Below are 139,372 nucleotides of genomic sequence, written 5' to 3'. Positions count from 1 at the left end.
TTTTGGGGATACACGTGAGCGTGTCGCAGCCTGGAGAGTCCCTCCCAGCGCACAGAGCCTTAACCAGTGCATGTCCCTGTTCTGTGCTCGGAGCTGCACACACAGTTCGGGTTGCACATCCCTGCCTGGGGCATCGACCTGCGCCGTGCCCACGCTGGAGAAGCGATGGTGGAGATGGTGCTGGCCGGCTCCTGCTGGAAAGGGCAGAAAAACCTGGGTTTGTGGGCTGGTGAAGAGATTTGGATGCCCCAAATCTCTTCATCAACCCGGGATGCCGGGACCATCCCACTGATGAGGAAAAAGGGGGAAAGCCAGGGCTCAGCAGATATCATCCCTCTGGGATTTCAGCACAGGAAAGGAGACTCACCAAAATGTGACTTCCAGTCAGACCCACCCTCCCACCCCCACCGGGCACCCCACCAGGCACCCCACCGTCCCACATCCCCTCTCGCTTTCCAGGCTCATCCACATCCCTTCCTGCCGCCGTGACAAGTCGTAACATATTTGGGAGCAGCTGCAGGCGGCGGGGAGATGCTTGGCCCTGGCCCCACGCTCGGCCGAGGAATGTGGAGCAGACCGCTCCTCCGACACCCGGGATTTCCGACGTGCCTGCTCGCCGGAGATTTGGGACGGCGACAGCTGCTCGGCCAGGATGGGGCTCGGCAGAGCCTCCCCGTTCAGCCTCAGCCTGAGGCTTTGCACATCCACATCTCGTGCTGCTGGGGATTTGGGGTTAGTTTGGGGTCCAGCCCGTGGGGAGCGATGGGGGATGATGTCCTGCTGTCTGTCCCAGCAGGGATGGCAGCAGCGGTGACAGCACCAGCAGACAATCCCTCCCTCACCCCTAAATGCCAACTCGTCCAGCTTCAGTTCCCTGGTGGGAATAGGGCTGCTTCTGCAGCTCTTGGGTCCCCATGGGGCTCAGCACCCTTACTGCCCTCTCACTCCTCAGCACTCTAGGTGCCCCAGTTTCCCTATCAGGAAATCAGGGATCATGACAGAGGTCTAAAATCTGTCTGGAGAACAGTTTTATTTTTGTAATTAACTGTCTTTGTTGATCCCTCACCTCCCTCCCAGGTCAAGCTTACAGAGAGGTGCTGGTGGCTGAGTAGCCCCCAGTACACTGGATCCCAGTTTGGGGACAATAGTGGTTGCCCCCACACACCAAGCCACTGGGCCCTGTCTATGAATTTCAGTGGGTGACCTGCTGCAATCACCCTGTGTGCCCTGACCCACCAGGATCCCCATTTGGGGACAAAACCAGGTACCCTGACCCATGAGTCTGCTGGTTCCCAGTTCAGGGACCACACTGGGTGCCCTGACCTCCCTCCTTGCCCACACTGATCAGGGGATGCTCTGCCCCGCTGCAGCACTAAACCTCCGGTGTTTCTGCCCCTCCGTGGCCTCCCTTGCTCCATAACTCCATGGCCTTCCCCATGACGTGACCCTTCCCCTTCACAGTCCCTAGCCCCAGATTACAGCTGGAGGAGGGATTCACCCAGCAGTACCCCCACTAATAAACCCCACAGTAGGGTTTCCCTTCTGGACCCCCCCTGTCAGCAGGTTAGGGGCATCCCTGGCTGCTCCATCCCCTGCAGGGTGGCACCGGCTGGGCTGTCCCCACATGTGTCACCAAAGGAAGAGCAGGGGGGACTTGTGTTGCCAACAAGGGGTTGTTTTCCCTGGAGTGGGACACTGTGGCAGGAGCAAGCTGCAGGACAGGTGGGGGTTCAGAGGAAGACCCATGAATGTGAGGGATTCGGCAGTGACATGTGGCAGCTGTTTGACCCCAAGAGGGGACAGCTGTCCAGGCAGGGGAGGGCGGGAGGCCTGGGGACAGGACCTAGGGACAGCAGCATCCCTCGGCAGGGACAGCCCTGACATGGGATGCCTGGAACCAGCAGGGAGGGTGGGGAGGGATCTGGGTGACTGCCAGCCAAGTGTCCTGGGTGGGTGACCATCAGCTTGTCCCCGTGGTGGGCATGTTCCCTTCCCTCCATGGCCTGACTGGGGCTGATGCTGCAGGACCCAGATCTGGTGAGTAGAGGAAAAAGGAGCTTGTGATGCTCATGTCAAGCTTTCATACACCAGTGAGTCCTGTATTTTTCTGCTCCCACCCCAAGTGACAGCAAATTTTGGCACAAGGAGGGGTGACACTCAGCCTCCTCTCTCCACCATGAAGAAAGACAGGGAGGGAGGGTTGTGACGATTTTGTGGCTTCAGCGTGGGATTCCCCGGAGGACAAGGGTCAGCAGACTCCCCCCCTTGACATGCCAGCAGTGATGCCAGACGCGCCGGTCCCCAGGGAGGGGCCCCCAGCCCTTCCGGAGGGGCCCCACCCTGAAAATTCCCCTGGCAGGGGCAGAGCTTTCTGTGCCCCCCCTTCCCGATTTCCCCCCTGTCCGGGGAGCCGAGCCTCAGCAAACCCCGACCCCCACTCGCATTCCCAGCTGTCGCCGCTCCGGGCACCGCTCTGGGGGCTGGAGGAGAATCCCGGCCCGGGGCCGGGCAGAGCTGCGCCCCATGGGGGTCCCTGGGCCAGCCCCACCCGGGGATGTCCTGCTCCCAAAGAGCCGATGGAGCTGGAGCACAGGCGGGGGAGGAGAGCCGGGAGGATGAGAAGGGGTTGGGAGGGATGAGAAGACTCGGTAGGTTTTGGTGTAGGGAACAGAAAAGGGGTAGGTGTTTTTGGCCTGCTCCCCGTGTCCCATTTCAGGGGATCAAGCTCCTTCCAGCCCATCTCAGCCACTGAGGAAATGCAGCTCCTAGCTGCCTGCTAGGAAAAATGCCTTGAAAGGCGAAATTATGGAACCATGAGGTTGTGACCGAGGATAAACCCTCCGTTCCTTGGTCAGGTCGCTCGAGGGTCCCATGAGACCTGAGAGGCTCAAGGTCTACGGCTCCGTGCAGGAGGAACGGCAGAAGGAGGGAGGAGGGATGCGGGAGGGATCGAGGAGAGATGAAGGAGGGATGAGGGAGGGATGAGGGAGGGATGGCAGGAGGCATCAGCCACCGCCGCTGGACGGGAGAGGGCACCAACAGACCGGTTATCCACAGCCGAGCCCGGATTTAGGGATGCACACCTCAAGCCAGAGACCGAAAGCATCTCAGACCCCTTTGAATCCCCCTTTTATAGGGGGAACCCGCCCTTCTGCCGCAGGATACAGGGTGGGGCTCCTGGCAGCTGAGAGGGAGGATCAGGATTTGGAAACCGTGGGGTTTTTCCCTTGTATCCAGATCCAGTTCTCCAGCAGGGATGATCCCAGCTATTTATTTCCAACCCCCCCATGGGAGAAAATCTCGTGGTTTGTTTTTTCCCGCGGCGTAATGACCCCAACAGGTGCTTTTCCTGCCTGACGGCCGAAAATAGCTCCCAAGGTTTGGCTTCCTGCGGTTCCTGCTCCGTCCCAGTTCCCTCATTCATCTTTTGGGCCAAAACATCCTAATCCAGGACGGTGAGGCTTCAGGAAAGTGGAGGGACTTCCCGGAAACACTTTCCTTTGTGTTTTCCTGCTCATTTGTGGATGAAATTGTCCTGGAGAAGGAATTTTTGGCCTCAGCTGAAGCAGACACATTTGCCCCCAAATCTGTTTTGGGGAGCAGCTGGCTTTCTTCCCATAGGGAGGGACAGGAGTGTGATTTGAGGGGTTCCCTTCTCTATTTCTTCTTCAGCAGAAATATAAAATAATATCAATCATGTCAATAATTAACAATCAAATATTAATAATTTAATATAATATACAACTAATATTATAGTTATAGTTATAGTTATAGTTATAGTTATAGTTATAGTTACTGTTACTATTATCTTTTTCTATTTATTCTCTTTCTCCTCTGTCCCTCACAGGATGTTCTTTCCCAGTATCTGTGTCCCATCTGGTTCCTTGGGCTCCACGGATTTAATTGCTTTTGGGAAGTGCAATGGCTGGGGTAGGGGGGAGTCCCATAGCCACCGGAGTTCACGTTGGTCCCTGCCCTTTCAAGAGCATTTATTTAGGAATGTGAAACTGGGAGCCCCAGTTGCCCTGGGGATGGGAAAGTCCCTTGTCCCCAGGAGGGGACCCTGGGCTTCTTTCCCAATTTCCCAGTTTTTTCCAGTGCCTGGGTACCTTTTAATCCCAGGGGATCCCCAGATGTGCAACATCCCAGCTCCCCCCTCCCCGTAATGTTTTGGGAAGGGTGAGCTGGTGTGGGTGTCATGGGCACACATCGGGAGGCTCCTTCCCTGCTCCATCCCCACCTGCCCGACCTGCGTGGAGGAGACAGACATGGATGGCAAACACTGCTCCAGCCAAGGCTTTTCGTGGAAAGGGCTGCTTCTGAGGTAAGGAGAGGAAATTTGGGGTTACCGCCTGTCTGGGGTCTCTGCCTTTCAACCTGGTGCTTTTCCCAGCCTTTCCCAGCAAGGGAGATGCGGTGCCTGCATTCCCCCCCGCCCCACCCTCTGCTCCCCCAGAGCTCGGAGAGAATCTGGGGGATGTCAGTCCCCCAAAACTGCAGCCGCCCAGCTGACACCCCTTGGCCTGGCAGCACTGATGGACCCCCCTTTTCCCTCCCCTCCAGCCCCGGAGCCGTGCGGTACCGCTGTGGCAGCAGCTCCGGGGCACCACCGAGCGACCTCCCGGGCACAAATTCCTGCGGGGCTCCGCAGTGCGAGGCTGGGTGACCCCGGCCCTGCCCCGGCTCCCCCAGGCCTGGCGAGGAGGGGCTGCACAGGCAGCAGAAGCCTCCGCGCCCCGCGGAGCCGATGCACCCCGAGCTCGTGGCCGGGACTTCTGGCCCCACGCTCCCGGGGAAGGCGCCCGGCTGTGGGAACATCTCCCCGATCGTCCCGGCTGCTGGGACACTGCGGGATGTCACAGGTCTCGCTTGCTGGGACACTGCGGGATGTCACGGGTCCCGCTGCAGCGTCACCGAGCCGCACGAGCCGTTCCCCGGGGATCGGCCGGGACGCTGCTTTGGCCGGCGCTCGGACTGCTCCGGCGGCGTTTGTGCGGCTCTGGGGCCGCGGGGGAAACGATTGCAGAGGGAAGAGGAGAAGTAGAACAGGGCAGGAGGCGGATCCCCTGTGCTGATAAGAAATTGTCCAGGTCTTCCATAGGAATCTGCAGGTTTAGGCGTGTGGGAAGGGTTTGAACAGCTTTTCCTACAACACGGAGAACCTACTCAGTGAATCGCTGTCCTGAATTAATTTCAGGATACAAAAGAATTCGCCTTAAATTGGTTGGAAGGCAATAATTTGGGCAGCAGCAGGGTGCAGGGCTCAGAGGCTGCAGGGGCTGGGTGGAAGAAGAGCTTTCCTCTTGGAGGGTGGTGAGATGGTTACAGTCTGTGAGAGCCTCAGTGGGGGGAAGAGCTCCGTTACCAAACCCGAGAGCTGTAAGTGACAGCTGGAAGCTAAAAGCAGGGAATTTAAAAATAGAAATATGGGACAAAATGCTAAAGTGAGAGATATGGGCTTAGGGAGCAGCAACCATGGTTTCTTTTTTGCCACCTCTCCCTCCTCACTCAGAGCCACCAACCCAGCCCAGCCCAGTCCTCCTTGGACATTTCCCACTGTGGCTGTCACCGCTTCATCCCGGTTTTCTCCTTCACCCCAAATCCTCATTTCCAACCACCCCTGTGGTGTCCCCAGGCCATCACAGGCCCAGGTCTGGGGGTGGCCCTGTGCTCTTCCAGCCACAACACACGCTCAGCTCTTCATCCCCTCCCCAATATTTCCCCAAAGATCAATCAGGAAATTATTTTACCATCTCTGAGATCCATCAAGGGAAGTGGTTCCCCTCATTCAGCCCTTGTAGCAAACCAGAACTAACATTTTTCCTTTTACATTTTTGTCCCTCACAGCCTTTTCTTTCCCTTTCTTGAGCAGTCACTGTTTCATGCCAGTCTTTGCCCCGGAAGGATCTGTCATCACTGCTGGCTGTTCCAGAGCCCTCACAGCACCCAGCTGCCCCCTCCCTCCCCATGGCACAACGGGGCTGGAGACAGCAGGCAGCGTCCTGCCCTTCCACAGGATACTGCAACTGAAACCAGAGGCCAAACAGCCCTGGGTTTGTTCCAGGGGTGGCCCTGGAGAGGGGGCAAAGGGTTTGAACCATCCTCGAAACTGCTTGACAGGATTGGAAAGGTTTAACCCCTTCCTGCCCCACAGAGACAGCTGGAAGCGGTGGCAGGAATAGCTCCTGGCCCTCAGCCTGGCTCGATAACACTCCCGGGGCTCCCTGGGGAATAAAATAATTCCAGTGTGGTGAGGAACAGGCAACAGTGCCAAGGCAAATGGCCCGGATTGGGGTGTGGGGGCGGGCCTCGGGACAGACCTCTGCCCTACCCCACTGCCCTGCCAGGGACGGCGCTGCCAGAGCTCGCTGGGCTCCGATCCATTTTCTCTGCCACGCAGTGATGTCTCAGCAGTTCCTCCCTGACAGGGCAGCACAAAAGCCTGGCAATATCCTGTTGTGCCAAGGCATCCGGCACAATGACCCATCTGCCTGTGGGCAGCATCTGGCTGGCACCTGGCAGGGATCCGAGTGGGGCCTGACCCATTTGGCTGCTGTGGGAATCTGCAGTATCATGGATGTGGCATCTCCCCAGGCTGGAGGGAACTGGGGCACATCCTTATGCCAGCACGGGGCTGATGGATCACAGGCACTTCTCAGGACTCAGTTTCTCCCTCGGTGCACTGGTAGCACTGCCAGCCCCCTTCCCAACCTGCTTGGAGTGACCGGGGTGGGATGTGCTCAGTGGGAATGGGCAGTCCACAGGGAAACAGCCTTTCCTTTATCCACTCTCTGGGATTTGCCCATTTAAGTTACCTTCTGGGATATTTTCTGTGCTGTGTCATTGCTGCTGAGCATCTCCTGCCAAGTCCAGTTAGGGATGCACCACCCTGCAGAAGTCTGGGGCTCCTTGCTCCCCAGATGGCTTCCCAGGGCCGTGTGTCCCATTAAATGGGAGAGAAACTGAGCACAAGTCACAGACCAGCTGTGTCCTGAGTGAGGTCCCCAGGGCTCTGTGTCACTGGCACACACAGAATGGTGGCCCCAACAGTATAGGGTGACCATCACTCCAAAACATCTCAACACAGTGGAGGCCTTCTTGGAAAAGCTCCAGGGTTTCCCTTTGTTTGATGCTTCTCTTTGCCTTGTGCCATCCTGTGTGGACCCACCAGACCGTGGCACTCAGGGGATCACTCATCCTAATTAATGTCTCTCAGAGCCATCAGCCCTCCAAGTGCACATCCCTGTGCTGCTGGCACCACTCACACTCCTAATTAACTTTCCTAGTTAAGAGGCCCCTTTCCATGACCAGAAGTGCTGTGGGATGGTCACCATGATGAAGAGGAGGAGAAATCCTCAACTTCTCCTGCCCTGATTGCCCAGAATGGCACCATGGAGCTGCTGTTTGTGCAGGTAAACTAAGGCAGGAGGGGGAAGCTCACACCCCAGAGAAAAGCTGAAGAAAGATGGGCAGAAATAACTCCCCATGCCCTGACTTGTCTCTCTGGGAAAGCATTTCTTGCCAGGCCCTGGGGGTTCAGTCAGGGTTTGGTCTCATCAACCGGCCCCAACATGCCACAGCCTCGGGTGCATCCCACTGGCATCAAGCCAGACATCAACCATCCCCTCCTGCCATGGCCACAGGCTGCTCCTGTCCCCAGCTCACAGGAGCTGGTGCAGGAAGCCACACCATGCCCCTTGTTTGTCCCACTTCATCCCACCCCTCCCTGTGTGATGCCAAGGGTATTTATCTGTAGCAGCATCATCCAACACCTTGTGGTCTTCACAACCCATTGCAGCTGTCAGGACATTTTCTCCTTAAAACCACCAGAAAGAGCCTGGCAGACTTGAATAACTTTCCCAGAAAATTATTTTTCATGGGTTTTTAAGGAATCCCTGACACTCTTCAGACACATCCCCAGCTTGGTGTCAGCAGAATGAGCTGATGATCCCTCTCTATCAGGAATGGGCTCTGTATCAATTTGGTCATCCAACCCTTGCAGTCTTTGCCCATGCCCTGGGACACTTTGCTTGGGCTGGTGAGAGAGCTCAGAAACCCTCTGGTAGGTTCACAGCCAGCAGATAACACAACAGGGGGTGTTATGTTTGGCATAACATGGGGGGCTTTAGGGTTGCTGCTAAAATTGAGCATTCAAGGAAAAAAATCCAGGGAGGGAGAACAAACTGCAAATCCACAAAGGAAAAGGAGTGGTTTTAATCTCTGTTTGGGCCATTTGCATACAATTAGGCCGGGCCCTGCCTGCGTTTGCTTCCGCATTGCACTCCCGTGAGGAACCTGCTGGTTTTCCTGCCCTGCTCCCAGCCAGAGGTTGATTGCAAGGACACTCCCCCTGGGAAGGTGGTGGGCGAGGGGTTTTGGGCTCTCTGGGAATGCCCTTTTCACTCTCAGTAGCCCATCCTGAGCACCCCCATCCCACCCCTACCTCTGGATTTATGCTCAGCCATAGGGGGCATCACTTTTCCCTGCAGTGGAGGAGGTGTGAGGAGATGCTGCAGGATGCCAACGCTCCATAAATAGTGCTGTTTACAGGAGCTTGTGAGCCTCGGTTTATTTTTCTCTCTGCACAGCAAACAGATCATTCAGACCAATCTAAGCTCACCTCGCCCTGCTGCTGGCACAGCCCAGTGCCCAGAGGTGGCACAATGCCACAGTTCCCAGACAGTCCTAGGATGCTGGGACCCCCAGCTCTTTGCTGGCCACTTGCCCAAGGGGGAGAGCAGGCACCCCATGGAACAGCAGCTGATGGAAAATCAGCCCTGGATTGGGATGGTCCCACAGCTGATTCCATCCCTGCTGTGGGGTGTGCAGTCTCTGATGAAGACAGGGATGAGGGGCAGCCCCAAGGGGCAGATCCAAGGGTTGGGACATCTCTCACAAAGCAGAGCAGAGCAGGGGACAACTCCAGTCCCAAGTCTCTCTAGAGGAGGGAGAAAGGACTGGGAGAGGTGCAGATGGGGGTTGGGAGAGACCCCTTGCCCCATGTCTGAGGTCGTATTCCTTGCAGCATTTGGATAAACCAGCCACACTCCTGGGAAGTGATTTATGTAAGATGAGCTTTGCAGGTGCCTGGCGCACATCCGGAGGTCCCTGGAGGGAGTGGGGGGTTCAACTCCATCAGTGAGATCGAGCCTGCAGACCCATTCTCTCTGTACTGCCTGGCCCGGAGAGGGGAACTGGGGGGTGACCATATTCCCCCAAACTTCTCCTAGAACCTTAAAGAGTGTCTGGTCCAGTCTCAGCAGCAGTTCGGGGCCGCCTTGTGTGGACAGACCCTTCCCCTGCCGCAGGGACACAGCCCCCCCCCCCAGCCCGGCGGGTGCAGTACGGAGGATGCAGAGCGCTTTCGGGGTCTCACTCCCCGCCCACCCCCGCAGTGATTTTGAGTGAGGCAGTGCCAGCCAGAGCCCAGGCGAGCACCAGAGCTTCTTGAGGCCGTTCGGGTCTGACTTGCGGTCCCGACGCCGTCCTGGGGCACAGCCCCGAGCGGCGCTGCCCGTGCCGGGGACGGGCCGGGTCCTCGCCCACCCCAGCTCAGGCTCTGCCTCCGCCCTTCCCCTCCCGTCCCGATCCTCTGCTCACACCCGACCTCAAAAACCGGTTTTAGCGTTAAACCCGGAGCCCGACTGGTGGCGGCAGCGTTGGGGCTGGGTCTGGCTCCGCTGCTCCCCCCGCTGCCGCCTCTCCCCGCTCCACCCGGTCCGGCCGCCTCCGCCCGGCCCCCTCGCACCCCCTCCCCCGGTCCTTCCCGGTGCCGGCGAGCCCCGAATCGGGTCAGTCGCTCTTTAAAGGCTGGAAGGCGGCACCATGTGATGCTTCGGCTCCGGCGGGGAGGGGGCAGCGCCTGCGGGAGCCGAGCGGTGTCGGGCACCGGGGACCGAGCGCAGCCCCGGCGGCCGCGGCCAGCCCGGTCCCCGGCGGCCGCAGGGTCCCCCCGGCCGCCCCCGGCATGAGCCCCGCCTTGCCCTGGGGGGAGACAGCGCTGGCTCTCTGAGGGTGAGAGCACCCCAAAACAAGCCCTGTGTTTGCAGGACAAGGTGAGAGGGGTCGGGGCCGGGCGGCGGCTGCCGGGACTCGGGACTCGGGTGACTGCAGGAAACAGCGCAGAGCAGGGAGGGGATCCAACGAGGGGACAGAGGGAGCCCCGAAAGGCTCCGACAGAGGGCCCCGGGGCGGCCCGGGGGGCGGGGGGCTCTGCGCTCTCCCAGGACTGACCGGCGGCTCCAGCTCCCTCTTCAGCGCCGGGAGCGGTCGCGCTGCGGGACGGAGGTGGGTGCAGGATGAGCTCGGGGGGCGGGGGACCCGGAGCCCAGGCGGATGGCACAGACGGGAGAGGGGTTTTTCCCACCCCCTCGCACAGGCTCCATCCCGCTCGCAGCTCAGTCAGCGATGCCACTCTCTCACCGCCTCCCTGTGCGTTTGCAGGTGACCGAGGACCCCCACGGGAGCAGGGCGGACCGGAGCATCATGGCACACCCCATCTCAGCCTTCCAGGCTGCCTACATCTCCATCGAAGTGCTCATCGCTTTGGTGTCCGTGCCGGGCAATATCCTGGTCATCTGGGCTGTGAAGATGAACCAGGCACTGCGGGATGCCACCTTTTGCTTCATCGTCTCGCTGGCCGTGGCCGACGTAGCCGTGGGGGCTCTGGTCATCCCCCTGGCCATTATCATCAACATCGGACCCCAGACGGAGTTTTACACCTGCCTCATGGTGGCCTGTCCCGTCCTTATCCTCACAGAGAGCTCCATCCTGGCGCTTCTGGCCATCGCCGTGGATCGGTACCTGCGGGTGAAGATCCCTGTCAGGTAGGAAAAGGCGTCAGAACCAGCTCTGCTGTGGATGTTATAAGGGAGTGAGGCTGGGCAGGGCGGTGTGGGGTTGGGTGTCCTGGAGCCTCCAGCAGCTTCTTTTGGGGGCTCAGGGGGTGCTGGGTGTGCAGGCAGAGATCACATTGTGGCAGCTAGCTGGCAGTGAGGGACAGCCACGGGATGCCCATGGCCAGGACAAAGTGTGTCCCCACACATAGGACAGTCCCAGCTGGGTGCTCCAGGAGGAAAGCAGATGACAGGTTTGCCTTTCACCCCAGCTTTTTCCTTGCCATGGGGAGCACAGGGTTGGCTTGCTATGGGACACAGATTTGGCAGTTTGAGGAACCAGAGGTGACAGCCTGGCACATTTCATGGGGCAGCTTCACCCAGGACAGACCTCTGCTATGGGGTGCCCCACAAATAACTCCTTTCCCCGTTTTGCCCCTTCTGTATCTGTTGCCATTCCAAGCCCAGAGCAAGTGCCTCGTGGCGTAAAGGAGAGGGACACTTTATTTGAGCACTTTATTTGAACTCTGCCGCTCCAGGAGGAGATAGTTAACCCTTTATGCCCCACTCCCTTCCCACCGGGGCCATGCTGGTTTGGGGAAGCATTTCTGGGGTGCCACGGTGGTACCGGGGGCTGTGAGTGGGACTAGAAGGGGACACGACACCTGATCCCAGTGTCCCCAAGCAGAGCCAGGCTCAGCCCCTCGCTGTGAGTGCCCCTCGCTCTGTGAGGATGCCTTTGCCAGGCTCTGCAAGGCTCTGGATGTGGGAGCCCAACCCAGCTGAGCACTCGTGTCACCCCATTACCCCTTAGCAGTAGAGGCAGTTCGCTGGAGGGGTCCCAGACCCTTCATCAGCACAAACACCCCAGAAAGGCATCAACCCCCTTGTGTTGGTTGTGTTCTACATCCCAGCAGGTGTAGAACCCTTCCTGGGGCAGGAATTGCCTTCCCATACAGGGAGACAGGGACAGAAGGCGCCCCAGGAGTGTTGGGGATCACCTGACTGCTCTAGAGTGCTTGGTGTTCCCAGATCCGTGGGATCAGGCCCAAGATTGTTCCTTTGGGCTTTTGCCGCAGCCACCACCAGCACAGGTGGAGAGGAGAAGGAGTGTAAGACAGAGGAGGGGGCCCAGGATAAACCCACAATCCCTGCCCACCTCCTCCTTGCCACACATGATCTTCACAGACTGTTCCCGACTTCCTCCCTAGGTGTGATTTTCCCAATCCCTGTCTCCCAGCCCGCCGGTGTCACCAGAGTGATTCCCACCCTGTCACTGCTCTTGGAGCTTTTTTGGGCTTCGCACATCCCCTGCATGTGGGGAAGGCTCTGGTGTGGGAGTTCTGCGGCTCCACAGGAGCAGCACAGCCTGTCAGGCATTTTCCTAACAAACCAGTCCATTTTTAACTCCTTGTCTGCCTCTGAGCATCAGATGGGCCTTTCAGGGGAGATTCCTGTCCTGATCCCAGGAGCTTTCCTGGGAGCAATATTAATATTAATATTAATATTAATATTATGCTGTACATAGTTTGGGTGGTTTTTTCTTATGCAATTTCCACCCTGAATTTTGTGATCCCATTGTGTCCCCAAGCACTCAGCAGCAGGAGATTTTCCTCTGTCTTTTCAAAGCCTATATTAATATTGAAAAGCTTTGTAACCTCATCAACGTAATAGATGCACTCAAGTATCTGAGAGGTCTTTCCCAACCTTAGAGATACTACAACTTCATGAATTCCTGGCAGTTGGTACATGTGGAGATTTTAGGAGATGTAGTGCAGTTGGTACATGTGGGGATTTTAGGAGATGTAGTGCCCTGTATATAGCACAAAGGACAGGAAACACCACTAAGGAATATTTCCTGAATCTGAAATGCCTCAGTTTCTCCCAGTCTGTTGCAGGATGCTAAAGATGAGAGTGACAGCATTTTTGCAATGCTCATGGCTCTTGTGGTGTCGTTCCTGAGCGTGACACTGAACCCAGTGATGGCAAAGTGGGTGCTGAGAGCCTGGAGCACCTGGCAGGACTCAGGGCCCTGGGGAAACATGTGTGGCCACTGTGCTGGGAGAGCTCTGGGAGAGCTCCAAGCATCCCTGGAGGGCCACAGGCAATGATGGCAGCCAGACCTGAGCAGAGATTTGCAGGCAGGTGGGGAGGCACATGGGGAATATCTGCCTCAGGCTCATCCCTAGGGCAGCCAGGACACTGAGCAGGGCAGCCCCTGCAGCACAGACATGGACAGTGTGCTCACTGCAGCCCATTCCTGTGCCAACAGGATTCCTCAGACGAGCCTGGCACAGGGTAGATCCTCGCCAGTGACCCACATGAGGCTGGGGGGGGGGGGCCTTTGGGGCAACCCGGGGGGGGGGGGGGGGGGTCTTGTGGGCATCCCCAACATTCCAGCCCTGCCCCCCACCCACAGGCAGCCCTGGTGCTGCTGAGGCTCAGGGAGAGGGAAATGCATTTCACAGAATCACAGAATCCCTGAAAGGTTTGTGTGTGAAGGGACCTTACCCTGCCACAGGCTGGAACACCTTCCACTGTCCCAGGTTGCTCCAAGCCCCTTCCAGCCTGGCCTTGGACTCCTTCAGGGATGGGGCAGCCACAGCTTCTCTGGACAACCTGTGCCTTCCTCACAGGGAAGAATGGCAGGGAATGGGGTACATGGTGCATGGCAGCCTGGTTCCAGCTCCAGGCTCCCCATGGACACCCTGCCCTTGGGCTGCGAGTTTGGGAACTTGGTATCCCCAGGAGTGGATTTCTCCCGGAAAAAATGGTGCCCTGAGACATTTAGGATGTCTCTACATGGCAGTGGGAGATGCCAAAGCAGCATCCAGTGCTGCATTGCTCCAGTGGCAACTTCCCATGGACACAGAAGCACAGAGGGATGTGGGCCACCCCTGCAAGGTGAAGTCAGATTTTTTCAGATGAAGAGGGGTCTTGCTTGGATTTGAGTTGGCACCTCCTGTTCTTCCTTCTTCACCCAGCATGGTCAAGGGACTGGGATATCCCACCAAACCCTCTCCATTTGCTCCAACCTCTGGGTGAGATCCCTCCTGGCTGCTGGGCCCTGAGTGATGCTGCCTCCCCCAGAAGGGGCCTTGCCCTGATTTTGGAGGGATGAAGGAGTATCACTTGGGCTAAGCAGGCTAGAGCAGAGGGTCCCCCACTTCCCAGCCCCCACAGGAACAGCTGGAAACCACCTAAAATAGATTTGCTGGTGGAAAACTCCCCCTCCCCTCTCACATCCTTCCTCCCTGCCCGGCAGCCAGGCAGGACCCCCAGCCTGTGATCCCCCCCATCCGGGCACAGCGGGGTCCCTCAGCCCAGCCCAAACTTCCCTCTCACAGCCGTGCTTGGGGAACATGAAACGAGTTCAAAGGGAGGGGAAGCAGCCAGCTGGGGGTGTCTGGCAGGAACCGGCCCCTCAGCATCCCGGTGGAGGCAGGATGCTGGAGGAGACGGACCTGGAGGGATGTTTGGTGACATGCAGCTTCTTCAGCACCAGCCTCTGCTGCCTCAGGGGCCCTGTATCTGCTCTGAGACGTGTTTTGGGCCTTTTGGAAAGGGCCATAGCAAAAGGAGTTGCTGTCCTTGGGATGTGCCAAACCACTCCTTGGCTGGGGATGCTGAACCTGTGGATGCAGCCCAAGCCTATCTTGGAATGTCCCTGGGGGTCCTCACTTTGTGACCTCACCCCAAACACTTTGAAACATGCCAGGAAGGGAAAACCTGCAGGAATCTGATGTTTGCAGGAGCCCTCGTGTTGGAGTCTCTCTGTCCACAGGCAGGACCTCCACCCTCTGTGCCTGGGCCTAAGCATTGGGGTATCCTCCCAGCCCTGCCCTTCCCACCCTGCAGCATCCCAAGGAGCATCCTGTCAGGGAGAGCTGCCTTTGGTGTTCCTGAAGGTTTGGACTGCACACCTGTGAGGCTGCAGAGCCATGGAAGTTAGATCAGAATGGTTGGAACTCTCTAGGAAATGGGGGTCAGGAGGCTGGAGCGCAGCAGGAGGAGAGCCCAGGTAAAAGAAGCAGTGTCAGGGGGTGGCTCTGTAGACAGTGCTGGCCTTGTCTGGTGGTTCAAGAGTGCCCTGTCTGGAATGAGATAAACAGCTCAGGGATGGCAGGAACATCCCTCAGCCCTGGACTGCAGTGCCTGCAAGGCAGGAAGTGAGGGGGATGTGCAGGGGACCTGTGAGCTCCTGGATGGACATGGACAAGGAGGGGGAAGGGGGAAGCTTCTCCCCTGGACTCCCTGTTTTCCAGGCTCCTGCCTGAGCTCAGGCTCTTCCTGGGATTGTAGTGCTCTTTCCCCTTCTCTCCAGTCCTGCCAAGGGCCACAGGCATGGGGCCAGCTAGGGCTGGGTCATGGTAGGCCTGGGAAGTCTTTTTGCCCTCAGCCAGCTGGGTGCTGGAGCAGGACACATCTGAGGTGGCTTTTCCCCATTCCAGGTGTCCCAGAGAAGCTGTGGCTGCACCATCCCTGGAAGTGTCCAAGGCCAGGTTGGACGGGGCTTGGAGCAGCCTGGGATAGTGAAAGGTGTCCCTGCCCATGAGTGGAATGAGGTGGACTTTTAAGGTCTCTTCCAACCAAACCATTCCAAGACTCCTCCACCAAGAGTTCGTGGAGGGGAGCGATGGGCACCCGCTGCCATGGGATGGGCGAGGAGGAGAACGTTGGGATGATTAGGTGCAAATTCCCAGCTCCCAAAACATCTAAGGGCCCATGGGACATCTTTCCAGCACTCTCAACACTTAGTGCCAGAAAACCTTCCTGTCCGGCCAGGCCAGAGAACAAGCCAAACCACAGCTCTTCCAAGGCCTGTTTTACATTTGGAGGAATTGCAAAAGCATCCAGGTGACTCAGAGCTCTCAGCCTGGAGCTCATCTATTTTCTTTTGACCTCCACTAGTCAGTGAAAAGATGCCATCCATCCATACAGGCCCAGTCCCTGAGAAAGCACATTTCCTTTCCAAGGAGAATACATTCATTTTCCCTAACCTGGAGGAATTTCAGGGACTGGTAGGTCTTTGCAGCCACCTCTTTTGTTTCTTCCCTCGCTGCCATCCTCAAGGTATATTTTTGGCAAGTAAGAGTGATCTGTGGAGACTTTAATTCTATGGAACGGGCAGTTCTGAACCAAGGATGGAGATTAAAATGCAGGAATTACAGTCCAGGGAGGTTTCTGCAGACTTGAGGCTGTTTCCAAGACACAGTTTCCAGCACACTGCACCAGCTCAGCATGTGGGTGCTACATCAGAGCCAGCATTTCCTACCGAGCTCTGCTCCAGCCAGATCCGGCTGCACGGATGAGCTGTGCCAGTGCAGCACCAGGAGATCAATTCCAGTATCACCAAAATCCCGAAGCCCTTGAGATAGGCAGGGATTTACCAGCAGGTTTTGTTGGTTTGAGATCCTGCTAAAGACCTGTAAATACTCAGGTGAGCTGGTTTTCAGCCCTACTCTCTGACCCACAGAATAATTTTCAGCCATGAACAGGCTAAGTCAGGGATCAAAGCCACGAGGGCTCTTTCCTCAGTGAGGGGATGTCTGGATTAGGCTCACTGAGAGCTCACACAGCTGCTGCAGCAGTGCCACGAGATCTTCGCTGGCAGACGCAAAATCAGGTCACTCCCAAAAGCTCCAGACACTGCCGTGCGGCTGCAGGAAGGCAAGTGGGGCTGCCTGCAGCATTCCCAGCTCCTGGAATGGCAGGAAAAATCCCGGGGCTTGGGGGTGTGCACTTGGGATGCAATGAGGGGCTGAGTGTGGGATGCTCCATCCCCAGTAGAGGAGAGGGAATGGGAGGAGAGACCTGAATCCTGTGTGGGGATGCTCGGAGCCTGATATTCAGAGTTATTCACAAATTCTCTGAATTGAAAGGACAAGAGGAAGTGAATGGCCTCAAAAGACCCTGTATGGGCTTCCCAAGCAGCAGGACCCTGTCCCCTCCCGGTCCTTGCGTGTCCCAGTAGGGCGAGGTGTGGTCCCTGTGCCGGGTAATCGCTCTGACCCCAATAGAGTGTCACATCTGTCCCTTAACAGAGCTCACGTCTGCCAGGGCTGTGCTGCAGGGCCATGAATGAAAACCTACTCCTTCCTGCTGCTGCGCCCCAAACCCCTGCTCTGGGAATGTTTTTATTGGGCTTTTTACCTATTTCTATTGATTTTCAGGGTAAGGAATTGATCCTTGGCAATGTCTCACCAGTAAATTCGAGGGCATGTTCCCAGCAAGGGCACATCTGCCGATGGGGAAACTGAGGAACTAAGCTGCACCATAGCTGGCTCAGGGTGATCTCACAGGTGAGGGATGGAGGCTGGGAACAGGGAAGGTGTGGAAGTTGAGATTTGCTGGGACAACATGGCCTCTCTGTTCCTGCACTGGAGTCCTGCCATGATGGTGCCCAGGGCTCTGGAGCCAGGCTCCTCCAGGATCCAGTCCCAGCCCTGCTGATTGCTGCAGGAGTAATCCCATGAAATTAAACTGGTTCTCTTTCACAGCCCAGGGAGCACCACAGCATGGGTTTGTAGCCATTTGTGGTATTAAAATAGACTGAATGTGTCTTCAATGGGCCAGGTTGGCTCAGCTGTAGGACAGGACAAGGAGCAATGGGATCAAACTGAAAAAACAGAAATTTATGTTCAATACTGGGAAGGAATTCTTCCCTGTCAGGGTGATGAGGCCCTGGCATAGGCTGCCCAGAGCAGCTGTGGCTGCCCCATGCCTGGAAGTGTCCATGGCCAGGTTGGACAGGGCTTGGAGCAATCAGGGATAGTGGAAGGTGTCCCTGCCCATGGCAGAGAGTGGGATGGGATGATCCTTAAGGTCCCTTCCCACTCAAAGCACTCTGGGATTCTGTGATTCTATGGCTCCCCATGAACTCCTCCTACAGGGAGCAGACACCAATCCAGGTGGGGATGTGTGGATGGAACCTAGCAAGGCTCTGCTACCTCCATGGCCGTGGTTCAGGGGTGGTACCATCAATTCAAGAGGATCTACTCTGCCAAGCTGGGGGGACACAGCCGGACTGTGTTCCCTCATCCCATGGCAGCAGAGAGGGTCCATGAGGTCCCCATCAAGTGGAAGGTGAGGAGCACCCACAGCCAAGATCACCCAAGCAAGGTGGGACAGACAGCAGGGCCCTCACTGGAGCTGAGAGATGCTCCTGTGTCCAGGGTACAGACCTGTGGATGAGCTGCAGGGCCCCAGAAGTGCCTAGGAACACCCAGACACGCTGTCACACTTCCAGGACACAGTTTTCCTTTCCTGGAGTGACTGGGCTGTGCCGCAGGGCACTGGGTTGGTGGAGGTGACAGTGATGTCCCTCTGGGCTGCGAGTCTGAGGGCCCTGTACAGCTGCTGGCACAGAGACAAGGCAAACACCCCAGGAAGGAGGCTCTGCCAAAGCAAGAGCTGCTGACTCAGCTGCCCTGGCCCGCGCCAGCCCCGCCTGGCCCTGCAGGCTGGGTGTTGGGCTGAGTCAGGCCCAGCTCACCATGCTCTGTGCTGAGCTGGCTCAGGGCATGAAGGAGCCCTTTGATGGGGTCCCAGGTCTGACCACACCCCCAAGATGTAGGAATGTGACTCCATCCAGGGGAGGTGCCATCATCACCTGACCTTTACCAAGCCAGTCCCACCTCTGGTCTTACCTTCATGTCAGCCAGAGCAGGTGGCAGAGCAGGAATAAGTGACTCACAGGGGGTGCAGAGAAGCTCAGACACCACTCTGGGATGCAGGCTGGGGGTGCAGAGGGGCTCAGATGCTCCTCTTGGCCTGGAGCCTTTCCCCCTGACCAGCTCTGGGGTCTGGGCTGGTCTCCGTGCCCTTGTCCAGCCCTTGGCACAGGCATGTGGCCTTGTCTTGCTATTGTTGGATATGTCCCATGTGGCCACCAACAGCCAAAGCACCCTCAGCTCCTCTCACATGCCCAGGTCAATCACACCAGGGTTTTTTAGTCCATTTGTGGTGTCAGAATAAGTTTAACTGTGTCGTAAAAGGGCCAGATTGGCTCTATTGGCCAGGAAGGGGATTTTGGCCATGAGATCAGGTGGGAGACATCTGGGACAAAGCTCAGCAGCCTCCACTTCCAAACTTGGATCTGGAGGGACCCCTGTGAGGCCAGACCCAGTGAAATCTCCTGTCTGGCACAGCTCAGAGCAGTTGTACCCAACACCAGCGACTGTTAGCCATGGGGATCTGCTCTGAGGGGACCTGTCTGGGTGGCCTGGGACGTGCAGATCCATGGGTCTCCAAAGCAGAACAGGCAGGGCTGGACAAAGGATCAGGGATGGGGACAGTGGAGCTCCTGCATCCAAATGACTGTGCTTGAAATCAGCCTGACAGCAGGGAATGGCTCTTCCAAGGGGTCATAGTAGTGCATTGGCAGGTCTGTGTCCTGGGGTGGAGAAAAAGGTCACAGCAACACAAAGAAGGATGGAAAAAGGAAAATGTGTGGGAGGTACCACAGTGAAAGAACCTGGGAGGTGAGTTTCATTGTGACACACACTGGAGTCATTTCAGACTGGACAGGAACTGATGGGCTGGAAGAAAATCTCTGTCTGGAAGGACAGGGAAAAGCCCTGAAGGATCTTGCCCACAGGGGGTGTGAGGAAAGCCCAGACACAGCTCAGGGAGAGTTGTGGTCTCTGCAAGACAGGAGGACATGGAGCATGGAGGAGACCACAGGAGCAAGAGACTCCTGGGAGGGATAGGGACAGCTTGAGAGGCTCATGCCCTTGGGGACAACAGTACTGTCTCAGCCTGGGGAAATGACAGCCAGCACAGCTGAGCTGAGCTGATAGGAACAGCATTAGATTATTTTTCAGCAGAGCCCACCTCTGGGGCTGCCAGTGGGTTGGGAGGAGTGTCCCTCCTTTTGGGACACCTCTCACCCAGGGTGACCTGAACTGTCAAGGCCATGGAATGGGAAAGGTGCTGTCCCAGAGGCTGCCTGGGCTCCTAGCAGGGAGTTCCTGCTCTGGAAGTGCAGCCACCCAGCTGCTGGGGCTGGCTCCTGCCTGGGGTGCCCAGTGGCAAGAAAGAACAATTGATGCTCTCTAAGGCAGCCACAAAAAGCCCACAGAGCCAGCGGGCTGGCTTGCAGAATAGCAATGAGCTGAGCACTCCCACAGCACCCCTGGCCCTGCATGGAGGTGCCATTCCCAAGGGTGGCTGGATGGGCAGGGCAGGCGGAAGGGGAGACATCACTGGTGTTGCTACCAGAGAGATAGGATGAAATAACCCTGAAAGATGAAATCCTCCTCCTCACAGAGTCCTGTGGGCTAAGGGCTGGTGGGCAATGGGGACAAATAGGGGAGGAAGGCCCGCATTTGGTGATGTAGGGAGGAGCAGAGCAGGATCAGATACTGGAAAGATTTGGGGCATCTGGGTTTGCCCTTCTCTGCAGTTTGGGACCCAATGCCTCCCCTCTGCACCCTCACCCTCCCTCTCACTGCATTTCCCATTGTTCCTTCATCCCTTCCTTGCTTGGGCTGTGCCCCCCCAGAACTGAGCAGGCAACTATGACCAGCAGCTGTCTCTGTCTTGGGTGGTTTGGTTGGGTTTTTTTCAGGTACCAAAGCCTCTGATCACAAAAAAGAGCTGGAGGAGGACAAGAGATTTCTTCCCCAGCCTCTTTCCTGCGTGTCCCTTGCCAGCCTCCCTCTGTGCTGTCCCTGGCACCGGCCCTGGTCCTCTTGCACACAGATCCCAGGTGCCAGCCCAGCAGGACTGTGGGGACACAGAAGTGACATCCCCCTGTCCCACCCCCTGCCTGGGGTGGCAGTATCACCTCTCCATCATTCCTCTAAGGAAGGCACAGGTCAGGACATTGCTGCCACAACAGTTTATCTACCCTCTCCAGGCCATTTCTCTGCCTGCAACCAGAGATGGGGATGATTTTCTTTGGCTTCCTTCAAAGAAGGGAAGTGTCAGCTCCTGGCACCAGGGATGTTTTCTCATTCAGATTGGTCCATCTTGGCAGATCACAGCTCCCCTCTGCGACTCAGTCTCCCCATCTGTTCACAGAGGGAGTGATGCTCTTTCTGACAACAGCAAGGGGCCGATGCTGAGAAATGCTGTCTCAGACATGCCAGAATTACCACAGTCCTACAGATTAAATTATTCCTCTTTTTTTTTCTGCTCTGGTAACAACACTCAGTGACTTCACCCGTGGAATACACAAATGAAACACTCATATCTCTCGGTGTGAAGGCTCCATTCTCCACTGAGTGCTCCCGACTGGGAGAGCCAAGGGCTCAGCCTGCCTCCAGATGGACCTGGCAAAGCCTGAGCAGAGCCAGCATGGGTGCAGCTCAGATGGGTGTAATTTCAGGGAGCTCATTCCCACATTCAGCACTGCTGGGACACAGGTTCTTTATGGGCTCAATGAGGTTTTTCTGTTCTGAGGAGCTGAAAGTGCTCCAATAGCAGAAAACCTGGAATCCCAGAATCCAGGAGATGCTGTGGTCAAATTTTCTTGGGTTGAGGATGGAACAGTCACTGACACCCCTTTTCTCCAGGAGATCATGGAATCCTAGAATGGTTTGGATTGGAAGGGTCCTTAAAGATCATTCCACCCTCTGTGTGATCCATACATGAGGGAGTCTTGTGGGGATCTTCCACATTCCAGCTCTGCTCCCCACCCACAGGCAGCCCTGGCTCTGCTGAGGCTCAGGGAGAGGGAAATGCATTTCATAGAGTGCCAGAACCCGAGACACATTTGGGTGGGAAGGGACCTCAAAGCTCACCCAGTCCCACCCCCTGCCATGACACCTTCCACTATCCCAGGCTGCTCCAAGTCCCATCCAGCCTCTGTCCTGGACACTTAGAGGCATGGGGCAGCCACAGCTTCTCTGGGCAACCTGTGTCAGGGCCTCCCCACCCTCAAAGGGAAAAATTCTTTCCCAATATCCAATCTAAACCTGCCCTCTGGCAGTAAAAAGCCATTCACCCTTCACCCCGCCATATCCTGTCCTTCCACCCCTTGTCCCAAGTCCCTCTTCAGTTCTCTTAGGGCCCCTTCAGGCACTGGAAGGGGCTCTGAGATCTCCCCAGAGCCTTCTCTTCTCCAGGTGAACACACCCAGCTCTCCCAGCCTGGCCCAGAGCAGAGGAGCTCCAGCCCTTGGAGCACATCCATTACCTCCATCCTGCCTGGTCCATGTGTCCCTCATCTCCATGGCCTGAGCCAGCCAGGCTGCCTTGGCAGCCTCTGGCTGTGTCTGCCCATTGTTCCTTGCTGGAATTAAGACCAGAGTAATTAGGAACATGCACAGGCTGTAATTTAGACGCAGCTGAGGCATTTCACTGCAATACCTGATCTTGGGTCTCAGATCTCTCCACCATCCTGATGGAAATGCTGAGCTGCTTCCTCCCAGGGAACAAGGCCCCTCAGTTCTCTTCCAAGGAAATAAATAATCTTTTAATCTAAATGAGAAAACAGAGTGCAAATAAACTTCAGGTTTGCTTTGCATTTGCACTTTTTATTTCTTTTCCTGGTGACAGATTCTCAGAGGTGAGGGAACATTTAATTGTGGTGTTAACTGGAGCCTTCAGTTCCAAATTGGTATTTCATTTGACTGACTGAGATATGGATTCACTGTTCAGTCTCATTCCAAGATAAACAACTCAATGGCTTTACACACATGCCCTCTGATCATTACTTCTTCCATCTTCATGGTGTGTGGAGGGGGTAATTACACAGGTTTTGCTTAAACTTTGTGGGGAGTTGTGTTTGGACAGAAGCTGGAAGCCAACTATAGCCCAAATTGGTACCTCCAAAATGATTTCCACCAGTTGAAACTACAAATAACCAACTCATTAAAAAAACCTTAAATGAATCCAGCTGCTTTTGCATTTGAAATTGATCTTTTAATCAGGGGAAATATGCATTGGACAGAAGGTGCTGGACTGGTTGTTTTGGGTTACTGTGTCCTCTGAGCTTTAGAAACAGTAGATCTCATCAGCACTGCTAATTCTCCTCTAGGCATTGGGTGGAGAAAACAACCTCCCTCGTTTTGGGAACCTCCAGCCAATTTTTCAGTCTTGAATGTCCTAATCTTCGAACTGGGTTAAGTGCAAGAAAGGAAATGTTCCCTTTGCAGTGACAAATTGTGCTATGAGGATCCTGATCCAATAACAAGTTGCAGCCTAAGGAAATGAGGAGTTTAGTTGTTGACTGCAAAATCAGGAGTCAGGTTAGCAAGAGAAGTGTAAAACTCAAGAAATTAAAAGGCAGCCAATACCAATCTCTTGTTCCAACTGTAATTTAGGATATCTCGTTTTTTATGATGAGTCCTTCTGCATTGGAGAGATAAAGACCCACCTCAGCCCTGCTCTGAGGCTTTCTTGGTGCTTCTTAATCAAGATTCTATCTCCAGTTTCCTGCCTCCCATGTGTCTGGGGAGCAGATCTCAATGTCCTGTTGAATGCAAATACAACGACAACAGCAGCTCCCAAGACCCCCCTCATTTCCTTCTCCTTGGGGTCCCTGATGTGCTCCTACCTTTTAATGGCTTTTGATGCTTTCCAGGCCCCCCTGGCTGGGGCTGTCCCCTGGAGACCCAGCTGGCCTTTGCGTAGCAGTGTGGTGGTGACAGGCAGGGAAGGGTGGTAGCACCGGGCACTTCCTCGGCTGGCACCTCCCTCCCAGCACAGCTGTTTTCCCTCTGCAGCTCAGTGTTTTGTGGGATGGACTCAGAGCCACAGAGGCTTTGGGAGCCCAGTCATATCAGGTACTTTATATCTGCTGTCCCATTTCCTTTTCTCAGAGCCACATTTGTCGCATTTGGCATTTAAAGTGGGGTTTAGAGCTACTTTCTTTCTTTGTCCTCCCCTCTTCCCCCTCCCTTCTAAATGTTGAGGGCTGACTTTCAGAGGCCTCGTTTCAAAGAGGTTCTTTTGCATAAAGAGCCAAAATATTCAGTGCATAGAAAAATCAAATGCAACACAAGCAATAATTAAAAACCCACTCCTTTTATCCAGCCAAGCCCTGGATTTGCACTGAAGATTTGCAAAAACCGCCTTTCATCCCTTCTCCTTTGTGCTCAGGGAATACCTCACCCTCACTTGTCCAATCACACAGGTACTCTGCTGTATTGGGTCTGGACAATCAGCTCCTGGCTAATTGCTATGGCAGGGGCAGGGCTGTTGTGTGGTACCCCTGGAAATGGCCAGATCCACAGGGTGATGGCCCAGCATGGAAGGGAAGATGACCTGAGACTCCTGGCCAAGCAGGTTGATATCCTACCACAGCTCTGGGTGAGAAACACCTCCAGCACTGTCATAGAGTCATGGAATGGTTTAGGTGGGAAGGGGCCAAAAAGCTCATGCTGTTCCATCCCCTGCCATGGGCAGGGTCACCTTCCCTAGACCAGGTTGCTCCAAGCCCCGTCCAGCCTCGCCAGAGAGAGATGCACATGAGGTTGAGTGGCTCCACCTGAAATTGTCTTCTGCTGGAGGTGGGGTTGCTCCCATAGCAGAGGGGGCTCATCCCTGTGATGCAGTTGTGTGGGAGCCACCCTCCAAGGCTCACACAACAAATCCCTATTTTTGACAAAAAAACTGTTCAGACACTACAAATGTCCAGGAAATATATTGCACAGGAGCAGCACCAAAGACAAGTCCATGGTGCTCATCACACTGTCCTGCAGCTTTCACAACCTTACCCCCATCTCTTGGGGACCAAGCTGTCCTTCTCTGTGTGTCCTCATTCCCAAATTCCTGGGTCTATAAAAGAATCTCAGCTTCTGCTTCTTCTTTTTTTTTTTTTTTTTTTTTTAAAGCACCATTTCTCACACTTTGCTTTGCTCTAAATGTTGTTGCCTGAAAGCAGCAGCCAAAAGACAAGAACATCACATTTTTTCAGAGAACATCACCATCTCTGAGATTCTGCAGGTCGTTTCATGATTTTGCAGCCATTGCCAATAGTGTTAAATCAGTTCCCTCCTACCTACCTCCGGGTCCTGGATGAAGAAGCCAGAAGTTCAGGAAAATTCAGGGGTCCTGGAGGGCCCTGACCACACATGGTAGAGCTGGGAGGGAGCCCCAGAGCTGCCTGGGTGCAAAACTATGGCTCAGTGGGACTTGTGCCCCACTGACCAGGGCCATGGGGTGCACCCTCACACTGTCACACGGCAGCAGGAGGGTGATATGTCCAGAGAAGGGTCACCCACTCAGCACCCTTGGAAGGACTTGGTGCTGCCCCTGGCACCAGGGGTCTCACGGCTCTGTTTTTGGGCATGAAGGGTCTGTCTGGGGTTGGAGGGTAGTGCTCATTCATAGACACAAACTAAATTGCCATTTCCCTCAGGCATTGGATGGCCTGGGCATCCCAGGTCCCTGCTTAACCTCCACAAACACATTTGGGATGAGGGGCTGAGCATGGGGTGAGTGGTCCTTGCTGAGAATCTGCTTGTGCAGTGACAGAGTCCACATCAGGGTGCGGCCTCAGGCTGAAAACCAAGCTGAGTTTGGAAACAAGATTCGTTTTCTGAGCAGAAAGGATTGGTATTTGCTGTTGGGGTGAGGGGTGCTGCTGGAGGATGTAGGAAAATCCTCTCTGAGCAGAGTGGGTGACTCGCACTCCTTCACCTTCCTTGGACAGCAGACGCATCTCCTCCACACCAGGGCAGGACCTGAAGGAAGGATGCTTCAGTGTGCGCTCTCTGAGCTTTCCATCCTCCCTCGCAGAGATTTTCAGCCATCCCGTGCTCCCCCTTCCCCTGCAGCACGTGGTCACGGTGGGAGCCGCTGGGATACCCCCGGGGAGCTGTCGGAGCTGGTCTGGGCTGGGACCGCTGTGGTTACTCACCCCGCACCTCTGAGCTGAGGACAGCTGGGCAAGGAATCTGAAAGAAGCTCTGCAGTTATTGGAAGCCTGTGGTTTGCTCTCAAAGGCTGTGACTCATTGCCAGAGCCGGGGCAGTGCAGCGGCACAAACACCCAGAGGGAGGTGTGGATCCCAGCGAGGCCGGGAGCTGTCCCAGGAGGGGGTGTGGGGAGCTCAGCCAGCCTGGTGGGATGTTGTGGCTGCCCCCAGCTCCCAGGGACCAGGGGTGTGATAGGATAAGTGTCCTTGGCTCTGCAGGAAAAGATGTAATCCTGTCACTGGAACCTGAAATATGGCAGGTTTAGCTCAGAACCAACTGGGCACTGTGGGGGTGTGTGGGGATATGGGGGAGCAGGGAAACCTCCTGAGGCTCTGGGTGATGCCCACACAGGAGGTGCCAAGCTCAGGGTGGGCTGATCTCTGGGGTGTGCTGTGCTTGGAGGTTTGGTCCTACTGAGACTGGTGGCATCAGGGGAGTGGCAGAGTTGGGGGGATGTGGCTCTGTGTCGATACGGGCACTGCTGGAGCTGGAGAGGTCCCCTTTTCCCACACTCCTGACCATCATCTGGATGGACATCCCCGATGGACCTTCCTTTTGGTACTGCCAGTCTGGGCTGAAGATAACCTGGCATGGCCAGGCTGCCCCATGGAGGCATCATTCCCACTTCCAACCATTTCAGCACATAAAGCTCTTTTCTACCTTATTTCCTCAGCTTCTTGTGGGGATGTTTGTGTCCCTGGGACTGCTTTTGGATGTGCCCACATCCTTCTGCAGTCCTCAAGGATTCCAGGATGCCTCCAAGGTCCTGAGAAATGTGTCAGGGCAGGCTGGGCCCACATCAAGGCTGAACCCACACCAAGGCAGCAGCATTTCCCCAGTCCCTGTTTGGAGCCCAGGACATCTACAAATGTTCCAGGTCTCTCCACAACCTTCTCTGACAAAGCTCAAAGCACAAAATCCCCTTTTTGTGTTGTTCTCTTGCCATTTGCTGGAACTGTGACCAGCTCCAGCTTCTCCCACCACTGAATGAAGCCCTCACCAAAGCCCTGGGGACTCCACGTTTGGTGTGTGGGGACCAGTCAATTTTGGCAGCATGAATTTGTTCTCCTTGCCCACATCCATTAGAGAATTACTGGATATTAGAGGTGATTGCAAACATCCAGAGGTCTTGCCAGACGCTTCGCCCAGCCGGAGTTGTTTGTGCTTTGCAGGCACTTGTTGCAGAATGATTCCTACACCTTTCTGGGATGGTAAAATCAAACCCTGAACATGGACAGAGCAGGATGGTCAGCAGTGGGATGCACACATCCACCCTTTCCCATGCTTTTGGGGTTTCTCCTGGTGGCTTTGGGGGAGGTTTGCATCAAGAAGCCTCCTGGTGTGGAACCATCTCCTTGTGCTGCAGTGGAGGACACCCAAAGTGTTTTGGGAGCAGAGATTCTCAAAGGAGACACTTCTCATGCCCAGGTCCTCTCTGGGGAGGCAGGAGTGGCTGCAGCTCCAGTTCACCACGTGTGGGCTGAGCTGCCAGTTTAGGAAGGTGCCAGCTGCTCCCAGAGCGGGCCAAGGAGGAAAGACATCATACAGTGAGAAAGTCCTTCCCTGTCTCTCAGTGGGGTGGTCCTAGCTGGGCCTGGGTGCCCTGCAGGGCTGAGTAACAGCCAAGAGTGCTCCAGTGACAGCCACGACCTCTGGAATCACAGCTCAGAGCACACAGGGACAGAGGTGTGGGTGGGAGGACACAGCAGTCATGGGGAACATCCATTCCTGGACTCCTTCTCGCCTTTGGACCTCCTACGCCCTCCTCTCCTTGCAGCACGTGGCCCAGGGAGCACCAGACGCCCATGGCCCCCTGGGCTGTGCCAGTGCCAGCTCCAGACTGGGGCAGCTGGAGGTAATGGGAGCAGGGCAGCCCTGACCTGGGCTCAGTGGTTGCCAGAGAGGTTCCAGGTGGAGGATTGGGATGCAGCCCCATTCCTGTGAGTGGTGGGCAAAAGGTGCCTGTTGCCGTTGGTGCCTCTCCTGCCCTGGGAACTCTCCAAAAGTGACACCTGTAGGAAAGCAATCGTTGTCCTCATCCAGCTGTCCCTCACCCTGAGCAGACAGACATGGGTGAGGTACCAGGAAGAGATTTTCCTCCTCAGCTCCTTTTAAATCAGGTCCCCAAGGCGGAGTCTGAGGCCAGGATTCTGGGTCCCGACCACCTGGCCTGTCCCCTCCCACCGTGTTTCCCACTCCCTCTTGTCCCAGGGATCTGCTGGCACTTCTCAGGTTTCTCCCACAGCTCAAATCTCTTGCAGAGCAACCAGCCAGAGATGCTGGGAAGGTACACACACCAGCTCCTCCAGGTCCCTTTGGAGCCCTGGGAAGTGGCTCCACATCCCTAACAACTCCTCCACTGCTGGAGGCAGCAGCCGAGGAATGTGTCGTATTGGTTACAGGAAGAAAGCCAGAGCCTGATAAATCTCAATTCACTAAATTGGTTTTTATTAGAATCATACAAATTGGGCTGCTTTCGTGCTGCAGATCCCGAATTTGTATTTGTGACACTTCCCAATGAGCTGTTACAGGTTTCACACCATATCCTTGCCCACAGGGATACAGCTGGAAAACTCTCAGCTCTAAGCTGTGATCTTGACATGCTGTTTTCCCCCCAGCAGCGAATGAGACAGGCTTCAAGGCCTCTAAGTGGTCTGTCTGTATCTCTACAGAAGCTTTCCTGAGCTCTCCCGCCTCCACCCCATGCATCTTTCTGGGCAGAGCCATCCTGGCCCTGCTCGACCCCTGGCTGCTGCCTGTGTCCGCCCCCTGCCCGCTGCCCGCAGGCAAAGACAAATCCAAAGCCCCCCACCAGCTGTAACCGGAGGCTGGGGAACCAAAAGCAGCGAAAACCCTGGAAGAGGCCTGGGGGAGGAATCTATATGAAAAGAATTCTCAGAACTGCAAAGCAATCTGCGCGCCTGAGCCCGATCCAAGGGGGTGACTTCCCGGGAAGGGGAAACTGTGGCAGGGGTGACTTTCACGGCCCCTCGGCCAGGCAGAGCGGATCCAGAGCCCCCCGCGGCAGTCCCCGCCGCAGGCACAACTTCAGAACAAAATGCGACCGCAACTTGTTTGGAAAAGGATCAGGGCACAGAAACAGCAGCTCCCGTTTTGCAAAGCCTCCCCAGACTCTCATCTCCCGGACCCACTTGACTCCCAACTTCTTCAGAACACAACACTTGACCCTCCAAATTCTCAGAACACAACGAAAATCCTCAATGCTTTCCTGGGAAATCCGGGGGTGGATGATTCCAGGGAGGAATGGGGGGATGCCCGGTTGTGGCATCAGCGATGCAGGGAATCCCAGAAGAAACAGAGGACGCGACCGAAGCTGGAAGCTGATCTGATTGCCCCTTCCTGGGGATCTGGGTGCTGTCCACACTGCCTGGAGAAACCTCAGATATGCCAGGAGAAGGGAAGGAGCCCCGAAAAAATCCCAAGATCTTCGCAGAAGAGGACGAAGACCCAGCACCACTGGAAATTAAAGTCTCAGAACCAGGTGTTCTGTTTTGGTGTTCAAGAAAGTCTCTATTACAATCATTCTGTTTAAAACTCTCCATTAAAGTTCTGGAGACAGGCATTAGTTTGACCAAAGTCTCTTCTTTTTTGAGAGAGACTAGTTTATAAATTTTCCAGCTTATCTGGTCCTAAAAATCAAAGGTAAAAGCAGTCTATATTTTGAGTATTTGCTTTTACCCAGATTAATAGGTTTTTCAGTTCATGTTTTGAGATGTCTGAACATCCTTTATCTTGTAAAATTGTCTCAAGCAGGTGAAAAACGTCCCATTCTGTTTTAGATAAATGATTTCCCATATCGCTGCCCAGGAGCCCCTAAAGTTGCTACTTATTACTTACAAAGACATTGGCTACAGACAACGAAGGGGATGATCCATTTCTCCTGTTAACAGCCTGGGCCTCCGGCAACTGAATTGTCCACGATCTTCTTTTTTATTTTTCAAGTCTAACAATCTTCCTCACTGAGGAGCACCATTTATCGCCGGACGGGGGCTGTGTACAAATCACAAACGGGACAGGACTGCTAGGAACATGTCTTGAGCTGTTTTATTTTCCAGCATCACTCTCATTACATGGTTATGACAGTGGGAAGATGCCATCAGCTCACATCCCAGGCAGCAGACCAAGAACTTAATGTTACAACTTACTTTATAAGTTTTTTGACCAATCACACAAAGCAAAAGCATGTAGACAGTAGTTCTATCCAACCACTATAAGTACATGTACCTTTGGTTAAAACAATGCTTGCTTATTTCCAATACATACCTGTTTGTAAGCCTTCAAACACAATGCACAGAGCTGCATTATTAAGCTTAGAACTTCCTAACATCTCACTAGATAGACTTTTCTGTAGCTTAGGGAGTTATTCTAGACAAGCGTTAATACACAGACCATTGTTCTATTTGTCCTTACTTTTCTACTTTTTACATAATTTTTCTGCTATCTTATTTTATGGCTACTGCTTAGCTCTAATTGCAGTTCTGCTGTCTCTGATGCCTGCCTTTTGCAGGTTTCCCAAAACTCTCTAATTTTGTGAATTCCCACAACCAACCAGCCAGAGATGCTAGGAAGGGACACACACAGGGTCCTCCAGATCCCTTTGGAGGCCTGGGAAGAGGCTCTGTGGTGGGATAAAGGTGTCAGGCTGGAAATGCTGTGCTAATGGAGACTGCTGGGCTACTTTGGTGCAGGACAGGGGCTCCAGCACCAACAAACACCAATGTCCTTGCTGGATGTGCTCTTCTTGCTTGCCTGAAAGACCAGACCATTTTTTAATGCCTTTACTTGCCAGCTGGGTTTTGACAAGCAATCAGTCTGGGATTTGGGGATCAGGACAGTCCCCCATGTATCCTAAGGGGGTGCTGATAGGACCATCTCTCCATTCCAAGCATTTGTAGGAACAAGCTGTAATGTCCATCCAAATACCAGCTTTGACTGATATTGGTTGATCTCTATCCCTCCCAAGGCCACCACTCTCATGGTGACACACCCACTTGTGGCCACAAACCCACATTTGCTACCATTCTGTGATTCTGTGAAGAAGGACCAACCTTTCACTTCCAGGACCATACTGACAAAGGCTCTACGATCAGAGTTCCTGCTGCAGCACTTCCCACTTTGTGTGAGTACCCAGGGACCCCCTTGTCCCAGCCCTGAGCTGTGGCTGACCTCACCCTTGCAGAACCCAGACACCACTTTGCATTTCTCAGGCTCTCATTTCGGAGCAGCTTTGAACACCAACAATCTGAGTTTTCCCACCCAGCAGCCTCCGAGACACTGAAAGATCTGAAGGGAAGATATAGCCAGGAGAAAGGAGCAGGAATCCAAATCCTCTGAGATCAAAGCACTTTTGTCTAGAGACTTTCAATTAGATCAGGACATGGTCTGGCTGCTTTTTCTTGCTGTGTTCATCGTGCAGATGAGCTTCATGTCAGCTTGGCCTCCTTTCTCCCTGCCACGTAGGCTCCAGATTCTTTTCATTAGTGATGGTCTGTCTTCATTAGTGAATTAATTTCCCAGGAATTGCACTGCAATAAACTCTCCAGAGCAAAGACCAGCAAAGCCACATCTTGGCACTGGCTGGACAACAGCAAGTGTTTTGTGGACAGAAAAACTAATCACAGAACTGCTAAAAACCTTCACATTTTATTCAAACCAGGCCTAGAGCCTTTGAAGCTTTTTCAAACAAAACAAGAGATGTTTGGTGAGTGTTGTGTTTGGATTGACCTCTGGGTTGGGATATTGGAAATGAGCCCTCATCTCTTTCTTGGGGACAGACCCCAAGGCAAAGGTGAAATTAATGAAAGCAATGAATGCTCTGTTCTCCAGGTGAATGCTCTGTTCTCCAGGTGAATGCTCTGTTCTCCATGTCTTTCAGACATGCCCTAATATCTGAAATGGTCACAGGGCCTTTGCCCACCCACGGCTGGGCACCCCCAGAGCAGGGCCTGGGCTGAGCTGGGCTCCCTGGGCTGCAGCAGAGAGGGTTGCAGAGGTCTGGACACGTCAAGATGTGGCAGAAGTTGCATTTAGTCTGGGAATGAGGACCAAAGGGAAAGGAGGGTGGATGGTGTCTTCAGAATGATGGCCAGGGGGCCATTACAAAGTTCTGGAGGGACAGGACAAGGGGGAATGGCTTCCCACTGCTGGAAGGCAGGGTTAGATGGGATATTGGAAAGGAATTGTTCCCTCTGAGGGTGGTGAGACCCTGACACAAGTTGCCCAGAGCAGCTGTGGCTGCTCCATGGCTGGAAGTGTCCAAGGCCAGGCTGGACAGGGCTTGGAGCAATCCGGGCTAGTGGAAGGTGTCCCTGCCCATGGCAGGGGTGGAAGGAGATGGGATTTAAATCCCTTCCCTACCAAAGTATTCTAAGATCCTATGATCTTCATGAGAAGAAGGGCCTCAGTGTCTGCTCCATCCTCAGCCTCTCCTGGAGACAGCATCTTGCCCTGGAGAGCTGCTCCCTTTCTCCCTTTCAGCTCTGTGCAGCCCCTGGGGACAATTTGTCAGCCTCCACCTCCACCCATCACCTATTCCCTGCCTCTGGGGAGCAAACAGCTCTGCCAATAATTGCCATTTTGCCTCTTGGAGTTATCTTACAAACCCTCAAAAGCAATTTTGATCCACACCACAGTTCCTGCCCATCCCATCTTATTATGACTCTGGATGGTTATTGGGTCTTTCTCCTAGACTTTGTATCCAGGAGGGCTTGGGTCAATGACCATCCCTGTGGGGAAGGGACGGTGGAAAAACCACGACTCCAGGAGAGCAAGGGGAACATCTACCAATTATAGTCAGGCTCAAACCCCCATGGGCAGAGGAAACAAACCCAAAGTGGGTAAGGATGGCGGTGATGATTACCATGGATGTTTTAGTCACAGCTGTTAATAAAAATAACAGCAGTAATAAAATTGCAATGATGCTGGTAATTGCTCTGGTGCTGATGAGAATCATAAGATTATTTATTAACTATGAGCCATTATCAGCATTTTCTAGTGCTTCTGCCTCCCATACCATCCCAAATTCCAGCCCTATCATATTAATGCAAAATGAGACCAATGAGAAAATATTTTCTTTATGGCATAACCAAGAATAATGCTGGGAACATTATCCCTGTCCCTCTGCTAAATGTCCTCCCACCATGTGGCAGGGGATTGAGAATTAGGTAGGATCTTGCATTTCCACCCTTTACAGACTCACAGAATCAATTAGGTTGGAAAAGGCCTCTGAGGTCATCAGTTCCAACCTGTAACCTATCCCCACCTTGTTATCCAGCCCAGAGCACTGAAGGCCATATCCAGGCATTCCTTGGACACCTCCAAGGAAAATAAAGTGTAAAAGGAATTGAAGTTTGGCTTGTGGCCTTTGGACCAGCTGAGGCCCATGACAGGTCCATGAGAGCTCCAGTGGATGGATGGGCCTGGTGAGCTGGAGGGAGGGGGAACTTGGAGCAATTTTACAGCTTTTGCCATTCTTCATGTGGGGCTGATGGAGACAGTGGAAACAGGTCCCTGGGAGCACATTTCCTGCAGCTGCCTCTGCCCTTGGCTTGTTGCTTGAAGAAGAAAATGTGTCTGTTTTCTATGGGTTTTTTGGTTCACCCACTTTTCTGTGACCATGTCACACACAGGCTGGAGGAGGATGTCATGGTTTGCCCTGGCTGCTTCTGCAGGTACAGCCTCAAACTAAAGTGAAGGTAGGAGCAGGGAGAGCCAGGTCCTGTCCCAAACAGTGTCAGACCAGTCACTGCAGCAAGGGTAAAGATGGATATGGACCATGGAGAGAGATGGGTGTGCAGTGAAGAAAGGTGGACCCTGCGCCTGGGTGGTGGCTGCAAACCCTGGGATCATGTTTGGGGACCGTGGTGACACCGCTGCTCTTCAGCAGCTTTGCATTGGCTCCCACACAGCTCTGCAGGTCGGGGAGTGCCCAGAGTGGGAGCATGTCCAGCAAAAGGCTGCAGAAACCCCCAGGAGTGAGCAATGGGGCACAGCTTGCAGGGGTTGCAAAGAGGGAAGGAGCTGGGGCAGGGGGATGGTGCTGCTATTTCTGGTGTCACTCCCTGAGCTGTTCAAGCCTGGGGAGGTGGCAGTGGGGTGTCAGAGCTGGAGGGCACATCAGCCCCCCACCAAGGACCTGCAACCAGACATGGGGTGCAGGGGTCAGCACACAGCCCCATGGGAGCCTCTGGCATCCCTCTGCCACCCCCCGCTCCCTTGGACCCTCCTTGCCATTCCCTTCACTTGACCCCCAGTGTTGGTTCTTTCCCACCACCCCTTGCCCTCCCTGGGACCCAATTCTCCCTGCCCTGAGCCTTTCTCAGGGTCTCCTGCCCTCTGTCCTCCCCACAAGGAATAAATCACCCTCCAAAGCCAGCCTTGGCTCTCAGCGGAAACAGCTGCCCACACTGTCACCTCTTTCCCACGGGACCTGGCTGCCACCAGGATGTTGGGAAGCTTTTCCCAGAGCACAGGAGGTTCATTTAGGAAAGCTGTCAGGGACCAATGGCTCTGGAGACCCTCTGGACTCATAGGGACTGATGCCCTCTCCTCCAGCCTGTGACACTCCAAGCACCCACCTTGATGCCTTGCCCATGAGAGGGGTCTTGAGAAGGGAGAGTGGGTTGGGTCCTTGGCTGTATAAAAAAGGCCCAAAACGATCAATTTCCTTCACAGGTAAAGGCTGCAGCCCTGCAATAGGAAGCTCTGAGCAGCAGGACTGGGAAACCAGGTTTGCCAGCCACCTCCACATGGTCCCCACGGTTGGGTTAACACCAGCAGCACTGAGAGACCCAGCAAACAGTCAGGAAAACATTCTTTATTCAATCCCCTTTGGTGGAAAGCAATAACTCTTGGGCTGAGAATCTTCTCAGCCTCCAAAGAAAAGCTTTCTGGAGAGCCAAGGGAAAAATCAATCCAGCAGACTGCACTTCCCGCTTGCAGAGCTCTGGAGAGATGAGCCCAGCCCTGGTGGCTCCCCAGGGGCATCAGAGAGGGAGCAGAGCCTAGCCATAGCACAGCTCTCCTCCTCCTCCTCCTCCCGCCCCTGGCATCAGCCCATCAAGAAAGAGGGTTTCGTCAACCCAAGCACATTAGGAGAGGAACAGGCTGTGCCCAAAGCTTCCCCAGGGGTCCATTAGCACCCGCAGATCCTTCCTCCATCCCAGCACATCCCAGGGGATGCTTTTGCTGGTGATTTCCTCCCCAGGCACAGGGCAGTTGTCTGGGACAGTGAGCTGGTGGGGTTGGTGCATGGCAGGAGGAGAGGGCGACCTGCTGCTCTGGGTGCAGGTGCTTTAATGGAGCTGGGCTCCAGAGCATATGAACTCCCTCCAAGTCATGAGGGTTGGACACTCAGGCACATTCCAGGTGCTAGTGCATTCCGTGGCTTGGCATCATCCCCTGGAGCTCATGGATTGTATCTGGGGTCTGTGCCATCCCAGGACACAGACAGGAAAACCAGTTGTGAACACAATTTTCAGAACAGGCTGTTACCCACTTCCAGGGGAGGGAAGGAGGAACATCCTCCTATCTCAGCACGGGCACTGCCACCCCACCACTGCCACTCCACCTGGAGCTACACAACCCACAAGCAGAGCATCCCACCCATGTCTAACTCCTTCCTGTGGCTGTTGTCTCTCCCACAGGTATAAGAGCATGGTGACACCACGGCGGGCAGCTGTGGCCATCGCCTGCTGTTGGATAGTCTCTTTTGTGGTGGGACTTACCCCCATGTTTGGGTGGAACAACCTCAACAAGATGCGAAGGACTCAGGAGCTGAACAGCAGCCACACGGAGTTTGTCATCACGTGCCAGTTTGAGACAGTCATCAGCATGGAGTACATGGTGTACTTCAACTTCTTTGTCTGGGTCCTGCCTCCCCTGCTGCTGATGCTGCTCATCTACCTGGAGGTCTTCAACCTCATCCGCAAACAGCTCAACAAGAAGGTGTCCTCCAGCTCCAATGACCCCCAGAAGTACTATGGCAAGGAGCTGAAGATCGCCAAGTCCTTGGCGCTGGTTCTTTTCCTGTTTGCACTCAGCTGGCTGCCTCTGCATGTCCTCAACTGCATCACCCTGTTCTGCCCGTCCTGCCAGACCCCGCACATCCTCACCTACATCGCCATCTTCCTCACCCACGGCAACTCGGCCATGAACCCCATCGTCTATGCCTTCCGCATCAAGAAGTTCCGGACAGCCTTCCTGCAGATCTGGAACCAGTACTTCTGCTGCAAAACCAACAAAAATGCCACCAGCACCACCACAGCTGAGACAGGCAACTAGGAACTGGGAGAGGGGACAGAGGGGCATGTGTGCCCACCCAGTCCCCACCCAGACACTGTTCCTGCTGTCTCAGGAAGGGGCAGCAAGGACCCGATGGGTTCTGAGTTCAGCAGTCCCCTGCAGTCCCCACAGTCACCCCAGGGGGTTATTTATTCACAAGCATTGTACTGTTTGTATATTATAGCCTGCACTGTTCCTTTCTGGTTTAGGATTTTTTCTCCCTGATTGTTTTTGTTTTTCATTTTTTAAGCATTGCCAAGTATTTAAGGAGAAATTGTACAGACAAATGCGCAGTTTATCTTCATGCAAATAAAGTCCAGTGATCCAAACCACACAGGAGGTGCCCTGCCATTGATGGAGACCCTCAGCTCCATGGTGTTGGTGGTGCTGGGAGCACCTCACGCTCTGGCCCCTTGTCCGTGGAGCCATGGGGGTACCTCTGCACTGGGACAAAGGGGTGCCCTGTGGGAGTGAAGATGCCAAGAACCAGGAGAATCCAGGGCACTGGGATTTCTGAAGAAACTAAGTTTGAAACCCCTTTATTTCCCCTCTGCAACCAGGGAGAGGTGAACTGGGCTGAGACATGGGAAGAGATAGGAAAAGTCTTCGCATGGCGTTGCCAGCACCCATAGGGTAGTAAACCCACTACCCTGCAGAGCAAAGGGTCAGTCTCCAGCTCTCAGTACTACCAGAGAGGTAGGCAGAGGTGGGTATTGGTGAAACCTTAAGTATAATCCCAGAGAACTCTGCAGAAACGGCTTTTGCTCCCCTGATGGCTCCCCATGGGTCCCAGCAGCATCCACTACCCCTGCGAGCTGTACCCAAGGGAGTGTGTCCTCTCCACTTGTCTTCTCTCTCCCTTTACTCTGGTTTTGAGTCATTTTCCCTCCTTCCTCCTGACTGTTTTCTGTGAAAAGCAGTAGCAAATCTCTCTCAGGCTGCTCATCTCACACCTCCCATGTTGTTCCCTCCCACCCTCTCTGTGCAGCCAAATTCTTTTGACCCAAACATTGTGGGTTAATGCAGCCACCTCCACAGCCCAGGAGGCAGAGAGGAACATGGACCCCTCTGGGAGCAAGTGGGGGACAGCTACAGGCCACCACGTGAGTGCTGATGCTGCCAAAGGGCACTTTGCCACCACTAAAGTTCAGCTGTGGATAGATTTGAGGAGGGGTTGGCTGGAGATGGACTATCCCTCATCCAGCTCTGGTCCATCTGGGTGCTGGAAGTGCCAGTCCCTCCTCCAGGGCTGAAGCAGTGGTGGAAAAATTTGAGTTGATTTGGATTCTTTTCTTATCAGTCTCCCTTGTTCTCCAGGCTCCTGTGGTCCTGCCCTGCCCCAGCAGGGTCGTGCTCCTCAGAGGGGACGTCAGCAATGAGCAAAGTGACTGCAGCAAGTTCTCACAGAGACTGGGGGTGCAGAGAGGAGAAGGACCTTGGATGGCTGAGATTTATGGGTGATTTTTAGCAATGTTGGGAGTGTGCAGCACAGGCAGCCAGGAGTCCCTTCTCCCACTGCTGCAGCCAGTTCTATTTAGCTCGGAGGGATGAGGAGGGCAGCAAGGAAGAGAGGAGATGAAAGGCTCAGCCACCCATATTTTGCAGGTGCCTTGATGTATTTCCAGGCTCCTAGCTTAGACAGCACTGGGAACAATGGGAGCAGAGCAGAAAAACAATGGCAAGGACAGGAGAAAATCCTTCCCTCAGTCCTCATCACAGTAGAGGGGTCCTGAACACCCTCCCACCTTCCCATGGTGTAGATGGTGCTGTGCTGGTGCTGAGCCCTTGGGAACAGCAATTCCCCACAGACTTCAGCCCACACCCCCCTCCCAGGCATCACCAGGTGCCTGGGGCCAGCGCTGAACCTCTCACATGAGGCTTTGGCTCACCCCATATCAGCCCAATGGCTCCTCTGCCCAGTGCAGTGACTCCCGTGCTCCCACTCTGCCATGTCCTGTGCCAGCTCTGGCCAGAGCCAGCATCTCCTGGAAAGAGCAGAGGGAAGAGCCTCAGGTCTCATGGAGCACCAGTATCAGTGGTACCTGAGGATGCTGCATCCCCAGGTTAGTGAGGATGAGAGAGGACCCCAGGCCGAGGCTGTTGTCCCCTGCCTCCACAGCACCTTGCCTTCAGATTAGTTCTGCTGTTTGCCCAGCTCTGCCTTCCACTTGCATCTTATTCCTGCTGCTTTTCTGGAACTGACCCTTTGGCCTGATCCTTGCTAAGGTAACCAGGAACCTGGCAACTGGGTTGCTCATAAATTAAAGGGCATGTGGATGGTTTCTTCATTAAAAATAGCATAAAGTGGATTTTTCCACTCTGTGCTCTCCAGACCTGCCCCTCAGTGGGAGCCCTCACTAAAATTGGATGTTGTCACCCACCTCCGTCCCCTGTGGGGTTACAAACACAGTCTGTGCTCTGTACGACTGAAATAAGGGCCTGGAAAGGGCACAGCATGCAGCATGAGAGCCCTGCTGATCAGCTCACAGCCTGCTTCCTGACCCTGTCCCTGAAGAATCCCACTGGCCAAGGCCACGTGCCCCGGTACCATGGACACCGAGGGGGACAGGACACCCCCAGCAGTGTCTAGGGCTGGGTATGAGCATGCTAGGGAAAGCAAGCTCTGCAGTTGTCAGCTGGGACTGCAACCTCTGCTCTGTGGCATTACCACCAGTTCCAACCGCCTCAAAAATCCATCCTGACCAGCAATGGGATAAAATTAATCCGACAATGCCCTCTGATGGTGGAAACAACCCTGGTGTGGCTGGTGCTGCACCATTACTGCTCCTCATGGGACCAGTAACACTCCCTGGACTTCATCTTGGGATGTAGGTGTCTGGGGACAGATGGGGACAAAGCAGAGGGGCTGCAGGAGAGATGGTGCAGAGAGGGGCTTGAATAATCACAGGCACTGCCCAGCTTTGCTCTCTGTGGCACCAAGGGTGGGATGGGCTCCGATGTATGGATGCCAGGCTGGATTTGCATCTACACTGACAATTCCAGGGCCAGCCAGGACACAGGCAGGATGTGGCTCTGGCCCCATGACAGAGCTGCCACGCAGCTGGGAGAGCTCCTACCCTCGTGTCCCCAGCCCTCTGGGCTCTGGTAACACCCAGTGTCTGCCCCGAGCTGGCCCAGAGCTCAAGTGATAACTCACCCTGCACATGAGCCAGTAGCTCACAGGGATGAGCCCTCTCCTCTGGGTAAAACATCAACATGTCCTGTACCCACCGTGGGGAGGTGACAGCTCCTGGCTGGATCATTGCCTCATTGGTGTGGATAAAAAAAACTGTGCTTCAATAAAGAAGCATTAAGGTGCTGCAACATTTATGTAGCATTTATTTTTCCCCAGGCAGAATCATTCCCCTGCTCCAGGAGGAGATCTTTCCGCATTCTCTTTCTCCTTGTTGGGCTCCTTCTGGTTCAGTAACCTCCCAGTGTGTTTCATAAAGCTGGTCCTTCCTTTCCAAGCTCAAAACCCATCTCCTCTACCCTTGGTTGGGTGGGGTCCTGCATGACTCCAACAGCAGCCCTTGGCACCCCTCCACATCTCCCCACCCAAGCCAACCCCACAATAAGCAGGACAGAGGCGTTTGGTGTCTTTTATTAGGACCAAAGCCCCTCAGCTGGGTTTGTTTTATTGTCACAGCTAATGACAGGTTCAGAGAGGGCCATGCCATGGCAGGCCGAGGTGCAGCCCCCAAAGCGCCGCCAGGGAGGGGCAGTGCAGCAGGCAGCAGAGACCATGGCCAGGGGCATCAGCACCTGCCCCGCCACCGCCTGGCACCTGCAGGATCCACCTGGGAAAAGGAACAAGTTCCGAGTCCTGCAAGGGCACCAAGAGAGCCCTGGTCAGGGATGGGTGGGAAACATGTCCCTGCCACAGCTCTAATGCAAGACAAACCCAGCCACATTTACAGCCCTCCCTCCACCTCACCAAGGGATAGGTTTCCCTCGGGTTCATCATCCCACCCCACTCATGCATCTCCAGCCACAGGACAAGGAAGACCTGAGCTGGAACTCCATCAGCAGGAAACAAGGGCTAATCCAGGACACTCAGCCCACTCCAGCCCCCTGACATGATCCACCTTCCCTCCATCCTGGTGCCCCAACCCAGACCTACCTTGCTCTTTTGTCTTGTCCTCCAATCTGTCCTCATTTGGGCACTGTAGGAGAGCACAGGAGACAAAACTACCTTGAACTCCCCTTGTCTTACTCCCCTTTTGTCTCCCAAAAGTGCTGTGTGCTCACCCCAATGTGCACCTGCACATCTCAACCCTGCACACCCCATCCCTGCACACACCTACCCCAAGCAATCCCACACTCCACCATCACTGCCTGCTCCTGGCCAGTGTCCCCCGAGGTCCCAGCCTGGGTGACTCCCAGGTGCTCTGTGTCCCCAGCACAATGTCCAGCTCATCCTCCTTGGCCAATTGGGCAGATCCCCCAGTGTGGGCAGCAGGGGAAGGGGGATTCTGCCCCTGTGCTCCACACAGGTGAGACCCCACCTGCAGAGCTGCCTCCAGCCCTGGGACCCAACAGGAGCAGAAGGACCTGGAGCTGCTGAGTGAGCTCAGAGGAGCCACAAAGCTGCTCTGAGGGCTGGAGCCCCTCTGCTCTGGAGCCAGGCTGGGAGAGCTGGGGCTGTTCATGTGGAGAAGGGAAGGCTCTGGGGGAGACCTCAGAGCCCCTTCCAGTGCCTAAAAGGGCTCCAGGAGAGCTGGAGAGGGACTTTGGACAAGGCATGGCATGACAGGACAAGGGGAATGGCTTCTCACTACCAGAGGGCAGGGTTAGATGGGGTATGTGGAAAGAATTGCTCCCTGTGAGGGTGGTGAGGCCCTGGCCCAGGTTACCCAGAGAAGCTGTGGCTGCCCCTGGATCCCTGGAAAAGTTCAAGGCCAGGTTGGACGGGGCTTGGAGCAATCTGGGATAGTGGAAGTTGTTCCTGCCCATGGCAGGGCATGGGACTGGGTGAACTTTAAGGTCCCATCCCACCCAGATCATTGTTCTGTTGAGAGCCCCTGCACAGCTGCACTGGGGATGTGCCTGTGGGCCACGGGACTGGGGCCAGCTGGGTCAGCACTGCTGCAGGGTCCAGCAGCAGCTCCCACAGAGCTGAGCACTGACCCTGTGCCATGCACCCTGTGCCACACCAACAGCCCTGGAGCGTCCAGAGGGACTGGGGTACTGGGGTCGCCAGATTGGAACCCTGCCTGTGTGGGAAGGGGGGCAGAGTGTGTCTGGGGGCAAGAGTGTGCTTGGAAGCCACGAGAGAGGAAATCTAAGTGTTTAAGGACACCTGGCCAGCACAGGAACACACAGAGGGTGTGCGGGCAGTGATTCCCCCATGGGCCGAGGAGGGGCTGTGCAGAGCAACACAGGGCAGGTCTGCTCTGGATGCTCTGCTGAGGCAGGGAGATGTGAGTGGGAAATGTGGGCAGGACGCCAAGACATAAATCAGAGCAGCCCAGATGCAGGGGAGGAGGTTCACACACACCCCCCGTGCTCGGGACAGGAGTAGGGGCAGCCAGTGCTGGGCCAGGCCTCCAGCAGCTCCTCTGGCTCTGCCACTCCTGGTTTCCTCCCCGTTTTTTTCCCGTGAATAAGGAAAGGTGATTTCAAGATGCTTCAAGACCATAAACCCAAGCAGCCCAAAGGTGCAGCTCCACAGAGCTGCCCAGTGTTCTTAGACTCCCCCACAACCAGGATCAACACAAAATGGGGACAAACCACAGCAGTGGGAAAGTGAGACCAGGAAAAGGCAGGCAAGGGTTCCTGCTCCTCCTTCCCGTGAGCCACTCTCACCTTTCACATCCAGTCTGCAGTCTACTGAGGCTTCCCCCAGGGGGTTCACAGCCTTGCAGGTGTAGACACCCCCATCAAAAGGGCCAGGCTTGCGGATTTCCAGGGAGCACACCCCCTGATCAATCAGTGCTATGTATTTGGGATCTTCCCGGATCTCCATCTGATTTTTCAACCAGATGATTTTGGGCTGAAAGTTTAAAGCAGGGAGAGAAATGAGAAATCTAATTGTCCCCAAAATGCAGCCACCTCTCTCTGCCTTTGCATTGGCCCTGCCTGAAGCTTGTGGCCATGGTGGGATGCACAGTCAGAAGTATTTTGAAGATCCAAATCTCCCACTTGTGGGCCCTAACCACTACTCCACCCTGCCTCCCCCAGCACAGAGGAAACAGGACATGGTTTGATTTAAGACCAGTCTCCCATCTCCATGCAGAAACACTCCAAATGTGCCCCAGTTTGACTCAGAGGGCAGCTTCAGCCCCTTAACCTCAGCCAACCATAATCCAACAGCACCAACCACCTCCCAGATGGTCTCCCACCTCCAGCCACCTTGCAAGAAACCCCACTGGTGTCCCCAGGCCAAGGTTATACTGTCCATGGAGGAGCCACCGACCTGGGGGAAGCCCCGGACGGAGCAGAAGAGGTGAGTGCTGTAGCCCCGTGTAGTCGTTCGGTCTGTCAGGGGCTGCGTGAACTTTGGAGGTTCCATCATGTCCCGCTGGGGGATCTTCTCTGGCTGGTAAGTGGTTTCTAAGGAAATAATTAATTCCAGCTGAGGCAGACCTCAGGCTCCCAGGCTGACCAACACAGGAATTCTGCACAAGGTACCCAAACCCACTTCTGTTCCCTCTTGTAAGAAGCCAGATGTCACCTGGCCTGACCCAAGGACCTGGCCCTCAGCTCAGAACAGCTCTGTTTCCTCATTCAATCATGACATGTAGTGCCCAGGCCCTGCAAGGAACAGGGGGGATGCCAGCCCCACTGTGACACATCCTGTGTGCAGCAGGTCAGACCCAGGCCAGGCACACTCTGAATCTCCCACTCCATCCCCAAATCTCATCCACAGAAATGAGTTGGAAGGAAGCTCTGCAGATGGCAGAGACACTAGGTCACTGTGTGCTACCAGGGAGCAGGACAGAAATAGATGGAAGGAGAGCAGGACTGGTTGGAGATTTGAGCTGTGGGCACAAAGCCAGGGCTGTTCTGACCCTTCCCAGCTCCTGCTTCCATCTCATCCCAGGGATGTCCATACCTTAGTTCCTCTCAGGGGGCTGAGCATGGCACAAGCTTTCCCCAGAGGAGAAATTATTTGCAGAAAGGGGGCAGGGGACCTCTGGACCTTGGGGGTGCTCAGCCTCACCCCTGCTGGTCTTCTCCTGGGGACCAGCCCAGCAGCATCAACACAACTCCAAGGAAGCCCCACTGGCCTATTGGTCAGGACCACGCTTGGATACCACCCTCCCCAGCCCCTCAGCCAGGGACATGTCCCCACTTGTCTTCTCGATGTAGGCCACCCCAGAGGCCACAGCAGCGCTGTCGCTGAGCCCACAGATGTTCTCGGAGAACACTCGGAAGGAGTAGGTGTTGCCAATGATGAGGTCAGAGATGGTGCAGCTGGTGCGGGTGCAGCGCTCCAGCACCGTGAACCATTTCTGGAAGGAGAAAAGGAGGAAAAAAGAGAGCAGTGAGGAAAGACAGGCTGTGACAAGGATGGAGAAGGTGTAGGGTGGGGCAGGGAGTGGAGCACTCCCTCTTCCATCAGGGCATCACCAGCAGCAGGAGTGCCCAGGCTCACCCCACTCTTCTTGTCTGACTTCTGCACCCTGTAGCCCTTGATCTCAGAGTTCCCATTGTCCGCAGGGGGGGTCCACTCCAGGGCCACATTAAAGCCCCACACATCCACCAGCTTCAGGTTCTGGGGAGGGCCAGGTGGCTCTGCAAACACAAACACCCTCAGAGTGACATCCAGTTTGCTCTCCCCACATTCTGTACCTTGACCATCCCTCGATCTTGCTTTTAATCTCTTCTCACCCTGGTGCAGCACACAAGGGATGAGAAGCTGTGAGGAGCAAGGCTGGCAGAAACTCTGCATCCCCAAAGAGAGAAGTTCACATGCATGATCCTGTTGAGGATCTCACTGGAACAGGGACTCCAGAGTCCTTTGCCTTGTTGCTGTCACATCACATCCCACCCAGAACAAGACCTACCCAACCAAGGAGGAGAAATGAGCTCCAGAGTTATCCTGCAGGGTCCTGCCCTCAGCTTACCAACGACCTGAATGTCCAGGGTAGCCTTGTCCTCGGCTCCGTTGATCTGCACGGTGAGCTCGTACTTGCCCGAGTCGCCGCGCTGGGCCTGGCGGATGTAGAAGATGGTGTCCCGAGCCGTGTTGCGGATGTTGATGCGGTTGGTGTCCAGGGGCTGCCCTGCCTTGGTCCAGCTCACCTCGGGCTGTGGCTTTCCCTGGAGCAAGAGGCAGGTCAGGAGCCACTCGGGCACATGGTCGCAGCAGGTCCTGCTGGGAAGGACGGGTGGCAGAGCCGCCCCGCTGTGTCCAGGCAGCAGCAGCACGAGTGCCACCTCTCCCATCCAGCAGTCCCCGGGAAAGAAGGTACAGCTGATTCCTGTCAGACTCACTAATGGGAAGCCATCGGGCTCCAGGGATGAGGTGGGAACATGCTAGGTCTTCATGGAACAAGCCCGAGTGTACTTGCCAGGGCACAGCTGTGCTCTCACAGGGCCCAGGTGCTGAGCCCAGGCTCCAGCTTAGCACCAGGGCTTGAACTCGGCATACAGGGAAAATTCATGTCTGGAGCATGGCCAGCACAAAGTCCAAACTGTCTGTGAGACATGGCATGGACAAGCCCCTCAGCTCAGGGGCCTCTCACTCCCTGTGCTTGCCCAACATGTTCCAGAGCCAGCTGCCACGGTGGAGATGTTCTGGTGATGTCCCAGACATGATGAAAGAGATAGCTGAGGAGACAACCTCCAGCCTAGCCCATCAGTGTCAGCATTGATCCACCATTACAGCCCTGGGGCATCCCTCCTCCAAAGGCAGCTGGTCCCCTCTAGGGACCCCAGTGTTGTGCTGTGGGGTCCCAAGGCATGTGGCCAGATCCTGGCCAGGAGCATGAGCTGAACTGGACCTATTGGATGAGACAGCAACAACAGTCCATGTCCTGATGGGTTTGGGGTTGTCCCACTGCAGCATCATCAGAAAAGATGTAGCAGGGGAAAAATGGGATCTGTGCCCGAAGAGGAGAGAGATTCCCAGCCCATCACCCACCCTTGGCTCATAAGACACAGTGACCAGGCCAAGTCAGAGCACAGTTGGACCCAAAAGCTAACCTGCAGGAGCCAGTCTGGAGTGAAATGCCCAGTGGATTAAATTGCCCACGTACCTGAAAGGGGATCATGATGTTCACAGCATCCCCCACACGCCTGATGTAAGTCTCCCGCAGGTGCCGAGGCATGCGGATCTTCGGCAGCTCTAGGGATGGAATTCACATTCTGAGACAAGGAACTCCCACTCCTCAGCTGCTGACCCTCCCCATACACACCCCTGCTTGGCCAGCAAGAAATCCACCCCAGCATGGCCACCTTCTCCCTCTCATCTCCTGGACAGCTCTGCTCCCCTGCAAGACTGTGCTGGCCTATCCCATTGAATGTACCCCAGAGTGTTAGCTGTCCCTGAGATCCCAAGTCACCATCCCAAGGGCAGCATTCTGATGGATCATTCACCCCTCTTCATTACTGTCCGGCCATGCAGACAGCCTGGCCTCAACCAGAAGAGCCACAACACAACTTATATTGTAACAAGGCAGGGAACAGCATCTCCCAGTTGGGAAATATTTCTCCCCCTGACTTTCTGGAGGCATACAGCCCAACTTTCAGCAAGGACAAGGCTTGACCTCCACCTTCCCTGTGCAGTCCAGGCCTCTGAAACACCAAGGAGATGCCTGGTCATACCAAGTTGTGAAAGGCTAAGGCTCGTGACAAAGGCAAACATCCACAAGGAAACATAACAAAGACAAGCAAAATCCCCACTGGAAAATTTTCATGGAGCGTGTCCCCTTCCCAGGGTGGAACAGAAGCCGTACAACTCTGCTGGCTCAGTGATACCCAGGGATCCCTCTGAAGCCCCTCGTGAAGGAGCTGGGAGTCTCTGCCCAGGTTATATGTGCACGAGCTTCACCCTGGGGAGGGGGCCCAGCCAGAATAAACCAGGCCTGAGCCAAACAGCTGTGAGGGCCCTCCCTGACAGCTGAGACTGTCCCTGCTCTGCTCGTGCTGAGATTTCTGCAGGGATCCATCCCCAATGCTGCCACTTGGGCTCATCAGTCTCTCTCAGGCAGGGAAACCTGACCTCGGGGAGGAATGTTAATTCATGGATGTTTTCCCCAGCTCCCCACTCCTCTGAGAGTGCTTCTCTCAGAGGGACTGGGCTGGCCAAGGTCAGTGGCCCCAGTGACAAAGTGCCATGGTGGGAAGGCCTTTTTTCCTGCCCTTGTTCCCTGCAAAATGTGACTCCCATACTGATCCTCCATCTGGTTTCTCCTTGCCTCTCTCCACCTCCCAAGCCCACTCATCCCACCTGTTGTTAAGCTCCGTGCTGTCCGATTGCTGCTATTTAAAATACCCTGGGGTGCTATAAATGAACTGGTGAGATGTACAAAATGCAGGCCCAGAGAAAATGTGAAGGCCAGGAGGCAACAGGGAAGGGAAGGGAAGGGAAGGGAAGGGAAAAGACCCAGTAGATTAACTTGTGTGGGGGTCTCTCAGCTCTTTGGGTTTTACACCTGTACAGGTGCCTGGGACAGCTCTGACAGCAGGTACAGGGTATAGAAAGCACGAGCTGTGCCATCTCATGCCAGTCCCTCACACCCCAGTTTTCCCAGTTCTGTGAGGTTTGGTGGGATGGTTTTGAGATTAGAGGTGAACAGGCACAGCCACCACCCCAAAGCCAAATTCACCTCCTCCAAGCACACTGAGAAGATGGACCCTGCAGCACCCTTTCCATGGGCTGATAGTTTTCTCCAAGCCTTTTCCTATGAAAAGCTGGTGGTTCCTGGAATAACTTTTGTTATCATTACTATTTTTAAGCAGCTGAAAAATCTGATGTGTTGAATAACAAGAAAACTTAAGCATTAATAATTCCTTCTAGAGGGAAAATGATTGTCTATTTGCTCTTTGCTGAGTGCAAACAGGCCCTGCCCTTCTGCATCAGCCTCTGCACATTGGCAGCACCCTGAGAGGAATGCGAGTCTTGCTAAGCATGGGAGCAACTCATTCATTAGCGAGTTCAGCATGATTAAAGTTCCCATGCTCCAGACAACCAGCTCTTGACTTCCCTGAGCTAAATAAACAAAGCTGTCCAATGTGTGTGGACAGTGTGCCATGGCATATTCAGGATGTGACACCGCCGAGGGGAGGAGACGTGCTCAGGGGGAGGTGGATTCTGAGCTCTTGCCACTAAATGGGAAAATGTGGCTCTGCCTTTTGAGTCCTTCACCCCCAAAATTTCAACATCAGCAAGATTGGAGAGGTCAGGAAACTTCTGCCAAGGGAATTGGACACAGTCACTGAGAATAACATCTGTCAAAGGCTGGATGGGACCCATGAGAGGCTGCTCATGCTGCAGGGATGGACAGAGATTTCACACAGGAATTCTGCCCTCAGGAGCAGTACTCACGGAGGATCTCCCTGATGAGCACTGGCTGCTCCAGCGTGGCCGGGATGCTGGTTCCACTGGCACTGACAGCCACCACCCGCACATGGATCTTGTCCCCAGAGCTGAGGTTTGGGATTGTGTAGCGGGTGGAAAGAAAAGGCTCCTGGTTCACAGCTTTCCAGTCTGAACCTGCAACAGACCCAGCACAGGACTTTGGATGTGCCGTGGATAGACAGACACACCCTGAGCAGCAGGATCAAGGCCCAGAAGGTGAGACCCAGAGGCAAAGAATCCTTTCATTGGAAATGGGGAAGGATTTGGGGCACCAGCAGAAAAAGGAACTTTGGCGGGGAGGTTAGCCACCCCTGCCAAGGAGTGTGGGGTATGAAGTGCTGGCAGGAGCTCAGCACTGGAACACGAGGACATTTGCAAGCAAGAAAAGGCATTGGGCCAGTGAACACGTCCCTGCTGACCAGGTGCATTTCTGAAATGAAAGATCCTTGGAGCTCCCTGCCAGGCACTCTGCTCCTCTCACTGCCCCAGGACAACACTGGGGCTCACAATGGAAAAACCCCTCCACACTGAGCAAGGTCTGCTCAGGACCTGCCCCTGGCTGGATAGGCCTCTCCAAGTGTTCTTCCTGCTTGTAAGGGATGTCTCAAACTCAACCAGAGCCCAGCCCTCCCCCAGACCCAGCTAACCTGGCTTTGCCATGTGCCAAACCTCTCAAGATGTTTCTCACTTAGAAAATAAACTGTCCCGGTCCCCCAGGGAGTGGGTGTCCCAGGTGGGCAATGAGAGTGACCCACATATGCCAGGGTGAGCCAAGCTCTCATGTGCACCTTCAGAACAAGAAGGTTTTCTTGTCAATGCCACTGGAGCAGGCAAATCCCACCAGATCCTCTTTCCCTTCAGCACTGGCATTGCTCGAATCAGCCCTCACTCAAATCTCACCATATTTTAGCCAACCAGAGTCCTATACCAGCCCAAATACAGCAGTCCTGTGGCCCCCGGGTGATGACAGAGGGACTGGAGTTCTCCTGTCCTCCAGCAAACCCAAAGCAAGCCAGCAGAGCATCCAGGCTGGGCCCTTTGGGTGGCTGTCAGACACATCCCTCCAGGAATGGCTTAATCTTTCCTTGTCCCATGCACCTCCTCATGCATCCCACCCAGCCATAGTGACCTCTCCACCCGCTGCCCAACAATGGAAGCCTCAGCCAAGAATGTGTCCATCATGTGTGCCACAAGCTAAACAGCTGAGGATCAAGTTCCCTGAGGTCCATAGGCCACCTGGGTCTCCCAAACCACTCAGCCCAGCCTCCCCTTGCAGATCCCCCCAGCCACACAGACCCTTCACTCTCATCCCAAAGCCCAGCAGGGCTTCGAGAGAGTACCCAAAACAAAAATCTTATCCACTCACTTTGTTCCACCGCCCAGCAATACAACTGGAGATCCATGGACAATTGCTGGACAACTGCTGCCACCTCCCAGCCCACCTCCATCCACCACGGCCACCCTCCTTCCAGACATAATCAAGTCTGTTGATACATGCCCAGGGCCCTTTCCTTCCTCATCCTCCCATTTTATCCCCATTCCTTCCATGCTTCATTTTGGGCAAACATGGGAGGGTTGAACTTTTTCCTCCTGTTTTCTTGAAATACCATCCCAGCCCCGGGTCTCTGCAGCTCTGGAGTTCATCAGAGACCATCCCCAGAGGTTGTGTTGGTCTCTGCTCCCCTCTAGAGCTGGACATAGCAGTGACTCCAAGCCCCTGCTAAAGCCATCACTACTGTCTGAAGGCAATGGGATTCCCTGTTCCTTCATGGAGAAGAAATAACCATTAAAAATGGATCCATTTGGACAAAGAAAGGGAATTGTTGCTGGGGGAAATGCACTGCTGGGTTCCACCCAGCTCCATCCCATCCCACAACCATGCACCATGTCTCCATGCTCATGAGGCAGGAAAGACCAAACCTACTTCCATCTTTGCAGATCTCCACCACATATCCATCCAGGCCTGCCCGGCCCATCTGCTCCGGGGCTTTCCAGGTCAGCGTGAATGAGTTTTCACTCACTTCTTCCACAGCCAAGGACAAGGGGCAGCTGGGTGGCTCTGTAACAAACCCACAGTGGTGACAGCAGGGCTCGAGTACTGGGGCTCTTGGAGGGCAATCACTCAACCTCCAGGCCTGTCTTCAGTCCACCTAATCCCCAGCGCCATCCCACTGCAAAAATATCCTTGATGACTTCATCCCCCCATCCCTTCTCCCCAGCACATGCCCCCTCCAAGCCTTGCTTATGTTCCCCTCCCCACTCCAGTGTTCCCCACTCACCTTCCTTTGGTTTCTCCAGTTTAGGTTCAGGGGCTGGGGCTGGGGGTTCATCTGGGGGAGCTGAGGAACCTTCTGCAGGCACTGGAGTCGCTTCTGCTCCAGCTTCTGTGGGGATGGGAGCAGGTTCATCTGTGGGGGCTGGGGGCTGCTCCGGGGGATGCTCGGGGGCTGGGGTCTCTTCAGCAGCTGCTGCTGGGGCTGGGGCTGCTTCTTCCTTTGGGGCTGCTCCTTCCTTCGGGGCTGGCGCTGCCTTTTTCTTGGCTGCTGCTGGAGCCGGTTTTTTGGCTGGAGGTGCAGTTTTGCCGGTCATCGCTGCAAAGCGTAGGGGCTGGGCAAGCGGGTGTGCTGGGGTCTCTGCTCCGGGGTGTCTGCTCTGTTTTGAGGTTCCTGCTCCAGACAAAAGATCTCTCCTCTGGATCTGGGGTCTGGACTCTGAGGTTGGGGTCCTGGCTCAGCACCACCACAGAGGTGTCTCCACTCTGGACCAATGATCTCTGCTCCAGGACGGCTGTGCTGGGAGGGGGGAACCAGGTCACTGAGCCAGAACAGGGGCTGGGTGACTTTTATAGGCTTTCGCTGGCACTTGTCACCTCCCTGCAAACCAATCTGCCTGCGCAGGCGGGACTGCCAGGAATAGACACCCGGGACCTGCACATTCAGCAGCCCCAGCTGCCCCCTCCTATGGGATGGCAGCACATGGGCCCAGCCCCCCCAGCGGCCCCCTTGGGCTCACTCAGGACTGGAAAGGCCAGGGCCAGGTCACCTTTCTTTGGGGACATGGCTCCTGTCCCCAGCACCAGCACCCCTCTGACTAAGGGCTTCCCCACCCCCACTGCCACCTCCTTAGCCACCCACTGCCTCCCAGTCCCCACAGACTCTCCTTGCACCCCCTCATCCCCCTTGCCTTCCTTAGCCCCTGCATTAACATCAGACTGACTCCCCCAAGCCCTCCCGGTTAATCCTCCATTGACCCCCCCAACCCATCTGCTCCCCTCAGATCCTCCCACAGTCCCTGTAACCCCAGACCCCTCTGGTTCCTCTGTCCTTCTTCAGCCTCATCCCCAATCCCACTGGGTTGGAAGAGGTCGGAAGACAACCTTTTGAGTTACCTGGACCAACCCAGCTGCCCATACCGCTAACCCACATTTCTGGGGAAGACAAATCACTCACCAGCCTCATGCCATGTTCCCCAGCCTTTGTTCTGCTCAATCAACCATCCTTGTCCACAGAGACAAGGTGCATCATGTCACCCAGGAACTCATGACCAGCCACCCTGTTGTTGCCCCCAAACTCAGATTCACCCCCCAAATCCTCCCAGTGACCCAGGAAAGCCCCATTAAATTCTATGGGTCATAAACCACTCACCCTCTCCTTGCTCTTCTTCCCTTACTTGCCCTCATGATGTGCATGAGACATTACTAGAAGTGTCTCTGTATCCCTAACCTTCCTGCAATTAGAGCTGAGAGAGTGTTTTTCCCATTTCCAGCTAATTCCTTGTCTCCAGAGATGCTGCTCTGAAGTAGCCAAGCAAGCCTGGCTCTCCTGGGTGATGGTCCACGAGCTCACAGTTTGTGAGCTCACAGTTCTGTCCCCAGGAAACATCTCCAGACATGGACATCAGGGTCAAGAGGCATCTCCGAGACAGCCAAAGCATGAGGCACGTTGTCTGCCAGGGCCAGGTAATCCCAACTTTGCTAACAAGGGGCTGGTTTTCCAGGTGGGGGTAGCTGTGGTCACCCAGGAATGGGAGGGAGAGAAAGAAGAGCAAAGCCCCATTGTCCAGGCTGGTCTTTAAATGCATGGTGACATCCCAAAAAAGAGCCTGAGGAGTGCACCCCAGCTGAAGCAGCATGACCCTCCTGCTCCAGGAGGGATATTTTTTGTCTCCTGGTTATTTGGCAGCAGGACAAAGCCAGGATACCCTGAGATAATGTTGGTGCCTCTGGGAGGGTCTGTTTGCTCCAAGCTATGTGATAACCCAGATGTTCCTTGATTATTTCCCCAGTGAGGAGGAATATGAGTAATAAAAATTCTGCATTACCCAAAATTCCCTTGGAATGCCTGAGGGATGAGATCCTTGGGGCAGGAGAGAGTGATATGGGCCTCACAGACATTTCTGCTGCCTGCATGGATGGGTACTGGCAGTTCCTTTTCTGCCCAGAACACCTTGGAGTGGCTCAAAATTACCATGCTGGTCATGAACCAGAAAATTCCCTGCAGCTGCTCTAGCCAGAGAGAGGACAAGTCCTGCTGCCCAGACGGCAAGGAAGGGCTGGAGAGGATCATCCATCCATCCTGCTCCAGCTGCCTTTGGCTCCTGGGGGCCAATGGGAGAAGCTCTGGTGTCTCCATACCTTGGCCCACCAGGATTTCATTGTGCCTTGGATGACCTTGGCCCCCTCCTTGACTCCTCTGCTTGACCCCTACACATGGGCCATGCCTTGATGGAGGTGGCCAGTTCCAGCCTCCCACAAACATCGACTCAGGCATCTTCCCTGTGTCTTTCTCAATCACCATGTCTAATCTTAAAAAAAAACGCCACTTCACTCAAAACAAAACAAAACATAACAAAACAAAACAAAACTCGTTTTGATTATATGTTAAGAGAAGCAATTTAAAGAGCTCAGAAAGAAAAATAAATCAACGCCAAAACTCCAGTTCATTGGGAAATGAGCACTCAGATTGCTCTGATTTCAATTTTGGGGAGTAGTGCAGCTGAAAATTAAATACTTTCCCCAGAAAAATAAAGAACATCAATGCAATAATTTCACTTGAAGTTCTCAATTTGAAAGAAACTTGGGTCTGTCAACCTGCTCCATGACGTTTGGATGCTTTTGCTCTGTTGACTCAGCGGGTGACTAATAGGTTATGAGCAGATGAATCAACATGGTTTATCACCCACTCTTATCTGGGCCACGTTACTAGAGTTTATTGGCATCTTGTTTATTCACATGTTGGGCAAGTGCTGGGTGTTGAACCAACCCCAGCAGGGAAACACTGAGGAGCTGCTGCTGTTGGTGGCAAAGGCACCACAGGAGGTTCTCCCAATTCCAAGTAAAGGGTTTCCCACAGAGGCGGGATTTGACCTTTCCTTACCCACCACGATGGCTTCGCTTGTGGATTCACAGCGAGGATGGAGAAACTGCAGCCAGGAGGTGATTTCATCTCAGGACAGGAATGGGCTGTCCCAGGCCCCAGTATTGGGTGAGGAAGCACAAAATAGTCTGGTGATGGAAATCAAAATCACATGGAGGGGGCTGTTCCTGCAGGTAGCTGGGAGGGTTGAATATTAAAAATTTAGTGATAATTTAAATATCAGCACATTTTTGCCTGAAACTCTAAGTGTTTCAGGAATTAGCTGAAATACAGGTTATCCATGTTTTCCAGTGAGAAAAAATATTTTCCTACAAAAACTTGTACTTTTGGTTTTGACATTTCCAGCCCACCGAGTCACTGATACATTTCCTTACTTATTTTCCAAGTGAGCATAGGTCTAAATATAGGAAATATAATTTATGCCAGAAAGTATCAGATCCTCCTCATGCCACTGTTATTCCAAATCCCCCTGATGATGGAGCACAGTGGTCAATCATTTTCCAGCTGTGTTTGTTTGACAGGATCCCACTGCAAAGAGATGAATTTGTTCCCCCAAAACATCAGATTGGCCCATCCACCTAGACTCCCAATTCAGAAAAGCAGAGACCTTGCCAGCTGGAATGGGGGAAGCCTCGGGAACGCCTTCCCCACCATGACAGCTGATGTGTCGGTGCAGGGAGATAGAAGATGCCTCTGACAGCTGGGGCAAATCATGGAGGCTTCCAGAGATTAGGACCATCCCCTAAGCAGGGCTCCAGGATTAGACAGGAGGTGGTGAGACCTTCCCACTTGCACATCGTAAAGCAAAGAGAAGATGCCAAAAGCCTGGAATAAACAAGGAGCTCATCAGGTGGGAAGGGCTCCCTGAAGCTGTCACATCTTCTGTGCTCATCCCCTCCTGTCCCTGTGCCCATGAACAGCTCTGGAGATCCTGATGGGCTCTTTGCACCCCAGCAAGACTGTGAAAGTAGCAGGTGGATGTCACACCTGGGCCACCACAGGCTCTGGGCATGGTGTCATGGCACAGACACCGTGGGCACAGCCACGGGTTGGCCAGGGCAGAGGACAGAGTGCCAGGGATCAGTGTGGGTGTCAACAAGGAGAGCCACCCACAGCCTCTGTCAGGGATACCTGGGACTGACAGGGTCCCCACTGCCAACCCCAGGGAGGTAAATTCAAAGTCACCCAACAGGACAGAGAAGGAACCATGCCCACCTTCCTTCGGCCACATCCAACCCTGCACACATTGTGTGGACGGTGAGTCCATGGGAGACATCACAGAAGGTCAGAAAAATGCCCAAATCTCCTGAATTTCAGCAGAAAGGAGGTGTCCAAACCCCTTCAGGGAGGCTATTGCTGGTGGTTACTGGAGCTGATTCGTGTGTGGGTTTGTGCCCTCCCTTCAACTGCTGTTCCTGCCTTTGCCTGTCCCCTTTCAAGGGTTAATTCAGATCTCCAGAAAACTAGGGAGCTCATCTGGAAAGCACACAGTGGTCAACCACAAATGGCAGCAGGTTGTTTAGGTAGGCAGGCTTAGTGCCCTACCTGCCACCTCCCAAATCCCACATCCCTGCTCCTGGCTCCAGCTCTGGCTCCCAGCAGCATTTCCAGCCTTGCTGTCACCATGATATTCACAGAGCACTGAGTCAAGCAGCCGGGGCAGGCAGCAGGTGGGCTGGGACCAGGCTAGATTTCCATTTGTCTGTCACACACAAGTGGACACTTACTTCATCCCAAAGAAATGAATGCAGGCAGGGGCTCCAGTCCTGAAGGGGGACACGGCCCCAGTTCTCCTCCCAAAGCCCCCCAGGAAAGGGCCTGTCTAGGTGTCACGCTGGGAAAATAATTTAAAGCAAGTATTGCTTTAAAATATCATTGTCTGGTCCAGAAACATCAACCAGATGATAAAGAGACATTAACAGGAGCATCTCTCAGGTGCTGAGGGGCATTTCTTGCCTGGCGGACATCCCTTGGTGGGCACCGGTACAGGGTTCTAACAGCTCCAGAGTTATCCCTGTGTCTGGGTGCAGCCCAGCTCACCCCAGCAGCACTCAACAGCACCAGTTTGATTCACTGACTCTCCAGCAACCCTTTCTTCAGGGAAAAAGTTGTTCAGCCCTGACACAAGCTGCCCAGGGCAGTGGTGGAGTCCCCAGCCCTGGAAGGGTTCAAAAGCCATGTGGATATGGCATCTGAGGACATGGGTTAGTGGTGGCCTTGGCAGTGCTGGGTTAAGAGTTGGACTCAATGACCTTAAGGGTCTTTTCCAACCTAACTGATTGTCTAATTCCATGATCAGTCAGGGTTCACTCATCTCCTGGTCTCCCAACATCAGCTCACGGAGCAGCAGGGTGGGTGCCCAGACCTGCTCTCTCCCTGCTGGGCTCAGGAGCTGCCAGATGCAGGCAGGGGATGAAAACACCCAGGACCAGCTTTTGGGCTGCTATTTTGGGGCTGTAATGGGATCATTCTCCAAGATGGATGAGGTAGAAAAATAGGAAAACCCATGCAGAGATGTCCTGATTTTGCCCCGTGACTTGCTGGGAGCTGAGCCAGGGAGCTCCGTGTTCCCTCCGGCCTGTGACAGCACTGCAGTGGAAAAACCATCAGAGAGGCATCAGCGGCTGCCCACAGCCAAAATGGTTTCCCCAGGACCACCTGTGGGGCCACCACAATTACAGTCACTGTAGGACAGGACAGCACAGCCTGGGCAGGAGCTCCGGGGCAGTGACCTGCAGCAGCTGCACCAGGGCCAGCAGGGCCTGAGCGTGCCGGGCCAGCAGGAGCCCTCACGCACCTTGGCACCACAGCTGTCACCTGCAGTGTTCCAGGAGCAATGCCAGTCCTGGGGCACTGCTCTGCCTGGCGTGGGTTTTTTCCAGCCCTGCCCTGCTTCTGTGGCTGCCAGCAGGAGCTCACCTAGGACAGAGAGCCCACAGGGACAAGGCTGTGTCAGCCCCGGCCTCTCCACTCTGCACAGAGTCACCTCTACCAAGGCTTGGGGACGGCAGCTGGAGATGCCAATAAGGCTCTGTCACCACCTGCCCTGGCTGGCCCTGCCCTGTGTCAGGGAGAAGCTGCAATTAGCAGCTCAGGTTTTCCTTCTTCATTAAAACTAGGAGCTCAGGAAGGCCTGAATTGTTTCAAAGCCCCTTTGCTGGTTTATTCTGAGCATTTGCATCCAGGGACCAGAGCCACACCAGCTGCTTCTCTCCCCTGAGCAAGGAGCTGGGAGGCTCTGCAGGAGAAAGGGGAGGGAACAGCTCAGCCCCAGGCTCCACCAGCACCAAGGGCGAATTTCAGGATTAGGACCAGCAGGGAACTCAGTGTTTGCTCTGCACAAGGACAGGCACCACTTCTCAGAGCCTGCTTTGCTCCTCTCCTCGCTTGCAGTCCCAGGCAGGACCAGGCACTGCCACTCCCCAGGAGGGTGTGCAGTCCTGCCCTAAGGACTTTGAGAGACTGAAATCCCTGCCAGGGTGCACCATGACATTGGCCAGTTACAGCCCAGAGTTAGACACTCATTTGACCTTCAGCATCCCCTTCACCAGGTCCCTGTTCCTCCATCAAGGACTTAAGGCCACCCTGAGTGCCTTCAAGGCCATTGCTCCTACCTAGTCCCTCCTGTAGGATTAACACTGGTGGTTCCACTTCCCCTTCCAGCTCTTCCCATATTTCCTCACATCCAACACCTCCCTTCCTTGCTTTACATGCTTTCACTGGCACCCTCATCTTCCCTGTGCTCTCCCCATCCCCTCCTCCCTCTGCTCCCTTCAACCCACTCCTGGTCCCTGCAGGACTCTGCCAAGCTCCATCCTGGAGCCTTCCTGTTCAGCTGAGAGCAGGTAGGACCAGCAGGATGTCCTGCAGCCAGACCTGCCCCAGCCCTGGGGACACGGGCAGTACTGGGACCAGCCATGTTTCAGATGGAGCAGACTTCCCAAGGAAGTCCTTGAGGCAGTGTGGTGGAGGCCACAAGGGCTGCCTGCACCTTTCCATGTCCAGGGTGTTTGGGAAGGGCTGTCCCTTCCCAGGATTCTTGGAAGAAAATGGGATCTGCTCCCTTGTTGGGACAGCATGTCCTGGCCCATCCCACAACCCTCTCTAACTCAAAGATCTTTATTTGAGAACTTTCCTACTGTTTCCCTTTTCCGGGAAAGTTTGCTGGGTTGGAGGGGCTATGAGAGGATTTGAAGCATCCCCAAATCCCAGTGACTTCCGCCAGGTCCCAGTAAACTGGGAATGCACACCAGTTTGGGTTGCCCAACAGGGCCCAGCTGCATCCTTTCCCTACTGCCACCAGGGAGCATCATGGGGACATTCAATCCAGCTGTACCTGTGCTGGGTGCTGCCAAAATCCCCCAGATAGTGAAATCCTCCCAGCCAAGCTTTGGGAATGCCTGGTCCTTGGAGTCACTGGTGTGCCCAGGGCCAGCTGTGGCCCAGCCCTGTTCTAGATGCAGGGGCTTGCACCCAGAAGCTGCTCCCTGCCCTGTTCAGCACAGCGTGGCAGCCCGCTGCCATTCCTGGAGGAAGGATTTCCCCAAAACACCTCCAGAGCACCTGGGCCAAGACATGGTGCTCAGAGAACAGTGGGGGGTTTATCTGTTGATCCAATAACCTGCAAAGAAACAGCCACGGAAGATGCTCCAATCTCATCCTCCTTGTCCATGAGCAAGTCAATGCCAAAAGGACACTTGGATATTTGCAGGGAAAGGCCAAAACCTCCAGCTGGACATGACCAAGGACAGTGAGAGCCAGGGATGAGGCTGGAGGTGGCTTTGGCTCTTACCCATCTCCTGGGGGTTAGGAGGTGACAGAGATCCCAAAGGGATCCAGAGACAAGGGAAGAGATGGGGGGTCTTCTGCCTCCCAAGGGCTGACTCTTAAGAAGGAGGAGAAATTCTCAGTCACACAAAATCTGAGGGCAGCGCTGGGAGAAGGGCTTGGGGTGTTGGTGCTCAATGAGCCCCAGCCGTGTGGACTGGGTCTCAGAAACCTCCCATGCCAACTGGGCTGATCCCCCAGTGTGGGCAGCAGGGGAAGGGGAATTCTGCCCCTCTGCCCCACTCAGGTGAGACCCCACCTGCAGAGCTGCCTCCGGCCCTGGGGTTCCAGCACAGGAAGGACCTGGAGCTGCTGGAGAGAGACCAAAGGAAGCCATGGAGATTCTCTGAGGCCTGAAGCTCTGGAGCCAGGCTGGGAGAGATGGGGATGTTCAGCCTGGAGAAAAGAAGCCTAAGGGGCTCCAGGAGAACTGGAGAGGGACTTGGGACGAGGGTCTGGAGGGACAGGACAAGGGGAATGGCTTCCCACTGCCAGAGGGCAGGGATGGATGGGATATTGAGAAGGAACAGGGATTCCACCTGTGAGGGCGGGGACGCCCTTGCCCAGGCTGTCCAAAGAAGGTCTGGCTGCTCCATCCCTGGAAGTGTCCAAGGCCAGGTTAGATGGGGCTTGGAGCAACCTGGGCTGATGGAAGGTGTCCCTGCCCATGGCAGGGGGTGGGAATGGGATGAGCTTTGAGGTCCCTTCCAACGCAAACCAGTCTGGGACTCCGTGGCACAGTGAGCTGGATGCAAGCTGGATGCAAGGACACAGCCCTGTGACACAGATGACCTGCCCAGGGAGCCCATCCTTTTTGAAGGCTGGAAATGCCCCGGGATCTCACTGGGCAGCGGTGGCTGGAGGCATCATTCCTGCCCAGCACCTGTAAAGCCCTTGGGATCTCTTGGGGTGCTCTAACATTGCAGGAATGCCAAACGACGTGCAGGACTGTCACCCGCCCCTGCTGGCACTGAAGGTGAGAAGCTGATTTATGTTCACAACCTGCAAAGCCCTGGGGAGGTGGACATGGCCAGGCTCAGAACCAGGGCTGGCTCTTTTCTGTCCCTGGCACTGAGACTTCAAATTCAAGCATCAGGACTCAAAAGTTCACATCTTCCTGCAAGCCAGCCCATGACCCAGTCCGATCCCACCACCTGCACAAAATAAAACACCTTTGCTGCTCTTTCCTTTTTTAATGCTGCTTGTGACTGTGGTTAGCTCTTCTTGTGGGGTGCAGGAGAAGCTGTGCTGTCCTTTTGCACCCCAGCATGGCAACCAGGAGGGACGGGGGGGACAAGGAGGGAGCTGCCAGGACCAGTTATCTGATCCCAGCAGCTCCGGTGTAAACTTAGCATGGCCTTTTGGAAAGTACTTGCTGTGGCAAAACACGCAGTAAATCACTGCTCTGAGTGCCAACAATATTTTGAGATTAGCAAATCTTAAAGCTCACTTTAGGGTCGTGGGTTGGAGCCCTGCCAGTGTAACTGGGGGGTCTTCCTCACCTCACACCCTCCAGCGCCCAGGGATTGCACCAAGCTGCAAATCCTTGCTTTTTGAAGAAGATGGGATAAAGTCCAGGGTCAGCAGTGGATGTGGGGTCCTGCAATCCACACCTGTGAATTCTCACCCTTTGCTCCCAAGGAGCAGGACTGACCCTCTGATTTCTTTGCCTTTTCCTTTTCAGACTACCTTGGAAAATCCCCAATTTCCTCCCTTATTTTATCAAACAAACCCAGCTCCCACCAGCTGCCCCGACCCTTTCCAGCAGCATCCTGTGTTCCCTGGGACAAGTCGCTGTCACCTGCAGCACCATCACCCTCCTCCTCCCTCCCTAGTCCCCAGAGCCCCCAGCACCCCAGCACTGGGCTTTCCCCAGTGCTTCAGAGTAAGAATGCCCAGGATTTAAAAGCCACCCAGGAGGTGGGACCCTGGTGCTTCCAGACATGCCACAAATTGTCCAAGCTCAGCTGAGGGCTCATGCAGCCTGTGAGACAAAAAGAAGGGAGAAGTCCTTGGAAGTGAGCAGGAAAAGGGGCATCAAGTACCTGGGAGCCCTAACCAGGTGCATTCCAATGGAAAAATCACCATAGGCTCTGCATCCTGCAGGAGATTGACCCTGAAACACCTTCCCAAGGACCAAATATCCTGGAGATGGCATTTTAACACAGGAAAAGTCACTGGGTCATCACAGGAGGTCCTAGGAAAATCCCAGGCTACACCTGAGAGTTCTGTGGCTCGATCCTTTCCAGGCCATTTTGTAGTTTGGACGCAGCTGTCTGTGTTGAGAATGCCACGGAGGGTCAATCCATAGCAGTATTCCATCAAAGTTCTGGAGGGATGTAGGACTGGAACCCCGATTGTTGCTGTTCTTCCATCCGTGCTGTTTGAGTGAACACCCTGATTTATTTCAGGCTTAGAGATCCTGTCACTGTGTTCTCAAAAAGATTTGTGTTGGCCACAGGTCATTCCTGTTTGTATCAGGGAGAGCAGAAAAAGTTGCTTGTCAGAAGGACATTGTCAGCGTAGCTCAGCTCCCATTCCTTGTGGAAATATTACTGAATAAAAAGCTGCCAAGGTCAAGTGCAACAGGAACACAGGCTGATATTAAAAATAATGCTCCTGCTTATTGGCATTGTGGGACAGCTACCACCTGTGATGCTGTATGGAACTGTCCTCAGAGTGCAGGGAAAATAATTCAGCAAAAGCAGCGCAGTGCTGTGTCAGGGCAGGTCAGGCTGGATATCAGGAAAGGTTCTTCTCCCAGAGGGAAGGCACTGCCCAGGCTCCCCAGGGAATGGGCACAGCCCCGAGGCTGCCAGAGCTCCAGGAGTGTTTGGACAATGCCCTCAGGCACCAGGTGGGATTGTTGGGGTGTCTGTGCAGGGCTGGGGCTGGACTGGATGCTCCCTGAGAGTGCCTCCCAACTCAGGGGTTCCTGTGATTCTGTGATCTGTGGTTGCCCATGTGCCAACAGCAATGCCAGCCCAGCTGGAAGCCTGTAAGCTGAGATGTCTCCTGGCCAGAAAACAGCCTTGGAGCACTTGCCCTGCACTGTATTTGCAGAGGGGCTGCAGCCCAGCATGAACCTTCCCTGCCCACCCAGCACTGTGCAAGCCCATCTGCCCATCACCACGCCCATGAAATCCCAAAGGTGGATTGAAATATTTGGGGTTAAAACCATGAGATGCAAGGAAAAGTGGCCAGATTGTCTTTGTTTTCCAGTGCCTGGGAGCTTTGGAATCTCCACTGCAACTACCATGGAAAAATTGGGCCCAAATCTTTTTCCATTCAAAAATGGGCCATTTTGGGGTGTGTGACTTTGACATGGGGGTCTCTGCACCCCAGCAATTGGAACATGGAGGGCTTTGGGCGGATAAGGGATGTACCTTACTAAGAAAATGTGATATTGGTGTACCATGAGGACTGACATCTCTTTTCCTTGCCCAGTCTAGGTCTGCTTTGCTCCTGGTCATGGCTCAAAGTGTCCCAGCTGAGCCCCCAGCAGATCCCTCTGCACCCAGAGGGAAGAGGAGCTGGCAGAGGATGTTCCATGGCTCCCTGTTTTGGGGTGCTAGAAGGGACCATGGAGCACAGAACTGGGCAGAGAGCTAAGCATCAGTGGCAGGAACAGTGCAAACAAGAGTGTGCTGAACCCACACATCCTCAGCCTGAGCACAAACATCCTGGGAGCCAGAAAACCAGGGGGAAAAGTCTCTCCATTGAAGGTCCGTCCCCTCTCCCGGAGAGATTTCTTTGCTCTAATGCCGCCATCCAGTGGGAAAAACTCCCTGACATGGGAAAGGCTGGAAAAGAGGGCGTTGGGTCCCCACCATCCTCGGGCTGCCCTCGGTGGCCTCCCTGTCAGGGATGCTGCGGCTGCATCCCACCCTCCGTCTCTAAGCCCCGATCCCAGCCTGGGTGCAAAATGGAAACAGCTCACGGGGCACTCGAGCTCCTCCGGCAGCCAGCGAGGGGATGGGGAAGGAGGGAAGATGCACCGGCTCAGGCGAGGGCTGCAAGCCCAGAGAAGGAGGAGGAAGCTGAGGTGCAAGCAGGGTCCCAGCGATGAGGCCACCCCGGTCCCAGGGCGGCGCGGGGCACACTCCCAGCGCTCCCCTCCCGCTCCCGCGGGATATTTGCAGTCTGAGCGCACCGTGCCTGCAGAAAGCCGAATTCCAGCGTGTTTTCAGCAGCACCAGGACTTCAAGGAAGGAAAAGCAGCCAAACACAAAACTCCTCGGGGTTGGTCAGGGAAGCGAAATGACTTTGGCAGGGGCCACAGAGCAGCGCGACGGCGAGCGGGGGAAGAGCGGTGTCCAGCGGCCCCAGGACCCCACAATGCGCCCGATTGTTGTCCCTATGGGCGGCCGGATTCCCGCAGAAAGGAGCTTTCAGTGGGAAAATTCAATAGTCCAACCTCTCTCAGCAACGCAAGGTTTGCCGGATTGTGCAATGGCACAAAGGGACAGTGTTTCCTCAGGAGCGGGAGGGTCTGTGGCTGGAACAAGGCTTTTACTCCCGCACAGAAGCCGCCTGAGCGGAATCACGGCGTTATCGAGGCGGGATCGCAGTCAGAGACTTGCCTCAAAGGGAGAAAGCAGGAAAAAAAAATCTGTTTATGGGTATAAAATCAAAGAATTTCGGGGGTTTTCTTCTGGCTGAAAGCAGCAGCTGTTTTTCTAAGGTGGCGCCAGTTTCCAGGAAGCAGGCGTATTCCTCCAAAATCGAGGGGAAACCCCCTAACTTTTTCTTTTCCCTTTGTGCCAAGAGGAAATTTGTCCTGGGAACAGCCCCTCTGCACAAACAAACAAACACACTGTCCTCTCCTCCGAGAAGCACAAATGCTTTCCCACCCACTCAAGATTAGACAGAAAAATTACTCCTGGACCAGCAATTCCCTGATATGCCTGATGAGGAGGCAGCACCACCTCTGCAAGCTGACAAAGGCCATTCCTGGCAGCTGCAAACCCCTCCTCAAGCTCCAGCCCACACTCGGGAAAGGGAGAGGAATGGGAGATATTGCAAAATAAAAGAGAAGAGGACATTTGGTGTAGGGAATCGGCTCTACAGCTGCAAACGGCCTCACGCTGGCACTGGGGCTGAGAACTGTGCACAGCTCATCACACCTGGAGTCTGATAACTGGTAGCTGTGCCCAAGGTCCCTCTGTATGTTTAATTAGGATCATAAAAGATATTCCTTACTTCAACTTTCTGATCAGAAAATTGTTTTGTTTGGAATGGATCTTAGTTACTGCATAAGCACTACCCAAAAACAGCAGAGGAAATACTGGTGGACAGGCTGAGAATGGAAAAGGGGGATTTTTCTTTTAAAGATATCATTGTTTTTTAAGGGACTTTCCCTGTTGGTGTGTGCAGAGCAGTGAAACCACCTGGCAAAGTCGAGCAGCTCCACAGTGTCCCAGCATGCCCAAGACAGGGAAATCCCCGGATCGCAGCAGCAGGACACTGCTCTTCCTTCCTGCAACGAAGGCGGATGGCAACCGGCCTCCAGCCCCAGACCTGGATGAAGCACCTCTCACCCTCTACCTCTGGGAAGGAGGATAAATCTCTGACCGGTGAAGAAACGCCAGCCCGAGGTAAAGCACACCCCAGCCGGCGTGCCTGAGTGGTCAGGACGAGCTCGCAGCCCACGGCAGGGGAATAAAGCACGGTGGAGTCACTGGAGCGGGTGATGGGCTGACTGCACCACGGCACAGAGAGAGAGACACCAAAGCATCTGTACCCTGGGGGGACGGGTCAGCGCCGGCTGAGACCCCACAGAGGCTGCGCAGGGCACTGGTCCTGGCACTGGTGGGGTCCCGGGGAAAAAATGACTTGGCGGAGGCTGGGAGGCTGAAGCAAGGTTTGGGCAACGTTGTAGCACTGGGGAATGACTGTCCCCTGTGATGCAGGGCAAACCTTGTTCCAAGTGTCCATGCCTCGATTCCCACCCACCCTGTGCCCAGTCACGCCCTGTGCCCCAGCCTAGGCCGGATCCCCACTAGGATGCCCAGCCCCGTTTGAGGGGATGCTCAGCTCCCTCTGTGTCGGGTGCTCCAGGTGTCCCCATGCCCATTCTCCTGGATGTCCCATGTCTGGCTCCTGCTGGCATCCTTATAACTCGGGGTGTTCCCAGCTCCCCCATTCCCGCTGCCTCCACGACCATCGTGCCCGCTCAGACTCAGATCCCAGTGCTCCCGGTACCCCCGTGCCCGGTGCTCCTGCTCTTCTGCAACCAGGTCTTCCTGCCTCCCCCTACTCCCAGGACCCCCGCATCCAGGTTCCACCCAGGACCTCCGTGCCAGGTGCTCCCGACTCCTCCCCAGTGCTCCCAAGGACTCCCATTCCCAGTTCTTCCCTTACCCCCATATCCTGTACTCCTGGATCGCCCATCCCCAGTTCCTCCCTTACCCCCATGTCCTGTACTCCCGGATGCCTCATCCCCAGTTCCTCCTGGCATCCCCGGCTCCCTGCTCCCCTCATTCCCGATGCTCCCGGGCCCCCCATGCCCATTTCTCCCGGTTTCCTGGGCTACCCCGTGCCCCAGTGCCCCTCTCCCCGGACGAGTCCCCCGTGCCCGGCCGGTGCCAGGTGTTGCCCGGTTCCCCGCTCCTCCTCCTCTCCGCCCCGTGCCGTCCCTCCTCCCCCGGGAAAGCGAAAGCGCGGCGGGCGGAAGCCGAGCCCTCCCCGCCGGGCCGGGGCCGCACCGGGACCGCGCCGGGGCCACCATGGCTTCCATCGGCAACTTCTTGCGACGGAGCCTGCGGCGCGCCGGCCGCCGAGGTGAGGGGCGGGAGGGGCTGCGGGAGGTGCCGGTGCCGGTGTCAGTTTCGGTGTTTGGACAGGTCCATCCCCGGTGCCGCGGCTGCGGGAGCCGAGGGCTGCCGGCGGAGCGGGGACGTTCCCGGGCAGCGCAGCGCGACTGCGCCCGGTGCAACCGGCGGCAGCGGCTCGGTCCCTCCAGCCCTGCCCGTTCGCACCCCACCCCAGGGAGCCCAGCCCGGGCCGGCTGCCCCGGGACTCACCACATCTCTTGCTCCCTTCTCGGGTGTTCGGCCCATCCCGAGAGCTGCACTCCCTCTCCCGGGAGCCCACCCCTTCCCAACTGAGCCCACCCCAGCCGCAGGCGCGGCCCCACAGATCCCCCACATCCCCGCTGGACAAGGCATCGCAGGGCATGCCGGCGCCTGGCATCTGGGACACGCGTGAGGGTATCCATGGGGGGACCCACGAGGGGGACGGTGCCCCTCAGGACAGGTGGGTGTTGCAGAGCCTTCAGAAGGCGCTGCAGAAATTGGTCGTTTGGGATTTGTGATCTTTTCCGAGATACTGAAAGGATCATCAGAGTTTTCTGGCTGCCGTATCTCAAGGCAGAACAAAGCAGGTTGTAGCAATCTATGGGCTGGGGGATCTAGTGCGCTCCCCTCCCCGTCTGTTTTGTGCTGGCTCTGGCTCCCGCATGAGCTCGATGTTGCCCGAGGTTTGATAAAGCCAAAGCCATTTCCTCTCCGCTGGGGCAGGTGGGCAGCTGGGCGGCACGGGAAGCCGAGCTCCCCCGCAAACCAGGTCGGGAAACCTTGTCACACCAGAGGTCGGGAGTTTTCCGGGAAGAAAGAAACCGGTTGTGCCACAGGCGGAGTGGAGCTGAGCGCAGCCCTCGGCGATAAGAAAAGCCCGCGGCAGCCTTTGCCCTCTCTGTGCCCGGTGGATGGAAGGGTGAAGATCCACGTCACCGCCAGCCACTTTCCATCCGGGAGTTGTGAGAGACCCCTGGCCTCCTTCCCTTCCTCGCAGGGGATGCTCTCACCCACTGCGGGGGGGCTGGGGGTGCTCCCCGAATTTTCCTGACACGGGCTATGGGAGAGTCATTGGCTCTTGAGACCCTGGCTTATGTTCCCGGGAGACGAGGCACTGCGAACCCTGCTGGTTTGGGGCAGCGCTGGGATCTCTGACGCCACATTCAGCCTGCCTGACAGTTCACTCCATACATCCCTGGAGCTCATCTTCCAGCCCTGGGATGGGAGTTCTGGTCTTGGAGGGATTTAGGCTCTGCCAGTGAGGGCTTTGCAGCCAGACCTGGCACTGCTGAGGGATCCACACTTCCACGTGTGAGAGGCAGAGCTGTAGCCTGGCAAGGCCAGGCTCTCCAGAGCAGCAGGTTTGGCTTGTTTGCTTGTAAACCCCATGGACAAAATGCAAATGCAGTCCTTGCTGAAGAGCAGATCTGTTGTTCTCTGAAATGCATAATGGGACTGGATAGGCAGGATTTAACTGCACTTTCATCTTGCCTTGGTGATGGGAAAACAGCCAATGCCAGTGTCCAACGTGGTTGGGGGACACCAGCAGCCCTCCCATGACACAGCCTTCTTCCCTGGGGTCCCCCCAACAACAATCCCCTGCCTGGGTCAGAGGTGGGAGCAGACCAAAGCTGTTGCTGGAGCATCCCAAGGAAGAGCAGGAGAAGCAATGCACATCTTGTCACCTTTTTCCTGGCCTGGAGCACCTCACTGGGCAGGTCCAGGATGATCCCCAATGAGGATAAGCCAGAGGTATCCTCAGCCAGGTCTCATCCTTCACCTGCCACAAAGGGTCCTCTTTGGGATGAATTTTGCCTTGCCAAAGAGGAAGGACCTTGTATGTGGAGGTGGGGCAGCCCCAGGGTGCACAAAGGTGTGGCTTTGAGCATCCCCCCACTCCAAGCTGGGAAAGGAATTTCTGGTGCCTGGGAAGGAACATTCTGTGATGGGACCATGAGTGTCACCTCCTCCTATGAGCCTGCGGTTCCCATCAGCTCCCAGTGACCTGGAACAAAGGCTGGAGAGGTGTTTCCAGACTAAAGGAGGTAGCTCTGGAGCTGGAGGGACATGTGGGCAGGGTGTCCACCAGCACTGCTTTTGGAGTAGGATGCCATACATGGAGAAGGATAATGGGAATAGCTGATCACAGCCATGCCTTGCCCTAACCAGCCACAACTAGAAGAGCCCAGGGACAAACTCTGGGGTCTGGGGACAAACTGCAAGAGCCAGTAATCTCATCCAGCCACATATTTATTTTCCTTGCTATTCCTAAAAGAGCAGCTCAAATTTTCTGCTCCAGCTCCCCACCATAATCAGAGATGGGACAGTTTCTGTATCAAGAACAAGGTATAAAGGGATGCAGAAATGGCCTCTGGGAGAGGGAAGAGCTGTGACATGGCCTGGCTGCAGTCTCTGTCTGGCATTTAACTCCTTTCCAGCCCTTGGGTCTCACTGTCCCACTGTGGTCATCCCAGGGCCCTTGGAGATGCTGGATGGGGCTCTTTCCCCTCCTATTCCTGGTTGTTCAGGGTGTGACTGCTGATGCTTCCCAGCTGCCCTCCCCAACCAGCCCAACAAGAACTGGGGTGTAATCTCCAGGAACTGCTTTGCTTTGGTTTAGGGAAAACCCTCGAGTAGCTCATTTGCAATCAGCAGTTCCCAGGACACCTGGCAGGGTTGGGATTCATCTGACTGGAGCTTTGGGAGGTGCTCAAACAAGATCTGGGCTGGTTTGTTGCTGTTTACTTCTCCTAAGAGGATACAATTAACTGCTATAAACGCAGTCACACACCTCCCTGCAGATCTTTAATGCAGAGTCCATCTGCTCTCCACATTCCATGTGTCCACTTTGCTCTGGGCATCCTTCTGCCCTCACTGGGCTGGGGCAAAGGAAGGCTGGGGGTGTCAGGGCACCAGGACCTGGTTCCCTTCAGCCAGTTCACATGGAACTCTGCAACTCCGCCCTTGCCCTCAGACCTTTCATTGACTCTGATCAGATTTTTTTGGGATCTTTTTGGCTTCAGAAGGAAAAGATGGGGCCTCTGCTGCAGAAAACACCCCCCCACAGGTACCACAGGGGAAGCAGGGAGAGCGAAGCTCAGTCTTCTACTCTGCTGGGCAGTTCTTCTTTGAGTACCTGGTGGTGGTGTCACTGAAGAAGATGCCAGATGGACATTATGAACCCAAGATAACCTACCAATTCCCAAAGGTATTTAGTCCTGTGTTTTTGATAAGATTAGTTTTCCACATTTAGAGGAGAAAGGGATGTTGTTCCTTCCCCATCATTAAAGCTATGGAAGGAGAAAGGTGCCCCATGCTCTTGAGTCACAGTCCCAGACCCCAGGGATTTGCCTGCCCTGGGTTGGGGTTGCTGGGACCATCTGTCCCTTCCCATGATCCCAACCAAAGGCCACAAACCTCAGGAGGAAACTCCAGGGGCTCTCCCTGGCCTCCTGACCCAAAAAGGGAGACCACAGTGGGGAAGTCACATCTCAGGGAGGTGGCACAGGAAGAGATCACAGTTTGCAGAGGGTCCCTCTGCTTTGCTTCACTGTCCAAAGTCAAAATTTGGATTTTTGGGAGGTGCTTGTCCAGACATGTGTAGGCTCCTTCTGCATCATGCAGAGCCAGGGGTTGCTTTGGGACAGACCTCATTCCACTGAATCCCACCCCATTCCTGGTGACAATGGGGACCCTCCATCTCCCTGACTCTTGGCATCACTTCCATCCAGCGCGAGAACTTGCTGAAGGGCCAGAAGGAGGAGGAGGAACGTCTCCTTCAAGCCATCCCCCTCTTCTGCTTCCCCGACGGCAACAACTGGGCACCTATCACTGAGTTCACCAGGTACCTGCCCCACTGCAGGGTCTGGGCTGGGGTCCCCACTGCTGTTGGACTCCTGAGGGCTGGAAGGACCAGCCCAGCCCAGCCCAGTCCATCCCAGCTCATCCCAGCCCCTTGTTTTCTCTCCTTGCAGCGAAACCTTTTCTTTTGTCCTGACAAACGTGGATGGCAGCAGGAAGATTGGCTACTGCAGGCGGCTGCTGGTGAGCCCTCCCCACCCCACACCCACCGGGGGTGTCACCCCCTCCCCACGGAGGGACACGTCACCTCCTGCCAGGCCCAGAGTTCAGCTTGTGGGGCCTCAGGAAGCCACCAGCCCGGCCGCAGTGATGACGAGCAGCAAGAGGGTACCCAAAGAGGTTTTTAAAGCTCTGTGCTGAGGCAAAACTCAGATGTTGGATGGAGGAAACAATGAGTGTTCACAAAGCCTGTGGATGTGGCACATGGGGATACGGTTTAGGGGTGAATGTGGTGGTGCTGGACTACTGTTGGACTTGGAGATCTTGGGGGGCTTTTCCAAACTTAACAGTTCTATGATTCCCCACTGGCTTCCATGGCTTCCCCGGCTCCTTTCCCATGTCTGCAGTAGTCAGGATGGCTGCAAATCCCACTTGGGATCAGGATGGGAATGTCAGTGCAGCCATCCAGGTACCAAGGAGATAGGAGCCCTCAGCCCCATCCCCAAAAACTGCATCTGAGCAGTGGCTGTTTCTCAACTCATGGGTTTGACCAGCTCAGGGGCTCTGAGATGCAATGGTCTTCCCTGGCTGCTGCTTTAAACAGGGACATAAATCCAGGAGGACATCCCACATACCACAGCCTGGGCAACAGCTGGATCCACCACCCCTTCATCCTGGTGAACCTTCCCATTTCGGCATCCAGGCATGAGCTCAGGCTGTTGGAACTGGATGTCTGGAGGGCTGAAAAGAGCAAACAGACCCAGGATAGTCCAGTTGGAAAGGGAAAAAAAGCCAAAGAACTTATCCCAATGGCCCTGTTGTAGCTGGTGTCAGGATTAACCCCAAGGATGGTGGGGCAGGGTGTCTTGGAGAATGTGTGCCTGGGTGAGAGGAGAGTTTGCAAATATGCCAAAGGACTTTGCACCAAAATAGTTAACAGCTTAGGCACCCAAATCACCTTCTCTGGGCACCCTCTGCTTTTCCCACATCAGCTGCATCATTGGCCTTGGCCCTAGCTTTGAAAATCTCCCAGTGAGTGACTGGAAATTTGAGGGGAGCAAGTGAGGATCCCTTTGGAGAGTGTGAGGCTGGTGCAGGGGGCTGGGAGATGCTCAAATCCTTTTCCCACACTCTTCCAGCCATCTGGGCGTGGTGTCCGACTCCCTGAGGTTTTCTGCATCATCAGCTGCCTGGGCTGCTTTGGGCTCTTCTCCAAGGTAGGGACATGGTGGCTCTGGCCCAGTGGTGGCCCTGGCAACTTCTCCTTTATCTGCTGGGGATTCCCAACTCTTATCTTTCTCACCCAGATCCTGGACGAGGTGGAGAAGAGGCGCCAGATCTCCATGGCAGTGATCTACCCCTTCATGCAGGGCCTTCGGGAATCACCCTTCCCAGCTCCAGGGAAAACTGTCACCATCAAGAGCTTCATCCCCGAGTCGGGCACAGAGGTTGGTGGGGGACCCGGGGGCACCTCCTGGTTGACATCTGGGAGCATCCTCCACCCCTGCAGCACCCAGGGATGCTGACCATAGCAGGGCAGGGTGGGTCAGGCTGCCAGGGGCCTCATTGCTCGGGAATATGGGTGTTATCTCTCTCCTGATCCAGGAGGAGAGCAGTGAGGATGAGGATGGAGCCCATCCCAAGGGCATGCTGCTCCATTTTTGAAACCTCTGCAGCTCCTCCAGCCTGAAGCTGGAGCTGGCTGTACAAAAACCTCTCCATACACTGTGCTGGGACTTGCCTTGCCCTGATGCCAGAGCAGGATGTTGTGCCAGGGGCTGGATGTAGGATGCTGTGCCAGGGCCTGGGAGGGGCCTGTTGTGCCAGGGGCTGGGAGCTGCTCCTGAGCCAGTGTCTGCTCCTCTGGCAGGCTGGGGAGCACAGTGGTGCAAGGGCTGTTCTGGGCTGCAAATTTCTTGCCAAAAGAGGTGGTCAGGCACTGGCAGCGCCTGTCCAGCACCATGGTGGAATCACCATCCCTAGAAGTGTTCAAAACACATGTGAATGTGGCACTTGGGGATGGGGGTTTGTGGTGAACATGGAGTTCATGATCTTAGAGGGCTTTTCCAGCCCTGATGATTCCATGATTGCATCATTATATTCTTCTCCGTACCACTATACTCAACTCCCAGTCTTGATTCCTGCCTGGTTTAGCCCCCCAGGCAGGTGCAGGTGTGTGACAAGCCCAGTCTTTTCATGTAGAGAAAAGATCTGATCTAGGCAAGGATGAGATGATCTCATTGCGCCCACACACAGCCCAGACTCGCACAGGCATAGCTTTTTAATTTGCTTTTTCTTTCACTTGTGGTAAAGCCAAACTGGAAAAATAGGTAAGATCCACTCTGGCACTGGGAAAAATATCCTCAATGCTGAGCATTCCATGGATGTGCCAGGGGTGGCCTGAAAGCAGGATCCCTGCTCTCTAGAGCAATTTATCAGCTGGTGGTCTAAGCAATTTCTTAATCCAGGGAGCTTGTGCAAGACTTTGCAGGTTGCTCAATGCTCTGTCCCAGGGCCATGGTTGGAAGCACAGCCTGGTGTGCCAGAGGGAGGAGGAATGAGGATGTTCCTCAAAAGAGCTGCACTCTGGGGCTCTGGGAAGGGTCTGGAGCAAGGAGATCACTGAGATCAGGAAAGGAGGGGAAATAAATCCTGAGTACTGCATGGGCTGAGATGGGCATGAGGCAGGATTTGTGCTGGAAAGGGGCTATGGAGCCCAGCCAAGCCTGATGCTGCTGGCTGGGAAAATGCTGCTTTGGTGGAAAAGCACGTGGAGAAGGGGATTTTCTTCCTGAAGGATGGGGGGAAGGGCCAGGACTGTGTCCTGAGCTTCATGGTCCTGTTAATCCTTCAGTACTCGCCATGTCTGCCTGCCATGGGGATTGATGGAATTGGGAGACTTGTGGGCAAATGAAGCTGAGTAGCCAGCCCGCCTGCAAATATCTGTTAGATCCCTCACTTTTTCATCTTAGCCAGGAATTGCCAGGCTGACCTGCCAGAGAGACATTAGAGGAAGGTTTTGTGGCATTTGTAGGAGTCATGCCCTCCCCACTCCTCCCTTCCTGGCAGCTCACAGCTGACCTCTCAGACACTGAGATGGGACATGCCACGCCCTACCAGGGACTTGGGAGCACTAGAGAAAAGAGGCATTTGGGTTAAAAATCCAGTGCCCAAATAAGGAGCCCCACAGTGCCCATCACTGATGGCTTCCCTGAGCTCTCAGCGCTGCACAGGCTGAATCTCCTGGCAGTGTGAAATGGGGTTTGTCCCTTGTACATGGACACAGTACAGATGCTGCAAACGCTGGGTCATTAATTGCTTCCAAATCACCTTCTCAGGAAGCCAGGGCAGGACAGGGGGAGTGTTGCCCCTCCTAAGCTGGGGTTCCATGGCTCTTTCTTGGCAGCTCATCGAGCTCACACGGCCTGTGGATGCCCACCTGGAGCATGTGGAGTTCCAGGCTCTGCTCCAGCGTCTCAGCCCTCACCTCATCCTGCACATCTTCGCCTCTGCCATGTTGGAGCGACGGCTCATTTTCCTGGCTGAGGAGCTGAGGTGAGTCCTGATCTCTTTATTATAAAAATGCCCATAAAAAGTGCCCTTGAAGTGGCACAGGACACAGCAGAGCTTGAGGTGGGCTGTTCCCTCCTCCCCGCCATGGTATCACCACTGGCTGCCTGTCCCACAGTGTCCTGTCTCAGTGCATCCACGCCGTGGCTGCTCTCCTGTACCCCTTCAGCTGGGCTCACACCTACATCCCCGTGGTCCCCGAGTGCCTGCTGGACACTGTGTGCTGCCCCACACCCTTCATGGTCGGCATCCAGATGCGGCACCTGGAGCGGGTCCTGGAGCAGCCAATGGAGGAGGTATTTCATCCGGAGGGGAGGGCAGCTGGATGGAGCCATCAGTGAATCCATGTCCCCAGGTTTGGCTTGGCCCTGGGGCCAGAGGCTCTGATTGTGTCCTTTTCCTACCCAGGGAGGCTGGAAATTAGGGTATCCTCCATGTCCCCTCCTGCTGGCACCTGGGGTGTTACCTCCACATTCCCCTGTGAGCTGCCCTGCCCCTGTGCTCCAGGAGCTGCTGTTGGGCTCATCTGTCTCGAAGCAGAGGAAAGCTGTGTGGGGACAAGCCACCAAACCTGCAGCAAAAATTGTCCTTGTGGGAAATGCCCTGGTCCCCCTGTCCAGGTCCCTCCTGCAGAGAGGGGCTGATCCCTCTCCTGCCACCCTCATGGGCTGGTGACACACCAGTCCCATCCCCAAATGGGTGGGAGGAAGCCCACGTGCCGTGGCAGGGCTAAACCTGCTCACTCCCTGCTCTCTTTCAGGCTCTGATAGTTGATCTCTGTGAAGGGAAGATCATCCGGGCGGTAGGTCCTCCCTGTGTGGATGTGGGGCTGGGGGTGGCCTGGATAACCCCAGGAAGGGCCTTTTCTCCTTTGGTGTCAGCTACCTGGCAGCTTCCACATTTTTAAATGGCTTCAAACTGCCAGAGGGCAGGGTTAGATGGGATTTTGGGAAGGAATTCTTCCCTGTGAGGGTGGTGAAGCCCTTGCCCAGATTGCCCATGGAAGCTGTGGCTGCCCCTGGATCCCTGGAAGTGTCCAAGGCTAAGCTGGATAGAGCTTGGAGCAATGTAGTCTAGTGGAAAATGTCCCTGCCCATGGCAGGGGGTGGAATGGGATGAGCTTTAAGGTTCTTTCTAACCCAAACCTATCTGGGATTTTGTGGTTCTATGATTTTGGGGGCAGACCCATCCTCAGTGGCACCCTCCTAGGGGGAACATCCCATGTCGGGATGTCTACAGCCACTGCTTCTGGCTTTTGAGCCAGAACAGCAGGGTCCATGCACTGGATATCCCACACCCACATCTCTGCAGGACATTGTGATGATGATTGATTAATGAGCTTTGAAAGCCCCACTGATGGGCTGCACCAGCCCATAGCCCCCTGAGCTGGATTCTGTCCAGTGCTTCACAGCCCCATTGCCTTCCAGGTGGGGGATGAGGAGGAGATCCTGCCTGGAAAGCTGCAGAACGAGATGCTGATATCTCTGAACAGGCACAACAACAACAACAACGTGCACAGTAAGGATGTCTGTGATGGTAAAAGAGCCCTGATCTGCCCTCTCCACAGCTAGAGACTTCAGCCAAGGGATTTTCCTAAAGTCACCTGGTCTGGGATGTTTCTCCCCATTTGCAGGGGTAATCCCCTGGGTTTTCCTCTGTTCTTTGAAACACAAGAGCAGGAACAGATAATCCTGATGGAAAAATGGATTTTTACTAATATTTAGAACATTAAGATGCTGCCATCGGAAAGCAACACCCTGGAAAGCCAGGGTTCCCTCGGCAAAATTAGTCTGATCCTTGATTAGGGGCAGAGGAAGGCTCTAAGCAAGTAACTCCTTGGGATACACACACGGACCAGGTTAAAATCAGCCCCTCCTGTCTGTGTTCAGAGGTCTCATCCCCACCTCTCGTGCTCCGTGTCCCCTTCCAGCCTCGGAGCAGGTGAACGCCCTGGTGTCAGAAGCCTTCGTGCACTTCTTTGTGCGGCTGGTCGGGCACTACGGCTCCCACATCAAGTGGGGCAGGAGCGGCTCCGGCAGCTTCCAGGAACGAGCCTTCTGCAAGGCCATCGCCTCCAAGAGCTGCCGCAGATTGGTGAAAAAGTTCGTGAAGACAAACATGTTTTCCCTATTTATTGAGGAAGCGGAGAAGAGCAGGATCCCACAGGAAGGTAATGGTCCCATTTCTGGTCCCCTCCCCTGGCGGGTGGGCTCTGTGGAACCCTGGGCTGGTTGGTTTAGGGGCAGAGACGCCTCGTGCCTGGTGAGGGATGGGATGCAGCCCGAGCTGGGGGTGCTCAGGGCACTGAGTAGATCCTGTTTACTCTCAATGGCCTCATTTCTCCATACCTGTCAAGCAACAAAAAAAATTTTTAAAATCCTCATTTGTGACTCCCCATCCCTGGAAGTGTCTAAGCCCACTTTGGATGGGGCTTGGAGCAAACTGATCTAGTGGAAGGTGTCTCTGCCCAGGGCAGAGTTTGGAACTGGATTAGCTTTAAGGTCTGTTCCAACTCGATCCAGCATGGGATTCTGGACTCTATGATTCATTTTAGATCTTGTCACTTGCCTGGAGCTGGGGCTGGCTCACTGGGAGCTTTGTGTAGAGGCAAACAAGCGGCAGCAGCACAAACATTTGGCTTGGGCACAGCAGCAACTGCCAGAGCCTGACTCAGCTCAGCCCCTAACTCCCTGGCAGCAGAGCTGGTCCTTTCCTCTTCCCGGGGATTTGCAGGGCTGAGCCTTCTCCCAGCCTGGGACACAGACAAATGGGCAGTGCAAGTGGAGGAAACCACACAAAAACTGTATTTCTGGATGGAGACATCCTGGGCTGGGGTCTGCCACCCCACCTGGGGCACTCCTGCTGGCACTGCCTTAGGGGCTGCTTCTCTGCCCTTTTATGTGAGACCTTATAGGGCAAACGTGGGGAGAAAGAGAGGGATGACACAATCCCTGTTTTCTTATTGTATTCCCAGTCTACATCACCATTCTTGCGTTTTGCTAGGTCTATTGCTTTTTCCCTTTCTTGCTGGTGGGAAACACAAAACTGAACAGGAGTGAACACATGGGTTAAAACCTCTGGCTAACCCAGCATAATAAAGCCTATTTTGGATGAGAGGAATGGGTGGCATTGTAACCACCCCCATTTCATAGACTTATAGAATCCCAAAATTCCAAAAAATTGGGTTGGAGGGACCTTTAAAGAGCATCTCGTTCCACCTCCTGCCATGGGGCAGGGACACCTTCCACAATCCCAGGTTGCTCCAAGCCCCATCCAACCTGCCTTGGACACTTCATTTCCATATTTCCCTGCATCCTCTGTGGGTGCAGGTTTCCATAACCCAGGACGGTTTGGGACACAAACACTTCCCAGGATTCAGGCAGGGCAGCCCTGTATCCCCCATTCCAAACACCAGCACCTCACCCATGACCTTTTTTCCTCCACAGCGTATTTCCAGCAGAAAATAATAGAGTACCATGAACAGAAGAAGCACAGAAGGGACTCCTGAAGTCCAGCGTGGGAGAAGGGGAGCAGGACTGGGATTGACACATCCCTGCCAGCAGCACCATACTGGACTCTGTTCCTGCCCACCCGGGACTCCTGAGCTGCCTGTGCAGCACTGAGCAGCCTTTCTTTCTCAGGGCATCATTGCACTGGAAAACTCTTTGCACAGAACTAGCGCCAGGCTGGGATTTCTTTCCCGATCGTGGTGGCTCCAGGGACAGACTGTGACTCCCAGTGCTTGGCCCTGCACAGTTTTTGTCCCCCCAACACCTCACACAGACAGAGGGCAGCCAGGGCTGGCTGCAGGACAACAGGGGATTAGAGTAATTATTAGAAGGGAGAAAAAAAAGGGATGAGTAGGAAATAGTGTTACTTCTCATTCAAACAAACCAGGGATTTGCAAATAAGGAACATCCCATTGCACAGTTCCTGAGGTTTTGTTATTAACAACTGGTTTATATTGTTTACTAAGCCATTGTTGAACACCAGCAGGAGCAGGTGGGGGGTTGTTAGTGGTTTCCTCTCTCTCAGCTGCTGCATCACTGGTGCCACATAGAGCCAAGTTTGGCTTTCCAAGGAAACAAAAATACTCATTTCCAGCAGGTTATTTATTTGTGCTGGAGCAAACTGTGAAGGCCACATGGCTGTGGGGTGTCAAGGGGAAACAGCCGATCAACAGCTTCAGGGAGGGAGGAAGGATTTGTTCCATCCCAGAGTAGAACGTGTCACCATCCTCCTTGGGTCTGGTCTTGGTGCCAACTTCTCTTAAAACCTCGCAATTCCTCTCTGAAATGTGAGGCCAGCAGCAGATTAAAGCTAAATGACAGTTCTCCTTTCTGAATACACTCACCCAGGAAATAAATATTGCAGCAGGGAGGCTGGGCTGGGGCTGCAGATCTGACTGGTCCCATCCACAGAAACCCAGCCCAGGTACTTCTCCCAGCAAAGGCTGGAAATGAAGGCAGAGTTTCGTTCTTCTCCTCTCTGGGATGTTACAGCCAGGCTGTCACATCACTTGGTACCCACCAGGCATCAAAATATCAAAAATATCCTGGAATCATGGAATCTCAGACTGTTTTGGGATGGAAGGGATGTTCATGATCACTCGGTTCCACACCCTGCCATGAGCACACCTTCCACACTTTCCACTATCCCAGGCTGCTCCAAGCCCCATCCAGCCTGGCCTTGGACACTTCCAGGGATCCAGGGACAGCCACAGTTTCTCTGGGCAACCTGTGCCAGGGGCTGCCCACCCTCACAGGGAACAATTTCTCCCCAGTATCCCATCTAACCCTGCCCTCTGCCTCCACCCTTGTCCTGTCACTCCAGGCCCTTGTCCACAGTCTCTCTCCATCCTTCTTGCGGTTCCTTCAGGTACTGAAAACACAGTTAGGTCACCTCAAGGTTCTCTTCTCCAGACTGAACAACACCAATTCTCAGCCTCTCCTCACAACACAGCTGCGTCATCCCTCTGAGCACCTTGATGCCTCCTCCCCTGGTTCCAAATCCAGTTTAACACAACTTCTGCAGTGCTACTGGAAGCCCCAGTGGGGGATTTTGTACAAGAACTGAAATCCACCAGGCTGCCAGTTGGCTTTTACTCTCAGAGCTGGGCAACATCCACCCAAATAAGAGAGATAAAGGATATTTATGTTTGAACCCTTTGTCCAGTCAGGTACAAATTGACAGAAACATGGCTGGACATAGGGCACAAACAGCAGTGAAAATCTCCAGCCCTGCTGAAAGAAAATTGTCAATTTTTTGTTCAGCTTCCTCATGTGTTTGGAGGGGGAAGAGGAATTATTTGTTAGGAAAAAAGGGGATTTTTGGCACTGGGGGTTTCTTCTCTGGCCCCACAAGTTCCCCCTCATGAGTAGAGAGAGCACAGGGTTAACTACAGGAAATTAAAGGTTAGTGGTATTTTTGGGGGGGGGGGGGGGTTTTTTATTTTTTTTTTTTCTTATTTCAATTGCCAGCACAAAAGCGGGGGGGGGGGGGGGGGGGGATTTATCATATTTATTTTTCATACTTCAACTGACAGCAGAAAATGGTGTGGAAAATCAAGGGCACATATCATAAACAATCCCTTTGGAAACAGCCACTTGCCTATCCTTCTCCTGCTTGTTCATTATGTTGTGAGGAGATGCCAAACCTTTTGGTTGTGAAGCCAAACACCATCTCATTGAGAAATTGGGAAGTGGTCGTCGTTTTGGGAGTAGTTCTTTTGGAAACAATTACAAATCACCCAAGGGACTGGACTATGTGATTGCTTCATTCCTCCTGGAGAAAAAACTGACAGAAAGTTATTCCTCAACTGCTGAAAACAGATACACAAAAATGCATTCTTAAATCAAAAAATATATAAATTTTCAAAATGCAGTCAGTGCTTCAGCTGCTAGGCTAGGGTGAACTTCAGCTTCAGAAGGGCAGGAGCTGCCTTAGAATGATCAAGTCCCAGAATGGTTTGAGTTGGAAGAGATGTTAATGATCACCCAGTCCCACGCCCTGCCATGGCAGGGACATCTTCCACCATCCCAGTTGCTCCAAGCCCATCCAACCTGGCCTTGGACACTGCCAGGGATTGGAGGGCAGCCACAGCTTCTCTGGGCACCTGTGCCAGGGCCTGCCCAGCCTCACAGAGAGGAGTTTCATCCTAACATGCCATCTAAAAATCTCCTATTTTAGTTTAAATCCATTCCTCCTTATTATATCACTGTTTCCTTGTGTAAAAAGACACTCTCCTTTTTTTATAGGTATTTGTTGAATTCTGGCTTTAATACCCTCCCTTTAATGCCCAAAGGGTGAACAGACTGTTTGCTGGGGACACACTGGGAAGGCTCAGCTAGGGCTGCTGGGAGCAGGGACACTGGGGCTGGGTCACATTGCAGCACATCAGCATAACCCACAGTGTATTTTTAAATCCTTCTTCCTGTTCGAGATTTGCCCAACACTTGATCCAAGCCTACAACAGTAAATAAAACAGTGCCAAGAAATGTTTCCCTGAATTGGAAAGAGCTCATCTATTCTGCTAAATTGTTAACATAGTTCCCAGCAGAGCACTGGCCAACTCACACCATCCAAATAACTTGGGGCCCGGCCGGCAGGCAGCTCAGCCCCCACTGCTGATTTGGGACTCAGTCCCTGCTATGCAGCTGCTCTGGGGAAGATAATTTCATGCTCTGGCATGTGTCACCCTCTGCCAGTGGCCTCAGTGCCAGCAAACAGTCCTGGGAGGGTTCACCCTACTGGAGCCAGCACAGGGCTGACAGCCACTGCTCCAGGGCAGGAACAGCCCCTGCTCCCACCCTACTCCCAGCCCACCTGGCCATAACCTCTGAACTGCTGTAGTCCTCACCCTCTGGAAATGATTAAACTCTGCTGCAGCTCCGTTCTACACTCACAGCTAGGTCACAGCAGCACTGGAGGTACCTGGGACAAGCTGGGTAGGATGGGAAGAGGAAAACAGTGCTTTGAAACAAAGCTGATCCTTTGATGACACAGAAAGAGGCCCTGAGGTGTCCTGACCTGCCCCTTTCCTGTGTTAAACCCCCTATCAGAGCAAGAGAACTCCTTCAGCAGTTCTTACAGAGCCAACACAACACCCAGTGGAAATTTCCAGCTTCTCTTTATAAACTGAGAGGAAAACCTGCAGAGCAGAACTGTATTGTTTTAACAGGGCGTGTTCTCAGGTGCTGCTGCTGCAGAAGTTCTCCCTCCTGTCTTCTCGACACAACAGAAAGTGAAAGGGCCCCATCATGAGATCAGGCTGAGCCCACAACTCCCCTGTCCTCAATCTAAACCCCACACACACATCTAAGGTGACCCATGGCCACAAACAAGGCAGGTGGAAAGGTCGTTATTCCATTATCTGCCACCATACCCAGAGCCACAGCAGCACTTCAGAGGGCTTGGATTGCCAGCAGTGACTGTTCCCTGATAACACTGGAACTACCTCAGCAGAGAAATGGAATTATTTATTGGCTGGAGGCACCCAAACTTCAAGGGAGTGAAAAGCTCAGAAAAAAGTGTCCTATTGCATTTCCTGAACAGCAACAGGCTTTAGCTTTGCACATGGAAGTCAGGTCCTGCACAGCCCTTTAAAGGCTTTTGTTCTTCTCCAGTCTCAAGTATTAGTAACAAATTATTTGGAGTGGCCTAATCTTAAAGCCCTGAGGACAGAGCAGGAATTTCCTTGTTTAATGGGTAAGTGGGCACGGAGGTGTTTGGTCAAAGGTTGGACTTGATGAACCACCAGACTGATTCTGATTCGAGGAAACCACTCACACTCCAGGGAGGGACTTTCCAAGCAACAGTTCTGCACCCACTTTATGCTGATGAAAGGAAACACGTGATTTGTGCAGGGCATGTTCAAACCCTTCCACTCTCTTCCCTTGCAGACTTACCTGCTGCCCTTGAAGGACAGTAGCAGAGGCCACATTGTCCAGATCAACCCTCTCCCCAGCTCACTGCTGTTAAAACTCAGTGAGTTCCCTGAATTCCACTTATATCTAAAAATGCCATTCTAGAGCTGTCATCTCATGCATGGAGATGCTCCTGGCACCAAGGTACTCGGAGCAGAGCTCCAGAACACTTGGGAGCTGCCCCAGGTGTATCAGGATGCAGGAATCAATCCCCCTCTCTGGCTCCAGCCTGGCAGGGACCCTGACAGGACCCCCAGCACAGGGCCAGGTCCCCAAAGAACTCTCAGCTGCTCTTGCCATAAAACTGCTGCTCACAAGATTCAAAGTGGGAGTGCAAGGGTGGAGTGGGAAAGCCTTACAGGAGTCTCCTCCTCATCCCAAGCATGTTCCTGATTCCCCCAGTGCCCCCAGGCTGACACATGACCTCCACCTCACTTGCTGACACGGTGCCACCTCGTGGGAAGGAACCAAGACTCTTCCAAGCACAGAAGCCACAAGACTGGGCACTTCCCTGTCCAAGGCTGAGCCGAAGGACTTGGCACGTCTGCTCCACCTGCTAGCACAGCCCAGCAGGGCCAGCCTGGTCTCTCCCCACAAACACTGCAACCACTAAACCAGAGCCACCTTCCTCCATGCCCCCTCCAGTCCTGTCCCTGCCAGGACACAAGCAAGCTCAATCTCTCAGTCCACATCAACCAGACACTGAGCACTGCACAGGGAGAGGGCACAAGGGTTTCAAACCTCTCCAAGCACTGCAGGAACTGAGTTTTCTCTCCACTTCCTGAGCACATTTTCTAATCACTGGGGTATCAAAGGAAATCCATGTCAGCGCTTCCAGGAGCTGAGGGAAGTTTTGATTTATTCTTACTGAGGTGTGAGGTTTTTTGGTTTTTGTTTTTTTTTCTGACCATGAGGTGTGTTTAATTCCTTCAGAGCCATGTCATTGTCCGCAGGCACTGCCTTGGCCTGGGCTCCCAGCACAAAGGATTTCCTTCCCACCTTCAGAGATGCTCCATGGTTCGAGGGCTGGGATTTCAGACATGGGATCCCAGCATTCCAGCTCTGTCCCCAGCAGCTTCCCCACAGCCAAGGCAGATCCTGATCCAAGTCACTCCCTGCTCGGTACTTCAGCCCCTTTGCTCAGAGCTGAAGTTCCCCTCAGTGCCAGGGCCTGTGGCACCACGTGAACTTCATTAACATGCAATTAAACTCTTCATTAATCTTAGTGTCCCTCATGCAGTTCACAACAGTTAAAATTGTATGAAAATAATGACAGAAAAAGAAACCCAAACTTACTGCACTATATAGCAAGCAAAGCTCTCAGAGATCTTGGAATGACATGATCCACATAAAAGCACTGGAAAACTACTCTCTAAACCACAGGCAGGTTTGTCATTCACAAGTCTAAGCACAAAAGAGCAACACATACATCTCAAGACAACTGTTGCTCTCAGAATTCTTGTTTATTAAGAGCAGAAATGAAATTTTGCTGAAGTTTTATACATAAAAAAGTAAACAGTAAATTTTTTTTTCTTATAGTCTTTTCCACTGAAGAAAATTGAGAAATAAGTTGTCTTTTTAGATAATGTTTATTTAAAAAAATAAAATTAATTGACAAAGATACCACACTATTTTGCATGCCGGGCACCCCTTGGCTCGCAGGACCCTGTTCAGCATGAAACCGCTTTGTCAGCAATGCACGAGCAAAAACCACCCCAGCCTGGCTCCCACTTGGCAGCTGCTGCAGCCACACAACTTAGTGAGATATCTCTGGGTTTTTACCAGCTCAAGTCTTTAGTAAATAAATTCCAAGTGGACACTAAACAAGTATTTCACTAAGAGATGATGAAATATTAAAATTAAAAGCAAGTCAGATTGCAGCTGTAATTATACTACATTAGAAACTTCAGTTGGTGGGGATCCATTCACCATAGAGAGATTAATTTGTAATCAAGGTAATTACAAAGACAGAGCATTTCCCTCCTGCATGCTTTCCCAGGCTTGGAACCAACAGAGTTGACTACATGGAAAGTTGACTAGGGTGTACTTGGAATTCACTCTCTCAGGCAGGAGACTAGTTAAGGAGTGTTACTGATAACAAAGAAGAAAAGTTATACAACATTGATTATTATAAATTACTTTGTTCTTATCTGCTTTTAGCCTTAGTCTCCTACAAGTCTTCATCCATTCCTGTAGAAACCCAACTCCTTCTCCAATCCCCTGTGGCAGCTCCCATCCCTAGTGGTGGTTCGAGTGCGTGGGGCAGCCCTTGATGCGGAACACGTGGATGTGCAGGTGGGCAGCGATCTGGTTGCACACACTGACACAGTATCGGAGCAGGTCGAACAGGGACAGGATCTGCACAGGAAAAAATCATCCACAGTTACACCCACATGTTCTTTGTGTGCCACACAGGGTGGAACAGCCCACACTCCATAACCAGAGCACTGCGCTCCATTGAGCTGAATCTCCAGCTCTGGGAATAACCACGGAATCCCAGACTGGCTTGGGATGGAAGAGACCTTAGAGCCCACCCAGCTCCACCCCTGCCATGGGCAGAGACACCTTCCACTACACCAGGTTGCTCCAAGCTCTGTCCAACCTGGCCTTGGACACTTCCAGGGATGGGGCATCACTCCCTAAAGAGTTTCTGGGAATTGTGGGCTTTCTTCCACCTAAGACAAGACAGACTCTTAATTCTACAAGCAGAAAGTGGAGAAGAGTTACAGCAGCTACAGAGATACTGTGAAATGCCCCATTAACTCTGAATGGTGATAACCACACACACATCTTTTCCCATCACATCAACACAATTTTACTGAAAGGTTAACACTGTTCCTGTACATTAAACTTGTGCATTTGTTAAGCCCAGATAAGTTGAATTTAGGATGTTTATCCGGATGGGTGCTGCAGTCATGGCAGACATTCCAGAGCTTAAGCCATAGCCAGAGCAACCTGACATTGCCCATCACAGGGACCCTGCTAACGATGCAGCAACACTCATCTGCAAAATACTCTAATATAAGCTTTGAATATCTGCTACAGTGCTTTGAAATTTTAAACTATCACAGTCATCAAGTTTGGAAGTGACCTTCAAGACCACTGAGTCCCACCATCACCCCAGAGCCACCATAATCACCCTTAACCCATGTCACCAGGTGCCACATTCAGACACCTCTTGAACACTTCCAGGTATGGTGACTCCATCACTGCCCTGGGCAATTTATTCCAATGCCTGATTATTTCTTTCAGCACTTTTTTTTTTCAAATATCCAACCTCAACTTCCCTGGCCCAGCTTGAAGCTGTTTCTTCTCGTCCTTGCCCTTGTGCCCTGGCAGCAGAGCCCGACCTCCCCTGGCTGAACCCTCCTGTCAGGGAGTTGTGCAGAGCCAGAACTTTCCTCCAGGCTGAGCCCCTACAGCTCCCTCAGCTGCTCCTGGTGCTCCAGACCCTTCCCCAGCTCTACTCCCTTCCCTGGACATGCTCCAGCCCCTCAGTGTCTCTCTTGTCAGGAGGGGCCCAGAGCTGTCCCCAGCACTGGAGCTACCCCAGCAGTGCCAGCACAGGGAACCACGCCAGGCCTTCTGGACACACCACAGCTGTGACAGCCCAGGTGCTGTTGCCCATGTGGGTTCATGTCCAGCCACTGTTACCAGAACTACCAGATCCTTTTCCAGCTTTCCAGCCACTCTTCTCCCAGCCTGGAGCGTTTCATGGGGGTGTTATGACCCGAGGACAGGACCTGGCACTTGGCCTGGCTGACCCTCCCACAGCTGGCCTCAGCCATGGATCCAGCCTGCCCAGATTCCTCCAGAAGATCTACATCCCACCCAACCTGGTGTCCTCTGCAAACTGACTGGGAGAGCCTCGATCCCCTCACCCAGACCATCCCCAAAGACAGTGCCCAGGACTGTCCTAACACCAAACCAGGGACACTGTGACCCTGCTCAGCTCTGCACCAGCTTCAAACCCACCCCCCCTCCAGGGGATACAGCTGGCACAGCCAACACAATGAATTAGTGGCAAAGCTAATTAATAAAATGAGCTTGGACTCACCAGGGCAATCCAGAGGACAATATACTCATCAATAAAGCTGTTAAAATACTGGTCAAGGAACAGCAATGCTGGGCCTATGAATGCTGTGTCATACAGATACATCTCACTCTTGGTCATGTGGGCAACCTGCAGTAAAATTAAAAAAAAGAGAAGTTTAAGAAATAAACATATGCCAGCCAAAGCAAAGTGATTTCAGAACACGCAAAGCCAAAACCATACAGTTCAAGCCACATTATTGCAAAATACCAAATACTCAAGTGGCAGCAACAATATTGTTTGAACCATGGTGCTCCACAGCTAGAGAGATGCAAGGTTTGCAGAGAGGCATCTTTTATTAGAACAGAGAATGTAGCACAGGAAAAAAACAAGTTTTCCAGCTCACCTCTTCCTCCTCCCAGAAACCAAACAATGAAATGGAAGCAGACTGGTAACTTTTAAAGTTGAGCCTGGAAACAAAAACTCACAGCTGCTAGAGCTTGAAAAGTCAAGGACACTTGATGTTCCACTCTCTCCACCTCTTTTTCTCCCATTCCATAAGGATCACTACCTCTTTCTGGTTACAATTTGATAAACATTTTTGGTGTTCAAGTGTGCCCTTCTCACCTCCCTACGTGCACAGAACCCATCCCACACTCCATCCTCACTGCACAGCACAGCTGGGATGGAATTGAGCACCAAAGTGGGCCTGGTAAGAAAGAAATTCTTCTTCCACTGTGAGCTTAAACTTTTCCTCCACTATGAATTTAAACTCTTTCACTGTGATTTAAGTCCAGCGCTGACCCAGCTCACAGTAGCCCAACAGAGGCTTGCAGAACTGGGATGGCCTTTAAAGCAGGATCTGTTTAACCCTCATTCACTGACACCTCTGCCCTTGTATAAACCTGTTAATTATTTTAACCCCTATTTCCCTCCAATTCTTCAAGTTAAACCCTCAGGAAGTGCTCCAAACCTCAGCAGCTCCATCACCTCCCATCCTTCTGCCAAACCTTCCTTCCCTTTGTGTCTGAGGGGGATTCCAGCCCAACTCTTCACACGTGCACAAATACATTGCAAATGTGTGAATTAACAGCTGGGGAAGGGAGAGAAACGGCACTGAGCTGTCTGGTGCTGCCTGTGCAACCACAGCATCAACTCCACGTTTCCACTGCCCTTCCAAACAGAAGAAGACTCTGCTGCACCTTCAGGCTACTTAAAGCAAAGCATGAGTATCTCTTCAGTGCATAAACAAGTGCAAGTTACTCAGTGGAATAACCAGAGAGCTCCATAATCTACAAAAAGTTCTCCTGCAACAAGACTCAGAAAGGTTCTGGCGCACTCACCACCAGTTTATTTGTGATCTTGGCAGACACAAAGCCAAAAGTCAGGATGTAGAGGCAGGGGTGCCTCTCAAAGAGCTGCACAGCAGATTTCTTGTAGATCATTGCAGCCAAGGCGATCACTGAGCCAATATGGAGAAAAGGTGAGAGGACACTTGTTCCCTGTGGTGAGATTAAAGCATGAGGTTAATAAATGTGCACATTGCAAAGAAACCTCAAGGAGCCCCTCATGTGGTGTTAAATGAGGGGTTAAAAATAAAATCACATTAGAAACACCTTTCTGAATGCTGGTGGTAAAAGGAACAAAAAGTAGTGAAACTTGAGCACGCAGCAGCTGAGAATGTGGTGGAAACTTTCTGATGCTGGGGAAAAAAAATCAGATTTTAGGCAGCAAGAACACTGCAACAGAAGGTGCTTGTGCAGACACCTCTACTCATTCTTTTACATTGGTAATATAAATAATATAGACCTTTCAGAAGGATCAAACCCAGAATCTTCTTGAAAAATTTCTTTCTGAATGGATTTTTGCAGAGGATTTTTCTATGAACTCTTAAGTGAGGGGTGTATTTGTATAACTCTGTTTATCTCATTAATTCAAAAACAAGTATCAAAGTACAATGAGTACTTTTAATCAAAATTTTTAAAACTTTGACTCCTAAATCTACTATTCTTACACACACAATATTAACTTGTTTTTCCTAAGTCAGCAAGAAGCTGAAGGGAAAATATTCTCCATGAAGGAGGGATTATGTTAAATAGAAACTGTGGCTGAAGAGCCTCTGTGCTGAGGAGGAACTGGCAGCCCAAGGTACTCACTGCTATAGTGGATCCATTTTTGCCAACTCCACCCGTGAAGATCACACCAAAGTAATTTGTACAGGAGAATATGGTTCCTGCCACAGTACAAAGAGCTGGGAATATTTTCATCTGAATATTCAGTATTGGAATCTTAATGGAAGAGAGACAAGAAGTTAAAATATGTACAAACTCAAATTTGGGTTAATATTTCAGGTGCACTCAAACACTCCACTTTTCAACACATTTGCTCTTCTCTCTCTGCTATACAAAGATTGACATTTCTACAGAGAAAAATTTATTTTCCAAAAGCTTCCATGAAGCTTCCCAAAAAGCCAGACTTATGTTCAGTTACCAGAGAAAAGACACCAAAAGCAGAGATATCCAAGACCTTGCTCTAAATCATCCCAGGGGAGAGAATCATTACCTTTCCTGAAGCTGCAGTCAAGATCAAATTGGGCAGAAGAAGAGCCACTTGGGGATGGTCAAATAAACCCTTTCAAGTATTGGATCCAATCTTTTGTGCAAGGCAAGGCAAGCAAAGAGATCAGACAAGTCAGATCAGAGTCAGTGACCCAGGAGAGGAAGGATGAGGTTGCTAAAGAAGGGGAGAACAAGCACGGGCAGTTTCGAAAGTTTCCTTCGTTTTTTAACAGTCATGTTTCAAGCAGAACAGGAAAAACTAGAAATGAAGAATAGTCCAAAGTAAACCACAGGAAACATACTATGGGAGCAAATGTTTAGAGATAACTACCCAAAACTTTCCAACTGTATCTATTCAACTACTAAAAGCTCTTTATTCAGCAACTGAAGTCATGGCACTCAACTGAATAAATGCTTGGCTCCCCAGTGAATCCGGCCAGGAACAGAAGGCCAAAGGAGGTCAAGTTGCTTCTATTTTTCTTTAATTCCACTCTCAGAGTAGCTTTCAGCAGGTAAATCATGGAATATTATGAGTTGGAAGGGACCCATCAGGAGCATCCAGTCCAACCCCTGCTCTTCCACAGACAGCCCAACAATGCAACCCTGTGCCTGAGAGCTTTGTCCAAACCCTACTAGAGCTTGAAGATAGTTCTGGAAGATCCTAAGTTTTCTATTCCATTCAACAACTGAATCTCTTCATCTTTCCAGGGCACAATTAAGAGCCAGAGGAGCTTTAACCCTTCATGTCTTGTTCAGCCCATCCCCAAACCCCGCCCAGTTTCATGACACTCAAATATATTTCTCCCTTGCTAAGGCTACCCTGCTAAGGCAAAAAAGAAAAAAGGCATTTCCTACAAGATTGTAGAGAAAAAATAAAGACAAGTAAAGAAAAGGCTTGAATTGCCAGACTGGAACACTACTTGCAATCATCCATTAATGTCAAGAGGCTCAGGAATCCTCAAGCTCATCTAAAAGCAGGTACCTGTGCTGGCCTCTGCCTCAGAACTTCGGTATTTAAAGAACGGGGGCAGGATTGACTTTTACCAGCAAAAGGAAACAGTAGCAAACTCCATTACAGGAGTCAAAAGACATTAAGGTTGACATTTCCCCAAGACAAAGGGAATTGGCTGGGAAAAACACCCCGTGAACTCCCAGCTACCACTAGAACACTGGAGAAGGATGCTCAGGGAAGGATAAGATAAGGCCACTGTTTTAACACCCAGTTTGACCAATTTTGGGTTCTTAACACCCTCCTTTTGGCTTCCAGAGCAGCTGCATCAGTAGTGCAAAACATGTCTGAATAAAAAAAATATTGAGAAAGAACCACATACAGAAATTTGGCAGGGGAAAGCCAGAAGTGCATTAAGAAGTCAGCACCTGCTGAAATTCTCTGTGCACAAAACAGGATCAACAAAGCCAAAAGTGGGAAGCAGCAAAATCAAGCAAATATCAGATTACTTTTATTTTTTCCCTCTGACTGGAGGGAGAGAGGGAAATGTTCCTGAAAAGTGGCACTGCAGCCCCTGAATTTTAACTCAGAGGACACTGGAAGACAGCTGCAAGGCTTCCCTGTCTGGTATTCCACGTATCACTATAGTCCCTGCAATTATTCTGCCCTTCCTGGTGATTCCAGGGGCTTCATCCAAAGCCACATGCAGGCAGAACTTCCCAAACCCATGTCAGCAGTGCAGGGAAGCACCACCAGTCACATCTTTCACAGGCATATGATGCTCTCTTTTCAACCCTCTGAGACTGATCACAGATGGAACTGCCCAGAGAGCTGCAGAATCCAGGTAAACCCTGGGAAAGAAGCATTCCAGGTTGGACAGGGCTTGGAGCAACCTGGTCTAGTGGAAGGTGTCTCTGCCCATGGCAAGGGGTGGGACTGAATGAGCTTTAAGGTTCATTCCAAACCAAACCATTCCATGCTTCCAGATTTTGTTTGGGAAGAGCCCAGGCATGACAATAACCAAGTGGCAGCAGGCAACAGATGGAGTCGGGAGCGGTTGCCAGAGCCAGCGTTAAAGCAAGACTGGAATACTTTGCCAGAAAACTACTGCCAGGATTCCAGAGTACATTTCATCAGTTTTGTACAGAAGGAATAGGGATTGATGAGGAAATAGACCAGAGCAGAGCCTAGCTAAGGGCTCATGGAAGCAGCAGGGAGGGAGCATGTAAGAGTCCTGCTTCCTCCAGGAACTCCTCCTGTCACCAATCCCACAAATCCCACAGCCAGCTGGGCAACTCGGATCCTGGAGTCCTTCTCACAGGGCTGGATCCCAGCTGGAGTTTGGAGCTGTCCAGATATACTGCAGTCACATCTGCCCAAGGAACAACTTCCAGAGGGCTGAATTCCAGCTTCATATTCCCAAAGTGTTTGTGCTTTTTCATATTCCAGACCCTATGGGAGAAAACTCCAGCAATTGTAGCATTTTTCTTGCTTCAAGCAGGAAAATCAACTCCAAATATACAATCTATTAACAAGTTACCCTAAGCTTCCTTGCTTTACTTGCATGTCCCAAATGATCCAAGCTGAGCCATACTCAGCATCCCACAGGAATTACCCAGCTCGAGGAGCACGGGGAGCAGCATTTAACAGGCTTTGAAGAGAATTTACACTGTGGAAAGGAGGGAGTCAGGACGGGCACACACAGTTACACGGACTAAAAGAAAGGTAATGAAAGCTACAATTTCCAAAATTCACAACTCTGCATTTTGCCTGTTCAGAGTGTTTTGCTTTTCCCATGAAAAGTGGAATGTTTGAGTACACAACCACATCTACTCCATATTTCTCCCAAACAGAAGCAAACAGAAAATACCAAACCACCAATTTTGCAGTCACATCAAGTATTAAAGGATTAGAGAGGGCTGGGTGAGAAGGGGTTGTGTGATTTATTTTGCTCTGCAAGCAAAATAAATCACACAACATTTATCTCTAAATGAACACAAAATCACACTCATTGAATTAAACAGGATTGTCATGGGAGACCTGATTAATGCTGTTCTCTGGAGAAATGCTCTGTTACACCAACCAAAACAGTTAAATATTTTTGGGAGCTGCCTTAGCAAATGCTGCTGCAACCCAGAACTTCTGATAGATTTCAAGATTTTGCTGAAAAGAGTTATTTTAAAGGCCATTTTAGAGTTATTTAAGCTATTTAATAACAAGAGATCCATTTCTAAGCTCACATAAACATTACTGAACTGTGCCAGAGGTTGCTGTAGCAGCATTTTGTACCCCCCCCTTTTTTTTTTAAAGGAAACTGAGAACAGGAATTGAGAAATTCTCTTGATAACACAAAATATTAAATTGTAGCTGCATGGGGATGTTGGCCACACTAATATTTCTGGAAAACTTGGCACCAATAAGGTGACATGTAGCCTAATTTTTATTTTGTAATCAGACCTACCCACCCCCATTCTGTATATATGGTATTTACTTTGCAGTTTATAGAATTAATTAAAGGCTTTAGGGTTTTAAGCCTGAAAGCATAAGCAGCAAAATTAGGATAGCCACGATTAGCTCATTTGGGATCCTCTCCACATACTGTGGGTTCATTGCTTCCATTACATAGAGCACATTAGAAATTCATCCATTTGGGGTGAAGATTTTCAGGGACTTTTGACCATCTCTTGGTGTTACTGAAATCAAGATTTCTTTCTCCTTAAGAATTGGATTTACCAAATACAGAGAGAAGATCAATAACCAGGAAGGAAAACTAGGAAAACCTTTCAGGAAATCAATGCTTTGGATTTTATTTCCAGTAAACTTATATATTTTAAATTTATGTATGCACACACATGCTTTTCTGTGGACAATGCCATTTTGATAGCTCAATGTGGCTTCAGTAATACTTCCTATTGTATTCCTATTATTATAATTATCATTATTATTAAACGGTCAGCTGATACGGCCTGGTGAGCCTATATCAACATACCTACAGCATATATATAGATATATATATAGACATAGATATAAATAAGAGATCTGCAGCCAGGCTATGCCAGCAGCTCGTTTAATCAGGATCATCTTTTTTAAAAGAAAAAACCTGACAAGTGGGGGTTGTCCCCTTACACAAATCACAAGTCATCAGCCACATTCAGGCCAAATTATCTACTGATGGTTCCCAACTGGCTCTCTGAGAGTTTCCCCAAATCCTCCTCCCAGTTTAATATTCCTCCACTGTTTGTTGCATGAAATTCATTTAGGTTTTGGCCAGGATTTCACCAAAGGTTTAAGTTCATGTTTGACAGCTTTTTACCTGCACGCACAGGGTATAAAATAACCTTGCTTTAATGACTCTGGTACAGACAGAATCCACAGTTACTTCCATGGGATCGGAATTCAAAAATCTGTTTCCATTTATAAGAAAAAGTGAAATCTTCCTGCAGAAGTGAAACTGTCTCAAGATGTGCAGGAGTCCTTCAGTGACCACAGGATTATTACAAAGGATAAAATAAGAACACGAGCAAAATTACCAGAGATTGCCAAAAAGGTGGTCCTCCAATCACTGCCAGTAAATGCATGATTATTATGAAGATTTGTACTTCAGTCACATCAATTCTGATTAGGTATAAAAAGCCAAAAAAAAAAAGCAAAATTATTCAAAGCAATTTCAAGTCAGTTATTCGCAAGCTCAGCGGCACAACTCTGTCATGCACAGTATAAAGGCTGAGGAAAAGAGGAAAAACTTGCAAATAATTTAGAAGGCAAAAATGTACTTAGTTTTATTGTTCAAATTAAGAGCAATGTTGTACTATTATTTTGTTTTACTTCACAGTGCAATAACAGAAATCCATTTTATCAACCAGAAACATTGGAACTCGTCACTGCCCAGTGGCAGCTGCAGAAATAAACATTCTGTTTCAACCTTGTCCACCAAAAAAAAGAATTTAGTACAGATAATAAAATTCTAAAAATTTATTTTTAATCCCTATTATATTCCCTACCCTGTCTTAATATGAATATTCTCTGAATAGCATCAAGCTTTGAAAAGAAACAAATCCCTAAAGGGTTAATGGAAATAGTGCAGTAGCAGCAAGAAGAGAAACCACTTCTGGTTCCAGCAGAGCCAGGATGTGCTGCAGGAAGAAAGGGAGAAAACAGGGAATTTATAGCTTTAAGGAGCATGTAAAAGTCTTGGAGGTAGAAAGAGGGGGAAACGGGTCTACAAATGAATGTCAGAAATAGGAGTATATAAAAATACAAGTGAAATGAAGAGGATGGACTTGCTGGTGTGATATATATATATGGGATATATATACACTATATATGTTATAAATAGGCATACACACTCTATACACCTATATATATGCATATAGATGTATGTTACATATAACTTACATATTATAGCCACACAACAGTATCTTGCCCTGAAGTGCTACATCAAAAATAATCCTTCAAGTCAGTTTGAAACATTTCTGTCTTATCCATATTTCCAATTAGATAGTTCTACCTAAAAGACTCCAAATCCCTTCCTGCACACACAGGCTTTGCTGTGACAAAACCCTGCTGATATCACCTGCACAGGGAAGAAGCATTATGGGGTGGGCTTTCCTCTGTCTACCTTAGATGACCTACAAGACCATGGAATTGATTTTAGTATCAGCTCAGTGTTTCTCCATAGACTTTGTTTCAGTTTGGGAGTGGAACCTCTCATTTGAGGATCTCCAGTCTAGTCAGCAGCAGAGCCACGTGCACAAGGGATAATTCCAAGGCTGTACCTAAATCCAATGACAGACATCCCCCGTGGCATGGGTTGGAATGAGATGAGTTTTAAGGTCCTCCCCACCCCAACCCATTCCATGATTCTTTGCTTTGTCAATTTGCTTTCCACTACACAAACGTGGAGATGGAACATCCAGGAAATAACCTTCAGAGCCCTCCTATATTCAATTTACTCAATAACAATCCTGCACGGCAATCACAACTAGCTGAGGAAAAAAACTGACTTCCACTGAGGAAAGAATGTTCTAAAATATCTCTGTTTTCAGTCCTGATACAAACAAATGGAACCACTGAAGCACCTTGCAAGAAAAAAAAATAAAAATGCTCAGCAGAGATACACAAACCAACTGATTTAATGCAAATTGCTTCCTCCCAGCCCTTGGAGTCAGCATGGAAATGTGTTCTCAGTGTGTCCAGCCAAAGAAGGACTGGAGCAGCTCCATTCCAGGAGCGAAGGAATGTGTTTTAGCCCATTTCACTACTTCTGTCCATCTCCTAAAGAACAGAAAGAAACCTAGAAAGTTCACAGAAACAGTGACTAATAAGTCACGGAGGTAACTCCAATTTACAGCTTTCTTTGGACAGGAAACCAGGTTTTTTTTGGCAGCAGAAATCTTATGCACAATAAAATAATGTCATGTATGGAAACCCAAGTTATTCTGCCAGACAAACCTTTGCACAAGACTGGGAGCCCAACAAATACATGTGCCTGGATTGAGGTTAGGGAAACAGTTTTATCTTTACACAGCCATGGCACAACATTTACTCCCCTGCCCAGGGCTCTACCCTTCCAACAAACAGAAACAGCATCAGGCAGCCAAGCATATTTGCTAAAAACTTGCCCCTGACTTAGAGTAAGAATCTCCTACTGTAGAACAAATACGAGTATTAACTTCAGTTCCACCTTAATATTCTGTATTTTTAATACCAAATGGCTCCTTAAAAGAGAAGACAAAAGCATTAAGACCTATTGAAGAGAAACTAAACACCAAACTAACACCTAAAGAAAGCATAAATTCCTATCCCAAGGAGGAAAAAGGCCTGGGAACATCCCACGCTCATTGAAACCACTGTCAGATGACTTAAAATGATAAGCTTGATATCAGTAAAGCACATGCCTGATACTGGAATTATTCAGTGAATTTTTTTTGCAGGATGTCAAGTGGCCTCTGGATAGAAATCTAAGAATCCAGAAATCCACAGGCAGCTCCTCAAAGCTGAACCACAAAAGGGAACAACATCTGGAAGCACAAAGTGTGAAAGGGGCACACTGTTCCTCTCTGGGTTTAACTTGAATTCAAGATAACTGCAACCACAGCATGAACCAGATACATCTATGATGCTGCTACTTGGAGCAGTCATCCCAAGTTCCTTAAAATCCGACCACTTTCTTCCCCCAAAAACACCTGCTCAGCCCCACTTTCTCTCCCATGCCAGCACCATCTCCTGCCATCAGCAGGGTCAGGAGACTGGCTTGGCTAAAACAATCCAACCAAAAAAGAAATTCCTGTCCCAATTCCCAGCGCATCAGCTTTCCTGGTGTTTTTTTTGTGACCTTGGAAATGCTGGGAGCCCTGAGGAGAGGGCAGGGAAGTACAACATTGCTCAGCCCTGGAAGCCACACAATCCAACAATGAGCCAGTGAGACTTGGCAGCTCCAGAGAGGGGAGGAATAAATGGGAATGACAGACAAGTGGATTGCTACCAGCCTTCACAAAAGTCCTAAACAGCCCCTAAAATGAAAAAGAAGAGAAAGAATGCCATTATAAACCAAAGCAACAATGGTTTTGTCAATACAGACATGAGCAAAGCAATATCCACACTGCCTGGAAAACATTAACACATCAGGTGATCCAGAAGACATTCTTACACCTAAATGATTAACTTCAATTTATGCATTGTATCCAGGTAAAATGACCTAGCAATCAAAAAAATCCATAAATTGCCTAGGTCACCATAGTTCTTTTAAACTCTGGTAGAGCTGGGAAGTACCAAATAAATGGGAAGGCAAAAGCAGGGCGGCAGGAAAGCACTTGCTCCACTTGGAGGGATGTTGGAACCCAGGGCACAGGGAGTATTTCTCTGTCTGTCCTGGAACGTCCTGCTCCTCAGGAGAACACTGCTTTTAACCTTTGCCCATGGAGAAAGCTTCCAAGCCTTCGGGATTAATTGGAATCTATGAGTGTGTGAAATAGATAGTAGTAAAGTTTATCACAGAGTGAAAACCTTAAGAGTTTTGTGGTTTTAGTATGGAGGTAGATAGGAGACAAGAGAGAAGGTTTTGGGCATTGTCTGATCTCCTTCTTGTTCTTCATCTACTCTATTTTCTACAGTGTCGGGAGCACAGAGTGATTGGTTAAAAAGAACCACAACGCAGATTTTGCATAGACAGAAAAATAATTAGTTATTGGTAGAAAGGTAGGAATAAAGTACATTCTAAGAGTTAATCAGACAAAACAGCTTTAAAAGACCTCGAATCTGTGTGTCTTGTGACTTTTGGTGCCTTCTCTTTGTACGCTAAGTCTAAGATGTAGATGGCACACAGAACTTCCGATAAGAGAAAAAATAAACAATAACCTGAAGACCAAAAACCCAAGAGTCCCATCCGTCTCTCATTCCTAGCACAGAATTTTTTGGGGTCTCCCCATCAGGGGGACCCATGAGGGAGGTTTCTACAGGGGGAGACTGACCAATGCCTTTCTTTTTCAGAGAAAATACATCCAACTTGCCTCAGTGGATGGGGAATTTATTCACAAAGCAGGGTGATAATGTTCCTGCTTAGATAGGACATCATTAGTACTATATTTTATTCTACATCAAGTTCCATTGTATATTCAAGTGTCTCTCCCATGGTACACATAAGGGAAAACACAATTTTGGAGCAATGGATCATATATCAAATTACAGTAAAAAAATAAGGGGAAAAAAGCAGAAAATAGGGAAAGGCCTTTGTTCCTGCAGACTGCCTCATTTAATTACTGTAATCCCATTTAATTACATATAAGGAGGTACCACACACAGAGCTGTAAGAAAGCAAAAAACCATTTCAAAGCAAGAAGGGAATCAGCCAGTTCAAAGATTCTATTTTCAACTTGTGTTTGTATTTATTTACTCATTTAAATACTACAGTGGAAATCCTAAGAAAAAACAAATGGGAAGAGCAAGCAGCATGAATTCTGCAAGAGGTTCTTAAAGCCTCTGAACTGGGATATTTTTATTATGTGGGTTATTTTCAGGCATCACTGGAGCCACACTTCCCCGCAACCTGACAGCTTTGCTGCCTGATGCTTCCTGACAACTGAGTCATGTCAGCAGCGCTCAGACACTGACACTGTGTGCATTGTGTGGAAGATCATTAAGCCCCACAAAATGAAAAAAATAAAACAAACCCTTTTCCCAAAACATTCCCACACAACAACAGATGGACGGAAAGTTATTGTACAAGTCCAGTGGACACAAAGAATCAAGTTCCAAAAATCTCTTCTTCAAATAAACCAGGGGCTTTTTCATCTTCTATAAAATAAACAGAAGACCCTGTATTGAGGTTTAAGATCGGCAGGAACATCCAGACGAAGAACAAGAACAAAGAGCTGATGCTGACAACAGAGCAAAGAGCCCAGACTCAATATGTGACAAACTAAAATGCCCAGACAGAACATCCAGTGGCAAGGTTGGGGAGAACACTCACAATAATGCAGAGAAGTACTGATTCTGCAGCAAAGAGATGCTAGGGAAGAATAATAACCAGCAGCACTGTAGAAGGCAGGGACAGCGTCAGGCAATGTCAGCACTGACATGGGGGTGACCACAGCCTGAAAACCGGAACACCCAAGGATTTAACTCAAATGAAGTCAGAGAAGCATAAAAGTTGTGAGTTTTTAAATGCACATTTCAACCCTTACTCCCTATCTGCCTAAATTCACAAGACAGGAGAATTCCTGCAGTTTCCAGGGGCAGCTGCAATTCTGTGGTGACACTGCCATCCGTGGACTCCCCTGCACACACTACAGTGTTTTCCTCTATTGATCCTCCTTTCCCTGTTGTGACAAACTGAAATGCAGATTATTTGCCTGTCTTCAAACTTGTACAGTCTTTCCACACGAGGAGATCCAGAGAACCCCAGCATAGTTTGAGTTAGAAGGAACCTCAAAGCTCATCCCATTCCACCCCCTGCCATGGGCAGGGACACCTTCCACAGCATCCCAGGTGCTCCAAGCTCTGTCCAACCTGGCCTCAGACTTAAGGGATGGAGCAGCCACAACCTCTCTGGGCAACCTGGGCCAGAGCCTCACCACCCTCACAGGGAGGAATTCCTCCCCACTATCCCATCTATCCTTGCTCTCTGGCACTGGGAAGCCATTCTGCCTTGTCCTGGCAATCCATCCCTTGTCCAAAGTCCCTTTCCAGCTCTTCAGGCACAAGAATAGGCTCTAAGGTCCCCCTGGAATCTTCCCTTTTACAGGTTGAACATCCCCAGCTCTCCCATCCTTTCCTCATACAAGGTTTCCATCCCTCTAATCACTTCTGTGGCCAAATATTGTCAGGAATTATTATTTTAACATTCTGTTTTCTACAAAATGCTGAGCAGTCTCCAGATTGAACCATCCTCAAGACCCTTATTTGCAATTCCTCTATATCGTTGTGCTAAACTGTATTAATACAGCCCAATTCTGGTCTTTGAAAAATCACCAAGGCAAAATGTTCCAAACCAAAGTCACATTCCATCAGTACAAGAACTGCTGGGTGACACTGCAGAACTGCAAGAAGCGGGAAGCAGAGCTGAAACTCTGGCACTTCAAGTGTGAATGTGGGGAATAACAGAGTAAACCTATTTTGATTCCCAAAATATTTTTATTTTCAACTTTTTAAGCCTTCAGGTTCTTCTAAATAATTTCCCATTGGCTATAGGGATAAGTAAACTTCATTAACAATTTAAGACATTTTCCCCTCCTTGGTGAACATAAAACTTTCCTGCCCAGCAAGTACAAGGTTTAGCTGTGCTGCAAGAATTTGAAGCTACTCACTACATACTGTCCTAGCTCCTGTATAATTTTCAAGACAAGGTTATATTATTATATTTTCTCAGTACAAATGTTTGTCACATGAAACAGCCAGAGTATGAATACACATTTTCTGTAGCTTACCCATCTGAGATGTGCAATACTGACCTAAAAATCTGTTCTGCCTGAGTGTGTAAATGTCATTGATGCTTGGTGTGTCTGAGTAAACCACTTGGAAGCAGCAGCATCTTTAGCTATGAGTTAAGACTAAAAGTAAAGATGCCAGAAGGCATCTGAAATTACTCATGCAAGAATTTAAATAGATTTAAAAGTCTATCCTGTAACTCAGTGCCTAAAACTGGGTTAAAAGAAGTGTGTGAGGAGATCTGTCACAGGCAACACCTGGGGTTCTGTCTCAGGAGCCAGTTACCAGAGCCTGAGGGACAAGAAAAGGGGGAAGTGCTTTCCCAGTTCCAGAGGGCAGGGACAGATGAGACATTGGGAAGAAGTTCCTCCTTGTGCAGGTGGTGAGGCTCTGGCCCAGGCTGCCCAGAGAAGCTGTGGCTGCCCCATGCCTGGAAGTGTCCAAGGCCATGCTGGACACCAGGGCTTGGAGCAACATGGGCAAGTGGAAGTGGCCCCCACCCGTGGCAGGGGGTGGGATGGGATGAGCTTTAAGGTCTCTCTAAACCAAACCATCATGGGATTCTGTGAAAATGCCCCACCTGGCCCCTGACACCCTACTCCCCAGCTGGCTGTAGAATCAGTATCACCAGTATCTCCTGGAATGGCAAAGGCCTCCTTTGCTGGGGGGGCTGCAGCTGGACATCTTCAGCAGCTCCAGGTCCTCTGCACCTGCCCTTCCTCTCTCTTCCACCCCATGGCAAATTGTCCTACTCCAGTTCAAACAATTTCCTTTCATCACCCAATTTGAGTTATTTCCACCCCACAACCATCACACCAGGGAATGATTTCAGAACTCTGAGTGTTTCAGAACTATGTGATTTTATCATTTTTTCCGCCCTAAGTGACTCCTTGGTCAGCTGATATTACAGGCTAAAATCTTGATTTAAGCTCTTCCTTCCTTTGCATTACTGCTTGCTAAATTACTATTTCCTGACACTATTTCCAGCCTTTCATAGATTATGAACAAATTATTTTAAAAATTAAGTCACTCATGTCACCTGACTCCCTTTAGAGCCACCCAGCTCCCGAGGTCAGCTGGAGACACGTCAGGATTTACCAGATTGCTGATGGTGCTGCATCTAAAGCAGAGCCAGTAACTCATCTTCTTAAATAACCTCCTGAAAGCAGAGATTTTGCTGAGCTGCTGCATGAAAAAACAAAAGAACTATTTGAAAATAATTAGCATCAACACAGGTTTAACAAAGGCTATGCAAACCAATCATCAAAAAAATAATCTCACTTTTCTTTAACATCTGATGCAGTTCTAAGAAAGAGATCAAAAAGCTGTTCTTATATCCTGAAATATTTCAAGGAAAAGTCCAGGCTAAAAATTCATCAACAATAATCATAATCTATGATATATTTCAAGGAATCCAATTCATTCACTTTTAATGATAACATTTTATTGGGAGGGAACCCTACCCACATACAATGTATCAGAAAAAAAAAAAAAAAAAAAAAAAAAAAAAAAAAAAAAAAAAAAAAAAACAAAGAGGTGAAATAAGGAAGAGAAAGTCCTTTTTAAGGCAAGCAAACTAGAGGGGAGAAGGACTTATTTAGTACAGACATATGGAAAAGTATTTTAAAAATAAAGACAAGCTGGAAAGGAAGTTATTTCTTCATGAAGCTACAAGCACAGGGATCAAGCAGCACAGCTTAAACCAAACATTTTTAACCAGACTTTTTAAGTTATTACACAAGACACAGCTCCCTGAAAGAGCCAAGAAATTCTCCTTTTTTTGGTGGAAAGGTATTGAAATGGTAGCAACAAAAGAAGCTTTTTAAAAAAGTAGTTCCAACAACATTATTCTACACCCATACTTAGAGACGATTCCACAGCCCCGCTTGGCTTTTAGGTGAAGCCAAAACTGTGATAAAAAGAAAAGCTTGATTTAAACTTTTGTTGAACAGGCAGGTTTTGCTTTGGTTTCAAATAAAATGAGATGCTTTCAAAAAATTTGTTTCCAGTTAAATCAAATTTTTCCTACTCATTCAAATATTTTTCCTCCTTGTGTTAAATATGAAAACACCTTGTGTCAAATACGAAAAAGAAGCTGCTTTCCACAGAGCAGTGCATGACAAAGGTGCTGCCCTGCGCAGTCCATGGCGCTGCCAAGCAAAGGCTTTACCGTGTAGTTCCAGAACGAGGGCCCCAGCGTTCCCGTGAGGAGCTGGATGGCTACTGTGCAGAGCATGGACTCTGTCACATCAAATCTACATGTGAGGGAGAGAAACAGTTCAGAACACTGTCCTGAGCACTCCTCTGAAGGGGAACCATTAAACATCTTCAGTCAGGCTAAAGGATAAATCCAGGGTCGGGATGATTCAAAGGGCGATTCAGGGTAGGGATTAACAACCACAAAACCCAGGAGTACTAAGGAATTAACAAAACCATTCTAACCCACATAGTATTTTACACATTTAAATCTTCATTCAGAACTTCTGCAATTTACAGTTTTACCGTATCACTCCAACACATGAGAAAAAACAATCATTCGGTGTGTGCATGAGGGAATAAATGCAATTCCTTGCTCTGAGTCATGGTGAAAACCCATAAACAAGCACAATCCAGGACTCTCATCTCCCAACCTCATGCTTGTGTCTGCAAACAACACTGAATATATGAATTCTTTAGCTGAAGATGCTCCTGCATGTTTCAGTGGAACAGAAATGCAGACTGTATTTCAGTTTGACACCTCTGAGGGAAAGGAAGAAGTTTCATCTCCCTTCTCATGCAGCTTTTTGGCAAATAATGCTCCAAGAAGTGAGCTCTGGACCCCTGCTCAGGGGTAATCACTCCATTCTGTATCTATTTATTTCTCACCCCTGACAGAAAGAGATGAAAAAATATACCAGAGCCAACAGAGCCACAGAACCCACCCTTTCTCCTAATACAGTGCCATAAATCTGCATTTCAGCCTAACAAAAGATTTTTAAATGGGATCAAATTTAAAAAAATCAAACCATCTAGTTTAAAAAGAAAATAACTCAGCAGCAGGGTCAGTCAGACTACAGCTCCTGTTTATGGCTGTGCTTATCAGAGTGTGCTGGAACAGACACCCACCATGCCAAGGGATTTAAAATGGGCAGCACAGAAAGGTCACTGTGGCCCCACTGCAGGGCTCAGGTGCAGTGATGATATGCAGACACCAGGCCTGAGGAGAGGGGCCGCTGAAGTTCAGCCTGATAAGCATTTTCAGTTTAATTAGCACAGCACATAATACAGTAAATAGCTGGGAGAGGCAATAGCTGGTATTTTAGGGACTACAACAAGAGAAAGCCCCATGCCCAAACCCCACAGCTACTTTGGTGCTTCACAACAGCTGCAGTTTCTATTCATTTTTTCCTATGTTATTTTAGGTGATATTTGTAATTCAGACACGGATCCACCTTTTAAACATCATCTGGGAAGTTTAAGAAGGGGCATTGACCTTGGCATGTGCTTCACTCCACAGAGATGCTGGCACTGACAATCCCTGTGCCTGCTCTGCTGGGAACCCTGTCAGGCTCCTGAGTCTGAAGCCAATTAACACACAGGGGATTAGTCCTGCATCCAGAATATTCCCTTGTCAGTGCTAATTTATTGAGTGTATTCCGTGGGCAATTCTTAAAAGGCCATGTTTGACTAAGCAAATCATTAGACAATTCAAGAGCCACCACTGGCTCAGGGCTCAGAGACAGCTGCAGTCAGTCCCTTCCTTGTGCTAACAGGGAACCCAAACTGAATTCAAATAGAGAGATGCCCTGAGAAAACAGGAAACAGACACTTACACTGGAGATGGCCCTGAAATCAAGTCAATCACTAGCAACACAGTTCATCTAATACAGCTTTTTAAGGCTGTGTGAAACTACAGCGGAGGCTTATGCACCATCCTCCTCTTCTCCTCCCAACACATAAAACTCCATGAAAAAGTCCCAAATCACAGCAGACAAGAAAAACACTCCTGCCTCAACAGAAAACAGAAGTTATGGAGCTGGAAAACTTACAGGGATCCATCTACCAGTTAATGCTCTGGTCTGGAAAATGATGATTCTTCCATCTGTCTTGTCCATATCTACTGAGTGTGCAAGTGGGATTACTAAGGCTGAGCAATGAACTGGGAATCTGAGCAGGAGACAAAGGACTGTTTTCTTAAGGGAACCACAGCAGCAAGAAAAGAATGTTCAACATCAGAACACAAGAGAAAGAAAGACTGAGAGTCACATGCTAAAAGTGCAAACACTTTGTTGATTCGAGTTTTATCCTAACTCATTCCAATCCAGCAGTTTCACTTCGATGCTATGAAATACAATAGTGTGAATAAAGCAAACTGTACAGAAAAAATGAGAACAAGAATTAGAATTATTTCCAGCACCAGGAAATTCATGTTAAGGGAAAAATAATATTAAAAATTAGGGGGAAAATAATAAAAAATAAGCCCCCTTCCTTGTTATTATACTCATCCAGTATGTAAATTTTTCCTTCTGCTGCTCACAGAGATACACAGAAGTTGCACAGGTCAGGCAATAGCCATATGTTTGTTATGTTCACAGAACAGTGAGAACTCCAAGGATTTATCAGAACAACAAGGAGCAGCATCTCCACACATGACCAATGGGATTGCATCTGAAAATGCTGTTGGAAGGACTTGTGGGAGGGAAGAGGAGGAGGATGTGGAAACCACCCCCCACCTTCTCCACGAGCCCTCATCAGCTGCACGGGTTTCTGTGACGCTGCCAGTGTGACTGAGGGAGCAGGAGGTGCAGGTTACCAAACTTCACACCCACCACAAAGACACTTCAACACATCCTGCTTGCAAGAACAGAGAACCCAACACCTGCTGACATCAACAGTGGCTCTACTTAGCCTCAGACTCTCTCTGTAAATATCCTTGGTGTAAATGCTCTCCAAGAAGCGTTGGAAAGTTTTAAGCTCTACAATCATGGGAATGATTGCCTTATCTCAGAGTGGAGATCCTGAGGCTGTTCTCAGGAGCAAGAACTCAATGTGCTAAAGTCTGACTTGGAAGGTTTCCATCCCTGTATTTCAGTATTTGGTGTGTGTTGTCTATGCAAGATAGAACATCAACTCCTCCTCTGCTGAGGCTGAAGAAACAGGTTGGCTTAGCTTTCTGAAATCCCCCATTTCCTCACCTCTTCTTTGGACCTTAGTGGCAGCAGTGGTGATAGGACTCAGGTGAACCAACCTATTATCCCACAGGCTCTTGGGCCTGGATGGCTGCTCCAGAGTCACTGAAAAGGAATGTTTCCCCAAATCCTCCAACTCTCATCAAGAAAGGCTGTTTTGTTCAGCAGCCTGAATTATTTTGCTTTCTCTGGGGATTATTATTCAAATGGCAGTGTAACCATTTTTAACTTTTCAGTTCTATGAAAGGTGGTAAAAACTGATTCTTCCTCTCCTATTTATGATATTCCTTTGTGAAGTCTCCTTGAAAACTAATTTCCATCTCACTGTGTCCATATTTACATACATACATACACAGCTATAATGCCTACCATCACCAACTTATGGTATTTTCACTAAAAAAGGTTGTAATAAACCAGATAATGCAGTAACTTGTAGGAGAAATGCTGGAGACCATGGTACAACAGCCCCCTCATGTCTCTGGATGGACCCTTGAGCATTCAGTGCCCACTGGGTTTTTTCAACATGATTCAGCACCTCCAGCACTTCCATCATGAACAAATGCACCAGTACTTTACCTGAGCAGTTTGTGTCTCTCAAGAGAACACCCAGGTTGGACAAGGGGGAATGACTTCCCACTGCCAAAGGGCAGGGTTAGATGGGATATTGAGAAGAAATTCTTCCCTGCGAGGGTGGTGAGGCCCTGGCACAGGTTGCCCAGAGAAGCTGCGGCTGTCCCATCTCTGGAAGTGTCCAAGGCCAGATTGAACAGGGCTTAGAGCAATCTGGGATAGTGGAAAGTGTCCCTGCTCATAGCAGGGGGTAGAACTGGATGAGTTTAATGTCCTTTCCCACTCAAACCAATTCCATGGTTCTGTGATTCTGAGCTGTGCTGCAGAATCCAGCTCTGACAGGGACAGATAGCCCCTGCATGTGGGACAGCCCCTGCAGTCAGGCTGTGCTCTGACCTTGAGCAGCTGGAACATCCTGAGCCTCCACACACGTGCTTCTCCTCCTGCACTTCCTGCAGGGACCAGGACCACTACTGAATCCAAGTAGGATAACCCTGGATTGGGGAAGAACCAGGTGATCACACCTGGGCTCCAGATAACATCAGGAAAATCCTTTCAGGATTTGTGCACCGTACTCCCTAATGATCCGTTTTCCACAGCATGTTCATGAAGTACCTCACATCTGCTTCCACAAGGACACATGGAAGTCCATCGCAGCCTGCCAGTTTGATTTTTGGGATATGCAGGAAAAAATTCTCTGTTTCCAAAGCAGAGGTGCCCCAGTGACAGCACAACTGCCCCAAAACATGACTCAGCTCATCCTGTGCTGCAGCACAGCAAATCCACAACCCAGACAAACCAGTTCCTGTGCTGGAAACCAGGTCAGGAGAACCAAGTCATTATTTGGGCTGCTTCAATACTAAGTGTCTCTCTGCTATTCAATATCACCTTTCTTTTTTTCAAATATGCTGAGTATTCCTGATCTTCCATAAGATCATTCCCAGGTCAGGTGTTTTAAGTAAAACTTCTGCATCTAACTCTATCCCTGCTGTTCCCTGCTGCCTTTGCACTGCTGATATTGTTACAGTGACTTTCCTAGAGCTTGCCCCACTTGCCTTGAGACACTTCCTGCTACCTCCTGGGGAATTTTTAAGCAATACTGACCTCTAGCTATTTGAGCTGTTCAATCAACACCAACTGCTTTTTGAAGAGTGCAGTGATTGCCAGGATCTAATGGAATTATGTGATCATTTGAAGATGGAGACAGATCACAGAACTTTCTTGACTCAACTGATTATTCTAAATCCCGGAGTAGCACAGGGACACCCCCACAGCTGTCAGGGAGAAGACAAAGAACATACACAGCTGATGGATTCAGTAATTGTGCACAACTGAACAAAGTTTTCCTCTTCCACTTGCAGCATCTGTAGGAATCTTGCAAACTGATCCTGCCCTGCAATCTGACAGGCCCTGCACAGCTTCAGGGCCTTGCCAAGGTTGGTGCAGTAACACCAGAATGAATCATGGAATTGTTAAGGTTGGAAAAGCCCTCCAGGATCAACAAGCCCAGCCTGACTGATCCCCACCTTGTCACCAGTCCTAAGCGCTACTTCCAGTTGTTCCTTGGGCAGGGATGGGGACTCCAGACCTCCCTAGGCAGCCCCTTCCAGTGCCTGACCACCCCTTCCTAGGAAGAAATTCCTCCTGATGTCCAACATGACCCTTCCCTGGTGCAACTTGAGGCTGTTTCCTCTTGCCCTGTCCTTTATTCCCGGGGAGCAGAGCCTGACCCCGTCCAGGCTGCCCCCTCCTGTCAGGAGTTGTGCAGAGCCAGAAGGTTCCCCCTGAGCCTCCTTTTCACCAGGCTGAGCCCTCCCAGCTCCCTCAGCTGCTCCTGGAGCTGCAGTCCCTTCCTCATACACAAACCACATACTGTTCCACAAGCGCACACTTTCTTTGACAAACTGATTTCCCTGGTTTTTTTTAAAATGGACTTTTCCAGCAACACAGGCTGATTCTACAACTCAACATTTTAGGCCTGTGTGGAAGGAAAGAAATACAATCTCTCCCTATAGCACCCTCTGCTCTTCTCCAAGCCATTTCATTATTGAGTTCTCTCAGTACTGAAATACAATTTCTTGGACATGTCACAAATACAGTAACTGATAACCAGCTGTCTACCCTTTCCTGCTGCTTCTGAATTAAGGCAAGCCAAAACCACCGTCACATTCCCTAAAACATCACTACTACACCCTCTCTCTGAGGATTTTTGAGAGTCACAACATGGGATACAGACAGGAAAAAGCTCCTGTGCTCCTGCTGGCTCCTTTCAACATCTGTCTCTGATCCCACTTATTCAGGATTAAGGATACCTAAGTCTGTGCATTGCAGTGAATCTGAAAGGGTTGACAAAATACCTTTTTTCAGTTTTAGGTTAGTGAAACAAAAGCTTCATTAAAAAAGTGTCAAACAGTGAGAATCTGTTAACTGGATAAATAGTCTCGTGGTTTATGCATTAAAATGAACATCAGCTTATGACAGTCTATTAACCTTGTGACAGAGGGCAAAAGAAGGAACAAATATGTTTACTACACAGTGCTGTGTTACCTAAATTAATGATACACACATTTAGGTGCTTATTGCCTTGTCTGAATTAGCTACATATTAATGGTCACCACATTCTTACACTATTATAAGGCCAGGCACAAAAATCAAATTTGCTGAAAAATGCCTCCAAAATACAGACTCTCACAAAGGAATGCCCCAGTCAACACCAGCACTGACCCAAACACTTCTCTGCAGCACAGCAGCAGTTTGGGGAGGTTGGTACTTCTGTCTGTAAAGTCAAGCACATGTCAAGGTCAGGCTTTTGTGTTCTTTGATCAATAGACAGAAATCTTTGATTATCAGGGCCCTGTAAAGTTTGAAGGGAGCTAAAAGCATTCAGACTTCTGGTACAACATGAAAGTGAGACTTCTAAAACAGGAAACTATTTGAGCCACATGTCTTATTTTAAAGATTTAAGTACCAGAATGGGATGTTTCAGTCAATATGCTTTACTGTAGTCAGAGTTGGAACAGAAGTCTAGATTTTCTTTTCTTCCTCTAACAGACATTTAAAACTGGTCCAATGTCTTAAATTTTTGAGCAAAACCACAGAAGTTTATCAAGAGCATCTGCATTATTGAAACAGTATCCTGTCAATAAAAGCTGTCATATATAAGAGACCCAGAGTTGTACTGTTTTAGCAGTATCTGGGTACCTACAGACTAGTAATTATAGATCATAAATAACAGTCCCTTAGACATCTGTATGTAGTTGTTCTAGAATTGTTTCAAAATCCCACAAACTAAAGGCAAATTTCAGTTTCCAGATGGAAAAAAAAAAATTCTCCAGTGCATTTATTTGAAGCGTGTTTGTTTACTCTGGAATGCAAACACCGAATAACTTCTCAACATAGAATACATTTATTTCCTCATTAAGGTTAGAGAATCCCACAGCTCACCAAGCCCCTGCCTTGCACCTCCCACCCAGCCTCATACAGCAGGAAACAGGATTTCTGATCCTGACCTTCTTGGCATTGCAATTTTGATTCAATTTATTGACAGAACCATGATCTGCATTAACCAAAAGGGATTCCGAACTTTAAATTGGAGTCACAACAGCAATTAATACAGTATATTTTAAGGGTTATGGTCAATATTAACAAATAACTGCACATCACAATCAAGCAGTATCAAGACAGAGTTTAACGAATGCTAAAGCCAGACTGCCACCATCTGACCAAAGCATTTCAGTCTTAAGATAAAACAGCAGGTACTTTCCATTACTTATTTAGCTTTATATCACAACAAAAGCTCTAATTAACTAACAGGCCAGAATTATATTTTTACCACTCCTAACACAGGCTAAGGGACATTCACTACTAATTACAGATCCAACACCTGCCAGAAGCTCTAAGCGTGTCACTATGGATAAAAACAATTTGCTACTGCTCTGAGGCACTGCACTATGGCCACACAAGGTGCAATTCAGGAGAACAGGGTGCCTTTCCCTTTTTCTCAGCCAGGTACTTACATGCCAAAGCGCAGCGTCCCCGAGACGTACGTCTGCCAGTGTGCGCAGTAAAACATGAATGTCCCAGCAAAACAACAAAAGAACATCCAGTCAGGGTTGGTGCCCAGCTGCACAGCAATACAAGTTCCCAAAACCACAAAGACTGCAGGAGAAAATCAGTCACAGAGTGAAAAGGGTGGATGTGTGCAAGCATCCTCACCAGAAGCAAAGCTAACAACAGGGCCCAGAGGAGGGACAGTGGGAAGGTTATCCTGCCATGGTTATTTCACAGACATAAGAGATTAACGCTTCCACTTAAAAATACACAGGCTGCACAACACAGATTTCAATCCATATAAGTTATTAGAAGCCATCAATATTAAGGGTTTCTAAGTCTCCTACATTTTTATTCCCTGCGATGCCTGATGTCATTAAGGGACTTGAGTAATTTCTGCAGATGCAGCCTGCAGCAAGTTTTGGGGTTTTCTCCTGCATTTGCCAGACATTTTTCCCTGTCTTCTGACTTTTTCTGATGGCATCAAGAAAATCGAAGGTCTACACTCAGGATGAGTAACATATCTAAGCTTTCCCGTCCACCCTTTCCATATACAACTCTGATAAAGAATTCATAAAATTTAAAGCCTAAAACCTTTAGAATTTAAGGAATCCAAAACACCCGAGCAGGAGTTGGACTCAATCTTGTGGGACCCTTCCAACTCAAGATATTCTATGATTTTACAATTTTTTTGCAATGGGGTTAAACTTCAGGCTGGCTCAATGAACTCCACACCCAGGAACTGACCTAGACAATTTGAATCTTAAACTCTGACTTGTAGAGGAGTCCCACTGCTTAGGCTTAGACCTGTCTTGGTACCACTCTGTATCAAGTCAATATGAAATAATATAGCAGAGTATTATGACAATTTCTTACAGAAAATATGTTAGAACCAAGACTCTGCTAAAACATCATAGAGAAGTGCTGGCTCAGGTTGAATTAGTCACATGCTTAGTTTTTTTTTTTTTTCAATGTGATACAAGAGAAGACATTCAGCTGATCCAGAGCACTGTTCTATGGAAAGAAAGGTGACTTTCTTGGTTGAAATTGATACATTCAACATTATCAGTTGTCCTTTCCTCAGTAAAGAAGCTTTTTTATTGTACTGCAGATTTGATCCCTGAAACACAGTAATTTAATCCTCCTACTTCAATTAAAAATGACAACAATACCTGTGGACAATGAATCACAGCCATGATCAAAAAGCTCTCCTAACGGAGTGCTGCTGTTTGTCCTTCTTGCTTGTTTTCCATCTATAGCATCCAGGGACTGGTAGATGAAAAGGCCACAAGCACAAGCAATGTATGCCCAGGGAGGTGCCTAAGAGAGAAAGGCAATCACAATAAGGTTTAAAACAGATAAAATTCTCTTCAAAAAAGAGGAAAGCCTGCAGCTGTCCCACAGCCTGACAAAACAGTTTTCCTTTTGCACATACAGCTCCTCACTCAGGGACCTTTCAGCAGCTGGTCCTTGCAAGGACAGACAGAATGGGTTGTTACATACGGAATGTAAATAAACCAGTGACAGATTAATAGCTACAGCCCCTGCTATGAAGTAGAAAGCTGCACTGTACAGCTGAAAAAATTGTAATACTACATTTGCAAAGCAGTGCACAGCAAAGTCCTCGTTAAATACATGCAAGTTGTTGCATTGATTTCAGAAACTTGGGAACTTTTAGCCCCCAACTTTGTCACAAACACTTCACCAGTGTTCATGCTCACCAGCCCTTCACCAGACCAGAGCTGTGTCACTGCCAGTGCCCAGACTTTGAGTCCAAGAACACTTCTGGAGCTCTGCAGCACAGCCCCTCCACCACCAAGTGTCCCCTCCAGTACGAGGCACCAGCAGCTTTGCCAAATCTACATTAAGAACCCTTAATGGTCACATCCATGAAAAGGATTTCTACTCTGACAGAAACATAAACAATGCCAAAGCCCTGCTGGAGCAAAGATTACTATCCAAGCTTTTTTATGCTTTTTGAAGCATAAACCATTAAGAACAGAAAAGCCAGGGAGTTGCCATTACTCCATTCTGTTTACACATCCATAAATCCGATATTATTGGCGATTTTGCCATCTTCACCTTTGACACACTTTATAGAAGTGAGCATTTACGAGCAGCGTTATTTTACAGACCACACCAAGAAAAACCAAATACAGTTTAATCAAGCTGACCTGCCTCTCATAAAGCCCTGACATCCAGCTGGTTTTGGCTAACACAACCATGACTAATTTGTAGCACATCAACTTAAATATATTTCCTTCTACAACTTGCATTGCTCCTGCCATTTACCAAAACAGTTCGTTCTGCCCCGAAAGCTGCCGCTGTGATGTGCTTTCAGTACTGTCTGTACAAACAGCACAAGGTGAGAAAGGTGGAATGTGCCACCCAAGAGCAGAGCACCACATTTAGCCGAGGTTCTGATGCCACACAACTCCCTCATTTTTATCCCTCATGTACAGATTTTATCTGCCACAGTTAAGCTAAATTGCATCACCCTGAAGGTTTCTCTATAAACTTAAAAATCAATCTGCTGGCTCTCCTTTCTTAAAAGCTCCTTTCATGAGCAGTGTAGGTGTTTCCACTTACACCTATTTATATCCAAGTAAGATTTCATAGCTCTCTCCTTATCCAGGTAATTTTTCCTTTTTATTTTTTAAACTCAGGTACCATTCCATCAGTCTGCACTTTTCCAGCTGGTTCCTCCCAGCTAAGCAGGAAGTATTTGCATCTCCTTTACTCTCTGGCTGCACAAGGCCCTGAGTGACAGCTCTGCCCCAGCTGCACCTTCAGCAACAGGAAGGGAGGAGTCACTCTTGAAAAAAGGCAGAAGTAAGGCTGAGCTACAAGGAGAAGAAAATTTACATCAGAAATCAATAGTGGTTTGGGGGGGAGGAGGAGAAATTCTGCTCCTGGAGTTTCAGAGCCCCATTTTCTTCCCCACACAGTTCCTTGACGGTTAAAAAGCACCTCCCTGGTCATGCTGTGCCGTGTGGCAAATCAGATCAGGCCAAAAGCTGCCTCAGCACTAAGCTGTTTTTCAGTTCAAGTGAGGAGAAAAATCTCATTCACCTCACACAAAGTACTTCTCAAACTATTAAACACCAAACAGTGCTTTCATACAGCAGCCTTCAGCTAACACTGAGTTTCTCATGCTCAGAGTGCAGCTTCCTGGGCACTTCAGAAGTTTAGTTACCCATCAAGATACAACTGTTCTCCAGATTCTAAATTCTGCTCCAGTTTAGTGACCCAAACCAGCTCTGGGTTCCTGAGAACTGAAGTCTCTCTATCAGACCAGATTTCAGAGTCTGAGCCCCCACGTAACCCTGCCCAGAAGTAAACACAAGTTAAACCAACACACACCACAATGCCACAGCCTGGAAAAGCAAGGAGCTGCTCCAAGTATTCCCTGCTCAAACTGAATAGTCACTGTTTATTTTACACCTGCCAAATTCCACAGATTATTGTGAAACAATCTATTTCAACAGATTTCTAGGAGAGGCAAACATCCCTTTCCCATTTCATACGTGGAGCAGAGATGCAGTGCTGACTGTGCCAACCTATGTGAGATTTTGGAGACTGGTGGGGAACAAACTGTGTCCGGCTGGATTTCCAACCTCAGCTGGGAGACTTGGTTAGGAAGGAGTTCAGATGTTTTAAAAGCTGGAACTCTTGAGACATTCCCAGCCATTTGGTGTGTAACACATTTCTATACCAAATAACTCCCTTTCTCAGTGCACACACATAAAAGCAGCTTTTAAGACTCAACATTCAAGTGAAAACTCTTCCAGTGCACAAAAATGAGTCTTCAAGTGCCTTATGAGGTAATTGGTGATAGAGGGAAGTTGAAATGCCTGAAAGACTTTTGTACCCCTGAAATCAGGTTGAAACAGTTCTGCTCAGGGCAGGTAAGCTTTTAGAGCATTCAGAACAAAGAATAAAACCACTGACTTTTATCTAGCTTTCTCACAGCACAGCCACAGCTCAGGAACACAACTGCACCACGCTGTGCCAAAGTCCTGACTGAGCTGCCAGGACACAGAACCTGTGGAGCCCAGGAGGGTGTCCCTGTGGCTCACTAAGCTGGGATTGCTCACACCAGCTTTGACATCTTAAGTGGCCCTACTCTAGAGCTCAGTGCCCTGGCTCTGGTGCAGCCCCAGCATGTCCAACCCACCCAGCTCGTGTGGCAACTCTGATCCCAGAGCCGAGGGGAGTCACCCTGTTCTGGTCACAGAGAGTAAACAGGTACCAACTCCTCCTGCCACGCAGGCCAGGTAGCTGCAGAGCCACCGCTCCAACTCCTGGCAGGGCTGAGCTTTGTGCAGCAGATCCCTCATGGCTGCTTTGGTGTCAGATCCTACTCCGTATGGGTGTGTTGGCCCCAGGAACTGCTGTCTCACTCCAGCATCCACACATGATCTCTCTGCATGCCAGCATCACAGAGAGGCACAAGCATTTACAGAGAACAGGTTACAAGGACGAGGACTGCAGGCTGAACAGCAAGAACCAGCTCGCCCCAAAGCAACAACCCAGCCAAAACCACTGACAGCGACCAAAGTGCCAGGAGTCCATAACTCACCTGTTCTGTAGCTGTTGGGCAGTAACATACTAATAGCAGAGTTGTAAATATATTTATTAACAGTCCGATGATGGTGATCAGGTTGGGGGCAATCCAGGCTGGAACTCTTCCAACTAACCATTCCCAGTAGCCCTGCATGAGGGGCTCAAGCAGGGACCGTCCGGCACTCTGGTATTTGTGCTCCTCTAACCGTTTGAGCTGGTGCTTGGACAGGGGCGGCGTGGGCAGCTGCACCAGTTTGCTGAGCACGCAGGCAGCGCTGGGGCCGTGGCCGCAGCCTGCGGGGCCCTCCAGGTGCGATTCCCCACATCGCCGCTTGATGCTCCGGTGCCCACTCATGGGTTGGGTGGCCTAGGAATTGTCTTGGGCAGGCAGCAGCTGGGCTGGAGAACCATAAGATCCTGCAAAACACAAGGGGGCAAGACACACCTGAGCACACAAAAGAGATTTTAGGATATCAAAAGTTCCCAGCTGCTGCCCTAAAGAGCATTTCATTTGCCATCAGCAAAGCAAGATGATTTCATAGGACTACGCCTTTGAAAGAAAAAGTTATTTGGAGAATTGCTGATGGAACAACAAGAAACAAGTGCTCCAAATGCAGCAGTAAAACCCTGCAGCCAGCAGCAGCAGAAACTCCCAAGCCCAGCAGTGAGTTGTGTTACAGACTGGGGCACAGCCAGACCCCTCACACCTCTCCCAGGAGAGCAGGTGACACCATTCAGGTTATCAACTGACAGCACCAAAAACTGTACTAACACTGAAAAGTCTTAAGTTAAATTGGTTTGGAGCAGATTTGTCTCTGCAGTGATGCTGGACAACCACTTAAAAATAGTTATGCACATTTTTTTTTTCAGATTTCTGTTCCTTATTTCAGTTTTGGTATAGCTTTTTTCCTCTCTAAATTTAACCCAGCTCATTGTCTGTTCAACTTTCAATATATACAAGAAAACATGCAGGAGCTGGAGAGCTTTAGCTGGCCACAGACAGCATGAAGCAGCTGTAAAAAGAAAATACAGGGTCAGGAACAACTTTTCCAGCACAAAGAAGAACCCTCACAATGTTCCATCTCCCTTGAAAGCAGGTAACCAGACATGTAACTCTCCACAGGAAGCAGAGACGCAGTAGAGAAAGGAGACTCAAAATAAGAGTTTGCTGTTTATCTGTAGGAGACAACCATGAAAAAAAAATTTTTTGGGGAAGAAAACAAAAAAAAAAAAAAAAAAAAAAAAAAAAAAAAAAAAAAAAAGTAAACCCGGTTGAAGTCCAGCAAATAAAGCACAGAAAGGAAGACAGAGAGCTCTAAAGCCATCTGCACTGCACAGGTAGAGAAAACTGTGCAAATCAAAGGTCATCACTGGCCTAAGAACAAGTGATCTGACCTCCACTCTCCACACCCTCAGCAAGGCAAATTCCAGCAGTGAAAAGCCACCTCAGGCAGCCCCGTCAGAGGGAGGAGAAGAGAAAGTGGCAGGGCCTTCGCTGTGTTCGACAAGCTCGGGAGGAAGCAGAGCTGCACCTCTCCAATCGCCAGGCGACCAGAATTAGTCACCGCGGAGGTCCCTGTGGGCGTTGCCCTGGATGACCAGAAAAATTATTCCCAGTACATTAAACTGAGCTTTTCCCTCATCCTGAGGGGATGAGCCGGGGAAAAACAGCCCAGGAGCGCCTCGTTCTCCAAAACAAACGCCCGGCCCGGCTGCCGCGGGACTCCCACCGGGCCCGGCAAACACCCGGCCGGGGAGGGGCCCAGGGCAGCCCTGGCCCCGCCGGCACTTCGCCCCCGCCCACGGCGCAGCCCCGGATCTCCCCGGATCCCCCCGGACCCCGGCTCAGCCCGGCCCGGGCCCAGCCCCACCTCGGGGCCCTCCCCGCTCCCCCACGCGCCTCCCGCGCCCTCAGGGCCGCGCCCGGCCGGGGCCCCGCGCAGCCCCCGCCGCCGGGGCACCCCCAGCGCTACCTCCGCTCCCGCACCGGGCGGCGCTTCTTTTACGCCCCTTTTGCGACGGCCGGAAAGGAGGCGGTGGCAGCGCGCGCCGGGGGCGGGGCCGGGGCAGCGCGAGGACGGCGCGGGAGCGGCTGAGGTGAAGGGGGGGGTACGGGGGGAACCCAAACACCGAAACCGCGTCGCTCTCACCCCTGCCACTCCCCCAGAGAACCCACAACCTCCCCTTCACCCCCCCAGACACCTTTGTCACCCCCCCAGCGACCATACCCCGGTCTCCCTATCACTCCTCTTAGCGACCGCCCGGTGTTCCTGTCACTCCCTGTTACCCCCTCCGAGATCCTCTGTCACCCCCTCAGGGACCCCCCTTCATCCCCCTCAGTGACCTTCCGATGTCCCTGTCACCGTGTCAGAGACTCCCTTGGAAACCCCTTGTCAATCCCTCAGGGATCCCCCCATCCTCAGTGACGCCATGGTCTCTCTGTCAGCCCCCATCACTGCCTCAGTGATCCCCCAGTGTTCCCTGACCCCCTCCATGTCACCCCCACCCTACTCTGTGCCCCTCGCCCCACTGCAGCCCCCACCGGGTACACTGCCCTTCTGGACCCCCAGAAACCTCAGCTGTCCTTTCTCCCTCTCCTGATAAATCCTCCTCATCCCCTTTGTGCCCCCCTGTCAGCCCCAGTGACCCCCACCACCGTTCCTGCTGCCCAGTGACCCCCCCGCCACATCCCCAGTGAACCCCCATCACTTCCAGCAACTCCCCTGCCCTGAGAACCCCACTGAGCCCCTCTGCCCCTTCATCTCTCTGCCTTCAGCCTCCCCTTTCTCCCCTTCATTCTCTTTTCCTCCTTTCTTAAACCTCTCTCCATCCTGGTTCCTTTTCCCTTTCCTCTCTGCCCCCAGCGCCCCCACTCCCCATGTGACCTTGCAGTGACTCCAGTCCCAGCTGTCCCCTGGGAGTCTCCCGGTGGCTCTGCTCCGAGGACTCAGGTGTTTTTAGCTGAAACTGTGGTCAAGCGAGTGGGATTGGCCAGTGCCGTCGGTTCATCCCTGACACAGAGCTCCTGGATCAGCCAGAGCACCCAGCCACTGTCACAGTGTGCTGGGTGTCCCAAGCAGGCTTGGGGGCATCCTGTGCCAGTGTCCTGGGCCTGGCATTGTTTGGGTTGGCTCTAGGCCGTGCTGTGTCTTCTCAGCCAGGGAACAGGAGCAGGGCCAGAACATGGAGACCCCCTGGAAGCTGCCCTCCAGGACTGAAAGATTTCCTGGCAACTTTTTTGGTGTCTGTACTGAGAAAACACTCAAAATGAGTCACCTGTCATTACCCTGCAGCACGAACAGCAGAGGTAACACATTTCCTACTTCCTGACGTCAGTTCTTTGAGGATCAGTGACCTTTACCTGTGGTTTATCAGTAGGACCTAACCTGTGTTCAGACACAGCCCCATCCAGCCTCTGTTTGTTTAGGAAGACAGACAAATTCCTCTGTCCTTCCCTCAGTGCTGTCCACTGGACAATTTGCTGGAGACAAAAGGAAGTGTCCCTAGGTAGTGCTTTATCTCTGCCTATCTGGCTGCAGAGCAGGGAAGAGGCAGGTTGACAACCCAGGGATCATCAGTAATCCAGGAATTTCCCTTTTCCCCACGTAATTCAACCATCTTTGCAGCTTTGTCATTCCAGGTAACATGAACTTCCTGCCCTTATGGTCTTGCCCACCTTTCATTTTCCTTTGGAGATTCTATTCCACGTGCTCCAGCCTCGGTAGGGTGTGGCTGCATTCTTGCACTGGGAGAAACACTTCCGAGAGGGTTAAAATCTCCTTTGCTTTTGAAACACTTTCTTCACTTGCTCTTGATATTGGAAACAATCTGTGACACTCAAACTGGAGCTTAAAAAAAAAAAAAACCCTTAGAACTTTAAAGTGCCTGAAGATCAGGATAGATGTTTAAGAAAATCAGTTATATGGAAAATTGAGGGTGGCCATTGTTGTTGTATAATCTGCTTGCAAAGGAGCTTATGTGAAAACAAGGAGTTTGAGTGTGTGTTTTCCTTCTCCCTGTTGAAAACAATGGGATAGGACGAGGTGTTAATAATAATTTATCTCAGGACCTCAGCATCTGACACATGGTAATTCCTTTCTGCCTCCTGGTGTTTGGAGGTGCCTCGTTCTGTGCCCAGACAGAGCCTGGGAGTTGGCAGGGACGCAGGGCAGCTGCACAGCAGGAAGTTGGGACAGCCTGGAGTACACCGTGCCCTGACTGTGCCCAGGGATTTGCAGAGTGAAGCCTGTGTTGGAGATGTACAGTCTGCCCCCAGAACAGTGGGAGAACTGACTTGATTCCACTGTAAAATATTAAATGAGAGAGATAGAGGGAGAAAAGAACTCATGGTAGATCTTGACTGACATAAGAGAATTTAAAGGAGAAGAAATTTATAAAACTGTTTTTAGTGTAAGGAGAGTTCATGAGGGGGTTTCTGCTGGGGAAGGCAAGAGGGATAGAGCCCAACTGGTGCCATCAGGATGCCATCCTCCTGGGGGGCTGCAGATTCCTCCTGAGGGACAGCTCTGGCCTCTGCTCTCTGTGACCAGGACCCAAGGAAATGGCTGGAGCTGTGCCGGGAAGGTTTAGGCTGGATGTCAGGAAAGGTTCTTCCCCCAGAGGGTGCTGGGCACTGCTCAGGCTCCCCAGGGAATGGGCACGGCCCCGAGGCTGCCAGAGCTCCAGGAGTGTTTGGACAGCACTGCCAGGGATGGACAGGGTGGGATTGTTGGGGTGTCTGTGCAGCGGCAGGTTGATGATGATCACGTCTGGATGATCCTTGTGGGTCCCTTCCAGCTCAGAAGATTCCATGATTCCGCCAGCCTGCACATACACTCAGTAAGAAGCTGTGCCTCTGCAGTGCTCTGTGGTGTGACTGAAGGTGCTCTTTGTGCCAGACCACAGGAGAATGATGATAAGTCATGTGCAGAGCTCAGCTCTGGGCTCAGTGACAGCTCAGGGTAGAGAGATTCCCAGTCCTAACAGAGTGAGAGCTTCTCTGCCACCCAGCTTGCTTCGGAGCAGACAGTGCTGATGAGCTGCCTGTGTGGACACATTTATTTTGTAGTAAGGACAGCATGGAGGGAGAAGTTGGGAATAGCTGTTCTGCTTTACTAAGCTTGTCCTAGCCCAGGTAAATCAGTCTGCACAGGCACGTAAATACCGTCAGCAGGTAGAGAATCTGCATTGTCTGTGAGCTTCATCCCCACAGAGCTTCAGCCCCTCTGCATCCCCAAGGCAGCACCTCAAGCCTGTGGGAGGAGAAGTCAGGAGTTATGGAATGTCTGATTAAATGGACAGGCAGGATCCATGGCTGAGGCAAGCAGTGGGAGAGTCAACAAGACCAAAGCTGTGTTCTGCCCTTGGGTCACAACAATCCCATGGAATGCTCCAAGCTGGGAAAGGATCTGGTAGTTCTGGTGACAGTGACTGGACATGAACCCACGTGGGCAACAGCACCTGGGCCGTCACAGCTGTGGTGTGTCCAGAAGGCCTGGCGTGGTTCCCTGTGCTGGCACTGCTGGGGTAGCTCCAGTGCTGGGGACAGCTCTGGGCTCCTCCTGACAAGAGAGACACTGAGGGACTGGAGCGTGTCCAGGGAAGGGAGCAGAGCTGGGGAAGGGGGTGGAGCACCAGGAGCAGCTGGGAGAGCAGCTGGGGGACTCAGCTCAGAGAAGTGGAGGCTCAGGGGGAGCCTTTTGGCTCTGCACAACTCCCTGACAGGAGGGTTCAGCCAGGGTAGGTCAGCCTCTGCTGCTGGGAAACAAGGGCCGGGACAAGAGGAAACGGCTTCAGGCTGTACCAGGGGAAGTTGAGGTTGGATATTGGGAAAAATTTCTTCCTGGAATGTGTTGTCCAGCACTGGCACAGGCTGTCTAAGGCAGAGATGGAGTCAGCATCCCTGGAGGGATTTAAAAGCTGTGGATGTGTTACCTGAGGATTTAGTTTAGTGGTGGCCTTGGCAGTGCCAGAGGAACAGTTAGACTTGATGATCTTAGAGAGGCCTTTTCCAGCTTAAATGGTCCTATGATACTCAGGTTCCTCCAGCCCCTTGCCAGCCATGTATTTAGCATTGCACCAGCAGGACATGGGGATGTGTGTCCACAATGAAATGGGAAGTCTCCATGTTCTCTTCCCTTTCTTAGGTGAAAGCTGTAGTCTTAGGCACTGGTTTTAGTTGCATTCACTTCATCTCTTGAAAGCTCTTCAATTCAAGTTAAATGGTTGTGTAGAACACTCCTAAAATCAAAGAGCCTTAAACACCTGTTTTTCTTCATTTCTACCTCCCCACCACACACAAGCTTCACTCCATAAACTACTTGGAATGCAGGAAAAACACCGTGGGGCAAGCCAGCAGTCTAATCTGTGTCCAGTCAGCAGCAGTGACTAACAGAAGGTGCTAAGAAGAATAAACATGGCAAGGGGTACAGAAGAAGAACTCACATCTTGCTCATTTTCCTTTATATCTCAGAGTCAGAAAAATGAAGCGAATGTGGAGCTTCAGCAAAAAAATGACCTTGGATTCCCCTTAAGTGACATGTCCTCTGATGCCCTTTTTCTCAGGTATGTGGGGTGTGGTTGGTTGGTTCATTGGTTGGTTGGGTTTGTTTGCAGGGGAAAGTATGTTAGCTCAGAAATAAAATTAAGGCACTATGAATATTTAAATGAGAAATGAAAAGTATATTCAGACTGACTGGTTGGAGCCGACAATTACATACCCAGGAACATAACATTTATAACAGAGAACATCATGCAAAATCCGCATTTCTCTTTCAAACTCCCAATTTACTCATACTAGAGATGGGATTGTGGGGTTACAGTCATTACTGCTTGCAGTCTTAAAATCATGATCAGATGACAAACTTTATATTTAGCTTAAAAATGTGCAAGAGATCAGGCAACTTGAGTTCTGTCAATCTGTTCTTATTCACGACATATCCTGTTAAACACCTTTACCTGTCACCAGCTAGCTTTCTCACAAGCAGCTGAACCTTCATCTCTACAAGGCTGTAGTTGTCCATTCTATGCAAGGGCTGTAAAGGTTGACCAGCTCTGATCTCTTGCAAGATTCACCCACTTTTGTTTCAACTTTTTTCTTGCCATGAGACTTTCTAGTCTTGGTGCTTCCTCTTTCTTCCTTTTCTCTTCCTTCTTTCTTTCAGCCTCTCCACGCCAGGCCATGCCCTTCTAAAATCTCTCAATACTTCCTTCTAATTTCTTTCAACATTATTTTGCTTTTCTCATATACAGATCTTTGCCTGAATGCCTCTGGATGTGCACTCTCCATTATTGCTCTTTACCTTTGTCCTTTTTTATCTTCCATTTACAGTCTCCAGTTTTAACTGTGTTGAAACACTTTTTCTCCTCTTCTCTCCAGTGAACATCAGGAAACACTTTTTCCCTGTGAGGGTGACTGGCACTGGTCATCCCAGGCTCCCCAGAAAGGCTGTGATGTCTCCAATCTTGGGGTGAAATCCTGCACTACTGGCTCTGGTGGCCCTGCTTGAGCAGGGGGATGGCCCAGGTGACTTCCAGGGCTCCTTTCCCACCTCAGCCATTCTGGGAGGCTGAAATAGCTCTGGTTGTGTTTGAAGCTAGTAGCAAATTACTTTGCTTTTGCAGCAAGAGTAGGGAGGAGTCACAGTTCTCTCTGTGTGAGCTCACTAGGGTGGTCCTTCATCTTGGTTTGGAAAGACAGGTGTCTGCTAAGGAAGGCAGAAGCCTCCCCTCAATGGAAAATGTAAACCCCCTCCCTCCAAATTATTATAATTTTTGAAATTAAGGGGGCTCTCAGGCAAAGATATGGGAGCAGGAATAACAGTTCTTTATTAGGAAAGAAATTAAAATTAACAATGCAGTAATACAAAACAACACTGACAGAGTCAGAACAGGACCTGATACCCTGTTGGTCAGGGTGCTGGTATCAGTCCAATTGAAATTGTGGCTGCAGTCCTCCTGGAGTGGCAGGTGTGGTTCTGTTGAAGCAGGGATCCTGTAGAAGGGTGTAGTCTTCCTCTTAAGACCCAGTGGTGGTATAGATGGGCCTGGTCTTCTCCTGGGAATCCAGTGGAAAAGGCAGCTGCTCCTCTGGGAATCCAATGGGAAAAGGCTGCTGTGGTCTTCCAGATCTCAGATTCTATCCAGGTAGGAATGCTTGGCTCCTCCCTCTGGGCAGAGCATCTCCCAGTGGGATGATGTAAGTTTATCAGTCATGCTGTGGCACTCAATGGCCCATTAGCAGGAAATACCTCCTGGAGGGAGGATTGGTTGTGGCAGAGATAAAGAAAACTGCCCAATTAACAGAAGATAACTGCCCCATGAGATAGGAATAGAATACACCCCCCATTTCCAACCTAAGACACCCTTCTTGCTCTTAGAGAGCTGGCTTGAGACACAGATTTGCTGTCAGGCTGGGATTTAGGGAACTGAACAGTGTGACTACAGAGTCATAATTTCACTGACTGCATGGGGATCTTTTCCTCTCACCTGTAAAACAGCAACTGCTGTGAGCAACCCTTGAGTGTGAGGGCTGTGGTTGGTAGCAGTGAACTCAGATAGCTGAGAGGTCGTGAAGCCAGGCTGGATGGAGCTCAGCAACCTGCCCTAGTGAAAGGTGCCCCCTGCCCTGTTAATATTGTATTGTTATTACTGATATTACAGTCCATGGGAAAGTTCTGATTCACTCTCCACAAAAGAATTGCGTCTATGTTCTCAAACCTCCATAGGTGATATCTTCCAGAAGTTAACCTCACAGCATAGAATAAATAGGGTGATTTAAACAGTACTTCAGTTTTGATTTCCTCCAAAATATGTTTTTAACATTTTCACTGACATTTCATCCTAAACATTAATAAATTTAAAAAACAAACTAATTTTTAAAAATTGTTGCTGAATGGCAAAGTCATTTTCTATCCCATTCTGTGAGGTACCTCAGTACAGTCTTCTCCTTGACAATACACAAATCTAGACAGGATGGGAGGATGAGATGTGAGGAAATTGAGCTTTTTGTTCAACATGAACACAGTGAGCCCAGGAAACCCCCCAGTGCTTTGAGAGAGCCCATCAGGACATTATGGAGGGACAACAAAATGAGACTGTGAAGCAAAGAGGACTCAGAGTAGAAAATAAAACCTATGTGTGTGCAACTAATGGCAGGGTTAGATGGGATATTCCTCCCTGTGAGGGTGGTGAGGCCCTAGCACAGGTTGCCCAGAGCAGCTGTGGCTGTCCCATCCTTGGAAGTGTCCAAGGCCAGGTTGTGTCCTTGGAAGTGTCCAAGGACAGAGCTTGGAGCACCCTGGGATAATGAAAGGTATCCCTGCCCATGGCAGGGTGGAACAAGATTGGGTTTAAAGTCTCTTCCAGCCCTGGGACTCTATAACAGATGTCGAGTCACAGAGTCTGACAGGGAATAATTGAGGGCAGGTATTAAAGTAATTTTGGGTCATTTCCTCCACATCTACCCAGCTAAGTGTTAATAGAAACTGGAGGCTCCAGCACAGCCACCATCAGTTGCAGTGTCAGTGCAGGGACACGTTCTCTGTCAGCTCACTCTACTGACCTGGTGTTGTGACACAAGACTGAGAAGAAAATGGAGTCACTTACTCACAGTGACCCACTTGACCCTTTTCTGGCAGCAAAATATCGAAGCCACATAGTAAAATGACAGTACTGGTTTCTAATGATACTCTAAGAATTTCAGAATTAACATTTCTAGATTTAATTCTGCTTATTTATGATTTCTTCTGTGAAGTCAGTGTTCACTTTGGGTTTGCAGGAGAGGACTGAGAGATATAACAAACTGCTGTATGGGAAGCTTCCTGCCTCAAGGAAAGCAAAATTTCAAAGTCCTCGTCGTAAAATCCTAGATAACCTTTGGGAATCTCAGTAAACCTTTGAGAACTCTCAGTAAACTCTTGAGAACTCAGTAAATTTGAGAATCTCAGTAAATGTTTGAGAACTCTTAGTAAACCTTTGCATTTGGTTCTTCACAGTGTCTGGAGGCAGAAGTCAGCCCTGAAATGTGGTGGTTCCAGCAAGGCCTCTCGTTCCTGCCCGTGGTGCTGGTTGTGTGGTCAGCAGCATCATTTGTGTTTTCCTACATTACTGCAATTGTCCTGCACCACGTTGACCCATTGGTGCCCTACATCAGGTCAGTGATGTCCACCCTGTGGCAGAGCACTGAAATGACCCCACAGCTGTGAGTTCTTACCAACTCCAGACTTAAATAGCAGTTCTTACCCAACAGCTCCTGTACTAAAGTTACTCTTTATAGCCATTATATGTATAGTTATAGGTGATATTAAACTGATAGAGGGGAAATTCAGGTTAAATGTTAGGAAGAAATTCATTCCCTGTGAGGGTGGTGAATCCTGGCACAAGTTGCCCAGAGATACAGTTGCTGCCCCACGCCTGGAAGTGTCCAAGGCCAGGTTGGACAGGGCTTGGAGCAACCTGGGATAGTGGAAGGTGTTCCTGGTTGGAATGAGATAGTTGAGATGAGCTTTAAGGTCCTTCCCAACCCAACCCGTTCTGGGATTTGTGTGTTATTCTATTTAAAGGTGTCTGGTTTTGTGCAAAACTCTAAGCTTTGGATCTGTGAACATACCCTTAAAATGATGATAAACTGGGGGTGCCTCACCACATCCCTGCTCACAGTGAAGCCACTTGCTGCCAGGTTTGTTGCACCAGAAGATCCGTACTGAAATCTACAGTGCCAACTTTATTCTGTCAAGGCTGATATATATATAACAGCTTTGCTCTTTCAGTTTTCCATGTTCTTCATTTTTTCAGTTTTAATCCTTTTTATTCACCTTTTATGGCATCAAGATCAATATGAAAGTAACAGTTACTCTGAGCATGATCATTCCCTGCTCCAAGGCAAGCTTGTCTTTACCATGGTGATTTCTACAGCTCTAAAACCAGCACAGCATAGTTTGAGTAATGAAAAATCCAGTGAAAATCATCTGGAGACACTTTTTTACATGTCCTTTGTAGACTGAAATAAGTAAAGTTGTGTTGGAAGTATTTTTATATAAATAATATAGGATATGTATCACTCCATTTATCTTTTCCAGTGATACAGGGACAATACCACCTGAAAGATGTTTATTTGGGATCATGTTAAATGTTTCAACCTTCTTGGGTGAGTACAGAAAACTGTCCTTGGTGAGCTGCAGGCAGTTCTGGAATGCAACAGCTTTAAAAAAGTTCATTTCCTTCTCCGGATCATTAAACAGCCCAGAATTCTTACTCAAAAACGAAATACTGAGCAATAAATCTCACTTCTCTTAAGCAATTAAAAGTGTGTGTCAGGGATGTTATCCACGAATTGCCAGCATGGCAATTGCAGATTCCAGGAGGACAAAAAATGCATTCAAAAAAACAGAAAAGTAAAAGCAATAAAAATGCAAATTCAAGGCAGTCACCTTACCTGTGCTACAGCAATGGAAGGAGGGAAAACAACCTAATATGGTTTTTTAATGAAATAGATCAGAAAAATCTATTAATTTAACTTGTTTGCCATTATATTATTTCAATTTTCAATCCAGCCTTTCAGCTTTCCTATTTCACTGTGCCCTAAAAAAATTCTTGTATTTTAAAAGTTTCCTCTGGCACTCAGCATCTTCCCAGGTAAACAAGGACACTGCTCCCCAGCAGGAATCTTACTGCCTGTGGCTGTCTTTGGCAGGGATGGCCACCATGTACGTCCGGTACAAACAAGTGTCTGCCCTGAGCCCAGAAAAACCCAGGATCCTGAGGCTGAATAAGCTGGGCCTCACGCTGGGATGGATGAGCTGCTTTGGACTCTGCATTATTGCAAATTTCCAGGTTTGTGCACCACCTGCACTGCTCTGTCCCTGCCAGAGCTGTGTCTGTTCTGAGATATCTGATGTCATACCTGATAAACAGCGGATTTACAGAAAGCAACTTGCCATGGCAAACTGCTTTTTTGTGACATTCTCTACAGAGCACAGTTAAAAAAGACAAGGTTTGACTTTTAATTTGTTAGTTATTCCTTATTTGCTTTGGGACTTGTGAGCAGCTGTTCATGACATTTCAAAACATTCATAACCACCAAGCATTGCAGAAGCCACATTTGGATCTCCTTCCAGGCAGGCTGAAAGCCTGAGATCCACATTGAAAGCCCACAACTGTGGCTCAGGAGAATCAGGTATCAAATAGTATAAAAGGTATCAAAAACTTGTTGCAACTAGAAGTAAAGCAAACAAAACCATCCAACCCCACAAGCCCAGCTCTGGAAAACCTGCCCTGTTGGGCAGATTCTCCTTCACACCTTCTCAAATTCTTGAAAATTCTACAACATTAATTCTTCTGATTTTCTCCATCCCAGGTCTCTTTTTTTTTTTTTTTTTTTCTCCCCAATACCTTCCACTCCAAAAAAACCACATCTGATATTCTCACCCATCACACCATGAGCAGTTCCCCTTTGTTGGCTTCATTTTTCAGGTGATTGTATAATTGCCAGCCTTATCACATTAATTACCTGATGGATTTTGGGGCTCTGTTGTGGTGCCTGTAGCCACCACAGGCTGCAGTGTCACCTCAGGCTCCTGCTGGATTAGGGACAGGGAAAACGAAAGAGGAAAAACTCTTGGGAACCTCCACCTTTTCCCCAGCCCAGTTCCTCAAGTGCTGCAGCATCTCCTGTCTTAGAAACCTCAGCACTCTCATTCTAGGCATTTTTTCTTCTGGAGGCCTCAGTCTATTTACTGTTTTCTAGAGCCCTCAGAGGTCCCAGCCTCCCATTCCACATCCACCAAGAAGAATCCTCCAGGCTCTGCTCAACTCCATGATTTCCCTCTACTGCCATCAATAAAGGGTTTTTCTACTTTATTTGTATTTCCCAACAGTCAAAACCCAAGAGGTACATGTTAATTTGGTAACAGTTTGTGTATTGTTTAATCTTGAGCAAAAAAAACAAAGTTGGAAGTAATGCACTTGCATATTTCCCTGAAATCCACTGGTGATTGAAGACCCCGAAGTGTGGAAATAGAGAATTTCTCTCTGCTGACACCTCCTTGCACAGTACATGTTTTTGGAGCACACACCTTTGCAACCTGCTTATTTCTTAAATATATATTCTCACTGTAGATGCAGCACTTAAAATTTGTTTGTACACAGAAAATGCATAAGGAAAAGCTTAATCTTAAGAGTTACTCAGTAAGATACACACAGAACCTCATGTTTTAGGGCAGGAAACATCTGCATGATTGGAGTGCAGGAGGCTGCCAGGCCTTGCCTTCTGCAACAGGTCAGATGACACTTTTTGTTTCCTGTCTCTGGCTCATATGCTAAGCTGGTGATGAGAGTAAAGGGGTGAACACACCTGGGTTTTCACACACATATATTTTAATAATAAATTTTTAGTTGGATTGGATTTTTTTTAATATCTTCTGGTTTTTGTAATTTTTTTATTTGACACTTGGTTCTCCTGGTGGTGTTTTTTAAGTATTGCTGCTTGATTGAGCCTTGTTTCCTCAGAGTATTCCAAGATACTAATTTGACAAACAATCTTTGTTCAAACCAGAGTTCATTCAGAGAAATGCAAAACCTCATTATTTTTAATCCAAAATTGGGTGCTAGAATCGTGTTGTGTCTGTCCTGTAGTACATAATCTTTCACAGATGCATAGACTCACAGGTTCCTGGGGTGGAAATGTTGTCACTCCTGCCCACCTGCAGGGATTCTCTCACCCAATTCCTGTGATACTGTCCATTTATGAAAAGAGCTCTCACAAATTCCTGTACTGAAGGTACAGCTGTGACCTGTAACTTCACCACAAGAACTTAACAAAAGCAGAAATTCCAGAGGCTAGCAGGTTGTGGCTTCCAGACATCTTCCAATGCTGCTTCCAAAAAAATTCTCCTGAGGACTGGCACAGTCCATAACTGCTTAGCTCAGAATGGGAGAAGGTCACTGAGGGGTGGATGCCAGAGGTTTACAAAAGAAAATGAAACCAGGTTTTCACAGGCAGCACTTTCTTTCCCTAGAAATGCATCCTGTACTACATCCATGTGCTGGGAGCCTGCCTGACCTTCGGGGTGGGGTCCATCTACATGCTGGTTCAGACCATCCTGTCCTACCTGATGCAGCCAGAACTTCACAGCAAAGACATCTTCTGGGCCCGCCTGGCCGTGTTCCTGTGGAGCTGTTCCAGCATCTTGAGCAGTATCCTTTGCCTGGGTAGTGGCACCAAAACCCAGCAGTCTCCACAGAATTTACACCTACTTGAACCAAACCACCACCATGTGCCACAAGAGGCCTGTCATCCTTGATTGTACACCCTGTAGTTGCCCCATTCTGTATTCCAGCCTGGGAATTTCAAGGAAAATGGTTAATCCCTTTAATACTTTTAATATTCCCCACTGGATATTAAAAAAAAAAAAAAGGTAAGAGGGACAGTTACTACCCTTTCTCCTCCCCTTTCCTACTGCACACCAGAGACTGAAAATAGGAAAAATAAGAGTTTATCCCCAAGAGGCCTGACTAAGTTAAGAAATACAATGCCAAAACGAAGTGTGCTTAAGGGATGGCTGGTTTCAATGGGGGAAGAAAACAAGTAAGAAATAAAAGTGTGTTCCTGAGGACAAAAATGGTGCAGAGTGCTAGAGTTGGATATAACTGAGAAAGAAACCCAGAATGTAGCACAAGAGGAAAACAGACCATGTGCCAGCTGGCTCTGGAAGAGGGAGACAAGTCTGGAGCACATTTCAAGGGTGAGTCAGGGAGGGACTTAGACCTCTCATCTCCCTGCCCATCCTACAGTTCAAAAGACAAGATATTTCTGACTGGCATTCCCTACCACCTTCCCTCAGCATGAGTCCATCACTCCCTTTAGCTCTGAATTCTAAGTGCTGGAAGCAGCTGTGCAGTTTAGAGAAAGAGAGAAACACAGAATGGTTTGTGTTGAAGGGACCTTCTAGTGCTGCCCTCTCTCAGTGGGAATCCATTCCCATTTAGCCATATATTTATATAACAAATGTGGGCAAACTCGCTCAGAAATAGAGGCCTTTTCCTTTCCCAAATTATTGAAACAGTCAGGAAACTGCACCAGAACAGTTCTCCTGCTCACCACAATGGACTTAGAATTGGATTTTAAAAAGAAACTCAGTTTTTGTGTCAAACAGGACAACAACACCAAACTTCCTGAATTCCAGAGACACAAGTTACAAAGCCCATTGCTTAAACACTGTCCCATCTGCAGCTGTATCCAGGCCACTGATTTAATCCCCACCAATCCCACGTATTTCCATGTTGGCAGCCAATACCAACACTAAACCATATGTCTCATATCTCCAAGATTGCAGCATCTCACTGGGCTCCCATCCCTGCTGCTCCAGGATTATAGAATCTGTAGCAGTCAGAGGAGCAGGGACAGTGGGGCACAGGCTTGTTATCCATCATGAAGGATCTTCACCTGCTGAGGGGCCTTGGCAGACAGCAAGGAAATCATCTGAGAAACTTGGAGAATTGTTGTATTTAACAGAAATTTTTGATATTAGCAAACAAGATTTTCAGCTTTGAATAGGGAGGACCCAAACGGGTGAAACTAAAATATGTTCTATGAATTATATGATCTGCTGCAAGTTATGTTCCTCTTACAGATGCCAAAAGCCCACAAACCTCAGATTTGTAGAGGTTTTTGTGCCAATGTAGTCTAACCAAAATTATAGGGAAGTTGTAGAAGTAATGATGCATACATATATAACAATGAAAGAGGAAGAAAAGGGAAATTGTTGTTCTAAATTAACAGATCATAATGTAATAAGGGAAAGATGGGGAAAGGGAGAAGTCTGTGACCTTGGGTTAAATGGTTGTAACAGGTACTGGAAGACAGAAGGAGATGTGTTTTGTGTCAGCTCTGGGGTCACAGCAGTGCCCATCCCCTGTGCTGGCACTGCTGGGGTAGCGCCAGTGCTGGGGACAGCTCTGGGCCCCTCCTGACAAGAGAGACACTGAGGGGCTGGAGCGTGTCCAGGGAAGGGAGCAGAGCTGGGGAAGGGGCTGGAGCACCAGGAGCAGCTGGGAGAGCAGCTGGGGGACTCAGCTCAGAGAAGTGGAGGCTCAGGGGGAGCCTTTTGGCTCTGCACAACTCCCTGACAGGAGGGGACAGCCAGGATGGGGTTGTGCTCTGCTGCTGGAGAGCAAGGGCCGGGACAAGAGGAAACGGCCTCAGTTCAGTTGGATATTAGGGAAAATTTCTTCCTAGAAAGGGTGGTCAGGCACTGGCACAGCTGCTCAGGGAAGTGATGGAGTCACCATCCCTGGAGAGATTTAAAAGGCATGTGGATGTGGCACTTGGGGACATGGGTTTATGGTGGCCTTGGCCTTGGGGAACAATTGGACTCAACCTCAGAGGTCTTTTCCAACCCAAACAATTCTCTGAATCTATGAAAATACTCCTGGTCCTGTGGTGGAATGTAACAAGCAGAACTGCCAGCACAGAGCAAGGCAGTTGATGACCCACTGTAATGGGGGGGCAGGGGAGGGAATGGGAACCAGTTGCTTTGTATCACAATGATTAAATTCTTCCCACTGCAGCAGGAACTCAGGCAGATAACAAATAGCTCCTATGGCTGCCCAGTTCAATTAAGCAGAAAATTGGGTGTCTGTGGTCCAGTCAGTAACCAGAGCTCCTAAACCACTCACACCCATTTTTAAATAAGCTTTGGAAGTCTGGATTCTTAAGGCTATGTTTGTGCTTGTTCACCACCAAAATTAATTTTTCACACCAGGAGGCTCTTCATGTTTAATCTCATTAACCACTGAAGAATTTAATATCTTAATCCTATGAAAATCAGGTTGTCTGTAAATTAATCATCTGAGTTTCATTTGTTGTGTAGCAGAAGCACTTTTTTGGGTACCTTCCCTCTGTAAGATGTTGAAGAATTGACATCAAATACTCCAGAAAGATCCAGGTCTTGGATTAAATAGGGGATCATTGTCACATGGGGGGAAATCCAAAGCATTTCTCAAACCTTGACTAAGAGGGAAACAGAAAAGCCAAAAGTCCTCTTTGCAGCAGGTGATACAGAATTCCAACCTGTGGCCCACTGCAAGAATGCAAGGTAGTTGAGACATTGACAAGCCATCAGAGGAAGAGATCTAGACTCTTATTAGGGTGGAAAATATCAGTAAAATTAAATTAAAATGCTCAGCAAGTGTGCACATCTGATCATAGCTTAAATACTTCCATGAGAGTGCTGCCTTTGATCAGAGGAATAATGAGAGGCAGCACACAGAGAACAGAAATAATGGGTTTAGGTTCAAATTAACCTTTTCACATTACAATAACCAGTGGGTTGGGACAAGCTACAGGTTGAAGGGCACAATGTGAACAGTCCATGGCACCATTACTGCTCCTCAGGCTGAGATCCCATAGCCTCAGCTCAACACAGTCTGCAAGTTCCATGTTCCTCATTCTTGGCCTTGAATCTTCCTTAACCTCTTCCCTCAGTGTTTGTGTCCTCAGTTGTGTTGTATAGTGGCTTGTATGGACAGAACCTGGTGCAGAAGCTGCACTGGGACCCCCAGGAAAGAGTAAGTGAGTGGGTGGGAAATGGAGTCCAAATCCAGCTGGATTTGGAGGGACAGGTCGGAACTTCCTGCAGTTCACGACACAGCCTGGGGTGAGAGAGGAGAGAGCTGTGCCAGCCGAACCAGCCAGCAGCTCCTTGGAATTGTGGGATCCCAGACTGGGGTGGATTGGGAGGGACCTCAAAGCTCATCCAGTTCCAGCCTCTGCCATGGGTGGGGACACCTCCCACCAGCCCAGGTTGCTCCAAGCCCCGTGCAACCTGGCCTTGGACTTCCAGGGATGGGGCAGCCACAGCTGCTCTGGGCAACCTGTGCCAGCATTTGTTGAAGTTCTGATTGCACAAAACTGTTGGATCTTCAAGTGTAACTCTGAATTAATCCCTCCTGCATCTTGAGGAGGGCCTTGAACCTTCCTGCTCTTTGTCAGTTGAGCTCTGGATTGAACCTTCAGGTTTTGCAGGTGTGTATTAAATTCCCAGTAGGCATCATCCAAGTTGGAGCAGGTGTTTTCCTGGTCATTCTCATTCTTCAGCACTTCATTCTTGGAGATTTCAGATCCAATAAGGGATTTTGGTCTCCAGTGGGAATAGTTCTGGATGTAGGATCTCACATGGGATGTCACAAGTCACAAGCCATCCTTGTGCCACTGCAGGTTCCAGAGCAGTTTTCACATGGATTTTTTCCCCTCTGTAACATAGGGCTACACCCCCCACATCATCAGCACCGTCTCCGAGTGGTCGCTGGCATTCTCCTTCCTCAGCTTCTTCCTCACCTACATCCGTGACTTCCAGGTAAAATGAAGTTAACATTCTCTGTTTCTGAATAGCCCAGTGTGGTGCTGCAGGGCAGCCTTAGATTTTATGGGATCATGGAATTGTTTTGGTTGGAGAAGACCTTTAAGGTAATGGAGTCCAGCCATTAACCTGGCATGGATCAGTCACCAGGGCTGGAGACTCGAGCAGCTCTAAATGACCCCCGTAGAGTCTGTCCCTGCTGTGTTACCAGAGCTCCAGCATCAGCCTGGCTTTCACTAGCCTTGACTGGCCCTGACTGGCTTCACTTCCAGACCTGTTACAGCCATAGGGTGCTTTTCCTCCAGGACAAGGCAAATGATGGAGCCAATCCAGAGCACAGCTAGGAGCCAGGCATATGGTTCTGAGCTGATCTCTTGGTGTTTACAAAAATCTTTGGTGTTTCCTCTGGCCACTGAACTTCCCAGTGCCAAGGCAGTGAGGGAGCCACTCACAGGGACCTCCTTTGCTTTCCCTCCACAGAAAATCTCCCTGCGAGCCGTGGTCAGCCTGCAGGGCCAGACCCTGCATGAGAGCCCAGGGAGCTTCAGGGCAGAGGAGCAGGCACTGCTCATAGCAGGGAGCATCTGATGGATGGAGAGAACTCAGGAATTTAATAGCAATAACAACTGTTATTTCTAAACATTTATATTAAAAAAAATATGAAGTGATTGTCTTGTCAAGTCTTATACTTGACATCAAGGGCTTTGCACAGCTTTGCAAATGTTACCAGTACTGTGAATGAGTCTGTGACATTTCTACATTTCCCAATGTCATGAAGGATTAAATGAAGGTTGTTAATGAGTTGTGTCTCCTCGTCTCTTCCTCTACACCCAGTTTGACCTCCTTCACCCTGCTCTCTCCAGTCTCCTCAGGCCAAATCCTTTTGGATGGCAGAGCCTCCAGCCTCACCTCTGCTCCCCTTGGGCCCAGGGGGCTGATCCATGCTCTGTAGTTTGGGCCAGATGGGATGTAGCTTGGGCCATCCTTTGAGCAGCCCATAGGGAAAACCTCTTCACACCACAGCCTGCTCTGGAGGTCAAGAGGCAGCTGAGCAGCTCCCTCCTGCTGGAAGGGCAGCCCTGTGTCGGCTCTGGAGAGGAGTGACAGGGAGCAGCAGGAACCACACAGCCATGGAATCCCAGAAGGGTTTGGCTCAGAAAGGACCTTAAAGCCCATCCCATTCCATTCCATCCCCTGCCATGTGCAAGGACACCTTCCACTAGACCAGCTTGTTCCAGGCCCTGTCCAACCTGGCCTTCCTTCCCTCCCTCTCCCTGGCAGTTGTTGGAGCTGACAGGCAGGTTGACCCAGGAATTCTCATGCCAAGCGTCCCTGTCACACTGGTGGAAGAGTTGGCCAAGGCAGCCCATGTCCTGTTCCCTCCCAAGCCAAGAGCTGTCCCTTAAACACCCCAGAGTGCGAGCCCTGTCCTCATGTTCTCGACATCCCTGGTGCTCCCAGGTTGGAGAGCCTCCAACCTAAGCCAGCTGCTCCTTCCTCCAGCTGCTTCCAGCAGCTCCCAGAGTGCAGACAGTACTTATCCCAAACCTGTGGAGTATCTGTGTGCTCCAGAGGCTGAGCTCCACGAGCCTCTTAAGTGCCAGACACACCAGCTGCTTCCAGAGTCAATCCATAGGGACAACCTCCCACACTCATGCCCAGGCCAAGCCAGAATCCTTAAAAACGAGTATCTCAAATTCTACCAAAGTACAGCAGATTGAGGGGATATTTGATTGTGCACAAACCTACCAAGTACCTTCACAGCTGCCTCTGAGCCCTGCTTGGCAGGAATAGCTCAGTTCCCTTCCCAAGTTACTGCTCAAGACTTGTACATGAGCTCCAGCACATTTCCTCCCACACCAGAATTCCTTACTTTGGCATCTTCCCTTCCTGAAGGAGCAGACAAAGCACCTGGAGAGAAATTAATCTAAGCTGGAGGCCTCCTGGAAACCCTAACTTTCCCTGAGTAGCTTCTTTCTTCCAGATTTAAATGGGATGTCTCCATCCCTGTTACGGCACCTCCAGCCTGGTTCAGCCAGAGTTCAGACAATTCACAGAATGGAAACAACATTTGGGGCTGGAAGATGCCGTACTACTGAAGGCAGTGGGGTGAGAGGACAGGTGGATGTGATTCACATGGAGTCACAGTGAACCCTGGGCTCAAGGCCTAGGAAGGTTTCTCAAGTATTGTATTTTACCTGCGGATGAATCCTTAGGGATCCCAGCCACCCTGGAGAGCTGCACACTTGGCCACACACTTCCTAAGCAGGGAATAGGTAAAGCCCAGTTCCTGATTAACTGCTCCAATGTAGAAAATGTGATGTTTCAGCTGAGAGAATCCTTTGCTTCCCCCAAGGCTCATTAGACAAATGGTTTAAGCAAGAGATGGTGCCAACAGTGATGGGATCCCTGTGGAGGAGGGAGAGAGCTCTTTGCCTAATACGATGGGAAAAGAAAAAACCCCAATTGATGCATTCATGTAGCTCTCAAAGAGGCTCTAGAAGACATCTGCCTGCTCACAGGGCTTTCCTCACCTCCCCTTCACTGCTTTCTCCATGGATCCCTGTGAAACATGTAGAGGTTGATCCTGACAACAGACATCCCAGAAGCAATTCCTGCCCTAGAGAGCAGGAATTTCTCTGTAACTTAATGTCACTGTGATGAGCCAGCCGGGGCAGACTGAGGTTTTGGTTGGACAACAGGAAAAATTTCTTTCCGCAAAAGGGTTGTCCAGCCCTGGCACAGCTGCCCATGACAGTGGTAGAATCACCAGTCTTGGAGGGATTTAAAAAAAACATGTGCATGTGGCACTTGGGGGACATGATTAATGGTGGCCTTGGCAGTGGTGGGGAAAATTTGACTCCATGATCTCAGAGGGCTTTTTCAACCTCAAAGATTATGATTTTACTGCCCAAACCAGTACATTCCTGGGTTTACAGTTAAACCCCCCAAACCTCCCTCACTGCTCCCCTATCAGCCCAGCACCACGTGCTGGAATTCCTGCTCAGCTGCAGATCCATGGAAATTCAGCCTCAGAGCATCCAACAAGCTCTGTTTAACAACCTCCTCAATGCCAGGAAAACCCTTTTCCTGCTGTCTCACCTTTTGCCAAGAGACAGATGAGCAGCGACCAGGAGCAGTTCCCTGCTCCCAGCTGCTCCAGAGTTACACACCCCCAGTGAATCCCTGCCTTTTTCCCCTTCTCTGCAGTCCTGCCAGCACAGTCATGATCCAGGGTCTAGGTTGGGTCCCACCTCCCATAGAATCATCATGGTTGAAAAAGACCTTCAAGATCATCCATCCAAGTCCTTCCCATACTGCCACTGTAGCCCCATAACACCTAAATCACATCACCCAGCGAGATCCAGACACCCTTTAAAGAACTCCCGGGATGGTGCCTCCACCAGCTCCCTGGGCAGCCCCTTCCAGTGCCTGACCAGCCAAGCACTGAACAGACTGATAGGGTCCAATAATACACCTGAATTGCCCTGACCAGGCCCCTGGGACCTCCTCACACACTCATGGCCCATGAGCTCCACATCAGCCCAAGCCTGAGCATCCAGCCCTGGCCGGGGCTGCTGTGGGTGCTCCTGGCTCAGCTCTGCCCCAGGATTTATTCTGTGGACAGTCCTCAGATCTCGATTAATAGAATCCCAAGATGGTTTGGGTAGGAAGGGACATTAAAGATCATCTCATTCCACCACTGTGTCATGGGCAGGGCACCTTCCACTATCCCAGGTTGCTCTAAGCCCTGTCCAACCTGACCATGGACACTTCCAGTGATGGAGCAGCCACAGCTTCTCTGGGCAGTCTGGGCCAGGGCCTGCCCACCCTCACAGGGAACAATTTCTTCCCAATATCCCATCTAACCCTGCCCTCTGGCAGTGGAAAGCCATTCCTCCTTGTCCTGTCCCTCCACGCCTTGTCCAAAGTCCCTCTCCAGCTCTCCTGGAGCCCCTTTAGGCAGTGGAACACTCTGAGGTCTCCCTGGAACCTTCTCTTCCCCTGGAGTGTCTCTCTCCAGGCTAAACATTCCCAGCTCTCCCAGCCTGGCTCCAGAGCAGAGGGACTCCAGCTGTCTGAGCATCTCCATGGCCTCCTCTGAACTTGCTCCAGCAGCTCCAGGTCCTTCTGCTGCTGTTGGGTCCCAGGGCTGGAGGCAGCTCTGCAGGTGGGGTCTCACCTGAGTGAGGCAGAGGGGCAGAATTCCCCTTCCCCTGCTGCCCACACTGGGGGATCAGCCGAGGGCTTGGGGGGTTTCTGGGCTGAGGCATATTCAGGTCTCACCCACTGACACCCCCAGGTCATTCTCTCAGGCCTGCTCCATCTGCTCACCCCCAGCCTGGATCTATCCCAGGGTCACCCTGACCCAGCAGCAGCACCTGGAACTTGGCCTTATCAAACTTCTTGAGTTTCCCATGGGCCACTTCTGAGCTTGTCCAGGTCCCTCTCAACGACTCTCTCCGTCAGGGGTGTCCCTGCCCCCCTCAGCTCAGTGTCACCTACAAACCTGCTCAGGGTGCCCGAGATCCTTTCATTTGTCATTAATGAAGATATTACATAATGCTGGTCCCAGTACGGACCCATGAGGGACACCACTGTCATTAATGTCTGAGCCATTTACCACAACTGCCTGGATGTGGCCATACAACCAATTCCTTATCCACCTGACAGTCCACCCCTTAAATCCACCTCTATAATGTAGAGAAGGATACTGGGGGAGAACCATGTCAAATGGTTACAGAAGTCTAGCTAAATGACATCTGTCAGCTTTCCCTCATCACTGATGGAGTCACTCCTGTTGAACTTCTCATCCACCAACACCCCCAGATCTTTCTCTTCAGGGCTGCTCCATTTATCCCCCAGCCTGGAGTTGTGCTGGGGGTCACCCCAACCCAGGGGCAGGATCTTGTCCTTGGCCTTGTTGAACTTCATGAGGTTCACACAATCCCACCTCTCCAGCCCATCCAGGTCCCTCTGGATGCCCCATCCCTTTCCTCCAGTGTGTGACATCACCACGCATCTCACTGTCAGCACGGTGCTGAGGGTGCTTCAATCCCACTTGCCCATGTCACTGACAAAGACAGCACTGGTCCCAACACTGACCCTTGGGGCACCACTTGTCACTGGTCTCCACTCAGACATACTTGTCTGCAGCTGCAGCCCACAATCCTTTGAGTGCCACCATCCAGCCAATTCCTTATCCAGTGAGTGTTCCACCCATCAAATCCATGTCTCTCCAGTTTTGAGACAAGGCTGTCCTGCAGGACAGTGTCAAATGCTTTGCACAGTCCAGGCAGATGGTATCAGTCGCTGTGCCCTCACCTATCCGCACTGTCACCTTGTCATGCAAGGTCACCAAATTTGTCAGGCACAATTTGTCTTCAGAGAAGCCATGTTGGTGTCACCAGTCACCTTTTATTTTCTGTGTGCCTTAGCATAGTTTCCAGAAGGATCTTCTCCATGATCTTGCCAGACACCAGTGTGACTGATTGGCCTGTAGCGTACTGCATCTGCCTTATTTCTCTTTTGAAAAATGGGGTCAAATTTCCCATTTTCCAGTCAGTGGAACTTCACTGAACTGCCACAACTTTTCAAATGTGATGGAGAGTGGCTTAGAAACTTCCTCTGCCAGTTTTCCCAGGATCCATAGATGTATCTCATCAGGTTTCACAGACCTGTGCACCTTCATATTCCTTAAATACTCCTTTACTGGAGTATTTAAGATACTGCAGTAGAAGACACTATCTTCTCAAGCCCAGAGAAAGGAACAGAGCTGGTGAAGAATATGGAGCATAAGTCCTCTTAGGAATGGATGAGAGAGCTGGGAGGCTCAGCCTGGAGAAAAGGAGACTCAGGGGACACCTGCTGGCTCTCCACAACTCCCTGACAGGAGGAGGCAGCCAGGGGAGGTCAGGCTCTGCTCCCAGTGAACCAGGGACAGGACAAGAGGAAACGGCATCGAGTTGTACCAGGAAAAGTCTCAGGAGGAATTTCTTCCTGGAAGGGGTGGTCAGGCATTGAAGGGTCTTCCCAGGGAGATGATGCAGTTGCCATCCCTGGAAGTGTCGAAGGAATGCCTGAACGTGGCATTCAGTGCTCTGGGCCGAGTGGCAAGGCAGGTATCGGTCACAGATTGGACTAGATGACACAGGTTTGACTTGATGACTTTGGAGGGCTCTTCCAACCTTAAAGGTTCTGGAACTACGTGGTTCTCCTAGGGTGGATGGTTCTTCCTTCTCCCAGTCCCTGCCTTTGCCCCTGCAACTCTGGCGGTGTGACTGGGTCACTTCCCAGTGAAGACTGGGGCACAAACACTGAGAACCTCAGACTTCTCCATGTCCTGGGAAAACAGGTGTCCCGTTTCCTTTTGGAAAGGACATTTTCCCCAGTCTTCCTTTTATCACCAATGTTCCTATAGAAGCTTTTCTGTTACCCTTGATGTCCCTGGCCAGACTTAACTCTACCAGGGCTTCAGGTTTCCTAACCTGATCCCTAACCTAACCTCAGACAATCCCTCTGCATTCCTCCTAGGCTGCCTGTCTTTGCTTCCACACTCTTTGAGTTTGTCCAGGAGCTCCTTGTTCACCCTCACAGGCCTCCTGGAGTTTTTGTCCAAATTCCTCATGCTTGAGATGCGTCACTCCTGAGCTTGGAGATGATCCTTAAATATGAACAAGCTCTCTTGGGCCCCTCTTCCCTCCAGGGCTTTATCCCATGACACTCAACCAAGGAGATCCCTGAAGAGGCATCCTGAATCCCAGGACTCACTGTGCCCTCCTTGTTGCCCTGAGGATCCTGAATCCACCATTCCATGTTCACTCAGCCCAGGCTGTCCCTGAGCTTCTCATTCTCTACCAAGTCGTCCTTGTTGGTGAGCACAAGGTCCAGCACAGCTCCTCTCCTTGCTGGCTCCTCCCTCACTTGGAGTTTATCCTCAATGCATTCCAGAACCTCCTGGATTAATTATGCTCTGCTGTGTTGTGAATGTGACACTGCTATTGTCTGTCCAGAGACAACTCATCATCTGATGGGTGTTCCTGGTACAGCCCCCTTCCCCAGGTGGCTTCCTGGGCTGCACCTGGCATTGTCCAAATCTGGATCAGCGCTGGGTTTGGCTACCTCAGGTTTATGGTCGGACTTGATGATCTTGAGGGCTTTTTCCAATTGAAATGATCCAATGATTCTATGTCTAGGAGAGACCTCTGTAAAGGTTTGTGCCTCACATAGAAATTCTGGGGCTGTGGTGGGTCTCCAGTACAGGAGACAGGCACAGGGACAGTTCTGGCCAGGGACTCCAAGGCGCCAGTTTTGGCTGTTGGCAACTTGCCCAGCACCATCTTCACTTCCTGATCTGTTCTGTCCAGCACTCACTGCCACTTCTGCTCTTTGGACTGAAATTCCTAAAAGGTCTTCTTCCACTGATTCTTGCCAGGAATTTGCTTGAAGTTGTAATTCATATCCTAAATCCATTGATTTTGTAGTACTTAGCACAACAATTCTGGTAACACCTTCCTGCCAGCATGGGCTGAACTCAGGGATGGCCACCAGTCTCCTTCACTCCTGGGGTGACAGCCAGCATTGCCAGAACTCTTGTTCTTCTCACAGACTCTTCATAAATCGCAGGAGTTCAAGGATGAACAGGGCAGCAAAATCCAGTCCGTGCTGCAGATGGTGAGTCTGGATGAGGAGCAGGTCCAGCAGCCTCCTTGTCTGTCAGAAGCCCCTTTGCTCCTCTTGGCGCAACTTTCCCCCATCGGCACATCAAGAGGCTTCTCTTGGCTCTCAGTGATCCCTGCAACCTTGCACTAGTGCTGTTCCAAGGAAGATGTCTCTCTTCCATACTTGGTTTCTGAACTGCACCAGGTGTTTTCCATCACTGTACTGCACACAGCCCATACATCTTCTTCCATCAAATCCTGGTCACATTTCTGCAAAATTTTGCAATGAGGATTCTTCTCAATGAAGTACTTTGAGTACTTCATTGTGTCTACAAAAAACTCAGGCAAATGGACTACTTTGTTAGGGTAAAAGAGGTTCTGGGATAAAGAAGATGGTGCATTGTAGAATGTCAATGCTGGAAACCTCAAGTGAAATGAGAGGATAAGAGAACTCGGCTTCATTAATTATTTTTGAGATCATTGGAAAATAAAGGAAAGACATTTGTTAGAGAACAGTAAGTGAGCAAAGCCTGTTGGAAGAGTATCTACCAGGTGACTGCAGCACCAGACACATGACACAAGGCTGCCTCCATCTCCTTCCCAAGTCCCATTTCAGGTGGGATGGAGCCGACGTCCTTCACAGTAGCTCCACATCATGCCGTGTTTGGGGCTTTGAGGAGACTGCTGATCACGTACCCGTGTTTTGAGGAGAGTTCCCACGACATCCAGATGTTTTCCTTCTCTTGCTGTGCACCCCCTAGCAGGCTTGGGATGGACAGGAATTTGGGGATGGACAAGAAACTGGGAAGAGACACAGCCTGGACAGTCTTCCCAGACTGATCAAAGGGATATTCCATACCACAGGAGGCCATGCTCAGCAAATAAAAGCTTTATGAAAGCAGGAGGATGGAAGGACATTTCTGGTCAAAGTATTTGTCTTCCAAGTAAATACAGTGCACACAGAGACCTCGGAAATGGCTGATTTTCTGCCTGCTGACAGGACGTGGTGACTGAATTCCTGATTTTACTTTTTGTGCAAGCGGCTTTTGCTTGACCTGTTAAACTCCTTTATCTCCACCCACAATTCCATTCTTCCATTTTCCCACATCCCACAGGAAGGGAGTGAGTGGAGCAGGTGGGTGTCTGGCAGTTGACCAAAGTCAGTTCTGTCCCAAAACACCCATTCCATACACAGTGAGCCCATGGATACCACACTACCATCCTGACTTGCTTGTTCCACCACACTTCCCTCCTATCAAGTAATCTCAATCACTGCAGAATTTATTTCCATTATTCACTGTCCCTCCTCACCCATCACTGTGCATCTGGTCCATCACCTTGGTCTAGCTTAAGCTCTCCCCATCCCTGGAAGTATTGCAGGCCAGGTTGGATGGGGCTTGGAGCAACCTGGGATAGTGGAAGGTGTTGCTGCCCATGGCAGGGGGTAGAATGAGATGAGCTTTAAGATCCCTTACACCCCAAACCAT

General features: G+C 50.8%; 5 protein-coding genes across 13 annotated transcripts; 3 read left to right on the top strand and 2 right to left on the bottom strand.

Annotated features, from left to right (window-relative positions):
• Positions 1-4,039: 4,039 nt before the first annotated feature.
• Positions 4,040-36,358, top strand: LOC121365396 (adenosine receptor A1). 3 transcript variants are annotated; one of them, XM_041489552.1, is made up of 3 exons: positions 4,040-4,324; positions 10,444-10,826; positions 35,370-36,358. In XM_041489552.1, the coding sequence occupies exons 1-3, from the start codon at positions 4,199-4,201 to the stop codon at positions 36,004-36,006; spliced, it is 1,146 nt and encodes a 381-aa protein (XP_041345486.1). In that variant the 5' UTR covers positions 4,040-4,198; the 3' UTR covers positions 36,007-36,358. The 3 variants fall into 3 exon arrangements, with proteins under 3 accessions (XP_041345486.1, XP_041345487.1, XP_041345488.1); XM_041489553.1 differs by lacking the exon at positions 4,040-4,324 and adding an exon at positions 9,626-10,055; XM_041489554.1 differs by lacking the exon at positions 4,040-4,324 and adding an exon at positions 10,163-10,287.
• A 3,247-nt stretch (positions 36,359-39,605) lies between these two features.
• On the bottom strand, positions 39,606-50,364 carry MYBPH (myosin binding protein H). 2 transcript variants are annotated; one of them, XM_041489543.1, is made up of 11 exons: positions 49,816-50,364; positions 49,461-49,595; positions 47,504-47,671; positions 45,213-45,301; positions 44,079-44,274; positions 43,607-43,746; positions 43,304-43,463; positions 42,425-42,561; positions 41,815-42,001; positions 40,130-40,172; positions 39,606-39,832 (listed from the first exon to the last, which is right to left on the bottom strand). In XM_041489543.1, the coding sequence occupies exons 1-10, from the start codon at positions 50,123-50,125 to the stop codon at positions 40,162-40,164; spliced, it is 1,533 nt and encodes a 510-aa protein (XP_041345477.1). In that variant the 5' UTR covers positions 50,126-50,364; the 3' UTR covers positions 39,606-39,832; positions 40,130-40,161. The 2 variants fall into 2 exon arrangements, with proteins under 2 accessions (XP_041345477.1, XP_041345478.1); XM_041489544.1 differs by having other exon boundaries at positions 39,606-39,806.
• Positions 50,365-64,378: 14,014 nt separating this feature from the next.
• Positions 64,379-75,800, top strand: DENND2D (DENN domain containing 2D). Of its 2 annotated transcripts, XM_041489550.1 has the most exons (12): positions 64,379-64,521; positions 67,559-67,743; positions 68,267-68,379; positions 68,510-68,579; positions 69,695-69,772; positions 69,863-70,003; positions 71,962-72,110; positions 72,244-72,421; positions 72,886-72,927; positions 73,553-73,643; positions 74,056-74,295; positions 75,572-75,800. In XM_041489550.1, exons 1-12 carry the CDS (start codon positions 64,467-64,469, stop codon positions 75,631-75,633), a joined length of 1,404 nt encoding a protein of 467 aa, XP_041345484.1. In that variant the 5' UTR covers positions 64,379-64,466; the 3' UTR covers positions 75,634-75,800. The 2 variants fall into 2 exon arrangements, with proteins under 2 accessions (XP_041345484.1, XP_041345483.1); XM_041489549.1 differs by lacking the exons at positions 72,886-72,927; positions 73,553-73,643; positions 74,056-74,295; positions 75,572-75,800 and adding an exon at positions 72,534-72,877 and having other exon boundaries at positions 64,401-64,521.
• A 5,798-nt stretch (positions 75,801-81,598) lies between these two features.
• CEPT1 (choline/ethanolamine phosphotransferase 1) lies at positions 81,599-113,890 on the bottom strand. 4 transcript variants are annotated; one of them, XM_041489548.1, is made up of 10 exons: positions 113,264-113,693; positions 112,941-113,044; positions 111,885-112,285; positions 108,475-108,622; positions 107,269-107,410; positions 99,685-99,769; positions 86,240-86,371; positions 85,427-85,585; positions 84,108-84,233; positions 81,599-82,408 (listed from the first exon to the last, which is right to left on the bottom strand). In XM_041489548.1, the coding sequence occupies exons 3-10, from the start codon at positions 112,221-112,223 to the stop codon at positions 82,289-82,291; spliced, it is 1,251 nt and encodes a 416-aa protein (XP_041345482.1). In that variant the 5' UTR covers positions 112,224-112,285; positions 112,941-113,044; positions 113,264-113,693; the 3' UTR covers positions 81,599-82,288. The 4 variants fall into 4 exon arrangements, with proteins under 4 accessions (XP_041345482.1, XP_041345481.1, XP_041345480.1 ...); XM_041489547.1 differs by lacking the exons at positions 99,685-99,769; positions 112,941-113,044; positions 113,264-113,693 and adding exons at positions 91,121-91,205; positions 113,842-113,890; XM_041489546.1 differs by lacking the exons at positions 99,685-99,769; positions 112,941-113,044 and adding an exon at positions 91,121-91,205 and having other exon boundaries at positions 113,264-113,694.
• A 20-nt stretch (positions 113,891-113,910) lies between these two features.
• Positions 113,911-131,025, top strand: DRAM2 (DNA damage regulated autophagy modulator 2). 2 transcript variants are annotated; one of them, XM_041489559.1, is made up of 9 exons: positions 113,911-113,965; positions 118,341-118,432; positions 121,864-122,021; positions 122,947-123,014; positions 123,561-123,700; positions 125,884-126,061; positions 129,351-129,433; positions 130,129-130,221; positions 130,705-131,025. In XM_041489559.1, the coding sequence occupies exons 3-9, from the start codon at positions 121,891-121,893 to the stop codon at positions 130,810-130,812; spliced, it is 801 nt and encodes a 266-aa protein (XP_041345493.1). In that variant the 5' UTR covers positions 113,911-113,965; positions 118,341-118,432; positions 121,864-121,890; the 3' UTR covers positions 130,813-131,025. The 2 variants fall into 2 exon arrangements, with proteins under 2 accessions (XP_041345493.1, XP_041345494.1); XM_041489560.1 differs by lacking the exon at positions 113,911-113,965 and adding an exon at positions 115,031-115,175.
• Positions 131,026-139,372: the final 8,347 nt, after the last annotated feature.

Source organism: Pyrgilauda ruficollis, unplaced genomic scaffold (genome assembly GCF_017590135.1).
Source record: "Pyrgilauda ruficollis isolate IOZ18807 unplaced genomic scaffold, ASM1759013v1 scaffold95, whole genome shotgun sequence".
In the NCBI taxonomy this organism is placed as follows: domain Eukaryota; kingdom Metazoa; phylum Chordata; class Aves; order Passeriformes; family Passeridae; genus Pyrgilauda; species Pyrgilauda ruficollis.
Note: the sequence above shows the minus strand (reverse complement) of the source record. Positions and strands in the feature narration are given on the sequence as shown.

What these genes read in the sequence shown, in the direction of transcription:
- LOC121365396 (XM_041489552.1), top strand. Translation starts at nt 4,199, where the DNA reads ATGGGCACACATCGGGAGGCTCCTTCCCTGCTCCATCCCCACCTGCCC. An exon ending in TGGAAAGGGCTGCTTCTGAG is followed by an intron (nt 4,325 to 10,443) that starts GTAAGGAGAGGA and finishes GTGCGTTTGCAG; the next exon opens with GTGACCGAGGACCCCCACGG. An exon ending in CGGGTGAAGATCCCTGTCAG is followed by an intron (nt 10,827 to 35,369) that starts GTAGGAAAAGGC and finishes TCTCTCCCACAG; the next exon opens with GTATAAGAGCATGGTGACAC.
- MYBPH (XM_041489543.1), bottom strand. Translation starts at nt 50,125, where the DNA reads ATGACCGGCAAAACTGCACCTCCAGCCAAAAAACCGGCTCCAGCAGCA. An exon ending in GGCCTACATCGAGAAGACAA is followed by an intron (nt 42,562 to 43,303) that starts GTGGGGACATGT and finishes TTATTTCCTTAG; the next exon opens with AAACCACTTACCAGCCAGAG. An exon ending in CCGTCCGGGGCTTCCCCCAG is followed by an intron (nt 42,002 to 42,424) that starts GTCGGTGGCTCC and finishes TTAAACTTTCAG; the next exon opens with CCCAAAATCATCTGGTTGAA.
- DENND2D (XM_041489550.1), top strand. Translation starts at nt 64,467, where the DNA reads ATGGCTTCCATCGGCAACTTCTTGCGACGGAGCCTGCGGCGCGCCGGC. An exon ending in TAACCTACCAATTCCCAAAG is followed by an intron (nt 67,744 to 68,266) that starts GTATTTAGTCCT and finishes ACTTCCATCCAG; the next exon opens with CGCGAGAACTTGCTGAAGGG. An exon ending in AAGGGAAGATCATCCGGGCG is followed by an intron (nt 72,928 to 73,552) that starts GTAGGTCCTCCC and finishes ATTGCCTTCCAG; the next exon opens with GTGGGGGATGAGGAGGAGAT.
- CEPT1 (XM_041489547.1), bottom strand. Translation starts at nt 112,223, where the DNA reads ATGAGTGGGCACCGGAGCATCAAGCGGCGATGTGGGGAATCGCACCTG. An exon ending in CACCTTTTTGGCAATCTCTG is followed by an intron (nt 86,372 to 91,120) that starts GTAATTTTGCTC and finishes TCTTCCATTAAG; the next exon opens with ATTCCAATACTGAATATTCA. An exon ending in TTGTCCTCTGGATTGCCCTG is followed by an intron (nt 82,409 to 84,107) that starts GTGAGTCCAAGC and finishes TTTCCTGTGCAG; the next exon opens with ATCCTGTCCCTGTTCGACCT.
- DRAM2 (XM_041489559.1), top strand. Translation starts at nt 121,891, where the DNA reads ATGTGGTGGTTCCAGCAAGGCCTCTCGTTCCTGCCCGTGGTGCTGGTT. An exon ending in CCATTGGTGCCCTACATCAG is followed by an intron (nt 122,022 to 122,946) that starts GTCAGTGATGTC and finishes TATCTTTTCCAG; the next exon opens with TGATACAGGGACAATACCAC. An exon ending in CCTACATCCGTGACTTCCAG is followed by an intron (nt 130,222 to 130,704) that starts GTAAAATGAAGT and finishes TTCCCTCCACAG; the next exon opens with AAAATCTCCCTGCGAGCCGT.